Here is a 140,290-nt window from a genome sequence, read left to right on the forward strand (position 1 = left end):
TCTGCAACCGAGTTAGCCTTATCAGGGTAGTAGGCTATCTCCAAATCATAATCCGCAACAAGCTCCATCCACCGCCTCTGCCTCAAGTTTGCTCGGGCTGAGTGAATATATACTTTAGGCTCTTATGATCTGTAAACACCTGCACCTTTGCACCATAAAGATAAGATCTCCAAATCATGAGTAGGATAGTTGCCTTCATGCTTCCGCAACTGCCGCGAAGCGTAGGCCATCACCTTCCCATGCTGCATCAAAACACACCCCAAACCAACTCTAGATGTATTTGTGTAAACCACATAGGGTTCTCCCTGCTCAGGCAAAGCCAACACTGGCGCAGTAGTCAACATCTTCTTGAGGCTTGCAAAGCCCTCCTCACACTCCTGTGACCAAACAAAAGGAACATCCTTCCCTGTCAACTTAGTCATAGGACGTGCTATGCTCGCAAACCCCTGCACAAATCTCCTGTAGTAATCTGCCAATCCCAGAAAACTCCTTATCTTTGTGGCATTTTGCGGTCTAGGCCAATCTCTGATAGCCTGAATCTTCTCTGGATCTATAGAAAATCCATCTGCAAATACAATATGACCCAGAAAACCCATCTCACGCTGACAAAAACTGCATTTGCTCAACTTAGCAAACAACTTCTGCTCCCGTAGCTTCTCCAGAACTGCCCTCAAATGCACTACATGCTCCTCAGGACTCTTAGAATAAATCAGGATATCGTCGATGAAGATGATGACAGATACATCCAGAAACTCCTGAAACACAATGTTCATCAATCTCATAAACGCTGCTGGTGTGTTAGTCAACCCGAAAAGCATCACCACAAACTCATAATGCCCATACCTCGTCCTGAATGCAGTCTTCCTCACATCTGCCTCATCTATCAGTATCTGATGATAACCCGTCGCCAGATCTACCTTGGAGAACCAAGTAGCACCCCTCAACTGATCCAACAACTCATCGATCCTCGGATGAGGGTACTTGTTCTTCACAATGACCTGGTTCAAACCCTTGTAATCAATACACAACCGGAAACTCTCATCCTTCTCCTTGACAAACAACACTGGTGCTCCCCACGGTGATACACTATGACGGATGAATCCCTTACTCAACAAATCCTCTAGCTGCTTTTGAAGCTCTGCCATCTCTGCAGGAGCCATTCTGTAAGGAGCCTTGGATAACGGCATCGTCCCTGGTTCCAGTTCAATCGTAAAAGGATCAGACCGAGATGGTAGTAACCCCTGCAACGACTGGAACACACCCTCAAACTCCTCTACAACCGGAATACCGCTAACCATAGACTTCCCCACTGACTCTGGCATAGATATGGTAACCAAATAAGCCTCATGGCCCTTCTCGATCATCTTCCCAGCCTGAACGGCCGAGATCACGAGACTCCCCGAAGTCGGTCTAATACCCTTAAAAACCAACTTCCCTCCTGAACGCTCAAACTCCACTCTACCCCGATAGCAATCCAAATGCACCATATGCCAATGCAACCAATCCATCCCGAGAATAACATCATACAACTCCACTGGACTGATAAGCAAATCCGCTGGCCACGACTCCCCTGCGATCTGAACATCAATTCCTCTGGCTCGTCCAATAACCCTCAGGAACTTGCCTCCTGCAACTCTAACAACTCTTGTACGCTCCCCATGATCCCCTCTGATCTCCGCACTCTTTGCACACTCTGGAGTAATGAAGCTATGAGAAGCTCCAGAATCAAACATAACGTGGGACTTAAACCCACCCACCAACAAGGTTCCTACACAAACCTCATGTGTTGAGAACCTAACAGTTTATCACAAACAAACATAAAATCTGAACCTACTGATATTCACAAAGTTTAAGTACCAGAAATTATACATGTGATCGCCCCGGCACTGGTTCCACCAGTCTCTGCTGTCGTGTAAACCCGTGACGCCTGCTCAATCTGTGCCACCTGCTGCCATCCCGGCTGCACCTGCTGCAACGCTGCCACTGCCACCGGCTGCAACTTGGGACACAAGGGCCTGATGTGCCCTGGCTCCCTGCAATGATAGCATACACGAACCGCTGCCGTCAGAGCACTCCTCTTGGGAAAGCTAGCAATCATGTGATCCTTGCTCCCACAACCAAAGCAACTCGCACCACTCAGCCTCTGCATAGCCTCCCACCTCCTCTTGGTTCCTTGCGCAGGCTTGCCGCCCTTGCTAGAACCTCCATGATGATGAGATTTACTAGGCTGAACTGCTGGACTAACGGTCACTGACTGTGCCCGGATATCCTCCTCGATCTCTGCCGTAGTCTCAACCAGCCTTGCAAGCATAGCGTAACTCCGTCCTCTACAATGGACCCTCAAGTCATCACGAAGAGCCCTCATAAACCTCCTGATCTGGGCCTCCTCTGACTCCATAACCCGACCCCCATAACATAGAAGCCAACTAAACTCCGAATCCAGCTCTCGCACTGACCGCATCCCCTGAGATAACTAAAGGAACTACACCTCCACCCGATCCAATGCCTCCCTCGGGAAATACTTGAGGTTGAACTCCCCTACGAAGACAGTCCAAGTCATCTCCCGATGCACTCTCCTAGCAGCCACTGATCTCCACCACACCTGAGCATCACCAATCAAATGGTGGACCCCAATATCCACCCAAAACTCCTCAGGACATCTCAGAGTATGGAAGTTACGTTCCAAACTCTTCCTCCACGCATCTGCAGCAGTAGGGTCTGTACCACTCGAAAACTTCGCAGTCTTGATGCCCTTCATCTCCTTGAGCATGGACAAATAATGACCATGTGCTCCCACATATGCAGCCACTGGCTACCGCTACTCTGCCACCACTGGTGGCACTACCTGAGCCTGAGTCGGCACCACTACTGGCAACCGCTCCAAAACCTGTGCTAACAAGCCCGCAAGATCCACTCTAGGAACTCCACCCGCTGGGACTCCCACACCCGGGACCCTAACATCACCGGCCACTGGAGCATCAACACCGCCCCCTCCGGCCACACTCATGGAATCCCCCTGGACACCCTGCGACTCGCCAACACCCTCAGCTGTCACACTCTGGTCCGCAGTCTCACTACCTCTGGGACCCTGCCCCTACCACAACCACGTACGCGTCCATGACCACGACCACGACCAGCAACAGCACCCTCTCTAACCATCTTCACTACCATGAACAGAAGGCTAAGCACACAGTTAACATAACACAAAAACATAAACTCACCGTGGAATCACACTGTAGGCTCGAAGAGGATGTTCTAAGACTCCATGCCACACACAATTGACTAACTCACATAATAAATCAAGACATGCAATCCCAAATATCTACAACAGAAACCTAGTGAATCCAATCCTAGAACCGTAAGGGCTCTGATACCAAACTGAAACGACCCGACCAGTTTTTTTTTTTAATATATAAAATATAATAATAATAAATAACTACAACTAGTGGTATACCTACTAGCCACCTAACCACAACCACAACCAACAGCGGAAATAAACAATACCAATATCCAATAATAAAATAACCAATAACCAAATATAGCAACAATCCAATAACCAATCATCAGGAAACATGGAACCAGAAACCTAGCAATGTTTCTAATGACCCAACTCTAGCAACCTAGCAATGCCAGACAACATCCAATCGAGTCCCTAGAACATCCTCCTCTTCATTCCCTTGATTCCACGATCACACTTTTCCTTTACCTGCACCACAAACACATATTGCAATGTATGAGTATTTAATAAACACTCAGTAAGGCAATCCTCCCATCTACTGGGCTATACACACAAGCAATAGAGACATCTCTAACCATCAACCAACAATCATCAAACAACAAATAACAAACCAGGACTCTGCATCGACCGACACCAACATGCATCAACCGACACCACATAGGGATGCATCGACCGACACAAGGGATGCATCGACCGATGTAAGTTACACATGCATCGACCAACACTCGCACTGCATCGACCGACGCATGGTCGACATAACACAAAAACCCTAGGTTTTACGCGTCATCCTAGCACTTGCATCGACCGATGCAACATGCCGAGCATCGTGTTTCCCGAAGCTTCTCGCCGGATCTTTGTTCCTGCAACCACAAAATTCGATCCCAAGCCACAAGAAAGCTTCCTAACGTCCCAAATAACCATCTAACAAGCCTAACAACACATAAACAAGCAGATCAGAGAAATCTCTAGCTTAGATAAGCCATGGTCCTGCACTTACCTTTGCCAAGACGATTCTGAACCTTAAACAAACAAGAAAGCACTTCCAGGAAGCTCCTACAACGATCCCAACTACTGATCTCTACAGGAACATCTTCCAATCTCCCAAAATCCACAAGCACACTCAAGAACGCTTAGAAAAACTTTTGTCTCTTTTCTATCTCTCCAAAAACGGCTAAGCCACGACAAATGAGACAAAACTCGTGTTAAAGGTTTTCCCTAACCCAAAACGCAGCATTTAACTTAAGTCAAACCGCAGAAAACTGAACCTGCATCAACCGATGCACCTACTGCATCGACCGATGCAATCTCTAAACCGGGATTTCGTTTCGCGGGTGTTACAATAATAAACAAATAAAACTTTTAAATTTAGACGCCTGACAAATCAAGCTTCATGGTTTCCAGCCATCTTCTAAAATTTTCTAGCCGATGTGGATGTTAACATACAATATTTATAAGTACTAGATGAATACCTATGCGCGGGCTTATCGCTTACCGTTTTTCAAAACAGTTTTGCTAATAATTTTTTATGTACAGTTTATTTTAGCTTTTCTTTAATTGTAGAAAACTTGAAAATATAATTTGACAGTTCATTGTTTTAATACTTCACATATGTTTTTTCATTTTGTAATTGACTTATTGTATACATGCATAAATAATTTTGTTTTGAGAGATTTAAACATTCTACAATTCTTGTCTAAAATTTCAAAAGAAAATATAGCTTGATCTAAGGATGCATATTTGGTAACAAAGAGTTTTTTGGTTGAATAAATTTTACATTCATTAAAAAGAAAAGCTTATCTATTTAGATATATTTGGTTCTCAATTAAATACTATGAATCACTAACATTTTCTGTTATCAAGAATTGCAGCTTGGCAAACTCTTAATAGATATAATTAAAATAGAAATTTTCCTTTCATGTTAGTTCTTCAATTTTTGAATATAACTCTAATTTGGTTTTTAATAAGAATTTCATTCAGTTTTCTTTTTAACAACTTCTAAATATTATAATATGAAAACCAACAATCATGAATTTATTCAACTATCTTCCTCTTTGTCTCTTTATTTTTCTAAACCAACATTATACAGTTTTATTCAACATCTTCTATTTGACAGTGAACAGAACCCCAATCTTCTTTATATATAAAAATTTATTTCTTTAGGGACAAACTTATATGAATTTTTCTACAATATTAACCAATATATCTATCACTGCCGCAACTCTTCAAACTATTGACAAAATTGTAACACCTAAAGCATATGCCCATGCATTCATGGTTTACGCCAAGAGGAAGAAGTGGCGCTTTGATTCACTCCCAATGTACTTTTGACTTTTGGTGATGCATCTATTTTCTTGGGACATGCTCTAAGCTTCTCTAAATTACTTATGTAACTATTACACTGTTTGTGATATAAAAAAATAAAAAAATGAAAAATGTTTCATATTCCTTTAAGTTTATTTAGATCTGTTTGCTTTTATTGAGGATGGATAAACAGGTAGCACTCTCTCCACTGCTGATGTGTTACTCAAATGGAGAGAGTTGGCCATTTTCATAATATAGATTATAATATAAAATTTTTACATAATTTTAAAAATATTAAATATTGAGTGACTGATCCCGATTGGTCATTTAAAAAATTTTAATATAGGCAATTCTGAAAATTTTAAAAATATTAATCAGTGAGATATCGAATTCTTATTGGCTGTTCTAAATCCTATGTAGACAGCTTTACGAGCTTATAGTTTCTCTTTTTATTTAGTATAAATTTACGTATATTTTGTAAATTTTTTTTGTAAAATATTGTTAGAGAATAGAGGTACTCTATCAGATAATGGGGGTTGATCGGTAATTCTAACCAGTGGGAGAAATATATCCCATTTTAGTAATTTAAACAATACAAACCACACATCTGTCGGCGTCGGATCCCACATTTTATGATTCTAGTTGTAGAAAATTCATTGAATGCTTTTAAAAAGAAAGTGAACTAGACTTGCTTTTTAATATAAATTAATGTAGAAAATAAACAAGATTTTATTTTAGAAATAAGTGTTGTAGTAGGTAGGCCTGGGCAAATAAATCGAACCCGAAGAACCGACCCGAATCCAACCTGCAAAAACCCCAACCCGACCCGAACCGCTTCTGTATAAATAACTATTCGGTTTTCGTTTCCAAATACCTACAGGTATCGGGTATTACCCGAACCGAACCCGAGGAACCGACAATATCTGTTTGAACCCGAGGACAATTATACAGCATATACACCTTATCCCTTATGAATCGGCGATGATTTGATTTCATAAAACCGTTTGCCTTATCCTCCCTCTCCGAATCCTTGTGAATCTTCCTAAAAATCATAGCCATGGAACTTGCCTGATTTTGTCCGATTTCAAGAATCTTTTGGTTTTATAAACCAAAACCCATCCCCAAAACCTAAGTCCGCCGTTAGCTTCATCGTTGGGTACTTGGGTTCTCCGATCATAGGGAGCTAGAAATCGATCAGGCAAGCTTAATTGTAAGCTTCATTCTCTTCTTTTTCTTTAATTATTGATTTGTTTATGTCTGAAACTATGTTGATTACTTGATACTATTTCTGTACTTGGTCTTTTTTGGTCGAATTTTTATATGTTTGATTCACATTGAATTTGATTTTTTGGGTCGAATTCTCTTCTTTGTTTTGTTCATAGCTGTTAATTTAGAATTTTAGATACATAACTTAATTGTTTGCTTTTTCAAATGCTATGTAAATGAGTAGTATCGTGAGTAACAGAGAGATAAATCGAATCGTTCTAAATTTTAGATAAAGCTAGTACTCGATCAATTGTAAGCTTCCATCTCCTCTTTATTGATTCTAGTTTTATATTTCTTAGCTTTATTGTATAATTGTTTTGATTTTTACTTCTTTTAGATTTATATCTTTAAAGAGAAACAAATTTTTTGGTTTGTGAAATTTCTTAGCTAGAGACTTTTGTTGCTGCTGCTACTACTCTGATCTTGTGTGAATTTCAAGTGTGATTCTTATGCATTGTTCATTACATGAAACAGTTTGATTTGTTGGAAGTGTGATTCTTATGTAAATGAGATTTTTTTTGGTCGAATCTGAATGGGAATGCTTAGCTAGTGTTATAGTTCTTAGCTAATGTAATGTTGTTGCTGCTGCTACTACTCTGATCTTGTATGAATTTCAAGTGTGATTCTTATGCATTGTTGACTAGATGAAACAGTTTGATTTGTTGGCAGTGTGATTCTTATGTAAATGAGATTTTTTTTTTTTTTGGGTCGAATATGAATGGGAATGCTTAGCTAGTGTTATAGTTCTTAGCTAATGTAATGTTGTTGCTGCTACTTCTCTGAATGCTACTAATCGGATTATAGTTCTTAGCTAATTTAATGTAATGTTGGTCGAATCTGAATGGGAATGCTTAGCTAGTGTTATAGTTCTTAGCTAATGTAATGTTGTTGCTGCTACTACTCTGAATGCTACTAATCAGATTATAGTTCTTAGCTAATGTAATGTAATGTTTTAATCCGATTATCTTTCAAATGTAGTAGATGGATTCTTCGAACAACCACAACGCCAATGATGAGAACACACAAGGACAAGGAGATAGGTGTAAGATGCCTCCACCAAGTGATAAAAGTAAAGGGAAGAGGAAAGAAGCTCCACGAGGTGATGATGATGGTGGTAAACCTAAGAAGGTACCTGTTCAATGGTCTAAAGTCTGGAACCATTTCACAAGACAAGAGAAGAATCCGAATCTGGGTGATTGTCACTATTGCAAGAAGTCCCTTGTATGTCCAACTAAACAAGGGACTTCAAACTTGAAGAAGCATTTGGATACATGTAAACCGTACAAGGCATGGAAAGGGCGCCAGACACAAGTTGTTATTAGTAATGATGGAAAGCTGCAAGATGGAAGACTAACAGAGAGTGTCTTCCGAGAGGCTTCAAATGAAATGCTTGTTTTGACAAAATTGCCATTTGCGTTTATTGAGTGTCTGGCATGGAAACACTTCTGCAACAAGTGTAATTTATTCAAGCCTCATTCAAGAAGAACAGCTAGTAGAGATATAATTCAGATGTATCTGGCCAGGAAAGCATCTTTGAAGGCTTGGCTATCTTCTCAGCAGCATAGAGTGTCTCTTACTACTGACATATGGACTGCTAAAGTTACACGAGCTAGTTACATGGTGATTACTGTGCATTTTGTGGATGCAGAATGGCGCTTAAGGAAGTTGATTCTTGGATTTAAGTATATCACGGATCACAAGAGCAACACAATATCAAAGGTTTTACTTGAATGTCTTGCTGATTGGGGCATAGAGAAGTTATTCACCATCACAGTCGACAGTGCAACTGCCAACAGTAATGGATTGAAGAAGTTTGTTGAAGAGCTTAAGTTATTGAGGCATGATTCTTTAGTGTTAGATGGGATTTACTTGCACATGAGGTGTTGTGCTCATATCATCAACTTGATTGTTAGGGATGGTTTGTTTGAAGTGGGTGATAATGTGGCAGTTGTTCATAATGGAGTGCAGTATGTTCGGTCTTCAGGTCCAAGATGTGACTCATTTGAGCAAAAGGTTGTTTCAGGGAAGATGACTAGGGGGAGTTTGCCAATGGATATGAGGACAAGGTGGAATTCTACATACTTGATGTTGACAAGAGCCATGAATTTTAGGTTGGCTTTCCAGAAGATGGAGGATGAAGACAAGTTATATAATGACTACTTTATAGAACTTGACAATGGGGTGAAACGGAAAGGACCACCTTCTTACACGGATTGGAGGGCAATAGAGAGGTTAGTGAAGTTTCTTGGCTTATTCTACACTGCTACTTTGGTTGTCTCAGCTTCGACTAAGACTTGTTCATACAAGTGTTATGGTGAAATTGTCACTATAGAGAAGAATCTCTTGACTTTGAGCAATAGTTATGATAGTGAACTAAGCAAAATGGCGATTGAAATGAGAGAGAAGTTTACTAAATATTGGGAAGGGATCAAAAATATTAACAAGATGTTGATTGTTGCTAGTGTGTTCGACCCTAGACAGAAAATGCAGTTTGCTAAGATGTGCTTTGACAAACTCTATGGAAAAGATAGTCAAGAAGCTAAGGGTATGTGCACATCTGTTTATGATGTCATGAAGGATATGTTCAAGGAATATAGTGTCAACTACAAAGGATCAAGCACACAATCATCTCAATCGATTCCATCTTCTTCTGGTGCTACAAAAGATCGGTTTATATTTGAATCAGTCTCAAGTGATTTTGCAGAAGAAATCTCTGAGTTTGAAAGGATGGACAATGCTTACACTGAAATGGTTAAGGAAAATGGACTTGATGATGAAACAAAAGATGAGTTAGATATATATCTCAAGGATGCTATAGAGACTCCTAAAACCCTTCCTGGAATAGAATGGGATGTTTTTTCTTGGTGGAGACTCAATAGTCAGAAGTTCCCTGTTTTATCTGAAATTGCAAAGGATGTTTTAGCAATGCAAGTGTCCTCCGTTGCCTCTGAAAGTGCTTTCAGCACTAGTGGTCGAATCATTGAGCCTCATAGGAGCTGTTTAACTCATTACATGGTGGAGGTGTTGATGTGCACTGAGCAATGGATGAAACAAGATATGAAGATTACTGAAAAAGATTACTTGCAAACTCACAGATCCTTGTTGATATTGAACTATTTGATAGTCTTCAGAAAGGTAAGTTTTAAATTTATGTTTAACTTTTTACTTTTTTGTAACAGTTAAGTAACATTTGTTGTTGTTTGTTTTCAGAGTTTCGAAATGAAAACAACTAGGACTCAACCCGAAATAGGAAACATTATACTCGGCTATTAGGTAACTTCATTTCTTTCATATTTTTGTTCTTTCAAATGAGTTCTAGTTTTAAAAATGTTTGGTCTGATGTAACAGGTCATAATCTATGGATAATCTGTTAAAAGGCTGCTAATGCTGGAAATGATTCTTCTTTCTTTGTTTCTTTCACTCTATCAGTTTATCACTCTATCAGTTTCATTTGTTTAAGATTTTAAGTTATGCTTTTCTTTGTTGGGATGCTTATTTTGCTACTTTGGTTGGTGTTTGACTTGTTTTACATTAAAATGCTCAAAACATGGTTTAATTTGTGTTTTAGTTCATTGTTTCTTATTGAATTTGTTAGATTATACAACTGCTTTTACAGGTATATTTCAGGTTTTTTTCGGGTTTTGTGGGTACATTTCAGGTTTTTGTGGGTACTTTGGATATGTTCGAGTAGTTACTATCCATAACCGAATATATTTTGGATACATTACAGGTTTCCTAAAGTCAATACTCAAATAACCTGAACCCGATAGGAACCGAACCTGACCCCGACCCGAAATTATATGAACACCTGCTCGGATCCTATATTAGTAAACCCGAAAAACCCGAACCCGAATTATCCAAACCTGACCTCGAACCGAACACCCAAATGCCCAGGCCTAGTAGTAGGTATGATTTGCGATTCAAGCTCCTTTTCTTGGGACTATAGAGTTCTATATATTCTACAGACTCCTATATTCAACAATTCTTTCTGACTCTTATTGGGAGGTTGATGAATCCGGTTATGGGATGGATTCTTTAGTAGCTAATCTGCCTAAAATCAGGAAGATGGAGGATAAGGTGGTGGGAGCGGACCTCGGGTAGGGTACCTTTCAGTTTAACTTTGAAACAGAAGGGGATCTCCATTTTGTGTTATAAAATGGTTTGTACCATTTCGATGGTTGAATGGTTTCTTTGGTGAGGTGGGAGCTGATCATATCATCCTCATATCCTTCTGCTATCAACTTTTGGGCGAAGGTGGCTGGTATTCCTATGCACTTGTGGGAGGTGGCAACCTTAGAAGAAATTGGTAAGAAAATTGGTATAATCCAAGAGTTAGATGAGGAGTTTAGTAGTCTTTGTGTTACTGTTAATGGTTTTAATCCTCTTCTTTTCAAGTTGGTGGTGCCTTTTGATACAAGTGATGAAGTTGTTGTATCTCTTGATTATGAGAAATTGGTAGGTTTATGTGAGCATTGTTCTCGGCTGACTCATGAGACGAGAGTTTGTCAGGATTTGAAGAAGGTTTCTAGTGGTCATGTTTTTGAAGAACAAAATGATAAAAGGGGTGGTCAGAGGCAACCTTCTTTGGTTAAGCAAGAGTTGCATCATAATGTTGGAGTGTGGGATCAGAGAAGCCAAGAAAGTATGCTAAGAGAGTATTAGACTTTTAGAAGCTGGATTCTGGTGAGCATGGTCACTTTCCTCAGCAACGGTCTGGTGACATTGGTAGTTCTGGTTATTGTCAACAAGAAAGGAATCAAGTTCCGGCTTGGAGTCAAAAGAGGCTTGATGTTTAATTTGGTGAGGGTGGTGGAAGGAGAGGATCTCAGTTTGTTGGAGGGGATACTTTGAGTCAGGCTCCCACTTATCACCTCAATAGGAAGGTGGTTAGGCTGGTTTGGCCTAAACCATTGTACAAGGTTAAACAAAATTCCAATGAGAAGAGGTTACAGGTTGATGGTGGTAATGCTCCTTTGGGTTCAGTGAGTGGTGGCTCACAGGTGGATCTGGAAATGGTGGATTCTCCACTTACTGGAGTTGGTACGGTTTCTGCTGACTTGGATTTTGTGGAGAAAGCGATGACCTGCTTGAGAAATCGATGATATTCCCTCGGAGAATGTTGGTGCTGCGGATGTTCCCAATGATGCTTCCCTTACGAATTTGGGAACATGTCTTATAAGCGAGGAAGCTAGTCTCCAGAAAGGTAACCCTATTTCTTCAGCTTTGTTAGGAATGGATATAGGTGATTCTAAATAAGGCTATGCAGATTGTTAATTTAGGGAATCAGACTGGCAACAGAGTGAGGATTACGAGTCCCACTGCTAAAAAAGGTGTTAGTGGTATTAGGAAGCCTGTTATGTCCTTGGCTTCTCCTGGGAAATGTTTACTTGCTATGGCCTTGTCTAAACCTACAGGTGATGGTAACAAACAGAGGGTGATGGGGGAAACAGGTGCACAAAACAATGGATGGTACAAATATTGGTGGTGTTCGTCAAGTTAAGAGAGAAGCAATGGCGCTCCCAAAACCATCGGCTCAAACGTGAAGATCATGAGCTAGAACTATCAGGGAATAGGGGCAGACATGACAGAAGATTATTTGGGGGATTTGTGGAATAAGCATCGACCAAACATTTATATTTATCACAAACAAAGAAATTTTTTTCGTAGTTGGTAAAGTTTAAAAATAAGTTTGGTTTTAATAAGTTGTATATTGTTGAGCCTCGCAGGGCCAATGGAGGTTTAGCTTTGTTTCTTATGGATGAAATAAAACTATCTATTTTATATGATATTTATGTTCAAGCGTTTTTTGGTCAACAATTGGTGTATTTGTCCTCTATTAATGTTGACCCTGTTCCTCACCTGCAAGAATGGTATGGGATAAGTTAATTCAAATTGGTTCTTTTAGAATTGATCATTGGTTTATGATTGGAGATTTTAATGAACTTATTGGAAATCATGAAAAAGGGTGGTGTTTTGAGGCTGAGTTCTTCCTTTTTACCCTTTGTTTCTATGATCACTCACTTTGGTATGCTAGAATTTCCTTACAATGGTGAACAATTGTCTTGGCGGGATAATAGACGTAATAATCAGATTATTAGATGTTGTCTAGATCGCGCTCTAGGCATTGAAGATTGGCATTGTCTTTTTCCTCATTCGAAAGTCGATTATTTAGAGATGATTGGCTCCAATCATTGCCCAATTTTAACAACTTGTGTGAAATCAGTAGAGCGGCGCTGTAGGCGATTTCGATTTGATTAGTGTCAGTTCGAGAAAGATGGTCTTTCTGGGGCAATGGGGACAAGTTGGAATTACACGAAAATTTTGAACTCCTGTTTTTGTGGATAAACTTAAGAATTGTCGGAATTCAATTTCTTGGTGGAGAAAAAATTATTATTATTTTGGGCATTCTCATATTTCTGATCTAAATGCGGCTTTGCAAGAGGCGAAGATGGATGATTCGACTTCTCCGGAGGAAATCCGGAGTATAGAAAGGAATTTGAAAGAGGCATATCAGGATGAGGAAATGTATTGGCAACAAAAAAGTAGGAAGTTTTGGCTAAGGGTTGGCGATAAGAATACAAATTTTTTTCATGCTTCTACTAAACAGCGGCGGGTGAGAAACATGATTGTTGGTTTATATGGGCTAGACGATGTTTGGGATGAGTCAATCTACGAAATGGAGAGTATTGCATTGACTTAGTTTCCCGATCTTTTTAAGAAATCTAAGGTAAATGGTATTTCAGCGATGGTTCAAGAGGTTACTCCACTTATTATGGAGAGCATGAATAGGGACTTAACTAGAAAGATCTCCGAATCAGAAGTTCATAAGGCTTTGTCTGCGATGCATCCGGAGAAAACACCAGGTCCTGATGAGATGACAGTATTGTTTTTTAAAAGCTTTTGGTCCTCATTAAGGGAATTTGGTCGCCTTGGTTAAAGAATTTTTTCGTATTGGACGTTTTGACAATCGATTAAATGAGACAAACATTTTTCTTATTTTGAAAGTTGATAAACCTTAGCGTATGGCGGAATTTAGGCCTATTAGTTTTTGTAATTTTAGTTATAAGATTATTTCAAAGATCCTGTGTTTTAGGCTCAAAAGATTTTTGCCTTCTCTTATCTCAGAAACTCAATCAGCTTTCATTTTCGGTAAACTTATAACGGATAACATTTTGGTTGCTCAGGAGATGTTTCATGGGTTAAAAACAAATCGGCATTATAAATCGGAGTTTTAAGCTTTCAAAACGAATATGAGCGAAGCCTATGATTGGGTTGAATGGGATTTTTTGGGAGCGGTTTTGGCTAGGTTGGGCTTTGATAGCAAATGGATTTTTGAATTATGGGGTGTGTAACCTTGGTCTCCTACCATGTTCTTCTTAATGGTCAGCCACATGGTTCCATTATGCCATAGAGGGGTTTAAGACAAGGGGACTGTAACACCCCAACCCTAAAATTTCATACCAACATGTACTTGTCTGATGTTTAACTTAGGGTCTATTGATTTTTATTTCTTTCATTCAACAATATGCGCCAGCGGTTAAGTAGAAACGGGTCAAATTAAACGTAAAACATACATCCAAATTCCATATGAGGTTCTAGTACAACGAGAGTCATGCAAATAGACTATTACATTGTTTTAAAATACTAGACCAAACATAAAACTACCAAAGCCACCATCTTCTCCCTTCCTTGCCTTCGTCACACGAGCTGGTCTGTAATGACCCTCACTACAGGAAAAAATTATCCTAAGGAATTGATCCGGGAAGGGTTTAAAAAGAAAGAGAGACCGAAGTAAAGAAGAAGTGTCGAAGGATGTCCGAAGAAAGATTACTTGCTTGGTAGTCTGATCAGTTGGCTGAACAGACGGATGAGCGTACCAGACGTACGTGGGATGAACGATCGTACCGGACATACACGGGACGAACCAGTTCGCGAACCAATGTCCGTCAGGACGAGACCATAATCAGATTGTGTTGCGAGTGGTGGGAAGGATCCCACTAAGAAGAATATTTAAACCATAAAAATAGAGTTTGTAGGGGAAAACCCACTAAGTGATTAAATTAATTAAAAATTAAGCACTAAGTGGAAAAATATTCTACTAAGTGATTAATTAAATCACAAAATGAGAGAAAGTGAAGGGGAATATTTCCTTGGGCGCCACTTGTGACTTGGAGAAGAAGGAGGGCGACACCTCACCCCCAGAGGTGTCACCACAAAAATTAACAAGTGTTGAGTAGGAGAATGTCATCATGACACATCACCCCTTGGGTGTGGCTTAAGGAGCTCGCCCACACTCTCTTTAAACACCACTCTTCTTCTCATTTTTTTTAGAAGAGAAAGAGAGAATTTTCGCCTAAAGTCTGTTGGAAAGAATAGTGAGAAGTTGAGAGAAATCTGCTTAAGTGTGAGAAGTTTGGACCGATCGTTGATGCGTCTGCGAGAAGTGTCGAAGCCAGCAAGGTTGAATTGGAGAAGCTTGAGTTCTTCGAAAATCTATGAGTTCACGGAGCATTGATCTGATCTAGTTCGAAGTTGGGAGACTCTTTCTAGATTTGGTTTGCATATGTATTTAGCTTACATCTTCTTGATTTTCTTGAAGTTTTGCATCTGAATTTGTTTGGTGAAGTGTTGAGTTGAACTCCAAGGTAGATCATGTTCGTGATCCTTGATCCATTCGTGTGATCTATTGCATGTGAGGTTAAATATTGATACTTGTTGTTTATGTGTTCGTTAAGACCATAAACTTAAGTATCAATTAATTGTGAACTCCATGGTAGATCGTGTTTGTGATCCTTGATCCATCCATTTGATCTATTGCATGTGAGATTAAGAGATAATACCTTTTGTTTTTATGTGTTCTTTAAGCCCATAAACTTAAGTATCAATTGTGAACTCCATGGTAGATCTTGTTTGTGATACTTGATCCGTCCATCTGATCTATTGCATATGAGGTTAAGAGATAATACATGTTGTTTTTATGTGTTCTATAAGACCATAAACTTAAGTATCAATTGTTGGATGGTCTTAGTGCGTGGTGTTTGTGACGGGAGGTCCGACTAGCCATAAGTGCACTAAGAATGGAGATGTGACTGAACTTCCTTATGGAACCGTCTCAACATGCAGCCTTGACTTAGTTGTTGTGAATAGCTCGGTGGATTGGTTCGCTACCTTGGTCGAGGCTGTCTAAACGACGGTGTAGTTGGTGTTTTTGATATTTCTATATTTTGTCTCTCCCTAGCATATATTTATCATGCATTTAGCTAGGATAACTCATTGCTTTGCATCATTTTCTAGTCCTTTCTATACACTCTACATGTCTAGGTAGTTCTTGCATCATCCTTGCATACATTGTGCATTTCGGAGTATTTCAGGTATCTATGAGATGTCAGGAACACATCACTCGACCCATCTAATGCACAACACTCTCGGAACCGTCTCTCGAGCATCTCAGTACCCCGATCGAGCCCCTCTCTCGAGTCAGTCTCATCTGCTCGATCGAGCCACCCCGTTCGAGCCGTTACACTCGAGTGGGATATACCTTTCGACGTCTTCATCAAAGTTGTAGGGAATTGAGTCATCTTTCGAATGCCGTTTATTTCAAGCCAATCGTAGATGTTGTTCAATATTTATCATCGTTTTAGTGGATGCATATACACCCAGCTCGAGCCAAAACCACTCTGGATCGAGCCAACACCACCCCATTCGCGCCGTTCCACTACAGTGGGATTCAGCTTTCGACGTCTACATCAAAGTTGTAGGGAATTGAGTCCTCTTTCCAACACCGTTTATTTAAAGCCAATCGGAGGTGTGGTTCAAGAGTTATCATTGTTTTAGTGGATGCGTATACACCCAGCTCGAGCCAAAACCACTCTGGATCGAGCCAACACCACTCTTGTTCGAGCCAACACTTATTGAACCTGAGCAGAATGTTAAAAAGTAATGGCTAGAAAAGACATTCTAGAGGGGTCTAAAAAACCTCTCTATGACCCTCCCAAAGCATAAGGAGTATGCAAAGTCAAGCTAGGGATTTTAAACAAGCCCCCTTGGGAGGAAGTCCCAAAGGTATCATTGTAAATATTTTTTAGGTTCCTTGTATTTTTGATTTTTGTTTTTCGTTTTCTGGTGTTCAGGAATCTACAGAAGGGAGTATGAGCAATACAAAAGGAAAAGTGAAAGTAGCAGTCAAAAGACCCAGTTGACCAGGAAGCTCAACACCCGCGGAACTTGACTCGACCGGCACCAGCACATCACGCTCGCGACTCGACCTTCCCGTATCTCTCACTCAAGCCGCTGTTCTTGCCGTTCCGAACAGACGAATTGAGCCGATCTTCCCAGCTGCCTCACTCGAGCCGCCGTCTCCAATCTCGTTTCGACACCGCTCGACCGACATACATCTGTCTTCAATTCAACTACGTCGATCGAGCCAATCTCCGCCACCACTCTCGAATTGATCTCCCACTCGCTCAACGCCCATCAAGCCACATTTGTGCTTCTCAATCGAGCCACTCTCGTCGCTCCCGCCGAACTCACCCGCTCGAGGCGACCAGTCCGGAGATCAGTGTCTAACTCGAACCAACTTCTCAACCAACCAGCTGAGGTCACTCCTGCGGATCCAAAAAAAGGTGAAGGACAAAGTCAATATAACGCTCCTCCTTGGGCGAGCACCGACTCCCTCTTCTACTACTGAGGTACTCCTACCTTCCCTTGTATATACCATTTCATTCTTGCATTGTTTCTGTTGTGATTCTTAAAACCTCCTGCAAATTTTTCTTACATAGGAGACTGTGTAATTTAAGTTTGGAGAGGGTTTGAGATGATGTATCTGATGTTGTGTTTTGTGATTCTTATTTCAATTTTTGCATCATATCATGTTTGAGTTTGCATCCATCTATTTGCATAGAAAAACTCAAAAAAAAATTGAAAAAAAAAATCGAAAACTTTCACAAAAACAGAGTGTTCATGTAGTTTGCATTTGCATATTAGGATTGAGTCTAGTGTTATTCATATAGGGTTGTTGCATTTAGCATAGGGGTTGATGATGATTGTAACCTTGGTAGCATGCTGAATTCAATAGGATATGATCAAGGCCATTGTTATTAGTTCTTTGATGCTTGTTGATTGAACTGGAAATGTAAGACTGAACCAGGTTTTGAATTCTCAAAATTGCATTCTAGTCTTGATTGAGACATGATTTGAATTGACGTCATTCCCTATCTATATGAACCTACTCCTGACTTGCAATCATCTTGTTATGCATCGAAGTTGAACTCATGGATACCATATACATACTTGGATTGTCTTTCACATTTTTACCACCCTTGTCAATCCAAGTAGCTGATTCCCGTTTTTGGAACAATTCCATGCACCCTTAACCAACCGTTCTTTCAAGCCAATTGTATTCTTGAGTGTCAGGTATTTTCCGAGTTGAGCTTGTTAGAAAGTGTTAGGTTCTAACCGACAAGAGCAGGATCCTGTGTAGTTCTAGTTCGCGTTATCCGGACTAGTAGGACTAGGTGAGAACTCGATTTTGGGTATTGGGTATGGATTTATGCAGAAAAGTAAAGGGTAGAAAGTCTTAAGGAGGGGGAAGTGTTTTCAAAGTTTACAAGTCTAGTAAAGGATTTGGGTTGAGCAAATTAAAAAGAGTAATTGGTTCTGGGCATGAAATAAAAGATTAGGCAAAGAAAAGAAAGTAAAAATGCTTAAGATGTCTAGAGTCCTTAGAAGAAAAGAAAAGGAACCATAGTGATAATAAAGATTTTCCAATCCGCTAGAATGAAAAGAAATGAACTCCTCCTAAGACTAAGTGTAAAGAGTTTGAGATGATGTTGCTGACAAAGGGTAGAGATATGACCAACTTCTAGGTTAGAATGTTAGGGCTGAGTTTTCTTGTGGACCTTTGGGTAGACAGGGCACTGCTCTTGTATGTATCAGTTGGTTTCAACCTTTAGCCTTCTTTTTAGCTCAACTCCTTTTCGTGAGAGAACCTTATTCTGTATTGATAAAACCACTTTGTCCTTGACCTTTCACCCTAGCCAAAAGAGTTCGATGACATTGTTTAGCTTGATTCACGGTTCTCTGTTAATGAATGTTAAAGGAAATGATTGATAGGATTGCATGTGTAGATTAAATATCAGAATCGTTTCAACAAAGTTTTTAAATAAAGTCCCTTCACCATGCATCATAGAATTAAGAACAAGGGCCTTGATTTTAACTACTCTATTCAGCATGTTTTAGGTTCTGAGACCCCATCTTCACACCTCTCTTCCATACTTTGTTCTTGATCGTTTGCTTGAAGGCAAGCAAAGACTAAGTTTGGGGGAGTTGATATGTCTATATTTTTTCTCTCCCTAGCATATATTTATCATGCATTTAGCTAGGATAACTCATTGTTTTGCATCATTTTCTAGTCCTTTCTATACACTTTACATGTCTAGGTAGTTCTTGCATCATCCTTGCATACATTGTGCATTTAGGAGTATTTCAGGTATTTACGAGACGTCGGAAACGCATCACTCAACCATCCGCTGCACAACACTCCCAGAACCGTCTCTCGAAAATCTCACCACCCCGATCGAGCCCCTCTCTCGAGCCAGTCTCATCCGCTCGATCGAGCCACCCCGTTCGAGCTGTTCCACTTAAGTGGGATTTAGCTTTCGACATCTTCATCAAAGTTGTAGGGAATTGAGTCATCTTTCCAACGCCATTTATTTCAAGCCAATAGGAGGTGTGGTTCAAGAGTTATCATCGCTTTAGTGGATGCGTATACACCCAGCTCGAGCCAAAACCACTCTGGATCGAGCCAACACCACTCTAGATCGAGCCAACACCCCTCCACTCCACCCAGTCGACCTCGCTCGATCCAGCTTCACCATGCATCACTCGACCTCACTCGAGCCATCTGGGACGAGCCACTGGACGCACACCGACTCGTTCGCACATGTAAGGAAAACGTTCCGTCTTACACGCTTCAGGAGATTCCCAAACCGACTATTCACCTTGTCGTTTTAATTTTTAGGGATTTACATGTTTTTACTATAAATACATTTTGTTAAGTCTTGGCTGAAGACATCTTTTATCTTGTTTTTTTTTCTAAGGTTTACCTAGCCACCTAAAACGTTCTCTAATCTTGTAATCGAGATAGCTTTGATTTTATTGAGTTTTTGCATTTGATTTCTTCTACAAAGTTGTTCACCTCATTTTTATCTATCTCATGATGCTTGATTCAATCTTCTCCAAGTTTGTAACTTTGATGATGATTTTCAGATCTGAGTAGTGTTAGAGTTCTTGGGGATGGGATAGACTAGGTGTAGGATCTTAGGATGTACGGTGTTTAAGCTTTGATTTGTATGATTCCCTTCTGGACTAGAGTTAAAAATACTAGTTTCTATCTGATCAATTGGAACTAGGGCTTAGAGATTTCCACACCCAAAAGGTGTTCGATGAAATGTCTGACCAACTAGTGCCAGAGACTTACGTTCCTAGCCTAAGAGATGAGTTGTCTATGATGTTTGTTGACGTGAATGAATTGGTTCGTCATGCCTGCTTAACCATTTTCTTTAGCGAGAGCTAGGTTTGGAAGTGTTTGAGTATGAGTAGCTTCTGCCAAGAGATTGGATTAGCTAAGTCGTGATGTTCATTGTCTAGGAATAGTTTGCTTGTGGCATGTTAAACACTCTGTAGACTAAGATACTCCACCGACATCGATTACCTCATCCTTAGGACTTCTATCTTTCTGATTTTTATTACATTCCTGAGACTGTTTTGCTTCTTGATATTTAATTCTTGCTTAGACTCGTTTTCTATTTTCATTCATTTTCGGTTCTTGTCTTACATTCTCGTTTCTAGTCATGTAGCTCATTTTCGTTTTGCATTCTGATCATCCTAGGATTGTTAGATAAAAACACTCTCTTTGGATTGGCTTGACTTGTGATTTCTTGATTGCATCTCAATTGTTAGCAACATTCCAACTGGATTGACACCTTAAGTATTACAACTTCATAAGGTTAATTGAACCTGCTAGGATAGACACACAAAAATCTTAGTATCAGTTTTGTACCGGTTGCATGCCTTTGTGGTTGTAATGCGGGTATAAAAAGGAAGTGGGATGAAGGCAGCATATTTGGGCCCTAGTAAACTTGTTTAAAAAATTTTCCTTTGTTCAAGTTTGCGTGTTGCATTGATTGCTTGCTTTTGGTTTTACTTGGCTTATTACCTTCCGCATGCTTTCTCTGATGTCTAGTGTTGGTTGATTGATTCCTTTTGTTTTGGGGTTGGGATGGGAATCTAATTGATTCCTTGTGTTTTGGGGTTGGGATGAGAATCTAATCTTCTGCAGGGACATGTGAGAATCTAATTACTTATGATAGTATTTAGGCCTGGGCATTTTAACCGAATCCAAAACCCAAACCCGAATCCGACCCAAAATAGGCAGTTCGGTTCGGGTAGTATTAAATATCTGATCGGATTTAGTATCTTTGAAATTCGGATACCTGATACCCGAAGTATATCCGAATTAACCCGAAATAAATATAAAAATGCATCTAAGTGGGTTTGAACACAATACCTTAGGCATTTATTGGTACATCATAAACCATTTTGCCACCTTAGTTATTATATATATATATATATATATATATTCTAAAATTGACTTATTTTTTCCTTTATCAATCAAGAAAATCCATAAACATTTTAATTTTTTTCATTACCTAGATCAATTTAACTAAAAACATGACAAGCAAATCTACAAAAAAAAAAGTGATAGTTTGTGGGTTTGAGGAGTGAGTGAGGTTGGAAGATAAATATGAATCATATCATATAATTTGCTATAGATGTTAGATTTTGTAGAGAATTTGAAGGATTTGATTCTTAAAGTGGTGATCTTGGATGAACAAATCTAGGGTTTTTGGCTGAAGAAGAGAGATTAAGAAGAAGGAGATAAGAACAGGGAGGTAGAAAGTAATTTTTTTTTTATGAATTCGGGTTACCCAAAATTACCCGAACCCGAAGATACCCGATCTGAACCCGACTTGATATTATAAAATAACCGATGGGGTTTTATATCTCTACATCCAAAAATCCAAAAAACCGAACATCCGAACCCGAATCCGATCAGATACATGAATGCCCAGGGCTAATAGTATTTTGTCCTGCAAGTAACCAGTAGAGGAAAACTAGAGGGCGTGTTGGACGATAGGAGGCCGAAGTAGTTTTGTGCCTTTGTGTAAAGAAAAAGTATGTTTTATGTTTAGAAAACAAAATGTATAATCTTTTTAGCATTAGGCCTGGCCACAAACTTTACAAGTCTTTTTGTTAACTTTGTGAAATATTTAAATGTATAATCGGTTTTATATCTTGAATACGAGTAATGCCTGATATTGACTTAGTCCGGATCGGCTCAACTCTTGGGCATCATGATGGTTAGCAAGCCTAAGTGATGTCTAAAGTGGTGGAAATAGCACCGATGGACTGTCCAAGAGTATAAATGGGTTTTAGAACCTTGGCTGGATCATTGGTTACTATTTCCAAAGTAGCGTCCCAGGGCCGTTCTGGGCGGTTTCGGCCATCAGACGGTTCGGGGTGTTACATGGTCAACCATTTAAATCCATATCCTTGGACCTTTCTTATCTTGTCACCATAACGGAAGCGTAAGCAAAAAAGTTTGCTTAGTGGAGTGGTCATCCCGTCTCACTAGGCTCAGTTCAATAATCTCAATCCGACATAGGTTTAATTCAATAAAGTCATGCATGTCATATAACCCAACAGATAGTTTTCCAAATCGATTAGACCAACCATCTATTTCTTGCAATAAAAACATTAACCAAGACAAGCAAGCAATCAAGACTAAATAAACCATCGATCAAGAGATCAACCAAATAACTCGGCCACAGTCACGCACTCACCTTTGGTTTCGACAACCCAAGGTGTTAACTCTCGGTTTTCTCTTGTTCTATTCGCGAATATGATCTCCGCCTCTACACGGACAAATCAAACACCATTACTATCTGATGTTGAAATCGTAACTATCGATGCACTAGGTTGGAGGACCACTTACAGATATCTCCTTCGACTATGACTCTCGGATTCTCAACGGCTGTTAGGAAAACTCGGTCTATGATCGATGGATCTCTCACTCTATCTCTAGCGGCGGCTTAAGGGTTTCTATGCGGTGTTCTCTTGAGAGCTTAGGGTTATCAACCTATTTATAGAGTCGACTAAACTGCCTTGAGTTTTTCCAAAACGATAAGCCATATCGCACCCTAACTTCCCTTCTTTTTCGCATCTATCCTTATCCTACCCGAATTGCCTTTTCCGCGAATTTCCATTTCCCTCGAGTTTCCTTTTCCGTGAGTAGGCTTAAATCCTTCGCAAGGATCCCGAGTTCCCGGGCCATCCATCGGCCCATGGTCATGTTGGTCCACCTGTGTCGCATCGACCCGATCCATCGTTCACCGATGCGACCCGAAAGTTCCTACTTCACTGTCACTCGTACTGTCACTTACACTAGACACTCTACTATCCCGTTTTTCATCCAGAAACTTACATGTGTGCATCATCAATCAATGTAAACTTGGGATTCGTTTCTTCAATTCAAACATCTTTTCATTATTGTCACTTCAGTCGTTTAGAACTCTCCATTTTCATATTCGAACAATCCTGGTCCAACTAGACCGATGTTCACTATGAACGGTGCCATCGTCCGCCGTGAACGTTTGGCTCTCGGTCTTTGGCCAGTACCGCGCACGTACGGGTATCATACCTCGTACGTACCGCTACTCATACCGCGTACATACCGCTACTCGTACTGCATACGTACCACTATCATACCACGTACGTACCGCTAGGTTATCCAGAGCGGGTCGTTATAATTCTCCCTCATTTAGGATTGATTCGTCCTCGAATCTTTGTTCCCCTTCTGTGGAACTTCTCTGTTATCGAACCACTTCCTGAAGTTCACCTTCATGACCTCTTCCATTTCCCAGGTTGTTTCCCCTACTCCTTCACAATCCCACACAACCTGAATCAATCTAACCTTCTTCTTTTTTCTGCCCAGCCCTTAACTTAACACCAACTATTCAAACCGGTCGTCTGATGATAGCCATGTTCGCTTGTAAATCAGGTGGAGGTTCGGAGATTACATTCTCCCATCCCGTTATGCATTTCCTTAGCATAGAAACGTGAAATACTGGGTGGAAGGCTGCCATTATCGGCGGTAGTTCCAACGTATACGCCACTGTCCCCATCCTTTCTGGGATATGGTACGGTCCCATGTACCGTGGGGTTGACTTAGTGTTCAGCGACGCGCGGTCTCTACCCTTGTATGTTACAGTTTTAAGATAAACCATATCTCCAACCTGGACAACCGTATAAGATCCCCATCCTTCTCTTGTGCAATTTGCACCCTAGTCAATAAATCAACATGGTCTGCGGCTCGCAGGCCTAATGGTTCCAAGTGTTCGGTTACTGCACTCAACCGCAAGGTTTTAATAATTCCCACAAGGCACTCCATGTCCTTCTCAATAGTCATGGCCAACCTTTTCCGACTTAATTCATCCGCCACCAGGTTTGCCTTACCCGGGTGGTAGTTGATGCAATGCAAGGACGCGCGATTTGACCTAGGATCATTGGTCGATGCCATGTGGAGGTGTCGATCGATGCAATTAGGGATTTTTGTGAAATACCGAGCATCCATCGGTCGATGCAGTGTTGGTGTCGGTCGATGCAGATGAGTCTTGCATCAGTCGACGCTGGCTTGTGTGGGTCGATGCAACCCCACTTGGTGTCGGTCGATGCAGTGGTTGGTGTCGGTCGATGCAGTTGCTTGTGTGTATAACCCAATAGATGAGAGGGGTTGCCTCACTAAGTGTTTATAAAATACTCACGCACCTCATATGTATTGTGGTGCAGGTAAAGGCAAAGTGTGATCGTGGAATCCAGGCGATGAAGAGGAGGATGTTCTAGAGGCTCATTGTTGTGGTCTTGCTTCTGTTAGGTTGCTAGAGTTGAGTCATTAGAATGTTGTTTGGTTGCTGGTTATCTGATTTATGACTCTGTTGGATTGAATCATTGGTTATTATTTTATTAATTATTGGTTATTGGTTTAATGGTATTGTTTGGTTTTCTACTGTTTGTTTTGATTGTGGTTAGATGGTTAGTGAGTATGAAATCACTACTTTAATAATATATTTAAAAAAATGGGTCGGTCGTTTCAGTAACATAGAAAAAGAGGTTGAGTGGGGACCAAATTGTACATCCTTTAAGTGTACAAGCGTGAGAAGTTAAAGCCCCACCAAAAAATCAAGCTTTTTCTTTGGTAAATATCTTCGGTTACACTTCGAGTAGCTGCATGTTTAGCACATCAGGCGGGGGGAGGGGGGTCATTTTGCCACTTTGTGTAAGAGATGTGAGACTGCATAACAAATAACCAATCATTCACTCTTTGAGTGCCCACATTCTCGACGAATTTGGAACGTCTCTCCCTTTCCAACGCTCCCATGATGCTTCCCATCCACCTCGGTGTACTTGAATATGGGTTTCTTATTTTGGAGAGTATTACCTTACTTGGATGATCAAGCTAAACATCACTTGTTTCTCTTGGATTCTTTGGTTTTATAGAAAGGAATAAGAAGGTAATTACCTCTAGAGCATTTGATATTATAAATCAAGCTCTAAATGAACAGTCATTATGGTAAGAAGCTCATAACTTTACGGATGAGCTAAATGAATCGATGGAACCATTACCTAATCCTTCACATCTTAGATGTCGAATTGATGGTTCGTGGAAATCATCGGCTTTTAGTCCAGCTCTGAGATGGTGGTGCTTTCAAATCGGTGATCAGGAAATTTTTATTGTTAGCTAAAAGCAAGTGAAAACCTCATTCCCTCTACATTCAAAGTTAGAAGCTTTACTATGGGCTATGGAGAATACCCTTGTACTAAGCATTTTAGTCTAATTGTGCAGAGCTACTCGCAATGGTATAGTCTCAAAATGAGTTGTCACCTTTCTCCAACCTCCTAGTCCTAGATGTTTTTTGGGTGCTTCAAATTTCCCTTCCTCTGTTCTCTGTATCTAAGATTTCTCATTCTTGTAACACTTTTGTGAATGGTTTTGCGCGTTTTTACAGAGTACTTACTTCGAAAGTCTCTTTGTAAACTCTTATCCTCCTCTTTGGACCACCAATCAGGGAATATTATTTTTAATTTAATGTGCGGTTGACCCAAAACAAAAACATGTTCTTTAAGAAACAATACTCTCTAATTTTTTTCTACAAAATAAATTAGTTATATATAAAAATGAAAATAATTTAGAGGTAAATGCTCCACAAATGCTTTATGTGAATCATAGAAAAAGGGGGAATTTGCAAAAAAAATACTCTTTTTTCTATACCTTTTTGGAAAAATACCATCTTTTGTTGTCCAGTTTCAATATTACCCTTTTATATATACAAAATAATTAAATTCTAAACTCTAAACTCCAAAGACTAACCCTCAAAACTATATCCTAAATGTAAAATAGAGAATTCAAACCTATAAAAAAATCTAAATATTAATTAAACATATTATAAATGTGTAAAAAATGGAAAAATAAAAATGACAAAAAAATATATTTTTTAAATGAGTATTTACAAAAGGGTATTTCTAACAATCTATATTATTATTTTTGAAGTACATTTTGTGTTATGCCCTTGAATTTTTTGTTATTTAATTTATTTTATTTACAACATTAACCCCTAACTATTTTCCTAAAATAACAATTCCTGGACACTCATTTAATGGAACTATTTAAATCGACCTAATTTGATACGTTTATTGCCATAAATAGCTTGACAACATCTATACATTTCAATTTTTCCAAAAAAAACTCTACGCATTAAATTTTTAATCCTATAAAAATCTTCAAATTTGAGTAACAAATGATTACAATCGCAATAATTATTATAACGTTAATAAAGTTCATAAAAACGAGAACCCAACTTTAGAAACTCAATAATCGGGTATATTTAACTTTAGCATCAAGAAAAACATTTAATATAATATATCCGTGTTAAATTTTTAAAATTTTACATATTCGTAATATTTTAAATGTTATTAAGCTTATATATATTAATTATAATAATTAAATAAATGAGAATCAGAGTTCTTCTTATATTAAGAATCGAAGCCCGCAGGTTTTGGAAAACAAAATAGGAATCAAATTGTTGTTTTCTTTGTTTGCCAAGGATTCAGATAAAGAACATCTCAAAACACAACAAAATGTGTAATTAAATATATGAGAGTTTTTATTTTCATATTAATTGCTGTTATTTTTTAGTTGGAATGAAATGTAAACTATTTAGGAAACAAAATATGGAGTAATGTTAGTTTTGGAAATTTTTTAGGGGTTAATGTTGTAAATAAATTTTTAAATAAACAAAACTAAAAAGGCATAACACAAAATGTACTTTAAAAATGTTAATATAGATATATATATATATATAGTAATTGAAAAATTAAACAATAGTTTAAGATTAAAAATGCTAAATAACAGATATATATCCGGTACGCCCAAGATTTCCCTTAGTCTAACATCACATTATTGAAAAAACAACGCATTATTTAAACTTGTATTTAGAAATCAATGAATGAATAATTTGTATTTTCAACAAATAATTTAAACTCGATAAGTCAATTACACATTATTTTGGTTTGGATTTCTAAATCATTTAATACCCATTCAACAAATAAACCATTGCTTAACCTTTTTGATATGGTTTGGTTTCAGTTTCGAGATTAGTTGTAATATATAACTAAGATTTTTTTTTTTTAATCTCATTGGCCAACCATAAATTTCGAACCTAAAATATCGTTTGACCAAAGTTCTATTTTGGTCATGCATGGTTGCGTCTAAATTTAGTTAATACTATAAAAATAGCATTATTTACTAATTAAATAGAAAATGTATTCCACAATAAAAACTATAAATACTACAAGTGGATGCCCTTATTACTCCAACAATTATTTCGATCTGAAAAATGAATCATCTAATATTTTTCATGTTTGTTACTGTCATTTATTTTGGGGTAAATGAAGCTTGCAACTTAAATGAGATAGTATTTATAAACAAACTCGGACCCGGTAGAGTTCTCCAATATCAGTGCCGCTCGGGTGGCAACACAAATACAGGAGTTCAACACGTAAACAACGATGGTAAAAAAGTCTTTAAATTCAAGGATGAGGGACACATTAAATCACGTTGGAATTGTCGTATTGAGCACGGGCTTAAAAGTAGGGTTTATGTTGACACTGTACCATACCGTCGAGATAAAAATGTTCCTATATGTGGTCAACTACGTGAATATACTGCAAAACTAGATCAAATATATATCAGAACGGAAGGAATGAAATATCCAGTACCCCTGTACCGTTGGACAAAAGTATGAAATAATGTGCTTTATTTTGCCTAATACAATTTAATTTTTTGCAGCTTATGACCTAAACCATACTAAATCATTTATCAAATTGTTTGTTTTTTTCATAGAGAGATCATTTGACATCTTTATGTATTGTATCAATGTTTTAAATAATAACATTGATGCTTTTTGTTTTTCAGATGAATCTATATCTATTATTTGCTTCACTTGTAATATATATATATATATATATATATATATGAATTAGACACTATTGCAGCATTGGTCTTTTTAATATTTACACTGAAAACTAACATTGTTATTAGTATCATTATTCACATAGTAATCGAATGATAAAACTTATTGTTTGCCTAGTGTAATCGAATTGTAAAATATTATCTGTACTATTTCATATATTGTAACTATTTCAACTTTATGAAAAAATATATTATTAATATTTAAGGCTTACAAAAATTAAAATATTAATAATATATAAACTTTACAAAAATTTATAAATATAATTAATATTTAAGGATTATAATTTTTTTAAACACAATATAATATTTAAGATTTATTAATTTCAATATGATAATATTATTCTCTATAATTAATAATTTTAAATATTTTATGGTTTATTGGGTGTGTTGGATCTGTAACATAAAATCATATAGAATATTTCTTTCTTTTAATCAGAAAAAGAAAGTTAACCAAATTTCATCTAATCCGTAAATGTGATTTCGAGAACAAAAATATGCATTTATAATTACTTATTATCTATAGAATTTTTTTACTGAATTTATGATTCGTCTACTTTTTTGAGTTTGGTACATGTAACTTTATGTCATAAATTTGGCAGATAAATATAAATATATTTTCGTATGCAAATACCATTATGTTTCTAAATTTTACCTTTCTGTTTGAATTAATCTATATGTACATTTTGGAACTACATTTTGGTAATCATAGTGTATAAATGGTTTATTATGTATTTAGATCCCTTATTTTTTCTTATAAAAATTAAATATCAAAATAGAATCTCAAATACTAAACAAAACAAACTAAATATAACAAACAAATGGTCATGAATTATATTGCGGGTTGAAAATTTAATATAAACATTTAGCCGTACAAACTGTCAGAAAATTTAGTTATTTCTCTATTTACAAAACATCTAATATTTAATTAAAAAAATATAATATAAAATATAAATTATGATAAAAATTATATGTACACAGTAATTTTAGTAATTTTAGTAATTTTTTATACAAAGTATGAAATAATGTGCATTATTTGTAATTCTAGGTCATTTTAGTAATTTTTTAAAAGTTAAGAAGTCTATTATCAAACAACAGATTTTTCATTACATTAAAAAGTTTGTCGTAACCTGAAACAAATCTGTTAGAACTAGACGTCAAACTAGTAATTATTTTCCTGTTTAAAAATCTGTCGCTTTACGACAAACTTTTAACGAAAAAATAAATCTGTTGCAACTATGAAAAACAAATCTACCACACATTATAACAAATTTGTCTAATATTATGAAAGTCTGTCGTGATCAAAAATAAGTTTGTCATGAAAAATAAATCTGCTGTTAAAAATAAATCTGTCATAACACTCTTCAAATAAATCTGCCGGCCAAAATAAGTCTGTCAGAGAAAATCTGTCATGGATAAAAAATCTGTCGTTTACACACAAATCTATCACAACTAGTCTGACAGACTTTGTATAATTTTTTTTTTAAAATCCCTGGAAAATTTAATCAAGGGTAAAATTGACTTCTTCTTTTTTCCAACAAAGCAAGAAAGGGTATTTTAGGTATGAAAATAACCCAACTAACCTTCAAATTTTATGAGTTAGTTTAGCAATTAACTTCTTAATTTGGGTCAAGCTAGTTTTTTTCCCTTAAATTATATCTTAATCATTTAGAACAAAAAACATTGAGTGTGAGACAGGAATGAATACTATCGAAACACTTCCTGATAAAATATATACTCCCTCTCCATCACAATACATAGGTATATGATTTTTTGTATATTTTTATCAATTAATATTTGAAAATTACAAATTTCAAAAATCATTTATTGAGAATTTAAAACTTTGATGAATTACTATTGGTTAATAATTATGAAGATATGTTATTATGAATAATAATGCATTTACTACTAGACATTAAATATTTTTCTTAATTTATGTGAAAGTCATCAAAAAAATCATCTATTCTAATACAGATGGAGCAAAAAATAATTTTGGGTAAGAGCTAAACATATTTTTCTGTAGTTATTTAATTCTCAACTTTGGAACAGACAAATGTCTAGTTTGAGACACAAACGATTATTTCAAAAGTTTTGGGGAAATTTTTTTTATTAAGCCCTCGCTATTTTATATTTGAGCGTTTAATACCCGGTCATATATATAGATACAAGCAAAGAGAGATCAAAATGTATTATGTTGTCGAGGAAAAAGAAAAAAAGGAATTATGTTAGTCACTTATGTTTAGATCTGCTTAATGTCTCAAGAGAAATCGCCAGTCTTCATAGTTCAAACAAAGAATCCAACCATAGATCAGGTATCGAACTAAGCAAGACCAATCCGTTTATCAATTCCTTCAACAGAGTCTTAAAATTCTCCAGGAAGAAGAAGATAGTAAGCAGCAAGAACAAAGCAAACCAGAAAAGAAGAGAAGAGAAGGAAGAGATATAAGAGTCTGGATAACGAAGAATCATAATCAAGACTAGTGAAATTGTTCCACATCTCATTTCTCTGGTTTCCTACTTTGCTCTTCGTAAATATCATTTCCTTTATTGGACGAAAATGAAATGGTACAAATATTCATCAGCAATCACTTCTTGATTGAGCTTTACGAATATTTTTTAATCAAATCATTTACCAAATCAAACTAAGAAAGTTTTGTGAATTGATCAAAGCAAATTATAAGAAAGACAAAATCCTAATTAAAACTCTCTCTCTCTCTCTCTCTCTCTCTCTCTCTCTCTCTCTCTCTCTCTCTATATATATATATATATATCTCTGTTACACACCAAGACCATCAGTCTTTAACACTACTGAAGCAGGGTTTGATCTGAGATTTTCTCAGGCGGCTAAAGTTATCTTACACATAATGTACAGCGCAGAGTTTATGGAGGAAAGGGAGTGCTCAAGATTTTATGTAGAGCGTAATTTGTCTGCCACATAGAGCATATGACTGATGTTTGAAGGAGGATAGTTCTGAAGAAGTTTGAGGTTTGACGTAAAATCTCCAGCAAGCAAACGCCTTCGAACTAGAATCAACATTGCACAACATATCCGTAGCAGCGTCTCCTGCAATTAAATTCCAGATCACTTGTTAGCTTTTTATCTTACAAGACAACAGGATCCAATTAACTCAATTCTGCTATCGTAACTTCAACAAGCATATGTTTTAATGGCTAAAACTAAAACCATGCTGCTCAGACGTATTGAAACCTTAAATAACTCTCACAAGAATGCAACATTTAAATTATTGACCTCATTCACGACTTACAGAAGCTGAATAGTGAATAGTAATAAACTGAATACTACCTGGGGACCTTCGGGGTCGCTTAAGAGTGTGTCCCAGATGTGAAGGCTTTCCACGAAGTTGAACTCTTGAGTCAGTAGGAGTGTGATCCATCTGAACGCATAAAATTGCGGATTTATCTGAAAATTGACACATAAGTCTCAAATATCACAACGCTGAAACATTTAAACAGAATACAGAAGCTCACAAACTTTCAAGGTTCTGAAAAGTGGTACACACTCATTTTGATTGTTTTTAATCTAGTAATTAGGGTAGATAAAAACTTAGCTTCAGCACAACATTCATGCAGCACATTAACCAGCAGCATTACATACTAGCAATATCTTCTAATCAGAGACATAATTAATGAAAATAGCAAGACGTCTTATCAGCCAAAGTTGTTTGATATTACTTTAGTTGTGACTTCTAAATGACGCCAAAGTTCCTCATCATGATGCTTCAAGAGTAACGACAGCCTTGTTATAGTGTAGCGTATACCCACAACACTGTTATCGAGTTGTTGACAGAAATTATCTCGAAACCCACTCATCAATTCAACAAAACAGAAAAATGCATCTGATTCAGCAAACGCCTGCATAACTTAGAGTGCCAGTGTTAAGCAAATAAGATGAAAGAGTGGCGTGTTACCCAAACGAGCCAAAAAAGGTAGACAAATGTGAATACATATCAACTAAGAAAAATTAATAGTATATTATCATCGACAAGTACTTACTGCATATCCTTTATCTGGGTCGTTTTTAAAAATGTAGTAAATAGGTGCCAATATCTCATTCATCCCTTGTACATATCTGATGCCAGGATTCAACTTTGCAAAAATAGTCAATACGTTCTTCAATGCATCCTGGAGATGCAAGACATGTCAGCCAAAAAACTATCATTACCCATATGTTTTAATCATCCTAAACGCTGACGTCAAAAAAACAAAAAATACATATATATCATCCCAAACGCTTTAAATTATAGCGAAACCAAAACCCAACCTGATTAGCTTTTGCAACCGCTGAATCCCCAGAGAAAAAGTGCATGTCTGGATGAGTACGCATTACATCACGGTCAATTTGTTCCAAGACTTCTGTGTCCTGAATAGTATCAACTTGAAATTAGGAAGGTCATTTCAAGATCGGAATTACTATTTTAAGGCAGGAAGATAGAATATATTTTCATAGTGACACCATGTGCAGCATTATTAGTCATGCTTTTACAGCAGAGAGTAGTACAAAGTCCAAAAGCATGGAGCAGGGTACACAAAGCCTTGAGAGAACTAAAAGCTTCAGTCAGAACCCTGTCTTTTTGTATGCCTATGGAAATCCACACCATTGTGATAAAAGTCTGCCTATGCATTTTTTCTCAATGTGACAAGGCACCCTATACAAATATTTAACTGTTGCAAACCTAAACTATCCCAATACATAAAAACTGAAGTTACAGATATTCATAGGAAAGTTGGTTTTCAGGCTTTAAGTGAGAGGCTGTACTTCTCCAGTTCCTATACCTCTCCTAAATCTGCTTTTAAAGCAGACAGGAAAGTGTGGCAAAAGCATGATACGTGAAAATAAATCAAATTATTGGAATTGCATTAATCAACTATAACATCCCCATAACTGAAAGATCATAAAGTCAGCTATATCATCCATGATACTACATCTAAAACTTTCAGGCAAAATATATAATTCGATAATAAGTTAATAACCTCTAAGCCTGTTAGTTGTCTAACAAAAAAGATAATATTTTTCGATATCTAAAGCCGCAAAATCTGAATATACCTTGAAAAAATTATTCCATAAGCTTGTTGTTCCAAGACTTAAGGGATGATCCTCATGAGTTATCTCTGACCTTGAAAGGGCACCAGGGCTTTCGATTTTGGGGTCATTACTATCACCGCCCTTTGATTTATCCATTTTCCTTGTTACTTCTGACTAACTAGCCGCAAAAATATATAGAAACCAGGTTAATCCTAAACTGAAAACAATAACGAAACATGAAAAAGGAAGAAATGTCATCCACATAACATAAGCACTTCCTACAATGACCGACCTCTTTATCATTAACTACTATCTATACTATATCTTCTAATAGTACCTTTAGGAAGTATCACATGCCCAATGGCCTAGATCAATCTGCTTAGTCAAACGCATGACACCTATTTAGCTGGCATCATATTATATACATACAAGTTTCTGGATCGAAATAATAAAAACCATGCTTCCCCATTGAACATCACTAAATTTTACTTGGTCAACAGATCACCTACGTGACAGACAATAGCGTATAATAGCAGTGCAGTTTTTATCATCACACCCTTAGCTAGTGACAACAGATATGTCTACTTCATCGCTCGTTTCGCAATGGCAACTGTGTCTATATATTGTAAGAATGGCATCCACTCTAGTCACAACTTTGATGAACTATCTCCATGAGCAAAAGAGAACATAGATTAAGCCCATCATGTATCTCTTGAGAAACCAATCAATAAAGTGTCGGAGTATCAAATAACCAAAATGGACTTACAGGGTTCATCAAAAGCTCCTCTTTGAACTGCTTGTACTGCGACCTTTTCTTAGCTAACTCAGAAGACCACAGGGAGCGGTCCGGTGACAGATAACCCAGTAAAAGCTGTCACATGCAAGAGAACAGTATGAAGCGTAAACTGACAGAAGCGGACACCAGATCTTTATAAAATTCCATTCTCGAAAACAAGAAATGACAAAAAAAAAACATCTACCATAACAATAAAGATCCATACTTATGCCACCCGTACATACACATTCGTTTCATTTGCTAATAACCAAAATCATAAGCGAATGCATTACCTTCCAGACAAGGGAGCGAATTCCAGCATCATCAGGTAAACCTTGAGAAGCTATTTTCCTCAATTCCTTTAAGTCTATCACCTTCTTCGATAGCTGGTAAAAATATATATCCAATATTTAGACTTTAAGGTAGTACTAAATCACACAGAACAAAATGAATCAAATTCAAAAATGCACAGACTGAGCATATAAGGCACTACTAACCTCAGCCACGACTTGCGCTTTTCGAGAAACATCCTCAACCGAAGAAGCTGCTTGGGGAGTATCGATTCCAGCTCCACCATTACTGGTCCCATTCTGCAAATCGTTAATCTCAGATTTGGAAGGAGGACGAACCGGAAGAGGTGGAGCTGGTGCGGTGGAAATCGCGGATGGAGAGGGAGAGAGAGGCGGACGCTCGACGATCGGAGGGGTGACGGAAGTGGCGGGAGGATTTCGGAGGAGACGATCGTCGATGGGAGGAGGAGGAGGAGAGGAGGACCAGAGAGAACTGTTGAGCCACTCTGGGATACCTTTCTTGGCCATGGATTCGATTTTGGAAATGTTTTGAGTTCTCTCTCCGTCTGGCGTCTACTCTCGACGACGGAGAGGTTAAACCAAATAAATGTGCAATCTTGTCTCCGGTACAATTTACATACCGATGATTAGATTATTGGTCAATCGTAAATTTTAATGGGCCTAGATACGAGTGGACTTAAGCCCATTTGTTGGCAAAGAAGAAGGAGGACCTTTTTTGCTCTCGCTATCTGAGACTGAGACACAGAAAAATGGCGGCGGCGGCGGCGAAAGCAGCGGTGGTTTTGCCACGGCCGGTGACGTTTGTGACGGGAAACGCCAAGAAGCTCGAAGAGGTCAAAGCTATCATCGGAAATTCAATTCCTTTCAAATCTCTCAAACTCGACCGTGGGTACCCATTTCAATTTCTCTCTCGAGATTACTGTATTCCCTCTTTTTCTTGACTCTCATTGGTTTAGTTTTGTTTATGAGTTGCAGTGCCTGAGCTTCAAGGTGAGCCTGAGGATATCTCCAAAGAGAAGGCTCGTTTAGCTGCTCTTCAGGTGCACAAGCTTTTTACCCTTTTCTACTTGAACTGATTAAATAAATCAGCATACTTGTGTTTTATCTGTAAGCACTTGTTTGTGATCATAGCGTGGTCCGACTAGTAACAATAAGCTAATGATTAAGGATAGACAGTAAGAACTGATACAAAGTTTGTTTGATTTGTAAACGAGAAGGTGAATGGTCCAGTGCTAGTGGAGGATACATGTCTCTGTTTCAATTCCCTGAAGGGGCTTCCTGGTATGAGTTTCTTCAGATTCTTAAGTTTTTCTTCTTGTACTCTATGCACAGCAAATGTCACTATCTAAATTTTTATTGATTCTTTCTTTTTCTTTTTTTTTTGTTGGATTTTTCAGGGCCATACATGTAAGTATTGTTTCTTCATTCTTTTCTTGATGTTGTGCTTGTAAATCTTCATTTGAAAGATATAGATTCTCCAACTCCACTCTGTCATGATGAGGGTTAATGTAACCTATGAGTTCATAAACTCAGGGGATTACATGCATAGATATGTTACTATGATAATTCTTGAGTGGTACCTTTATATGGATGTCCTCGAAAATTGTCTGGTTGGGTTGGATCAAGTCTTGTTATTAGTTCTTCTTGGCAGCTCCTAACTGGTGTGAGTGAGTAGCCAAATGGAGTTGTTTTACTGAATCTTCTGATCCTAGTTGTCTTAATTCATTGCGGGCTGAGTTGTAAAAGAGACCTCTATGTTTGCTAGCATCTACTACTGGTCAATATTAGATTGAATTAGTGTGGGTCTAGCTGTATTGGAGCTATGTTGCTGTCTCTAGATGTCTTTGTTACTCTTTATGATCTTTCTTTCTGTTTTTGCAGCAAGTGGTTTCTTGAGAAGCTTGGACATGAAGGTTGTAATAGTCAATCGTATCTCTGACCTCTTCCTTTGTTTCATTTATCTCTTACACTAGTAACACCCAGCTTGGTCTGACTCTTGCCCAGGTCTGAACAACTTACTGATGGCCTATGAAGATAAAACAGCTTATGCATTGTGCGCATTCTCTTTCTCGCGTGGTCCAGGTGCTGAACCTCTTACATTTTTGGGGAAAACTCCGGTATGTTAGATATTGTCACCACTCTTTTATCAAACTCAATTGCTCCATCTGCTAGTCATTTTAATTTTTTCTGTCTCTGTTTGTATTTTCAAAGTTTGATTTGCGTCTTCCTTGTGATTGATGTGTTAGGGTAAGATAGTTCCAGCAAGAGGACCAACTGATTTCGGGTGGGATCCAGTGTTTCAACCTGATGGATATGACCAAACGTATGCCTCTGTTAACTAACTCCCAGTAAACATTGTATTGAACCTGCATTAATTGTATACTGGTAAAAGAAGAAACTAAGAGTGGTTGGTGGTATTCTCTATTTTGGTTGTAGTTATGCAGAAATGGCCAAGGAAGAAAAGAACATGATATCCCATAGGTACAAGTCATTAGCGTTGGTGAAATCTCACTTTAAGGAGGCAGGCTATGTGTTCGAGACAGATGAAGATACCATTTAGAGAGAACCCTATCATCAATGTATTCAGAGCACTGATCACTCACCAGATTCTTGGTCCTATTTTTAAGCTCCTTTGGGGATATTAATATTGTGTATCGTTTTTCTCTAAATTACAAGTAAAACCCATACATGGATTGACAGGCATCGTTTGGTAGTGTTCTTCTTGGTCTCTATTAAATACTCTGACGGTGAGACTTGGTACGAATCTGATAAACCCATCCAACCAAAAAGCTAAAATAAATGTTGGATGGCAAACAAAAAGGGAATGGGATGACATGATGTTTCACATGAATAGCCGCTTATGATCACACAATGTATTTATGAGAGAACAATCAGTGGGTAAAGCTCCTCGTATAATTTCTCCAATCACATGAGAAAGCTTATGAATCGAATCCAAAAAGAGTAAAGAAAATCCCAACACGTAACGTGCAGCGCAGGGAACAGAGCCACTAAAACCTTAACTCCAAAAGAAGAAATAAAGATCGCATCAATTATTTGTTGGTTTGAGATCACATTACATGTTAGTGCAACTCCTTTTCATTTACACACCTCTCTCGCCTCACAAGTGGTTTGCTTAGGTTGCATAAACAGATTTAAACAATTTGTTATCCACTGAAAAAAATGCCAACAACCAAACAAAACATAAAAGCCAATGGAAGTTGCAATCAAACCAAAAGCTTTTCAATCGTCTTGTAACAATTTTTGCAACTGCTGTCACTAACTTTAAAGGGAATTAGAACCAAAAAAAACACCCCAAAAGAGACTCTAGAACTCAGGGGAGATCCATTAAAACCAAAGGACCTTAACAACCCCAAAAACAAAAGCCAAACCTAAGACAATAAGAGATTTGTAAACTAGAAGGAGACTTTTTGAACAACGCTTCTGCGCTTGCTTCTCTCTGCATTCCCACCTTTTTTAAGAAGACGAAGAAGAAGCAAGCCGAGGTTGACCAATTCCTACCATCCGGAAGAAAACGGGAAATGACCGTCTTAAGAGGAAAACAGAATAGAGTAGTACTATATATGCACCTTCCAAAGATATGTGAAAGGGTTTGAGGTTAGTTGCTATGATGGTGGTATAGAGAGAGCGAGAGAGAAGTAGCAACTAGCAAGGTCTGCCCTTACGGCAACCTAGTGCTCCTGCAGTGGAGGTAATAGTGTCGACCATAGATGATGGTTTAGCTGCTAAGCTTGAGGCTCGTCCATAGCTAGCAGACGCTTCTTCTCCTGATGACCTGAAGTATGCTCCATTCAGTAGAAGGTCTCCTTCCGACCTCCAATTCCACTTCTTCCACTCACTTGCATCTGTCTCCACTCTTTTCGTCACCTGTGGATCCACAATTTAATTTTGCTTATAAATATAACAACCTCTGATTACTCTGTTTAAGCAGACATAAAGGTTTTTAAGATGTTGAACCTCCTTGGCGAAGCGGTCCATGGGAGCAGCATATCTGTTTCCTTGACTGTTGATGGTTGGTTCTGCACTCCCACCGATGGCGTACATCTCCCAGTGAGTGTAGTCGTTGTTAACCACATGGAAATACCCATGCCTGCACCTGCCATTACACAACCAATTTTCTACCGTCAGAACAAATGACAAATTAAATGGATTAACAAGATTTTCTACTGTCAGAATAAATGGCAACTTAATTGAATTAACAAAGTTGAAAACGAATAGTAACCTTGGCATTCTCTGAACCAGTCCTTCACCGAAATGGTTGTAAGCAATGGTCACTTGCATCAGCTTGTCTTTTGTGTACGAGTCACTGTGACCAAGCAACATCACCTGCACCCATACATCCATATAAGTGTCATGAAAACAGAACCAGCCTATAGATTTAGTGTTTTGAAGGAGGGCAGAGAACAAATGAGACCTCATTGTGGTGGGTAAAGTGGTTATTGGAAACAGTAATAGCAGTAGACCCCATGACAGCATCAACAAGGCCATCAGCACAGTGAGAGAGGGAGTTATGATCAATCCAGATGTGAGACGATCCGAAAATGGAGACTGCATCACCATCAGCCATCGTCCTCCAACCAAAGTGAGATGGGGAGCTTCTAACCATTGCATTTCCAGTAGGCTTGCAATCATGAATGTGAAGACCATGAATGATGACATTGGTGATAAACTGGATGGTGATGCAAGCACCGTTGGCTATATGCACGTTGGCGCCACGGCCATCAATGGTCTTGAAACTGTTCATGATCAGCTCCTGTTTTAGCTCTATAACCATATCCCTCTTGAACACAATCCAAAGAGGCTCCTCCTGGATGACAGCATGGCGTAGAGTCCCAGGTTTGGGATTAACAACGTCTTCATCAGTTGGATCAGTAACAACGTAGAAGCGTCCATCACGACCACCAATTGCGTTCCTTCCAAAACCGATCCCACAATCCGCGAGGCGTTTACGGTTCTTGTGCCAGTTAGGGTCACAACGCCAGCAGTCATCAATTGGATTACCAGTTCCACAGGAGAAGAATCCTAGCTTCCTCCTTGCTGTCCTGTTCTGTTCACTCCTGAAATTCAATACCCACGTGGTTAATTACATCTCATGCTTGATAGATCAAATCAATCACACACACAGACAAATCTGAGATAATTAATTCAATAGTGATTTGTTTCATTCGAATCTAAAGGCTGATTAAACATCTCAGCCGCCGTTTCTGTTTGTTCTTACCTAACGTAATAAGTAATAAACTAACTCATGGATAAAATTTTGTTGGTTTATGAGGTCAACAAAGTGGTTGTCAAATAAAATCCGGAAAAAAAAAAGGTCCATTAATGTTCAGCTGGTGAAAAAACCTAAAACAGACCAGACAATAATATCCAAATGAAAGAGACTTCAAAATTAATGCCACAAAAAGACGACAGGAGGAGTTACTGAACCAAACTCTTCGTGTAAAAACCCCCAAATTCAAGTCACAAGAGCACCAAAAAAAAAAAGGTGAAATCGAATTTAATGAGTGAAGGAAGGAAGAAAATGCCGTCTCTAAACCATAAAACAAACAAAACAATGTCCGTGCAAGCGAACGGACTCTGACAATCGCGAGCATGGTGAAACGACAATGTGTCAGTTTTATGCGCGAGAGAGACGGGTTTTGTCGTTTCACGACGAAATAAAAAAGAGAGAGTGAGAGAGGTGACAGAGACAACAATAAAAGCAAAAGTTTTTATCTTTCTTTACCCGTTAAAATTCAAATTAATAAAACAAATTCAAAAAAGTAAGTTTTTTTTTGTTCTACGCTTTTATAGTCCGTAATTTTTTCCCCTGTGTAATTCTCTAATTAAATTTTATTTGAAGGTTCACGTGTGTCTAAATGCTTATTTTCGCAGAGCAAATTTAAAATTAATGCATTCACACAATTAGAGAGAGAGAGAGAGAGAGGAACACACATCTGAACAAGCTTAGCGACTTCATCAGCAACCTTCTCTGGATCAGCAGCAACCGCGTGTTGTTGTTCTTCTTCACCTCCAAGCCTGTAACAAAATAAAATAAAACACAAATGACGCGACCAACCATAAACTCATAAATTATAAACCAACCAAAATAGTTTTTTAAAGCATAAATTCACAATTTCACATCGGTTTATAACACGTGTTCTCATCCCAAAGCAAGTAAAAAATCGATGTCTATACACGCGAGAGAGTATAACAGAAACAGAGAATTACATCAAATTGACTAATTAATCCTTTAACGAAATCGTACTACACTTATTTACTGACGTGGAATAAATAGAGTGAAGAGACGACAGACAGAGCATGTGTGAGCGGCGATGAATGAAACCTCTCTCTCTATATATAAACGCTACATTCGAGGAATCAAAAGACCAACAAAAAGGAAATGGTTTAACGGAAATGGATCCGGGAAGATCTTTAACATATCCAACGGCTAGGACCTCTACTTCATTTTCCAACTTTATTTTAGAAGTAAAATACTAAAATAAATAAATGAAGATAAAACCCTAGCGGCGGTTAAAAGCGCGTTTCATGTTTTGTGAGCGGCGGCAAAAAAGAAAAAAAAGAAACTTGAGTCTCTCTTACATTGTCGCCGCCATTGTTGAGCTGTTTGAGCTCTGAAACTCCTCTGTTTTCAGCTTCCTACCGAAATCAAAAAACCGAGAAAAACAGAGCATTATTACGAAAATCTAATCCAAAACTCTCGGCAAAAACAGTCGTACAGATCAACGGCTAGGATCATTAGTTATATTCCTACTTTTATTTCATAACAAAATTAAAATAAAAAGAGGTAACCCTAGCGGTTGAAAACGCGTGTTATGTTTGCATCTGTACGAAAGTTTTGTTCCTTTTTTTACCTTATCGCCGCCATTGTTGAGCTGCTGCTTAAGCTCTGTAACTCCTCTGTTTTCAGCTTCCTACAAAAAAAAATCAAAAACCGAGAAAAAGAGCATTATTACCAAATCTGGAGCTTGAAATTGAAATCTCTCACAAAAAAAAAAATCAAAATCCATAAACAGAACGCAAATCTATGGAAAAAAAAAATCGTTGAAGCGAGATTTAACAAACAGAGATGAAAAAAGCTCAAAATCCTTTACAGAAATTAACAATGTAGCTTAATAAACAGCGAAACAGAAGAAAAATAAACAGAGAGAGAGAAAAAAAAGATGAAAGATTTGAGAAGAGAGAAAGACCTAGAATCGTACCGGAGAATCGTCACCGTTAGAGCTAAGACGACGAACACGGCGAAGCAAACACTGATCACTTTCTGAGTAGACGACGCCATTGAAGCTTCTTCTTCTTCTTCTTCTTCTAGAATCTTACGAAATTTTCTCGCACTCTTTTTCTCGGAAAACAGAGAGGAGAGAGAAAGGTAAGAATGAAGAAGACGAAGAAGATTAGTGTGCACAAGCTCCAAGGAAACCGTCTTCGTTTATACACACAGCTATAAAGTAACGTTGACGTCGCCGTTAGTTAACACATACCGCTACTTAACGGATTGTGTTTGTTACTTTTCTCATCTTACGATCTTAGCCGTTGATGAATGATAGTGTGAGATCCTCGGATCCGTTCCGTTAACCGTTCATTACCCCCTAATTCTAACGCCGTAATTATGAGCCAAACCCCCTCATAACTGCCGTAACCGCCTCATGTCTCATATGTTTAATAAAGTCCTAATCCTCTCTTCATAAATCATTGTTATTAAATGTTACTAATTTACTAGTTTCACTAACTTCAATTGGGTTTCCCTAATCAAATGATTACAGTCCAAGAAGATAGCGTAAAGAAATTAATCTACAGTATAGCATTTTTATAAGAGCAAATTAAAAAAATATTTTTGGATAGATTGTGATTCATTTACTTTGTAAAGAGAAAATTAATGATGTTGGTGAGATAGCCAAAAGGTAAACAAATTTATTTGTATCCATCTAAGATTCCAAGGTGTCTTACATATGACAGATATAAGAAAAAAAATGTCTTGAGACAATTTTGTACTATTAAAGAAAACAGAAAAAGAAATGTTTTAGAACAAAATTTTTTTAAGAAAACATAAAAAAAAAAAAAAAAAAAAAAAAAAAAAAAAAAAATTAATGTGGAGAACCTGGAACTGGCGCCCCAGCTATGTCTTTAGAAAAATTAAAGTTGAAAATGTTTAAATATCTTTGTTCCACAACTCTTATAGTAACGATAAATTTACTTCTTACTATTTTTAGCTTACTTATTTTTCTAGTGAAGTAAAAGTTGCTTCTTGAAGACAAAATCTCCACTCAAAAGAACCAAAACAAAAAGCTTCCGAGAACTGTTGAGCACAACTGCTTGAAAATAAAATGTTAAAAAGTTGTATAAATTAAAATCGATCGTAAACGGCTAAACCAAATTAACCTACTAAAACTCAGTGTTTTTCTGGTTAAAGGTTTTGAAACTCAATATTTTATTGCTTAGGTTTGGTCTATATAGACTCTATACTAGTTGCTATATACACAAAAGTGTTGTTGGGTCCATTGGTGGATGTTCTGAAGTTTGTTAAAACAAAAGTCAAATACAATAATCTCACATATATTGTCACAACTCACAAGATTATATTAGTAACAAATACATACTAAAGTAAAGTAGGAGAAGCAGATGTGTTTATCGAAAAAAAAGGAAACGCAGATGTGTGATTGGTTGGTTAGTGGAGTGAATGAAAAAAAATAACTAACGAATCAACAAATCAGAGAGCTTGAAAATGTCATGTCATCAAAAGAGCGGTGTGTTCCGTACGGCAGCTAATGGTTCACCACCACTGGTTTATGCCGGATTTAATGGGGAAAACAAAATATTTTCTCAATTTCCAATATTTTTTTGTTTTGGTTTGGCCTGATGCACCAATTACGGTGGTTAGTTGACCGGCCACATCATGCTATATTGCATTGCATGGTATGTTTCTGCCAAATGTTAAATTACGTACGTTGTGGATTTATCATTTTGACACATGCATCAAACCTGAAGTCAAACCAAACATAGTAAAATAGTAATGAAGTATGAAGTATGAACTATAGATATTGGTTTTGAATATATGTAAACGGATTTATATCATTTTATTTTTAGAAGGGGCGATTTTTTAATGTAAAATGGATATAAATAATATGATAATTAAAAATATATAATTTATATATATATATATATATATATATATATAAATGTACGGTCCAATTTACTAATGGTTTTGTCCGTCTTATCTCCATTTGAACTCATTAAATATATGCTAATAAGTTAATATCTAAAATAATCAATATAAACACTGTTTAGACTTTAGACCTTCAAATCTATGGCTTTTGCATGTTATACTATAAACAAAATATAGTATAATAATTATGGATTTTTTTAAAAAGACATGCATTCAACTAGCTAGATCCAATTTTGTTTTTAAAATAGAGATTTTTTTTTGAAATTATATATATATATATGTGAAATTAGTTGTATAGTTGTGTCTCATATAATAGCAATAATGTCGTACTCATGATTTCGACCATATATAGGTTATACATTTTGCAAATATCATTATTAGACATTATACAATACTTAACTCAATCAATACACACTTTTTCGTTGAGTAAACATTAAGGATAAGACAAATGATTATATATTGTACATGCAGACTACATTTCTGATTTTTCCTCTTTCGTAATTCCTGGAGGAGTGTTAGTCAGTTTTGGCCTTTTTCCTTAATTATTGGGTGTAAAATAAGATTATAAGAATAAAAAGCTCACGATGCACAAAAAAAAAAAAAAAAAAAAAAACAATGTCTTCACGCTAATACACAACATTTTAGATTTGTGTGTAAAAAACAAATGATGCAGCACATCTAGTGATCATTCTGAGATAAAAAAAAATACACGAACATCATTGTTGCTCCCATAAATTTCATTTTTTTTACTTGATAAATCACTAATCTTGTAGGTACGAGCATTATCGCCCAGTCCTACCGAAAATTATACTTTAAGGGTTGTACAATATGATTTTGAAAATGTTAAACTGTTACACATGCAACTCTAATACCAAAATTAGTTTTATGTAAACCAAACATGCATTTATAATCAAGCTAAGCCACATAGAAGATCACCATGATCATAACTTTGGTAAATGATATTTCAGGTACGTCATTGTTCTTTGACAATGCTTGTGGTCTTTCTCTGCTTTGGTTAAGGACCCGGGCGCTAATATTTTAATTTACACGGTTCCTTCTATATACCATGACATGATAAAAAAATTACTTTTGATCTCGTCAAAAACTTATCATAGCTAGTACTAGCTATAAGCCTTTAACAAAATTAATGATAAAGCATTTATTTTTCACAATCATAGTATAGTTCTAAAACAAAGAAACAAGAACATCAAACATAACTAGAAAGAAAAAGAAAAAAAAATACAAACACTAAATAATATATTAAATTAATAGCAAAATAAGTAGCAAACCTAAACCTTTATATCTAGATACGACGGTTGGTGAAAAAAACGTTTGTATTACCTTTGCAGCAGCTATGCTCGAGAATAATAATTGAAGACTTTCCTATAATCCTATCACACGAAGACTTTAATTGAAACTAAAGACTAAAGACTAAAGAGAGAAAGAAATGGAAGACAAATGAATTAATAAGTTGATACACAAGCTCTTTATTCTATGCACGTAACAAGAATCGTTTTTGGATAAACAATATCTAAAATTGTAAGAGACAATATTTGGAAAACTTCTAAAAAAACCATAAACATGTTTTACAAAATACCAAAAAAGTTGATAAAAATCTATGAAATCCATGACAAAACTAAACAATATAAAGTATAGACAGTACAAATTAACCAATCAATACAATAACCCAACAGATGAAAAGATGTGGGGAAAGTGAAAACGTATGTAACAATCCTTTAGTTAAACCTTTAGGGGAGACACTTTTATGTTTCTTGTGCATCCTTTCTCCAACCCCACCGGAGCCAATCATGGAGTCTCCTCACGCTCCTTTTATCCTTCATTTTCGTGTATATTACTTCTTTGCTTGCAATACTTGTAACCCCCAAATCCTGTGTTTATTCATATCTATGAAACGTATTTAGGAATCGTAAGTATAATAACAAAAGAAGGAAAATGAAAAATTTCCAACCTTGCGCCATATAGAACATTACATACATGCTTGGAGAGTTAAACCGTTTTAATGCAGTTAATCCAAGGCTTTCCAACATTCTTAACGAAATTTATACATTCAAATCCAACAATCAAAGAAACAACAGTTTTATCACTAAAATAATTCCACTCTTCATATGTATGATAATTTTTATTTTGATATTATCTCTTTCACTCCTCCCCAATTCGATCTTCATCAATTTAGAAATTAAATAATTTCTGTGATTTATTTTGAATTTTGACAAAAGGTTATCTATTTTGGCTCTAAACAATTCAATTTTTTGATATTTGAAAGTCTAGTAAAGTAGTAAACAGAGCCCCAAATAAAATGGTGACACGTACCAATGTGGCATATTCTCAGTACAAAGCAAAAAGAGAAGCGTCAATGCTCGAGACCATCAAAACTCGTCACGCGTAGATGAAACAACCTCTGGACCATGACCATGAACATGCCTTTACTAATGATGATTGCCCTAATTACCTCAATGTCGTTGTTACTTGCCTCCGGCGAACCGATCGCAACAACTTTAGACGGCCCGTTCAAGCCATTGACCCGCCGGTTCGACCCGTCTCTACGGCGAGGCAGTGACGACTTGCCTATGGACCATCCGAGGCTGAGGAAGAGAAACGTCAGCTCCGATTTCCCAGAACAGATTGCTTTAGCTCTCTCTACTCCAACCTCCATGTGGGTCTCTTGGGTCACTGGTAAAGCCAAATTCTTGATTATATTTTTCTTGAATTTTCAATATCTGAAATCTCTAGGCTTTGAATTAGTCTAATTGAACTTGGATTTGTGAGATTTGTTCATATTCTTCTTCTTTTTCAGGTGATGCTGTAGTTGGAAAAGATGTGAAACCGCTTGATCCTAGCTCAGTTGCTAGTGAGGTTTGGTATGGGAAGGAGAAAGGGAAATATTTGCTGAAAAAGAAAGGGAATGCAACAGTATACAGTCAGTTGTATCCCTTTGATGGTCTCCTCAATTACACATCAGGCATCATACACCATGTTCTCATTGATGGTAATAATGATAAAGAGCAATTTCATTCATCTTTCTTGTGTAGAGTTCTAATGTGTATGAATGAATCTTTGCAACTTCGTTTTGTTACGAGCTGAGTATTACACTATTACCTTGCTTCTTAGTTCTATATATGCAGAGACAACTTGAAATGTTAAAAGCTAGGCACCTAATTGTGAAAGCACTCCCCATATATAACTTACATCTTATTGTGGACTTGTGTTGTGTGTATATTTTCCTTTGTAGAAACAAACATGATATCTTTTGAGACGCCTTTATTCTATATTTGCGTTGGCTTGCCACTGTCAAGTGTCAAGATTTTGTTTTTGCAGATATTGGTTGCAATGCCGATTGACTTGTAATATATTGTAGGTCTTGAACCAGAAACCAAGTACTATTACAAGTGCGGCGACAGCTCTGTTCCTGCAATGAGCCAGGAGCTCTCTTTTAAGACTTTGCCACTGCCAAGCAAAGAAGCATATCCGCATCGAATAGCCTTTGTTGGAGATTTGGGTCTTACCAGTAACACAACCACCACCATTGACCATTTGATGGAAAACGACCCTTCGATGGTTATAATTGTTGGGGACTTAACGTATGCAGACCAGTACCGTACAATTGGTGGCAAAGGAGTTTCATGCTTCTCATGTTCATTTCCCGATGCACCTATTAGGGAGACGTATCAACCTCGCTGGGATGCCAGGGGAAGGTAAACCTTACTATCTCTGGGTTAATAAGTTGGATTTGAAGAAATCTGTGTTGGTCCTGCTTAGCTTTTTGTCCAGTTGTTCCACAGTATATTAGAGTGAATAATACTGTGCATAGGAAAAAAGGTTATATACTTAGGAGGTTTTTGTGGCAAATCTTTGTTTTGTGTTCAGGTTCATGGAGCCACTTACCTCCAAAGTCCCGACGATGGTCATTGAAGGAAACCATGAGATTGAGCTTCAAGCTTCCGGAATCACCTTTAAGTCATATTCTGAAAGGTTTGCAGTTCCTTCAAGTGAGAGTGGCTCCAACACCAACTTCTACTATTCTTTTGATGCGGGAGGAGTGCATTTCGTTATGTTGGGTGCATATGTTGACTATAATCACACTGGTAAATCCATGGATACTTGCAGTCTCTTTTCTTTGGTTTCAGCAAAGCACTTGTATCTTTTGTTCCCTGATTAATGAGGAAAATTTCTGGTTCTCCTACTTCAATCACTCTCATTTTTATGAATAATTATGTGTTATTTTAGGAGCACAATATGCATGGCTAAAGGAAGACTTGTCTAAAGTTGATCGCGCAGTGTCACCTTGGCTGGTTGCAACAATGCATCCGCCTTGGTACAACAGCTACTCCTCGCACTACCAGGAGTTTGAATGCATGAGGCAGGAAATGGAAGAGCTTCTTTACCAACACCGTGTCGACATTGTGTTTGCAGGACATGTGAGCTCTCAATTTTTCTTGGTGAAACGGAGATTTAATATTCTTTGATTTCTTCTTCTTGTTGTTGAATATCTTGTCATTGTTCGTTTGAAACGACCATATTGCAGTAGTGAAGTCGAATTATAGTGATAGAGAAATGTTATACTGGTGTTCTTCTTCTATGGTATGATTAAAAATGGCGTTTATTGCTACTGAAGGTACATGCATACGAAAGAATGAACCGCATATACAACTACACACTAGACCCGTGTGGGCCAGTTTACATAACTATAGGAGATGGTGGTAACATTGAGAAAGTTGATGTGGACTTTGCGGACGACCCTGGGAAGTGTCCTTCTCCTGGAGACAACATCCCCGAGATAGGAGGATCATGCCCTTTAAATTTTACTTCTGGCTCTGCAAAAGGAAAGTTTTGCTGGGACAGACAACCTGATTGGAGTGCCTTCAGAGAGAGCAGCTTCGGCCATGGAATCCTTGAGGTATATCTTCATATGTATAATAAGAAAGAGTGATTCTCTTTTATGCGACAAGAGCTGAACATTAGAATGTGTTGTTCATACAGGTCATGAATTCAACGCACGCCCTATGGAGATGGCAAAGGAATCAAGATGTCTATAAGGACGACATCGCTGGTGACCAAATCTACATTGTCCGTCAACCAAATGTCTGCATTTCCCTGCAATTTCGAGGTACTAGAGCAATATATCTATACTACGTACCTGTGGTCTATATAGGTACAAGTTGTTCAATAAAGACTAATCCATATGACATTTTAACATGTTTGGCTTGCTGAAATGGGAAGCAGGCGAAGAAAGGGAGAAATCAGGCGGCAACAAGTCTAGGTTTTCCTCTCCCACATTACTAATGTTCATATGTATATTCTTCATGTTTTGTACTTCTAGGTCCATTGTTTTTGGACATGTTATATAATACGCGGGTCAACTATCATGGTTTACTTTGTGATTAATCTGAATTTGCTTCGAGTCTCTTTGCCTTTTTTGGTTATGAAATCTTCTCTAAAGTGGTTAATTATTGCTAAGAAATCAAGCCCAAACATTTCCGTGTTTTGGGTAGACTGTAGTGTTATGCCCATAAATTGGTATGCCTGGTGCTCTGAACGCTAGGAGAATTCCCCTTCATTTTTGTGTTTATGGCCTCTTCTTGGGTATTTAAATTCTTTGGTATGCAGATACTTGCATCCTGATTTAAAATCGAGATTTGCATTATCTACATATTCAAGCATAAAATAAAGACCACTACCTATAGCCTGGGTCTTGCCATGTGAGATTTAGAGTTTTTCAGGTAAGACTTGTTACATGAATCCCTCAATGAGTTTATGCTTCATTATCACATGAGTTGTTAAGTAATGCTCATTTGTCGTACGGTAGTACACTAGTACCTATTTTTTTTTGACACATCACGTCAGTGACTTTAGTCACTTGACTACATGTATCATTCTTATTATTATTTTTTTGAAAACTGGCATTTCCATTTCTCTTGTGTAGAATCTTCCTAACAAATCACGAGGAAGGTGCCTCTTGCTCAACATGCCATTGCATTTTCCAAAATATCCATTGAATCATAACCAATGCTCCAAAGAGCCTCAGGTTAGTGTCCCACGGAGTAGTGAAATGGTGATATCAATATATTTACATGCCATGAATTTCTTTAGTTTGTAAAGTAGTATGCATTTTCTGCATCCAAAACTGTCGAGATCCGACCAGCCTTGCTAATTAAATAGTTGATAGTTTTGTACTCAATAGCCAGGGATGAGGAAGATTCTGTTTGAATAATGGTGGCGCAGTTTTTAAACCCACACAAAAAATATTTCTCGGCATACCTATCCTATCCCGTTGTAGGCCAGCATAATTAGGTCACCACTGTTTGAACCTATCGCTTACTTGAATATTTTACAACAGTTGTCCTGTTCTATGAGTATTGGCTCCAATTGTTGAAAATCTCCCTGAAACATAGTGTTCAAATTCCATATCATTGAATCTGTTTTAAGCATTTTGTGTGGCTATGCTAGTGTAGAAAGAACTTGTGCTATATAAGTATTCTGATAATAAAAGAAATATTTATGTTGAAGATGCATTAGCTGTTGGTAATGTGAAGAAGTGTTAGATGACCATTTGATGTCACTACATTGGGAAAATGTATATAACTGAGAAGAATCTCGCCCTTTTCGTTGTGTAGTTTCCTGAGAAATATAGACGGTTGATGTGATCCCATTGCTGGAGTTTGGATGCAATCGAAAAGATTGACGCCAAGGTTCAGAGGATATGTGTGTAAGATAGTCAGACGTCAAATTGATCCCTCAACACATACAATTTGGTAGAGTATTCAAGGATAAATTATCCATTCCTGTAAAGCTGACCCTACAGTAAACAGGTGCAAGCTGATCTGATTAAAGAAGCAGTTCTGAGATATAGTTCCATTGCTTCGCTAGCCATAAAAAGCAAGCTGCCAACATGAGATAGACTGGTTTGATCAGATGTTACAGAGTTTTGAGACTTATTGCAAATGAGCCATTTTTTTTGCTCCAAGTCCCCGTTAGAGTTATTCCCGTATTTTCGAATGTTTGGTAGCTTTTGAAATGATCAAAATCTTTTGGTGTTTGGTTTGGTTAGTGAACGTTTCTAGCCAAATTTAATTTTCTTTATTGAGATAATGTTTGTACGGTGCTTAATTGGCTTGTTTTTGATATCATATACTTCGAAAAAGTTCCAAGTTTTCTGAAATCATGAAATTACAAATCTGGTAGGGACTGGCCAGCGATGCTTAGAACCATCCTTAGTCCCCCCAAAAAAAAAGAAAAAGATAAAAGATTAATATGGAAAAATGGGTCTAAATTTCGAAAACTCATGAAATTTTGGGATCTAATATATGGTGCTTATGCCTTGGATGGTCGGAACTGTTTGGATCCACCGGTTCTGCCTGTCTCACCAAGACTTGTCGTTGCTATTGCTTTGGTCCTTAAATTTTGCCTTCCCTTCTGCACTACTTCCTCCACCTCTGCTACTTTCTCCACGGCTGTAGTAGCTTCGTCCTTCTCCACCGCTGCTTCTGGTGCCATAATCATACTTCACGCGCTTCCCGGAAAGAGTACGGGATATGTTTGCTGCAACCTGTTGCTGTGTCGTCATCTCCAAGGAAGACTGACGAGTACGGGATACGTTCGCTGCTATCTGTTGTTGTTGTGGCGTCATCCCCAAGGAAGACTCCTCACGGATGCGGGATGGCTTTGCTGCTATCTGCTGTTGTGTCGTCATCTCCATGGAAGACTCACGCAAAGGTACGTTAAACCTCGAGGCGAAAGTTGATCTAGTTGGATCCGGTAGTATCCTACCAAGTTGCCGCCCATGAGTGGCTGAACTATCGGCATATTGAAACTTGGCCGAGTTGGAATGCTGCGTGCAAACAACCATTCACTTTGTTCCACTCGCTTACAAGTTGGACACTGCATCTTGTTCTTTACATTGAACGCAGAACCAATGCAATCTAATTGATGTCATAAGAAAAAAAAACAAAACAAAACTAATTAGCTTTTCGTTACCAACACACGCGAGTACATATGCATGATCTATGTTTAAAGAAACAACAAATCATCAGAAAGAAAAAAAATTCAGATTAATTTTTCTCAGCAAGATATTCAGCTAATAATAATTAGGACAATTTTGGTTAAATTAGATAATATATAGACGACCAATGATATGACTCATGTCTTATCTAAACAATATTATGTTTACGACCACAAAAAAAAAACAAAAAGGAAAACTTACGGAGATGATAGGGATGGCCACATCGAAGCATCACAGGGGTTCGATCATCATCAGCCAATGACTCGAAACAAATCCTACACTCATCGTCAACAAGTTTGACGTTGTTGTCGACAGCAACTTGTTTGCTTTCGTTAACGTTGGCCCCGTCACCCATATTCATGGAATAATCTTACTGAAACAAATCTTTAGCAACGACACTCATACCAAATCTACCCCCAAAGAAAGAAGAAGAAATTTTCTGTATTCTTTGAGAGAAGCAAATGAACAACTCTGTGAAAACTTCACAATGGAACTCAAGTTTAAATAGACCAATTTTGTTTAGTTATATCTAGATATTTACATAAATTAGCTAAATTATGTGACATTTTACACATATGAGGTTGATTAGTTGTTTATCTTAAATAACTAACAACCAATATATAACGGAAATTTAAAATATTTCGCCCCAATTGTCTTTGTATTTAATAGGCAACAGCTATTTAAAATATTTCGCTTTAATTATATCTAGCGACTATTGTATGTTAATCAAATCTAAGAGATTTTAACCAATATATATCTAAGAGACATGTAACATTGTTTTTGGTCAATTTTGGTTTGGGTCTTTTTGAAATTGGGGACATTTCAAAAATTAATATTTTTAAGTCTAAAATATGTAATTTATTTATAATGAAAGGGTTATTATACTAAATTTTTCTTTTACAGCTGTCAAATTAAAAATTATTTATTAGGAAAGAAAAACTGTATAAAATATCTTTCTTTGAAGATGAATTACTTGAAAAGTAAAAAATACATTAGAAATAAATTTGTCCTTAGTGGGAGTGAAGATTAATTATATTTTTTTCTTAAAAATGTTATTTTCTTTTATTTTATTGAAAAATTTCTCAATATGCCTTACTATATTATAAATACATTAAAATGTTGGTATGTTAATTATGTTCTACAGATGTCAATCAAATTCATTAATATTTTTTTTTTAAAGGGAAGCAATTGTAAATATCCATATTCAAAGATGAACTACATGAAAAAGTGAAATATATGTTTCCTTAGTAAAGATAATTATTTCTTTAAATGTATTATTTATATAAGAAAAATATTTACAAGTATATATGGAAAACAAAGAAGTTAAGCAATAAAAAAATCTATCCAAGGCAAAAGATTTCCAATAGGCAATAGCTAAACAATTTTGCTATACAGTCAGGTTACAACTTTTACAACTTACAACTTACAACTATGCATTAAAAAAAAATCTTTTAGTTGTTATTAGAGTAATTATAATGATGTAATATAACAACACAAAAGAAAATTAAAAGTTCAAGTACATGAAACAAAAAAGCCCAAATACATTACTAGGAGGTTATATTTGTCATAGAATGTTAAATCCAAGTTTACATGAATAATCCAAGTTTAGGTATTCGACTTGACATTTTAGGTGATTTGCACGATAGTACAATGATACCATCTTTGATACAAACTTTTTCAGTTTTTATTTCCTTCTTTGAATCTTGAGTATAATGAAAAAGTGAAATGATTAAAGTTGAATTTTAAGGTTGTGATGGATTTCTTAAAAAAAAAAAAAAATCTATTGATATGTTTAAATTTTGGACTAAATTTTACATTATTCTGCCACAATTGTTTTTTGCAATTGGCGGGAAAATTTTTGAGACACTAAAAAAAAAAAGAATAATCCAAAAAATGAAAGCCTCGAGAGTCGAGAGTCGAGAGTCTGAGTGAGAGAAGGAGAAGAAGAAGATGAAGAAGCCAATTCCAAAAATTAGGGTTTTTGGTCAGCGATCGATTGCTTCTTCCTTTCTGAATCCCAGTTCGATTCCGTAAGCCTTCAATCCCCTTTCGATTTCTAAATTCCCTAATCACTCCCCCAAGGTTTTAGATTTTGAGTAATTGATTCCGTAAGTGTGGTTTGTGTGTTTTATAGTGTCGAAGCCTCTTCGAGTAATCAATCGAACAAATCAGTGCTGCTTAAGCCCAGCAACATTGAGGTAATCAACAATGATGCTCTCTCTCTCTCTCTCTAGATTGCTTTGGAATTTGAGTTGGGATTTGTTGGAAACTGAGCCAAAAGCTGAAACCTTTTGAATTGATTTTGGTAAAGAGATTTTAGATTTGATGCATAAAGATTTGGTCTTTGTTTGGTTCTTGAACAGGAGGGGATAAGAAGTCCATTCACCTCTTTTGATTGCTCTAAAGATCTGACTAAACTCTCTCATGGGTTTGGGATGGAGAGAAGAGGGAGGGAAGAGAAGAAAAAAGATGATGGTGGTCTTGAGAAGATGATGCTTCAGCAGTTTAAGCCAAGAGAGGTTCAGATAAGTGAAGAAGTGAGTAGGGAGATAACTGCTGAGGCGAGTCTTGAGCCGGTGGATCAAATCGCTGCTGAAGAAACAGATAATCTGGCTTCGTACTCCGATGAAACCAATGAAGATATCATTATTGTGAAGGATGATAAAACATCAAAGAAAAGAAAAGATCCTTTTGAAGGTATGTCACTTTACTGTTGTCACTCGTTTCATTGGTCCAGTTGGCTGTGGCATAGTTATGAAAAGAAAACGAATTATGTAGTTTCAGATCCATCCAACAGTAGCTTTACAAGCACCCAAGCAAAAGAATTACTCTAACAACACTTGGGTAGAAAAAAATGGCTCAAGCAAGTTCCTTAGACAATGTTTTGTAAGAAGTGTGTGAATTGAGAACTTTACTTGATGTTTTTGTTCCTCAGGTCGCTTGCATCTTCTCTTTCTTGTTGGCTTTAGACCTAAGATCTTAGTCTTAAATTCGAATACTCTAATAATGACCTTTGAGATCTCATTAGTTGATAAGAGTATATGTTGAATCACTAGGTATAGAGAGCACGAGTAGAACAGGAAAGTCTGTTATAGTCTTTGGAGACAACTCAAAAGTATCTAAGCCAATGCAAAGGGAAAGAGAAAGAGGAAGCAACAATAATAGTAAAAAGCGGAGATCAACATACAACCATTGTGAGTGACGACAACAAGTTCCAGTCACTTTTTTATACTTGGAAATAAATCTAACTATATGTAGTTGATACAGCTGGATTCTTATATGAACTTTTTCCCAACAGATGCAAATGGTTCAGGATGGTGGGACTGTGACATGGAAGGTGTTGATTCGGAAGAAGTGGGACACAGTGAAGTGTGGGAAGGAGTTGGCTCAACTACATTCGGAGATATAGTTGATTGGCACTAACGAGTAACAACAGTCAACAGGGTCGGTCCATGTCTTTTTTATATCACACCTTTACTAATTACTATGGTTTGTCTGAGAAATTGATTCGTTTTGGCTTGCTTATGGTAAAAACGTTAATTAAAAGACTTTATATAATGTTTCTTAATTGGAGAGCTTAACTCTTTATGCTCTAGGACATTTCCAAGATGTTTGGAAACTCAATGAGAATTTTTGGTATGGGGGAAGAACCCACTCCAGAAAAGGACTTGTGTAGTAAATGTAAATAATTCACAACGACCGTAATTAATATATTGGCGATGGGAAACTTGGTGAGCAAGTTATGAATGGTGTTTTAGGTTGAGAAGATCACCAATTCTTCAATTAGGTTTTTTTTTTTTTCTCTTTTATCTTGCTCCCGTTAAGAAGAAGACATTATTCATGTCTTTGCTTCTCAATCAGCCCTCGAAGCTCTGCTTTCGGAAACCTTTGTTGGTGAGATCCTCTCCTCATCTTTCTGATGGCATCTCATCTTTGTCGTTGCCAATTCATTCTCATTCTTGTGTCTTGATCTGCGCTGATCCATGCGGAGGTAATCGCGGAATTTCCACGACCATGAGGACTGGTGGTTTCCTTCGAACCATTTCTTCTTTGAAAGAGAGCGAAGAGGTAAGTGAGAACGATAGAAAGGTGATGGAAGAGCTGCTTAAGGAAATGGGAACGATAGGATCATCCTGTGGATGGCTACCTACTTTGAAGGACGGCGTGTTGCGTCTCCGAGAAATGAATATAAACAGTGACACAGATCCGAAACGCATTGTGCTGCCTCCTCTTGTAACTCTGACTCATTGCCAAACCCAATATGTCACCAACGTGGCCATGTCTTCTTATTCTCCTCAAGAAGAGGACTGTGTTCTGGCTGTCAAGTTCTTGGGTCCTCAGCTCAGCTTCTGCAGACCGGCTCGAAGCAACTCCGAGTGGGTCAACATCAGAATGACAGACCCATGCTTCTTCTCCTCCCCTGTCATGTATTCCAAGAAGGATGACATGTTTCGCATAGCCGGCTCTGGAGGCCACCTCGTCGGATCATGGGATCTCCACAACCCTAGCAACAACCCCAAGTTGCAGAGCTTGCGGTTTCAAAACCTTCCCAAGCTGTCCGAGACAAAACGAGACCTTTTGGATTCGTGCTACACAACCGAACACCTGGTGGAGTCAGTAACCACCAGTGAAACTTTCATGGTTAGGTCGTACAAGAAGACCGCAGAGATCATCAAAGGTGTCCCGAGGAAGAAAACAGAAGCAATAATGGTGTTCAAGCTAGACGAACAAGGAAACGCTGTTTACACTCCAAGCCTCGTAGATCAAAGCATTTACCTCACCAACTCTGAAGCTTTCTGTGTCCCTTTGAGCTCCCCTCTCTGCTTTGGTCGACCTAACTTCGTCAAAATCTTTGATGTCGACGAACGAAGAATTTTCAAGCTGGCTAAACAAAATTGGGATTGTTAGAGAGATCAGTCTGGTATTGGGTCTGAGTCTAGAGGCATTTGGTTCAAAAGGTGTTCTTTGTGTTGTTCCTTTAGAATGTACTCTTTCTACGAAGGATCATAAGGCCTTGGAATATCGTTTACAATATGTCCCTAGGTTCTCCTAGCTAAAGGACACATAGTGCCGGACTAAATTTAATCAGTATCAAAGTATTAACCATTCAGAACTGGATTCATCAAAATAATGCTACATATGAGTCTTTTGAATAATAACCAAACGAAAGAGATTATGGAGGGTGGAATGGTATTGGTAGCCATATCAAATTAGTAAGTAAAATGAAATCAGACTGCTACCTTCGAGTTAATAATGAGATATCATATCAGTTTTGAGATGAAAATACTAAATCTAGCTGATCAAAACTGGGAATTGATCTTTTATGATTGATTGCTTCCCTGGAGTAAATTGAACGAAAGGGTCAGTAGAAAGAATAAGGTATTCGCAGGTTTGTTCAGCAAATCAAGAGATATTTCAGAATATTCATGTTCCCTAAAATCTCAAACATACCCCATATACCAATTTTCTTACAGACTCATATTAAACACTTCAGATTCCGAACAAAAAAAAGCTCACTAGCAACAGAAACATCATCTTAGCTATAATTGCAGAGCTTGCGGTTTCAAAACCTTCCCAAGCTGTCCGAGACCAAAAGGAGACCTTTTAATTTCGTGCTACACAAGCGAACACTTGGTTGAGACAATAACCATCGGTGAAACTTTCATGGTTAAGTTGTACAGGAAGACCGCAGAGATCATCAAAGGTACTCCGAGAAAGAAAACAGAAGCAATAATGGTGTTCATGTGCTAGACGAAGAAGGAAACGCATTTTCCTCACAAATTCTGAAGCTTTCTGTGTCCCTTTGAGCTCCACTTTCTTGATGCGAGAACCTAACGAGGTCGTACTCTTCGATGTCAACTATACAAAAGAGGGATTGTTAGAGTCACTATTCCATCTCAAAAAGTAGTTTGAAATTGAGTTAGTCTAGAGTCTAGAGTCTGTCTTCTCTTTTAAACCTTTGAAACCATCTAATCTGTTTTTATATAATCTCTACGAGACTCATATATATAATCTTGCATAAACTTATATCAAACCTCTCTTCTTTGAAAGTAATGCAAATATCATACTTATGATATACAGAAGAAGTTGTACATTCGTATTCATAAACATACATATGATTCTATCATTTAAATAAATGTGTCTGTGTATTAAAACATGAACCTTGATTATACGTTTTTATTGCCGTTACAGACATCACAAATTGTATAGCCAAGACCTTCACAATACGGACACTTCGTATCTTCACCAACCCACTCCATAAACTACAACATTGAAGAAGAGGTTCTCTGCTTTAGGCTACTTGATATTATACACATACACATAATCAAAGCAGGTTGTTTTGATTTACTCACCTGCGGCTCAATGTTTGGTTCACCAGTTCCATCGCACTCTACACAACAACCAAAATCCACATCAAGTTTTTATTTCGTATAATCAAACACTGTACTAGACAACTCTGCGCGTGAAGTGTTACTAAGAATATCGATTATGTTAAACCGAGATGCCACATTGGATGAAAGATTCCAACATTTGCCATAAGGTTGGTTTCTATTAGCAGTCTTAGTTGGCTAAATAAAAACCCTACCCTTCTTTCTTAACTGTCAAAGAACCGATGATTTTCACTTAACCAGGGTCGAGAAGGGATTCACCTAGACACATCAATCGACCCTCCCCTCGACAAGTGATGCACCTCGTTTTGGTGTTTGTAGATTTACTTTTGTCTACCGGTTTGTTCCTGCCAATGAGCCTGGAGGGATCTTCCCATCTGTTTTCTCCAAGAAGAAAAACCCGATTTTTAGTAACGTCAAACTCTCTGTCACTTTGGTCTTTTATGATTGATTGCTTCTTCTCAGGGACTTGTGTCACTGACGTAAATACTGCTCCGTTACCAGCTTCCTTGATCAAGGGAGATGAGAGAAAGGTTCAGTATAAAGAATAGACCTTAACAGGTTTAAGTAATTTAACAGTTAAATTCAGAATATTCATGTTCCCTAAAAATCTCAAACAAGATAATGTAGTATTTTCCCCTTTGCTTAATTGTTTATAAGACTTATAGTAGATAATTCAGATTTGGAACAAATCTCACTAGCAACAAATACATCATTTTAAGGACAGAGCTAACCTAAGAAGGTAAAACAAAACTGTCAGTTAACAAGCTTGTGAGGCCAAAGCATACAATAAGAGTCCATATTCGGTTAGAAGAATAGACCGCATAACTACTGTGAATGCTTGCTACAGAGCTATAAGTAATTGGGACAGTTTTGACAGGTATATACTCGGGATACCTTAGATAAGTGTGGTAGAAACGAGCCATGATCTAGAACAAGTAAGAAGACAAGTTCTTCAGTTTTTTTACCTCTTTCTTAATTGTATTTGCTTCATCCTTATCTGTCTCTGTGTCCTCATCCATGAACAACCTTTGAAGGAGCTCTGTTGTCATTACCCCATCCTCACGAAAGCCAAGCGATGCCTTTTGAAGCAAAGCATGCACCGTGTCAAAAATCAAAACCGCATTCAGAACAGGATAAAATCAACCTGAGCTAAATGCAAAAGAAAAAAACATACTTGCCAAGTTTTAACAGCACTTGCAGTCCCACTTGAAAAGCTGGAAAACTCCATATCCTCTTCACCCGAATAGAATCCTAATTTTAACAGAGCTTCCTATATCACACGGAGCAAAACAAAATCCACATAAAGAAACCATCAAAAGGGAACAATCTCCACACAGCTGCAACTATATACAATCTCAATCGTATGCTTAATGACAAAACTATCAATTCAAATCATCGCTATACTAATTCAAACCATCAGCCTAATCTCTCAATCTAGGCTAATTCCAGTGATGATAGAACCAGATTTACTCGCCTTTGTTCTAAAACTGAGACAACAATTTTTGTGTGTGCAAGCAGACCTGCAAAGCTTGAACATCGTCGCCTTCGCTTCCAACCTTCAACGTCCTCCTCTTCTTCTTATTCATCTTCACCGGCTCCGGAACCCTAACTTTCTCCTCGGAAATAATCACTCGCTTCTCTTCTTCTTCTTCCACTTCCACTTCTTCTTCCTCAACCACAAGTTCTCTCGTATTCTCCAACACCATCGGCGTAGCGCTTAATCCAATCTCCGAGATCCGATTCTTCTCCTTCAAAACCTGAAGCAAAGCGGCGATACTCGAAACCGTGTCCGGAACAGAACTCCCCAATTGCGAATTTCGTGACTCTAGGGATTGGATTTTGAGCTGGAGATCCGAAATCTCTCGTAGAAGAGATTCACGCTCGCGTATCCATCTCTGTTCCTCTCGAATCCAACGTTGCTCCTCGCGAATCCATCTCTGCTCTTCCCGGAGCCACCGGACCTCTTCGCGGTCGTGGCCGGAGGGGTTTTGAGTGGAGAAGCAAATTAGTGAAGAAGGAAGAGAGAGAAAGAGAGGGGAGCATCGAAAAGGTAGAGAACGAGTGGTGCTACTACGAGATCGTAGTGGAATCGGGAGAGAGAGAGGTAGAGACGAAGAAGCCATTAGAGAGTGTGTGAGAGAGAACAGAGAGGATAGAGTAATCCAGGTGGCGGGCGGGAAGATAATTTCCGTTTTTTTTTTTTTTTTTTTGAGTACAAGATCAGTTCAAACGAGCCAATTGTTAGGAAAAACGTTTACATAGGTAACTAGATGTGACTCTATTCTAGCATGTCGTGCTAGCTTGTCAGCATTACCATTCTGTGTTCTGGAGACGTGAACTAGCGCAAAAGATAAGAACTCTTCCTTGTCCGCCACGATCTCATCCAAATACGTTTTGAAGGCAGGCCACTCGGACGGCGAAGACACCATCTTCACCAGATCAGAACAGTCTGTATGGAAAACCACATTCTCAATATCCGCACCAATCATACAACGCATTGCCCAGATTAGAGCTTCCACTTCTGCATGGAGAGGTGACAAGCTGCGACGAAGGTTGGACGCACCCATAATGGGGAAGTCCCCCTCAGGGGAAGTGCAGTACCATCCTCGGCATGTATATTGGTCAGTTATCTTCCAAGATCCATCCACAAAGCATCGGTAACTGGTTCTATATATGTTGGCCGTAGCCTTTACCACAGGCACATGACCGATAGTGGAATGAGGCCCTACCGTGGACGGGATCCCTACTGTGTCTGCTTGTGCCGAAATCCAAAGTTTAGCTTCCTCCTCCGCCATCTGTAAAATTGCTAACGGATTGGAGTCCAAATTGCTAAAATTTTTGTCATTTCTAGCCTTCCAAATGTACCATAGAATCCAGGGATAATAATCCGCTGAAGGATTCTGCTGAAATCTCCAGAATAAGTAATCCATGTTTGCATAGACAGATTCTGAAGGGAAACAGCCCGGTGATGTCGGGAAGGAGGATAGAGCCCAAACCTGCCTGGCCGGAGGGCATAAAAATAAAGCATGATTGATTGTCTCCTCAGAACCACCACAACAACCGCATTCAGAATCACATGACATACCACGTCGCTGCAAATTAGATGTTGTCGCCATACAACCCGTGATCGCTTGCCATAGAAAATGTCTGAGTTTTGGTAGACACCGAATCTGCCAGACAAAAGCCTGTAGAGGAATAATGCTAGGGCCAAAAGCAGGCGTCGAGGCCGCCTGATTTTGACGCAAAACTTTATACCCAGATTTAACGGTGTACAGACCAGTTTTTGTCAAATGCCAACCCAATATATCCGGTGAATCTGGTTTACCAACAGGTAAAGCAGAAATAATGGCAACATCCTCCGGCTCAAAAGAGGCCGAGAGTAAGGCCAAATCCCAGGATTGTGAACTCCTGTCAATAAAAGTTTCAACTCTAAGCTTGGGATCAATTGGCGATCCCGAACGCAATGCTGGTCTCGGGGATTGAGCAGGGATCCAGGGATCATACCATACTAGAATGGAATTACCGGATCCTACCCGTTTAATGAGTCCTTTGTTTACCAGAGAGCGAGCAGATACCAAACTCCGCCATCCATAAGACCGCGAGTAAGATTTGATAGGGTCCAAAGGGTTGGAATGCCTGTAGTACCGTCCTTTAAAAACCTTTGAAAATAAAGAGTCTGGAGCTGTAATCAAACGCCAAAGTTGTTTAGCCAACAAGGCGGTGTTGAAGTCATCCAACACCGGAAACCCAGACCACCATCAACCTTATCAACACATAACTTATCCCAGGCTATCCAATGTAGTCCTCGTGTATCCCCAGAAGCACTCCACCAAAAATTTGAGACCGCACTTGTGAGTTTTCGTGTGACTGTTTTCGGAAGGCGGAAACAGGACATGAAAAAGGTAGGAACAGCAGTTGCTACTGATTTGATCATAACCTCTTTCCCACGCCTGGACAGTAGCCGGGCAGGCCATCCACCTGTCCGTTTCTGCAATCGATCCTGAACAAAGGAGAAAACCTTTGTTTTTGAGCCTCCCAGGCTCTCAGGAATACCCAAATAAGTATTCATTCCACCTAGGTTGGTGATCCCCAATACTCCTTTTAGTTCATCCCGTAATTCTACAGCAACTTTGTGTCCAAATTGAACCGAAGATTTCTGGAAGTTTATTTGCTGTCCAGAAACCCGTTCATACTGGCGAAGGATCTCTAAGACAGCCTCACACTGTTCTTTCATAGCACGACAAAAGAAAAGACTATCGTCTGCGAATAGTAAGTGAGAGACCGCGGGACGAGCAGTCGACACCTTGATTCCCGTGATGAGTTTTAACCGCTCTGCCTTGCGGAGATTTGCGATGAGAACCTCAGTACAAAGAATAAAAAGATAGGGTGACAAGGGATCTCCCTGTCGAAGCCCTCTAGAGGGGAGTATAAACCCATGTGGTTGACCGTTTATTAATACTTTATATCGGACAGATGTCACACACCGCATAACCCAAGAAATCCATTTGTCACAAAAACCGAATTTCCGCAATAAATGTTCAATAAAGGATCATTCTACCCGGTCATAGGTCTTGCTCATATCTGTTTCCGGCGATAATTTCCGTCTTTTAGTTTTTATTTTATTTATTTTTTCAATCTTCATCCCTATTCTCATGTGTTTACTACGCGACCAAACAGTTTTTTATTAAATAATTTTGCTTTATTATAAATATGATTAAACTAAATTTAAAATATGATTAAACTACATTTATTTTAGTTTATAATATTAAACTAAATTTTATGTTAAATTTTATTATAAATATGATTAAACTAAATTTTAGTTTATAATATTATCTATGGTTGTATATATCAATAAATTTAACATATGTTATAAAATACTTTTAGGAAATAAATGTACCATTTAGTAAACACATGTTATATATTAATTTTATAAATTAAATTGTTGATATATACTTATACAGAATATTTTTATTTGCTGACTTAAACTCACATAATAGTTCGAATTTATATTATTTTGTAACTAAATTCTTTTACTTATAAAACCTATGAACTTCAATCTAAAAATCTCTTTAAAAAATGGGACATTCTCAAAAATGCCCCTTTTTAAAAATACCTTTTCATTTTGACCATTTTTAAAACTACCCTTTTTATGTATAAAATGACTAAATTACTCTTTTTTGAGTGACATCAAGAATGTATAGTCATCAAAATCAAAATTATTTTCCCGCCAAAAATAAAACAAATTTTTCGCCAAAAATAAAAAAATTTCCCGCCAAAAATTATTTTATTTCTAGCCAAAATCAAAAATTTTAACCGTAAAAAATTATTTTTTTTTCCACCAAATTTTTTTTTCCTGCCTAATTTTTTGAAATTTATACCTTATAAAAACATTGTAAACGCTTTTAAAAGGTTTTTAAAAGCGTTTACAAGGTGTTTAAAAATCGCGTTTACAAGGTTTTTTAAAAAAATTTAAACACCTTGTAAACGTTTTTAAAAACCTTGTAAATGCTTTTAAAAAGCTTTTAAAAGCATTTACAATGTGTTTAAAAACCTTTTAAAACCCTTATAAAAACCTTGTAAAAACGTTTATAAGGTGTTTAAAAACATTGTAAAAGCGTTTACAAGGTGTTTAAAAACCTTTTAAAAACCTTTTTAAAAACCATTTGAAAACCTTTTAAAAACCTTATAAAAACGTTTACAAGGTGTCTAAAAAACCTTTTAAAACTCTTTAAAAAATCTTGTAAAAGCCTTTACAAAGTGTTTATATGGCTTTTATAAGGTTTCTACCTTATAAAACCTTTTAAAAACCTTGTAATTTTTTCTTGGCGGGAAAATATGTCAGAAATTTTTTTGGGGGGAAAATTTTGTTTTTCTTTTTATTGATTAAAATATTTTTCATCTAAGGGTAAAATGATCTTTAAAAATTAAATGAGGCAAAAATAAAGATGGCAAAAAAGGGATATTTTTGAAAAGGGGTATATCAAAAAAGGTATTTTTAACAAATTCTCTTAAAAAATTCCCAAAGATAATTTCCGTCTTTTTTATTAAAAAAATTCACTCATCAATTTCAAAATAATGATTTCATCTTTATATGACTTAACAAAACAATTTTTTAGTTATATTTTTTTCTTGATTTCACTCCATTTAAGTATGAGTGCTAGGTTTCATTCTAATTATTTAATTCTAATTTACTATTCTAACTATTTATTTTTAATAAAACATATGATTTTATTTTATTTTATTTTAATCTTAATGTATATTTTTTTTTAACGAAGTTCTTTTTGTTTTTGCAAAAAAAATTTAAATTTTAAATTTTAATAAGTAAACAATATAACGATCTTGTAATTATATATTGGATCACAAAAAAAAAAAATCAAAATAGATTGATACATATATTTGAATTGAATTACAAAAATTTATCTTAGACAAGAAGAGGTAAGAAACATTTCTTTGATAAATGTATTACAAGAAATTATTTCATTAAATAATTTATATTGTGCATGTTGGTGCACCGCAAGATAAATGTGTTAATTTATATTGATATAGTAAGATGATTTGTAGGTGTAGTAGTTTACATCAAATATTGGTTATTCATATTTGATCTGTTTCAAAAATAAGGGTAACAATGACTTTAAAGTTGGGTACATTAACGAGTATTGATTTTCTTATTATCGGTTATGTTACTTGACCCGTTACCGCCGAATTATTATCCGACCCAACATATCTGCTTTATTAATATAATAGAATAGATAAGTATCTTATTTAGTTTATTCAATTTATAATTATTTAAAAAATTGTATTTATTATAAATTCTGTAAGTTTTGATAATTATCTTTTATATTATTAACATTTTTTAAAACAAAATATTTTATTTTTGTTGTAATCAAATTTCTTTTATTAAATATTAATTTTTACACATGTCAAAATCTGAGATTGATAACTTGACACATGTCAAAATTTTGTTAATGACTAATTTTCAAAACCCAACTTTATATAATAATATATATATTTATCTATCTAATTTTTTATTTATTTATATGAATATTCTGACATTATTTGCGTTCATTTTTGGTATGATTTTATATTTCATATATATTACATGTTATATAATTTTATTTTCTATTTTTTTGTGAATTTTTGTGTATTAAATATTTATTACTCATATATGGAAAATGTGATTAGAATACAACAATATGAGAAAGGGTTTCAGAGATATATAAACTTATGATTTTGTAAATTAAGATTACACTTAGTATATATATTTTGATACAACTAACAACTAATAAATGTAGCTAAAAACTTTGAAAATGAAGATGGATATTTCCAACTTCATCTTTTTGTTTTGCGATTTGAAATTGATATTTTTAATATCCATCACCAATTAAAATAAATTTTTGTTATAGCCATCAAAACTTTATTTTACAAATGTGAGTTCATATTAATTCCTTTTAGTGTTCATATTAATTCCTTTTAGTGCTAGTTTTTGACTTTGGTGAGTTTTTGGTGCATGAAAAACTCTTGTAATAAAAAACAAATTACAATTAAAATCAAAAGCTTCTTCTAGGTTCAAGTCTTTTTAATTCTTCTTTTCAACATATTCATTGTTTTCTTCAGCTTCTGATTATTCTCCCTTCAGCTGTCCCTCCTTCCTTAGCTGAATTAAAATTTATTAATCAAAATTCTAATTAAAATTTTAATTTGCAAATCTTTCTAAAAAATAAATTCTTTTGGCCAAACATAAACTTCTTGAGTACTATTACATATATTTCTAATATTCCTGTGTGTTGTAATGCAGATCCAATCATAATTTTTTTTAATGATTTTCTTCTATTAATTTAGTTCGTTTATCTTTATTATTATATATATATATATATATATATATTCATATCATTTATCATATCTGAAAAAATCATTTATTTTAAAATATCATGATTTTTTTTTTAAGAAAATTGCGGATTGGTTTATGAGACTCACAATCATATGATAGACTGAATTAAGATTAATATTTTTACGAGTTGCTCTGTCAAAAATATGTTATATAAATATGTACAATATTATTTAAAACATAATTATTTACAATATTTACCGCATATTCCTACTTTTATTACAATTTATATTAATTTCTCTTCCCTAGATTGCGAATCCGATCCTAGTAAACTTATATAACACAACCACTTTTTGACGATGCCACCATTATTTATAATATTAAAATGTGCAAATAAAACATTTATGTTAATCTATTTTTTTCTTCAACAACATTCAATACCAATAAGTGAATTCGGGCGATGACACAACAACGATACAAACAAAAACCCCTAAACTACAAATCTTGACAGAACATTTGGATTAATTAATCATAAGTTAGTATAAGATACATTAGTTAACGAGTATTTTTTGGAGATCATATGTGGAGTGAATAATAATCTTTTCAATGATAGAGTAGGTCGAGTTTTGTTTGCTTCTAATTATTTAACACCAAGAGGTCTTTAGAGAGTGGCCTAACAAGAAAAACAACTTTTCAGTAATGCTGCACAAGTCTCCAAGATACCGAGTGAATTTAGTGTTGTTTATATTTGTTTCGGGTAATCAGAATTTTGAAGCAAAATTTTATACATATCTTTCACGTATAGCTATAAAGAACCACACAAATATTCCGAGATTGGTTTGCGTCAAAGAAGTTTATTAAATTACCAATTTGGAAAACGTTATGATCAAATCATACAACAAAAGACCGTAACAATGAAATTTTGTATTATTAGGATACGTACATATGAAAGAAAGAAAGCAAGCACACTCAACATAAAAATAACTCAGATTTTCAAACCCGAACCTTGAAATTTCTCGTGGATGACCATGTCGATTTTGTTGGCCATTTCAATACTGAGATGATTCTTCCAATCATCAACTTCTCCTTTTCGGAAGAAGATACTGTGATCCAAGTTGTTCCACGATATTCCGGTCTTGTTGATGTCCAAATTGCTCAGATTACTTAGAGAGCACAAGCCCAAGATCTTCTCAACAGATCCGCTATGTATTTCTTCTTGAGTAAAAGGACAATCCAAGAAGTCGGCAAGTCTCATGACCTGGGCATAAGGCTCTTCTTTGAGATCCTCGTACCTCATAAAAAGAACATGCTTTGGGTCTTCCAAACTTCCTTTCCAATAGCTCAAAACATTGTCCCATAAAGGTCCACAAGCGTGAACTCCTTTGCAGAACGACTCAACGACAGACTCCAGCGTGCTTCTTTCAGCTTCTTTGTTCTCCATTCTTGACCTAAACTGCCATTCCGACACTAGTACATCCTTAACGTTCCTGCATATGTATACGGTCTTACAAGGAGAGTCCTTGAGCGGCTCTCGCAGAGTATGCAACGGCATGTGGGTCGAGAACAACCTCGGTGATGATGAGAGCTTGGTCAGGTCCGGTGTGGAGCTTCTGGCATACAACTTAAACTCAAGAAAGGGTACAAGACCGTAAGGGCTATCAGAGGTAAGTGGATGGCTCTGAATACCATCCTTTGGCCTATGAAGTAAAGCGACTGTGAGGGCCTTGAGCCAAGTCGTTCCAGACTTGGGGTATGAACTGACTATTATGTCGGTGTCAAGCGGCTCAAAGTGTTTCTGGTAATCGAGGACTGCTTGGAGATTCTTGTAGTAATACCAACATCCTTGGTAGTTGCAAAGCTTCTTCCCTTGGATGTTTATGTCCGAAGGAAGCGAAGCTATCAAACTTCTGAATTCTGTTCTTATGCCGTCATCGTTTCCAAAGTTTCTTAGAGGCTCCGTCTGATTCATTTTTTTTGTTTATCTTCTCATTTTAGCTTATGAGTTTTTGACACTATATAGCACAATCGCAGCACATCACTATTTACACGTATTGTTATTGACCAAATGAATTATTAACGTGGTGGTTAAGAAGCAATTCAGTATAGTTTAAAGTTCTGTTGAAAATAATATGATTATCCTTATGATTCCCTACGATATATTTGACCAAATGAATTATTAACTAAATATGATTATACGGAAAGATTTGTTATAAGAATAAAACACATTTAGTTTTTCTAAATAAATATACTTGTGGTTAGTAACAATAAGAAAATAAAATTGAGAATAGTTGACGAAAACTATTCGACAATATTTTGATTTTCTATGCTGATAATGTAAATCCGTCTAAGTGGCTAGAGCAACAGATATGTAAATTATTTTGACAAAAGAAAGTTTGATATGTTCGATTCGATATATATCAGTTTCTTAAATGAAATGTTTTCAATAATTTTGTTGTAGCCAATTTTGGATATCATTTCTTGTTTTTTTTTTTGGGGTCAATTCTGATCTACAGTATTTTTGTTAAATATAACCATTGAAAATTTCAAATAAACACAGAATAACATCTTTATTCTTTAACGAAACAACAACACTGAAAAAAAGGAATGAAAACTTAGCAAATGGCGGATATGTTTTCCATATATGTATGTATTTTGGTTCAACCAAAAATCATACGAAAATTTTCAAATATTCATCCATGCGTGTGTACTTCACTTCTGGATAGAGTTTAGAAGCTTCTTCGTCGTCTCCGACTTCATGATCTGTGAGACAACCTTCGTAGTATATGTGATAGAAATGTCCTAATCCCGCTTGGTGCGCTATTTCCTTATCTGCATATACATAACTAACATTGTCACAATTGTTTAATAGAAAATAAATACTTAATCAGCCCATATTCAGCTCATTTCTCATAATGTAATGTAATCTCTAATCCACAATTTTTGTTTGGTTAGTACGATGATCGGACTTAATTAATTACCTTCAATGTCAGCAAGAAAGTCGTGTGCTGAAACATATGTCTTCTCCAATACTTTTCCGGTTAGTTTCTCCCATATTTGAACGAGTTCCAAATGTGTGAGAATGTTGTCGGCAGGTCTAACGTACACAGTTTTATTCATCGTTCGGGGATCATTAAGCGTCTTTGCGGTATATTTTGCCATATCATCTTCATCCACGAATATCACTAATAAAATGAATGGGAACACAAATGGTGAAAATAGATATTTTTGGTAACTATGAAATGGAAGCGATCCAAGTGATGAAATAAAATGAAATGAGTTTCGCATAAGATTTTATTCTTTTTACCTTTAACATTTCCATCTCCATAGATATCAACTCTTTTTTTGGGAGGCACCAAAGTTCCCATTTGAGATAAGTTCCCACCGAAGTATGCGGCAAAACAAGCGCCGACGAGGTATGTGTGGGGGATCCCCGCGGCTTCGATTGCATTTCGTACTTCCATTTTTTGTTCAAATGTTTCACTTCCTGGTGGCATTGCATGTCCCATACGCGAAGGATCCATTCCGAATTCTGATGGTAAAAAGCGCTGAAATGTTTCAACTTGTTAATATAGTTTATAAGTGTGAACAAAAAAAGAGTTAATAATCTACAAGTAGTTCATTAAACATATTCTAAACTTTTGTTTAAGCACAACGGACAAAAGCTAAGACCATCAACACTTTTATTTAAATACATGCGTCCGGATCAATAATTTAGTTAGTTGTTTGAATTGTTTTTAATTTAGTTTTTTAAAAACTGATTTTTTATTACTTAGAAAAGTTTTTGCATATCTTTTTGATCAATAATGTATTCAAACTTACTAAAACTTTCGTATCAGGAAGCCAAAAAGTGCGACTTTGTGATACACAATTATCTTGTAAATCTTTGAACGGATCTTACCTTTTCTAAGAAAATTATTTAAATTTCAATGAGTGTAGCCGAACTATGCCATTTTCAAAGATGCGTATGTCATGCAGACAGATGCATTGGACTTGTACACATAATAGTATTAATTTATATTGTTATATAGCTAGGTACCTAGCTATAATATCCGGTATTATAAATTACTTTGAACTTTGATGTAAAAGGGTGATAACTACATGCATGATGTATAACGGATATATGATTCAAACTCTACTATCAACTGAAATTTCACTGATAAGATTTATAATTTCATGAAACTGATATAGCTAGTGATGTATCAACATATATAAATACACATGTGGTTTTTTACTTCTTTACCTTGACGTTACCGGCCTCTTTGATGGCTTCGATCAGTTTGAGTTGAACGGGGATGTTGTGGGTGCGGAAATGGACGCCGGACATGGCGGAGACAACCACGTCGACTTGCTTTACGGCGGAGACAAGGCTCTGGTGATCGGAGAATGAGCCTTCCACGAGATGTGCGCCAAGTCTTTTGAAAGAGAGGAGGAGCTGCACCTTCTCAAGGTCCACTCCGATCTCCGGCCGCTGCAGAACGTAAGTCTCGTGTCCCTCAGCCAAACATGCACTTACAATCCTCCTCCCCAAGGATCCCGTCCCTCCAACCACTAGAACACGCGTTTTCTCGCCAAAATTAGTCTCTGTCATCTCTCTAAGATATGTGCTTTTTGTTGGGGGTGGTGAAAACTTGAGATATAGTGTTGTCACTTATCAATCTCTCTAATTAATATTCTTCAAGTTAGGTCGAATATTTTATTCACTCACGGATATACGTATAGGGGCGGGAGCGAAGACAATAGTACACTCAGGTCTCTCATTTAACACGCCCTTACAATCCTCGTCAGCGACGACCCGTTCTTTCCGCCAACCACCACAAAGTTACAAAAAAACATTTGGACTCATTATGCTGATCGATGACTTAAGTATTCGACTGATGCATGTGATGGACACTTTAACTAATAGGAGTCCGTCGACGTGGCAAGTCGAAAGAGATACGTAATAATAATTTACGTATGAAACTAGTAGGTTTTTGATATACAAATATCTCAAGGTTAAGTCAATCGAAGCGGAAATTTGATTGTATTTGTGCATCTTATGTACCCTTTCTTTCTACTACTTGACTATGTTTGTAATCTGTACTGTGTGACCTGAGGTCATGGCTTTTGCTAATAAATGAGGTTTTCAAATATCATCAACTATTACAAGACGCACACAACGAGTCCATGTTTAGTTCACGAAAAGAAGAACCAAAATTGATACTAAACGTACGTAGTAGCCATTTTTATATGTCTAACCAAATTTTTTGTAGTTAGACATGTTATATTAGTTTCATTTCTCTGGCCAAGATTTGAATTCGTAAATTTATATAAAAATATGGACTTTTCTTTAGTATTCTTAGTGATATTATTCGTCTTTTCATATGTCAACATAGTTTTTAGTTCGTATCAGGATATCTAAAAACTCAATGTCCGTTAAAACTTGGATATTCTATGCATATAAATAATTATGATTGATGGTTGTACCTTCTACTGACAAATTATGTGATGATTGGGTTGTTGACAAATTTCGTGGTTTTAAGTTGTCAAAAAACGATATGTTTGCTGTAGCAGACGAGTTGCTCATTATATATTATTTTAATATAATATGTTTATTTATTTAAAAATTAAATCAGGGAAAAAAATCAACTACTAATCATGTGTCTGAAAAACTGTGCTATAGTTGCTTCCTCAATAATCGTTTCTCTTCTCTCTCCTTTGTTTTCTCACATTTTCTCCTTTTTTATTATTATTTATTTATTTTTAATAACTGAGCAATTGTAGATTTTATTATTATTTATTTATTTCTCTTCTCTCAAGTATTGACCACTGTAGATGGTCTTAATGTTTGTTTAAAAAAATTGTAAATTTCTATTTAAAAGATAAAAAAATGTTATTGTAGAATTCATTTATATCTTATTTTTGTTAAAAATTATATTAGTTAGATTCTAAATTTTTTTTGTTATTTAGTACTCGAACTTATTAATCTTTAACAATATAATACCGGATAATTTTGCATTTTTTTAAGTTTGGTTAAATTTTATTTAAAAAATATTTATAACTATGTGTGTGAAATTATTATTATTAAAAATAATTATAGTTTTAGTTATGTAATATCTTTTAAATATCATAATATTTTATATTAGATTTTTTTGTACATGAAATTAAAAATATGTTGATCAAGTTGATTATACAATTGTAAATAATGGCTACAATTAATTTTATGTCGTAATGTAATTGCAAATATGTGGGAAACTAATAAAGTTTTGTAACTGAATTTGCAAAAATTTAAAAGTGTCATTTATCTTTTAATCTGATAAATATTTATCATAATTTTTAAAAATATCAAGTAAAATTATTTTCTAATTTTCAACTTGAAAATCTAAATATTCATCATATGCTACATATTTTTTTTTTAATATAATATAAAATTTATTTGAAAAATACGTTTTTTACATCAAATGCAGCATATTTTTAAAAGAGCTTAATGTTTAAAGACTGTATAAACTTCTAAACTATCTTGATGCAAGCCATGCTATCATGCAGTCGGCCTATCTTGTATCGCCTTGTTCGCGAATAAAGGGTAAGCAGTTGCGTACCATCTCATCCAGCTCTCGAACCACTTATGTTACATAATTATGCATTTTAGCTTAAAAAATGGATGAAACCTAGTATAAACATTGAAATTTTAACGCATATCATGTACTTATTCATACTGCGTATATTTTTTATCTTGTTGATTTGTTTAATTTTATAAGATATACAGTATTTGGGTTACAACTGATTTCTATATTTGATGTCAAACTAGCTATTTTTCATATAGATGTAAAAATCGGACCAAGTTAACCTGAATCATTTCACACTACGATCTTATTTACTGGCTGGAAAAATATTTCATTTATATCACAAGCAGTTGTTACTTGTCATAGGCAATTAAAATTTGAGTTTTTTGTTTTTTTTTCTTCATATAGAGTCGTTTAACAGCCGTATAGACAAGTCAAACCTGCTAATCTTCTCGAGATTCTTCTGTAAAGTGTAATCCTAATATGTCAAATGCTATGACTTCTCGAACTTATGATATAAACTTTAGGAATGCAGTGCTATAATTTTATAGTGTTATTTAGGCCGTTAGGAATATTATAATTTTACACGAAGTATGTAGTTGGACGTTTCACCTTTGACCTTAATTACTTCAATTCTTAGACATTTATTAACTCTTCATCTATACTTAAATTGCCGAACTAAATAATAATACACCAATGTTAAAAATCAAGCAAAAAGCTAATTAGCTATAAAATAAGTAATATGTTTCAATGAATAAACTAAACTTTTGATCTGTAGTTTATGTCATCAAGAAGGAAAAAACACATGAAATGTACATAGGTATATAAAAAATCGAACACAAGGCATGATGAGTCTGTTGAGGACGATAAATAAGACAAATGCGATTTTATAAAGAGTATTCCAAAACTAAAAGTTACTGAAAACACTAATAGTTTTTTACGTGTGGCTAAATTGGCCACAATTAAACAATATCCTTGATTTGGCAGCAACAAAGATTGCTTTGCAAATCGAACTAATGCCTTCTTTCATACACGATTAGAAGTATATATGAGCTTACCGTAGAGGTAAACTTTTTGTACGAGAGACTCCATCTACGAAAATATCTGCGAAAAAGAATATGGTGCATTAATACTAATAGCATTAATTAGAAGATAGCGATGAACACTAATAGCAAGAATATGGTGCATTAATACTAATAGCATTTTCTAGTTGACTTAAGTCTGCATATGTTATACATATAGCATTTGTTTAAAGTCAAACATAGGTCAAGGGTTAGAAAAAAAATTACGTGTCAATTTTTTTGGCTTAAAAAATTTATAGGATATCTTCTTATAATTAAAAGAGAAATACATTTTAAAAAATGTCTGCAATCGTTCATGTATTTACAGTAATTGTCACTGAATACATTTAAAAGGAGGAGGATTCGATAAATTGAACATAGCAAATGTGTCCGAAATCCTTAAAGAAAAATTACCCGACCCAAACAGCTAAAATCCGCGTGTTTTAAAAAAAAAATCCAGTTTCATCCTTTGTTTGGGTAAGTTTAATACATTTTCGGCCATATTACCATGACACAGTTTTTTAAATTGTCTATAAGTCCAATATTGTCAAGCTCGACAATCAAACTGAAGAATATTCCTTCAGAATTTTTGACAACTATTCACACAATATCTTCTCAATCAATCTTGCCCTTAAATTCTATTCACACAATATCTTCTCAATTTTGAAAATTCTATCAAATTCAAAATTTAATCCTAATCATAACCAAAAATCTCGCAATCATCAACGACTCTATCAAAACTAATCCTATACGATACCCTAAACTACTAGACCACTATAAATAATCCAACATCAAACACATTCATATCATCAAGCAAATATCATCAAGCAAAAAACAATGTGTAACACCCGCGAACCGAAATCCCGGTTTAGGGATTGCATCGGTCGATGCAAGGTCGTTTTTCTGCGGTTTGACTTAAGTTAAATGCCGCGTTTTGGGTTAGGAAAACCCTTAACTCGAGTTTTTTCTCATTAGTCGTGTTTAGCCGCTTTTGAGACAAAAGAAAAGAGAGAAAACGTTCCTTGTGTTCTTGAGTGTTCTTGGTATTTTCTGGAGATTTGAGGCTGTTCCTGTAGAGATCTGTAGCTGGGATCGTTGTAGGAGCTTCCTAGAAGTGTTTTCTTGTTGGTTTAAGGTTCAGATTCGTCTTGGCAAAGGTAAGTGCAGGACCATGGCTTATCTAAGCTAGAGATTTATCTGATTTGCTTGTTATGTGTTGTTAGACTTGTTAGATTGTTATTTGGGATGTTGGGAAGCTTTCTTGTGGCTTAGGATCGAGTTTTGTGGTTGTCGGAACGAAGATCAGGCGAGAAGCTTCGGGAGAAAACGATGCTCGGTATTGCATCGGTCGATGCAGATCTTGCGTCGGTCGATGCAACCTCCAACTGGTGTCGGTCGATGCATGTTGGTGTCGGTCGATGCTGAGTCCTAGTTTGTTATTGTTTATTGTTGATTGTTTATTGATGGTTAGAGATGTCTCTATTGCTTGTGTGTATAGCCCAGTAGATGAGAGGATTGCCTTACTGAGTGTTTATAAATTACTCATGCATTGCAATATGTGTTTGTGGTGCAGGTAAAGGCAAAGTGTGATCGTGGAATCAAGGCAATGAAGAGGAGGATGTTCTAGGGACTCGATTGGATGTTGACTGGCATTGCTAGGTTGCTAGAGTTGGGTCATTAGAACATTGATAGGTTGCTGGTTCTATGATTGTTGTTGTTTGGTTATTTGATATGGTTTATGTTATGATATTGGTTATTATTGAATATTGTTTGTGATATTGGTATTTGTCTTTCCGCTAATTGGTTGTGATTGTGGTTAGGTGACTAGTGGATATGGGACCACTAGTTATAGTTTATTTATTATTATTATTATTATTATTATTATTATTATTATTATTATTATTATTATTATTTATATTTATTATTTATTTTAAAAAAAAAAACGGGTTGGGTTGTTTCACAATGGCTGCATCTTACGCTTATCTTCGAGATGTTAAGCCTTACAAGACTTCGTGGAAGGTGCAAGTGAGGGTTCTTCATTCATGGAAGACCTACTCAGCAAGGTTTGATGTTAATGATGATTCAAAAGTATCAATGTTCGATCCTCTACAATAACTTATTACTAACTTTTACAAATGCTGAAGGATACATGGAATGTAACCTGCACATATTCACAGTTTTTAGCCAGAAAGCACCAAGCTGTTGCGTCTCCTTTTCATCTTTCTACTACGACATCATAACTGCTTGCTCATCTGGTGCCTGTTTTTGCGGAAACAAGAAGAATTATGTCATGTAAGTCAAATTCAAAACTCTTTCTTATATCTCCTAAACTGAAAAGGCATTACCAATATTTTCTTGTAGGTCTAATTCAAAGATTCTAACCATGAAAGGTCTCAACACAAAACGACGACGTTTAAAAGACTAATCAAATGCTTAAATCTTTTTTTTTTCCTATGCAGATGATATTGTAATGTTCTGTGGAACCAAGTTTTAGAATGAACTATTAATAGAATCTGGGCGTTCAGGGAATGTTCAATATGAGATTTTTTTTTTAAACGATCAAAAGACATTCACTTTCAAGCAAGGTTGGGCCTTCCCGAGAAAAGTTTACATTAATGGTGATGAATGTATTTATGTTACCTCCACCAGATTCATACCCTTTTCTACCAATCTCTGCACATGGAAGCTTTGCTTCTCTCTCACTAACCATTCTTCTTCTTCTTCTTCTTCTATTCATCACAGTCTGGTAATTTTGAACCAGAACTCTGTTTTTTTTAACACAGACTGTTAATTCAACTTCCAAATAAAGATCCTCAAAAAATTTGTTACAGAATATGATAACGGATGTGCAAGTTTTTTTTTTTTTTTTACCTTCTTATAATCGGCACCATTGATTTGATTTTTTTGTACTTCTTGACCACTCACTCATGTGAAACTGTGAAAGTGAAGCATTGATTTGAGAAATTGGCAAATCAACCAAAATCTACAGAGTGATAGTAGGTTAATTGGGCTAGAATAACTTACTACTTATTAATTAAAACAAATAAACGGGGGTAAAGCTAAAATCGAAAAGATTAAAGTACCATGTATATCAGAGATGTCACGTATATACCAAGAGGTATAGTTTTTAATTCATTGAGATACTTTACCTAGAGCCGGACCAATGAAATCGGGGGCCCTATACAAATTAAGAAAAAGTTGCACTTTTTTTGGTAAAATGACAAGTTTTCTAGGTAAAATGACATTATACTTTCATAATATCAAAACCTACAAAGTAAAAATATATCATTTAATATTAAAAACATATTACTATAAAATCTTTTAAAAAAAACTAACAAAAACTTCAATTTTTTACAAAGATAACCATTTTTTACATTTTCTATTAAAGATTTTCATCAAATTTCATATTTATCATTCATATATAACACACATAACAAAAAATAAGTGAGGCCCTTTCAAAGTGGGGGCTCTATTGAAATGTTTCAAAAACATGTGCTCAAGTCCAGCTCTGTACTTACCTGCTATTGCATGGTATCATGAACGATGATGACTACGGAGGCTGGAGAATCCGGTACACCTTGATTGATGGAGACGTTTGTGTTTTTCATCTGTCTCACTTTGAAAAAATTGCAGAAGTTTTTCAATGTCGAGAGATTTGACCGAGATCAGTGAAGAAAATTATGAGTTTTTTTTTTTCAGATATGCATACGCTACGACACGAGAATTTCTAATTATAAGCTTAGCGTAGATGGAATGAGAAAGAACATCAAAATTCATACTGTTAGATCTGAATCGGTTTTTTGTTTGCTTTAAAATTGGTCGTTTTTTTCCTTTGTTAAAGTATTTGTGTCTTAAGGGAAACTTTTTTTTTTTTTTATGTTTCTAAATTCTAAATTCTAATAGCCAAATATTACAGCACAAGAAACCCAAATTAGTCAAAGCCCAAAAAGAAGATACAACATCACGACCTGTCATCAATTATCAGTATTTCGACCAAATTTCTTATTTTTAAACATTTCTTTTAAAACTTATTTGAATAGTAATTTAAGTTATAAATTACTGAAAGTATTGTGATTACCATAATTAAAAGTTTATGATTACGTTGACCACCAAAAAAAAAAATTTAGACTTTTTTGTGAGACATGTATTTTAAATACTAACTTAAGGTTCTTTTGGTATTTTTTATTTGGTATTTTTTGATATAAATTATAGTTAAAATATAACTAATATTTTGAATATTTAATTTTATTTTGAGTATCATGTTCGGTTTTTGGTTTAATTTGGATAAAATTTTCTAGAATTCGTTTCGTTTTATGGTTATTCGGATCGGTTTTGTAACCGGATTTTTAATTTGTTCGGAATCGTATATTTATCATCTCCACAGTTTACAACCGGATTTGTATAATTTTTTAAAAAATATTCTTCAAATTATACTAATTTTTTTGTATAGAAAAAAACAATTTTAATTTCAAAACAATGCAATGGAAATATAAATTTAGAATCATAAGTTCATTACTATTCCAAATATCACCAAATCACTCCTACACCAACAAATCATTCTAAATACAACACACTTACTTTGTAAATAAAACTACATATCAATTTAAATAGTATTGTATATTTGATTATCATATGAAAATCATAAACTGTAACCCACAAATAAAAATAATTTACAATTTACAATTTTATCAAATAAAAACTATACTAATAGAACATAAATATTTTTCTAAAAAAAATAAAAAACATAAAATTGGAATATTCGTCCCGCGGACTGACTAGCGCAAAAAGAAATTAAAGGTAAAGCATGCAAAAAGCCTAAAGCAACACGTATCCTAACTAGAAAATGATCGCCTTCTAGAAAATGATATAATTTCTTTACCATAATAGAGAATGGCTTCTAATACTGATCCTAAACAAGCCAATGTGTTAAATCTTTCTTTAAGAAATATGATTTTGGACAATTAAAGTTTTTCTTGGGTTAGATTTTTTTTTTTAATATATGTATCTGATCTGAAAATTTATTACCTTATAGTTTCTCATCGTTAATATTATAACCGTTGAAACCCATTCACCAAATTTTCAAATGTGTATAAATGTGTGACACCATCATATCATCGACTAACCAAACCACAGTGAAAGAGTTCTCGAGAGAATCGAGCTCAGGGAGAGAGCAAGTTTTCGTCAGGTTCTTGAGCCTTGGATTAGAGAGGTTGGGTTGTACACTTGGCATAACTCATGTGGATTTGATTGTTAAAGGTTGCTAACAGAACTCAATCAAGATTCCGGTTCACTTTTTATTTGGATTATTTTATCGTTTTTATAATTTTTGTTTATGAATATATTATTCAAAGGAAAAAAAAAATATATATATATATATATTATGTACATGGAACAGTTCTGCTTTCAGTTCAGATTAATTTGCTTTCATTTCAGAACAATTTTGATTTTAATTAATCATATTTTTCTAAACTGAATTACACATATTATCCTTTTCATTTTGTTTTTGTTAAATGGTATATTCAGATCGCAATGGTTGTGATCCAGATGGTTCGTATACAAATTCAGCCGAAAAGATTGTAAATTTCAACTAGATATAAGGTATACTTCTCTTTCAAATCCTTTAATTAGTCCATGAAAATTGATATTATTTTTATTTATTCGCATGAATGTCAAATTTTGTTCATCAGAAAAAGGTACAGTAAATGCGTCTATAATTTTACAATCTTATAGCCTGAAAAGCTGAAACTGAAAATACTGAAGTTGAGGCAAAGATGAAAGAGCTTATGAGTAGCTTAATTTCGAAAAAATCATAGAAATCCGTTACAGCATACCATTCCCGCAAGTGTCCTTCTAGACTTTCGTTACTACGGTTGAGACTATGGACAACTGATTACGACCCATGTCAATTAAGTAGATTTGCTAAAGATGTTGGTTGCTCCCCATGTCGTCTTCGGTTCCTTTCTCTCCATATCAATAGATAGTGGTCTGGAATATATATCGTAGCATCTATGATACCATATTGATATAGTCGGCCGAATCCTGAACCCGAGAGTACACTGAGGGCATCATTTAATCCATAAATAAAATCACCATGAAACTCGATCAGCCCTTCTTCTTCAGCCAGTGTATGCATGAGTTGTAGTTTGTCAATATTCTAGTAAGTGTTCTGTGTTTACGTTACCTACTCGAATATAGGAATAGGAAATGCAACTTCCTCTCACTCTTTGTTACTGCAAAGGAAAAAAAGAGATTTTAATATATTGCGAAAATATGCGTCAGTAATAAACGAGACGATATGAACAGTAAAAAAAGAAAGTAATCACTATAATCAGTGAGATTAAATAAACAGAAGGCCTGGCCGATGGTCAAGCTAGTTTTGTTATTTTGGAAACTTTACATGCAAAAAGGTTCATAGTTTTAAAAAATATCACTAATCTGCGTATACCTCAAAAGTTCCAAAATATTTTAAAAATAAAAAATAGGGGAAGGTCTAAATCTTTTTAATAAAAACCTACAAAGTTTCAATAATACAATATTTTTAATAATAATAGTACAAGATAATAATTTTTGCCTAAAACTCTTATTTTCTTTGGGTCGTCGGGCTGATAGACAAGTCTGATTTATAAACTGTACATTTAAACTTCATCAATAGTGTCTTCTTTATGTATGGTGTTTTGTTATGATTTAGTGACCTTTTTATAATTTAAGCAACGGTGTGATCATTTCCAAATATTTTCATATCAACTAGGTGTTCAACAACCACGTTTTGATTGTATTTTAGTCAATACAAAAAAAGATTTATGGCCAAATACTCAAATGCAACAAAACATCAAAAAATGATATTAATCTTCAAACATCAAATATTTATTAGTTGAGAACTGAGATAAAAAGTACAAATCAGTCCGTCCGTACAGCTGGAACCAATTTGTCCTTCCTAGTATTCCAATGAACATAGACTAAAGAGCCAAGAAAAACGTTTTATATTCAGAACCTTTTACAGTACTTAGTTTCTCGTGAAACTTCATTTCTCCTTCACAAATCCATGGAAACACTACCATAACATAGTCGTTTAGAACCCTTATGTCGTCTGGCAGATTCGGCTTAACTTCACTCATTTGAAAGGGTGGAATATTCTGAGAGTCTCACTCCAAACTCTATGATCTGCCACACTTGCAAAGGAGAGATTTCGCAAAAGGTTGACTACTACTAGTGTTATTATTGTTGAATTTGCGATCTGAAATTTCATTTTGGTTGTGAGTTGTTGTTACCGGAGATTAGCCACCCTTTTCATCCCTCTCACCCTCCTACCCTTATCTCACTAGATCTTGAAGTTCATAGTTCTAAGTTACCTCATTCACCGGGGACCGACGGATCCTCCGACTCAAGTATATTCGATGATGACGGTGACAATGATGAGAAGCATGAAAATGCAAATGTTGTCGAAAACATCTTGAAAATATATACTATCATTGTTCTGTTTGCAAATTCACCTTCAATGCTTCCTGTACAACATACCAACTGCCTCTCACTATCACACCACCAAAGAGCCATGAGCATACCCTCACCCTCACCCTTTTCTCTAAAACGCTCCCTCTGCGCTGTGATGCTTGTGGTTTGTCTTTGGAAGATCACACCGATCAAGTTTTTACATGTCATCCATGTAACTACATGGATCATGGAACATCTATCTACTTACCTCGTATCATTGGGATCACCCGTCACCCTCACCGCCTCTCTTTCACTCCCTCTCTTTTTCCTGGTGATTATCCTTGTGGGGGTTTGTCGCAAAACTGTAGACATCATTTACGGGCAGTATTCTTGCACTAAAGGATGCCACTACGCTATCCATTCAAAATATGCAACGAGGGAAGGTGTACGGGATGGGAAAGATCTTGATGGAGTTCCCGAAGAAACTATTGAAGATGGAGATATTGAGCCATTCGTGAAGATTGATGAGAACACAATACAACATTTCAGCCATGACCATTATATGAGGTTCCACAAGAACAGAAGTCTTGGAGATCAAGAAAGCAAGTTTTGTGATGCTTGCATTCTTCCAGTACTACCTTCAGATTGTTTATATAGTTGTATGCAATGCAAATTTGTTCTCCATGAAACATGTGCATACCTTCCTCGTAAGAAAAGCCATTCGCTACACAAACACCCGCTTATCCTCCTCCCAACCCCTACTGAATTCTACTTATTCTTTCCTGATTTTTTTGTTTACGACATGTTCATATGCAAAGGGTGATAGCAATTAGGATGTGGTTTCGTGTATGAATGCACTAAAAGTGATTGTGCATTTGTACTTAATGTAAGATACGCTTCCCTTCCAGATCCTTTAATCCATGAATGCCATCCTCATCCCGTCTTCATGAACTTGACTAGAGGTGAATGTATGAGGTGTAAGTCAATCTCGAATTCCTCATTTTTCCTAGAATGTGTTAAATCCAATTCATTCTTGTGTCTCATGTGTGCTAATGTGCCTTCTGTGGCACATTACAAGTATGATAGCCGTCCACTCACGCTTTGCTACGAAGAAGAAGATAAAACAGATCTCAAATATCGGTGTGAGATATGTGAATCCAAATTGGATTCAAGGATATGGTTTTATACATGCGACTATTGTAGGGTTACTCTCCATGTTACATGTTTATTGGGGTTAAACATGTACTTGAAGCCCCTAGTGACCATTAAAAATTACAATGATATTGACGAAGAGATGGAGATTGCTCGCAACCGTGGTAGCTCTCGACCAGTTTGTGGTCACTGTTCTTCTTGATGCCTAGATTCATTGGTATTTAAGTGCTCAAACTTAAATTTTTGTACTTTAGATTGTTTGCATGCTTCAAGGATTGACGAGGCAGATGATTGATATGGAGATAAAATGAAAAGGCAGGAGAAGAGTAGATCATGATCTTGGTTTTTTATTTTGATGTGTTTTTACTTTCCGACTTCTTGTTATGTTATGTATACACGTTATACCAAAAATGTGCTTTTCTCTCCAAGATATGTACGCAATATTATTATGTGTGCCTTTGATCGGAAATTTGTGTTTAATTTTAATAATATGTTTGTTGGCTTGTTGCGTTTAATGCGATTAACATTGAAGTGTTAATTGTATGTCAGCCTATCCATAAATGATCGAACAAAGCCTTCTCATGAATGTTCATATAGGTCACATAATGTAATGATAGTTCCAATGGCATCAACATAGTCTCCAGCTCAAATGGTACGAAAATTACCAATTGACCATGTCGATTAAATATGCACGTAAAGTAAACATTAATATTGGTTGTGTAAAAAAAACATTAATTAAAAAAAAAAGACAGGTTGCCATGTGATCATCAGTCCTCTTGACAATGTGAGAAGGATCAGAGGACCACTCTGACCAAAGGGCATTTTTATTAAGCATATGCGAAATCACATTAGTAATTCTATTATATTCACTCTGGGACAGCTAGTTTCGTTCTTCGGCTTATCTTCCAAGCAACTATCCACACTGTTTAGCTGGAGCGGAATCGGCGTCGCCATGGGGACGCTCCGACCTCTTGATCGTATGGTTCAGTTCCTCGACCGGCTTATTCGTAACAAACTACTGTCTTTTCACCGGGATTCTCCTACCAAATATGCGAATGTTCTGCAAGTTTGGCTGGCTACCAGAACCTAACCTCTAGTTTTTCATTTATGGTTTTAACTTAATCAAACTTTTTGCACAAGGATGCATATATTGTACCAAGGACTATTTTTTTGGTTGAATATAATTTAACATTCATTCCAAAAAAAAAAATTCTATTTATTATTATGTTGTGTAAAAAAAAACATTAATTAATAAAAAAAAAACAGATTACCATGTGATCATCAGTCCTCTTGACAATGTTAGAAGGATCAGAGGACCACTATGAACAAAGGGCATTTTTATTAAGCATATGCGAAATCACATTAGTAATTCTATTTATTTAAAATAATCGGTGTTAAAATATACTTCATCACAGATAAGAAAAAGAAAAAAAATCATATATATTCCTATGCCTTATATGATTCCTATTCAATACAATAAAAGAAAAATGTGTTATTTTCCTTGTGTGACACATCAGCGTTAACATTGAAGCTGGTGTTTAAGCCCTAATGGAAGGACAGCAAATTCACGCTCAGGCTTGTGTATATGGTTTCTCATATGACCTGCCATCCCAAAATGCACTGGTTACACTTTATTCTAGATGCGGAAAAATAGAGGAAGCATATTTAGCATTTAAACAAACTGAAGCTGGAGACAATATAGCATGGAATGCCTTGGTATCGAGATTTCAGTAGAGCGGAAACAATGAATAAGCACTTTGTGTCTTTGCTCGAATGAATAGAGAAGAAATTGACAATATCAATTTCACGTTTGGGTATGCTGTAAAAGCTGCTTCTGAGACAGTAAGCATGAAACAAGGGAAGCAGGTTCATGCTGTTATCACTAAAACCGGATATGATTCAGAAACAGAAGTTTGCAATGCTTTAATCTCTATGTATGCTAAATGTGGGAGCATTTCTGATGCAAAGAAGCAGTTCCTTGAAGTCTCCACAAAAAATGAAGTTTCTTGGAATGCGATAATTAATGCTTACTCGAAACATGGATTTTGTACTGAAGCGCTAGATTCTTTTGACTAGACGATACAATCTAATATAAGGCCTAATCATGTGACGTTTGTGGAGTTCTATCAGCATGTATCCACATAGGACTAGTGGGCAAGGGAGTTGAATACTTTGAATCCATGAACACAAAATATGGTTTATCTCCTAAGCGGAAGACTATGTGTGTGTAGTGGATATGCTAACCCGAGCTGATCTTTTGAGCCGGGTGAAAGATTTTATCCTGGAGATGCCTATAGAGCCAGATGCATTGGTCAGGAGAACACTTTTGAGTGCTTGTGTGGCGCACAAGAACATAGAAATATGAGAGTTTTATGCAAGTGATCTCCTAGAGTTAGAACCTGAAGACTAAGCAACATATGTACTTCTGTCAAATCTGTATGCGGTGTGCAAGAAATGGGATTCTAGGGATCTTACAAGAAAAAGGATGAAAGAGAAGGGTGTGAAGAAAGAACCGGGACAGAGTTGGATTGAAGTTAAAAACTCAATTCACTCTTTCTATGTCGGTGACCAGAATCACCCGTTGGCAGATGAAATACATGAATATTTCCAAGATCTTACCAAACTAGCATCTGAGATCGGGTATGTGCAAGAATGTTCAGCCTATTAGTGAACTGCAGCAAGAGCAAAAAGATCCTATGATTTTCATTCACAGCGAGAAACTAGCAATTTCATTTGGACTCCTTAGCTTACCTACAACGATGCCTATAAATGTAATGAAGAACTTACGCGTTTGTAACGGTTGCCATGCTTGGATAAATTTTGTATCCAAGGTATCAAATCGAATAATCATATTAAGGGATGCGTATAGGTTTCATCATTTTGAAGGAGGTGCTTGTTCATGTAAAGATTACTAGTAAGAAGACCTAGAGCCTGGCAGCTCACTCGCCTCTTTTGGGAAGGTCAAGTCCCTGTTCCAAATTTTGAGCTGCAAAGTTATTCACATGCTCTGGTGTTCGCCCGAACAAGTAGGTCATGGACCAAAGCTTACGGGTAAGCTGAGTCCATAATGATGATGCAATACATACTTGAGCAATGTTCTCTTACTAAAACTTGCTTATTCAGTACTGATGTTCTTTTTCTGTGTATTATACATGAATCAATCTTAAGCAATGGAAACCCTAGATAACTGGAGAAGACGAATAACTCCTTTCTTTTTGGTAAAGTAATTCTCACTATTCTTCAAAGCCTATCTCTTATTTTTTTGGCTTATATAAATGTCTAGATATGTGCATCTACGGCTATAGATTGATGAATTGTAGATTGAGCGAAAGTGTTTGAAATGATTGTAAAGCTCCTATGTTATCAAGAAACAGAGGCTCTTAATTCAGATGATTGAATGATGTGCTTCTGAAATGAGTTCTGATATTTGGTAATTCCAGGGGTTTTAAGCTGCTATTAATTACACCAACAACTGGCTTATAAAAACAATTTTATGTTATGTGAAATGATATTATGAATTATGATCATCTAAGCAACATAGAGCTTTGAGCTAAATTATTTGACGAACGAATTTGCTTTTTGGTTCAGTTTTTATTAACATGACCAGCCGATCATGTGTTCTTCTTTGTAAGATGATTGTGTTCTCTATTAAGCCTGATCAGTTCCATAGAAGTTTTCGTTATTTTTATTTGCAATCAAATATGATCGTTGGTTGCAAACTTAGATACACTAGACAAAAATGAACATGGAAGAATTTTATAATTTAAACATGAACGTGTCAAATATTGGCTTGACTGGTACGAAAGGAACAATATAAAATTATAAATGGGGAACAAGTGAATGAATTGAATTAAAAAGACGAATTGAAAATGAATATGGAGGAACTCAATGAACAATTAAGAAGACAATAATGCATAGAAAGGATATAATGAATCTGTGTTGTATGGAGACTAAAACGGATATGTGAAAGCGAAAACGTTTGGAGAATGCGAAACGAATATTTTGGAAACGTATATACTTAACATAAAAACCACTTTTGATATTTTAACTAAAAGATAAAGATTTTTATTTTATACAGTTGTTGTATTCAATTAATATTTTCATAAAACTGTAAACTAGTTTTACTACACTTTTGAAAAGATCATTTAACAATCAACCTGTGTGATATATATATATATATATATATATATATATATATATATATAATTGGTTAAACTAGCAAAAAACATCTAACAAATCTTAATTTTCCTCAAAGCTCAAAAGTAAAATGAGTTAATCAGACAAAAATAAAATAAAAAGAAAGCTACATTTGAGAACTATTGAAATATGAAAAAGCTTGAGAAGTTCAAATACAAACCAAAGCTAAGAAACATGATTGAAAAACAAAGAAAACACACACATTCTGACTCTAAAAGAACCACAATGACAATTAAAAAAAACCAAAGAAAAAGAGAAAAGATTTCCTCAATTAAAAGTATATATCTTTATTTAAAATTAATGTTATTTTACTCTGGATAAGAAAACAAATTTCATTACATAATACTAATATAACATTTGATAAGAAAACATCTTAAAAAAAAATAAACAAAAAATAATTTAAGAGTTAAAATGTTTGTAAAAATATGGTAAAATATTTAATTTGATTAAAAATTATTATTAAAATGTTATAATGATGCTTATATAGAAGAAAATCTGTAGAAAATTTGTAGTCAACATTTAGTGTTTAGGATAATTTTCAAACACCACTAATTAATATGATGCACAATACTGGAAATAATGTGGTCAATAAAATTATTAGTATTAAATAATAGTTAAATCATTGACCAAAAAACCCAGATTTCGAAAGAAATATATTTTTTTTTATTTGCATATAGTTCAATTCCATGTAATAACAGAACCACATAGAGATTTTCACGTTGGTGGTTTAATCTGGGTTTTAGTTTTGCTTTACTAATTTGGTTTTAAAAGAATAATCATTGTAAACCAAAACCAAATCTAGTATAGTTTGGTAGAAATTTAATTTTAGCTTTGAATTATTTCTTTTCTTAACAATTTATATTTACTCTATAGACTTTTTTTTCATATTCATTCAAAATCAGTTATGGTTTTTATTATATTTGAAAAGTAACTATTTATCCAAATCAAAGGAACATTTCAACTTTTGGGTTGATATGTTCAATTTAGTTTAGGTTGAAAAGATTGGTTTATCTTAGTCAATCTAAGAAATATTCAACATTTTTTTTTAGTAAATAGTAATTAATTTTACATCTTACTAAGAATTTTATCATCCACCTTTGACTAGTATCAATTTCTAAAATCTTATCTCTTTCATTTCAAATCTATTTAAATCAATCGGTGCGTTTTTCTTCACATATCAAATAACAATTATACTTTAAAAAGAGAGAGCTTAAAATCAAGTAGTGACCATGGCAAAGCTAAAACTTGCATGGGTAGAGAATGACAAAGCAAGAGCAATAATTTTAAAGAGAAGGAAAGAAGGATTACTAAAAAAGGTGAAAGAGCTATCCATATTGTGTGATATATGGGTTTGTCTAATCATTTTTTGCCCTAATGAAGCCGAGCCAGTGGTGTGGCCATCTGCTGAGAGGGCTCGTGGCCTCGTAAACGATTTTTTTGCCTTGCCAAAGTTCGTGCAGAAGAAGAAAGAGACGGATGTCGAATCATTTCTGAAGGAGAAGACAAATGCCGTTCGTAAACAATTGATGAAGAGTAGTAAAAAAACTAAGGAGTATGTCACTGATGAGTTAATGTTACGTTTACAACACGGCCGTGGAATTGAAGATCTTAACTTGAGTGAGATCTATGCATTACTATCTTACTCAAAAGAGAAAATCATACTTTGTAGGAAGAACTCAGATTTCATGCAGTTTTCTCCTCTTCGCGATCCACCGGTGCTTCCATTTGAGGTGCAAGCCAAGCAGTTGACGATCACCACAAATGACTTTTTTGTAGGAGGCGGTCAAGACGATGATAAAGCTGAGTTCGATCCACAACCACTTGAACATGTAAGTTATTGTCCGTACCAAGGAAGTAGCAGCAATGGAAACGCTAGTTTGGAGATGGAGCCCATTTATCCCTCTGTGATGCGTTTTCATGGTTTGGTTGGGTCTGCCTCTCAACAATTACAACATCTTAACATAAACAATAATCCAATAATGGCTATGAATCAACCAAAACAATACCTTTTTGATTTCATGAGTCACAAGCAGGAAATAGAAGAGGGAAAAAACAACATCAACACACATATTTACAGGGCCAACAACACTAAAACGACCAAGAATGATGTTCGCCAAGAGCCACCTCCAAGTGAAACAACCGGTAGAGAAGATAATGTTAATATGATGTCGCTCGATATCGATAGGGATTGGTTGAGTTTATAATTATCATTTCTAGACTCATAGTCGATATTATGTTCGGTATCGGTGCCAAAAAAAAAAAAGGAAAAACAAGTTGGTATTTGGTTTTAAGTTTGGTATGAATTTATTTTTAAAATGTTTAGTTTTCTCCATATAATTTTAGCAATTATAAACTTTTATGATCTTTTTTTCTTTGTTATTTTGAAATTGTGTTGAGAAAAAAACCAAAATTAAGTTGTTTGACTAGGATTGATCACTATATAATCATTCACTAAGATATTTTTCATTATAAAATTTATCACCATCATTGAATGATACTAGTTTAACGAGATTTAATTTTTCTTGTCACAAACGTGTAATAATTTAATAATATTTTTTAAATAGTTTTTTTTATAACAATGTAATAACTTAATATTATTTTTAAACTGTTTTTTGAATCTGAAAAAAAACTTTAATTAATATGAAAATAGTTTTATCCGTCATAGTACTAGTAGTTTTATTTAATTATGCAGAAAAAATACGCAAAATAGTAAAAATAATGTTAATAATGCACAAAAGAAAAGTAAGAAAAAAAAAAAAAAGCACACAAAATAAAATAGTATCGAATGAGTGTTGTCCCAATCAACTCGTCTTCTTCGCTGTCTTTGGATATCCAAAAATCTGCATATTCCTCTCTGTGTCCCCTACCCTAACATTTCTCCTTCACTTTCCCGGGAAAACAGCCGAGAAAAAATTTAGTGGTAAAAGAGAATGTACTCGGCGATTCATTCTTCGCTTCCTCTAGATGGCAGCATGGGAGACTACTCTGACGGAACTAGTCTCCCCATCGACGCTTGTTTGGTCCTCACCACTGACCCCAAGCCCCGCCTTCGTTGGACCTCTGAGCTCCATGAAAGATTCGTTGACGCCGTCACTCAGCTCGGCGGACCCGACAGTAAGTGTCTCTTGTTTGAAATTTTATGGATCTTGGAAATTAAAATGTGGGTATAGGTTTGTATTGACAAAGAGTCTTGGTCGGTTTAGGTTTTGTTCCTCCATACAGATTTGGAAAATATTGAATCCCGAAATAGAAAGGTTTCTTGGGTTGATGTCACTCTGAAACAATTAGGAATTTACTTGAGTTATTGTGTGCTGCATAAGGCCTCGTTATACCTTTTGATGTTACTGTTGCCTTGTTTAGTTTTGAAAATTGTTAGTTTCTCTGTGTGTTTTTGATTGACAGAAGCAACGCCCAAAACTATAATGAGAACAATGGGTGTGAAGGGTCTCACTCTCTACCACCTCAAATCTCATCTTCAGGTCTGATGATGATACTACCAACAGCAGTATCAGTTATGATGCTTCATTGCCTACTTTATCTTTGTTTACCTGATTACTTAATAATGATCAGTGCTTGCTTTTGACTGTGTTGTTTGGTATCCATGTTTTGCTGTAGAAATTTCGTCTTGGGAGGCAATCCTGCAAAGAATCAATTGACAACTCCAAAGATGGTATTTTCATCGAATCCACCATTGCTTTTTATGTCCATTTTCGGTCTGTCCAGCGTTTCTTCTGTCACATACCCGATTGGGCGTTGCATTTTGTTCTTTACTCTATTCCTGTTGGCTATTTGGATCCTAGTTTGTAATATTACTATATGTTGTTTGCATCATTGCTGATTGGTAGTTAGATAACAAGATTGTTTCCTCAAACAAATGACATCATCGGTGTTGTCTGAATCTTGTTTTCATGGATTCTGTAGTGTACTGATATCTCTATGAACTTATATCTCTGCAGTTTCTTGTGTTGGGGAGAGTCAGGACACAGGTTCATCGTCAACATCGTCGTTAAGAATGGCTGCGCAGGAACAAAACGAGTACGGTTTACAAGTGGTCTCTTTGTCACAAATTTTGACTAGCGGTTGTGAATGTTTGCTGTATGAACAGTCATTATTTTTTTGGTTTTGTGTGAGCCAGGAGTTACCAGGTCACTGAAGCTTTGCGTGCCCAGATGGAAGTCCAAAGAAGACTACACGAGCAATTAGAGGTTTGTTTTCTTATTCGAATCTACCAAAAACCAGAGAGATTTTGAATAATGAGAGACTCTCTACTCTACCAAATGTCCAACCAAACTAACGAGACATCCTTGTCCCTCACTAACTGCTCTTTAACACAACTCACAACAGATCTTATATGTGACATTCAGTTCTAAGCTAGATACAGTAGACCTATACCTAAGAGTTGTGCCTTTGAACATACTTTTTCAAAGCTTATCAGAACAATACTACTTAGGACATCTGTTAATGAAACATTGAACCATATACAGATACTGTCCATTTTAACGTGAGATTGATATACAATTCAACAACATTGCGCCATGGTTCCACATTTTAACGAGGTCTATCAGTATGCGCAGGTGCAAAGGCGACTCCAGCAAAGGATCGAGACGCAAGGAAAGTACTTGCAATCAATTCTAGAAAAAGCATGCAAGGCTATACAGGAGCAAGCTGTTGCGTTTGCTGGGCTAGAGGCGGCAAGAGAAGAGCTGTCAGAGCTAGCCATAAAGGTCTCCATCTCCAATAATGGGTGCCAAGGTACAACAACAACAAGCACCTTCGAGACAACCAAAATAACAATCCCATCCTTATCCGAGCTTGCAGTAGCAATAGAGAACAAGAACAACTGTTCAGCAGAGAGCTCTCTGACTTCCAGCACTGTAGGAAGTCCAGTTTCAGCTGCGTTGATGAAGAAAAGACAACGAGGAGTGTTTGGAAACGGGGACAGTGTAGGTGTGGGTCATGAAGCTGGATGGGTTATACCTAGAAGTAGCATTGGATAGAGAGAGAGAGCGAGGAAAAATTTTAGCTTCATTATTTGCTTTCTTGTTGTATTTAACTTTAAAACTTCGTAATCAAACCTCTCTGTCTCAGCCTCTTATGTATATAATACCTTGTCCTAAAAATTCTTGCCTAGCTTCGATCACTCTCTCACTAATCAGTCACTATATGTCCATTCTTGCCTCCATTAACGATTTTTTTCTTTTTGTTTTTTTTTTGTAAAATTCAGTCATTTATTTTCCACCTAATCCGATTCCGTCTAATCTTGCCCGATTTTTTTAAGATTGTAAGTAAAAAACAACTTTTATTTATTTATTTAGATTGAGTAAGGGATGTTTTACGATAACTTATATTCAAAATTAACTTATATTCAAAATTTTAGTCAAACTCATAAAATTTTATTTTAAAAATACGTTTTTCATGAGTTCACAACAATTATAAAAACACCAATACTGTAATTTTATATTTTATTTGGTACCCTTTTATTAACAGAAATAAAATTATGTATTAAATATCATATATTGTTATTTAAATATTTTTACTAAATATTAATACTATAATTTTATAATTTAAATCTAAAAATCATATATCAGAAATTAATCCAAATTATACATTTTACATAAAAACACCAATACTGTAATTTAATATATTAACTCTAAATATCATATATAAGAGACTAATCTACATTATACTTTTTTACTATAAATTAATCAGATATTTTTATTAATAAAACAACTTTAATACTAATTTGATTTAGTGATTTGTGAAAAATCTACAAACCATATCTTATTCAATTATGTATTTTAAAAACTCTAATGAAATCCAATGTTATTGAAGTAATGATTTTAACAATATACCTTAAAATCCATTATTATTTAAAACAGATTATGGATATAATTTTTAATGATTTTGAAGGATTTAAGAAAATTTGAAAGAATTTCTTAGTTAAACATAAAATCTAAATCTTATAGATTTAGCTGATTTAAAAAGATTTTACAATAAATCATATTAACTTCTCTAAAATCATCAATAATCATATGAAACTACTTAAAAACTACTATTGCTTTCATATTTAACACATAAATCTATCAATAATCAATTTACAAATACTACGTGTACAAAATAAAAAATATATTAAAAGGAAAAAAAAAAAAACAAAACACAAATCTCGAGATCTCGAGAGAGAGAGGATGGGGTCGGTGAGGAAACGGCGGCGTATCGATTCACTCGTTCCTGTGATTTGCAAATGAAGTTTTAAAAAAAAAATTAGAAAGGTTTTGATTTTTGAACCAAAGAAAGAAAAATAAAACGGCAGAGGCAGAGCCGTTTACGGATTTCTCAACTTCTTCTTCTTCTTCTTTGTGTCATTGTGTGAGTTATTATTATTAATATTAATTCTCTCTGATTAACGGAATTTAATCCAAATCGCAAGCAGTTTCTCCGGGCTCACGATTGATTCCTTGGTCAGTTACACTCTCCCCCAATTTTTTGCTTTTGTTAATTGATTTGAAATTGACGAACCAAATTCATCAACTTGTTTGAATTTGCTTTTGAATAAATTTTGTAGAGTTTGTCTCAAAAATGCGTTGCCGAGAGGTAAGATCATGGACATTTAAGGGTTTAGTGGCTGCGTTTGTTGATCTCTCTGTAGCCTTCTCTTTGCTTTGCGCTTCCACTCTCGTTTATATATCCTCCAACTTCCTCGGTTTGTTCGGTTTAGAACTCCCATGTCCTTGTGATGGCTTATTCAGTAACCCAAACAAGAACAAGTGTTTTCAAGAGAGTTTAGTGAACTTTCCTGTGAAAAAGATCTCTTCTGTTCAGAGATCTGTTAGAAATAGAACACCTTTTGATTCAGTTCTGTGTAAAGAAGCTTATAGTAATGGTGGTGGTGGTGTGTTTGTTGGTAAGAAGAGAAAAGGGGAGAGGAGACGCGTTGAGTTGGAAGAAGAGGTCTCTAGTACTCCTTCTGTGAAAAGGGTTGGTTCTTGGGTTGAGAATAATGCTTCAGGGTTGGATCTTTTAACCGCGCAGAGTTTGAAAAAGGGAAGTTTTAGAGTTAAGAGTAAGCGTCTTAGCTTTCATAGGTCGCCTTATGGTGTCAAGAACCATTTTCAAGGTAACTTTGGGTATAAGAACTTTCAGCAATCTCCTTCGAGCGTCGATGTTGACGAAAACGATCCTCTTCTTCTCAACTCCCAAGGTCAGTAGCTTATTATGGCTGAGTGTTTCTTGTTTTGCCTTTGTGTAAAATTATTACTTTTGATAGTAAAATTTGATTATGACTATGTAGATAGTGGAAAATGTTTGGAGGATGTGTCCTTGAGGAAAAGTGTTTCACTAAGTTCAGTCGGGTGTGAAGCTGATGCTCATAACAAACAACCGGAAAGGACATTTTCATGGGCGGGTGAAGGTACATGCAGTTCCCCTGTGGATCTAACTTATAGTGGTATGACACAAAAGACTATTGAGATTTTAGAGCGAGTGGTTGCTGAAGAACGAGCTGCACGTGCTGCGTTAGCTCTTGAACTAGAGAAAGAGAGAAATGCTGCTGCATCTGCTGCGGATGAGGCTTTGAGTATGATATTGCGGTTACAAGAGGAGAAAGCGTCGATAGAGATGGAAGCTAGGCAGTATCAGAGGATGATAGAGGAAAAGTCTGTTTTTGATGCGGAAGAGATGAGCATTCTTAAAGAAATATTGCTGAGGAGGGAGAGGGAAAAACATTTCTTGGAGAAGGAGGTTGACACTTACAGGCAAATGTTTCTTGAGACTGAGCAACCTCTGCCTAACGCGCCAGATTCGAAACCAGCTCAAATCAGAAGGTTGCAAACGCCACAACAGATTACTGAACCATGGGAGGATGATATGGAGACTGCTGATGTCTCTTCTGGATTTGAGATCTTCACTAGTCAGATGGACAGTCGTTTACTTGCTTTTGGAAACAAATCAGTGCTTACTGGAGATTATGATAATGCTGATTCTCTAAAGCCAGGGGAGGTTGACAATGATAACGAAGTCAAGGTGAATGGAGTTGACCAAAATCCTGAGTGTGATCAGTCAAGAAGTGAGACATTTGATGTAGAACTGAAAGAAAGAGAAGATGGTTGCACTTCATTTCCAGAACTAGTAACAAGAACTAGCGACATCGCTGATACTAAGATGCTTGGTGAGGATTCCCATGACATTGATTGCCACGTACATGATATCCATGTAGTGACTGATGAAGATAATAAAGTGCAACTGAATGTTCCTTCTGACCATGCCATTGGAGATGTCAAACTGGACAGATCGCAAAGTGTTTCAGATTCAAGTTATGGACTTCCCCCGGCATTTCCACCAGGGAAAAGGAACAGGTCTCCAAACATGCGCAGAAATTCAATGTCGGCTGTTGACTATGAAAGACTGAAAATAGAGAGTGAAGTTGGTGTGCTGAGAGGAAGGCTGAGAGCTGTACAAAAGGGAAGAGAGAAGATTAGTTTCTCTACCAAAGAACAGAGCAAATCTCAGGTGCAGCGTGGTGGAGATAAAACAAGCCGGTTTTGGGAGGCGAGAAGATCTGGACCTCTCGACTCCTCTTCTAGCCCTTCATCCACAATGGTGAGTTTCATCGTTGTTTGATTTGATTCCTGGGGAAAACATTGCAAATAGTACCCTCTTAGTAATGTGTATACACAGTTCTTGCTACTTAAAATCTTTTTTTTTGATTAGCAAGTGGCTGAATCTATTGCGGTTTCAAATGTTTTGCAGGTAAAGGCGAAGTCTATGAAGCTGGACCTTCATAGTGCTTGAACTGCAAGGTATGTACTTATTCGAATAAACCACGACACAAATATATATCTAGTGAATTATGAATACGTGAGCAACTGTAGTTTGTACGATCTCTGCCAAAACTCTTAACGTTGAGGGTTTGAGATTTCTTTTCTTGTACCGGTCACAAACATTGTACTCTTTTCGAAATAAAAGTGACGCTTAATTATACAATGGTCGGATGAAAAAGTTATTTTTTCTCTTTTCTATTTCTCTGCTACATACAATTTTTTTCCTTTTGTAAAACTCATATTGTGTAGTTGTTATTATTGTTAACAAAAAACAAACAGAACTCCGAACTCATATCTTCCCTTTAACTCTTCTCTGCCCTACTACTATTCACAATCTCTATTGACCTTTGAGCTTAAGTCATTTTATATAGAATGTAGGAAATTTTCTAACATATTGGACTTTTGAAGTTGGAGTTGGTGCAACCGAATTATAATATTTTCTCAATTAAAAAACAAACACTTTTTCTATTTTATGGTTACTAGTAACCGCAAAGAAAAAAACAATTAATTAGCAGACAAAAAAGAGAGAACCACTTGATTATGTGGTTGTAAAAAAGGAATACAATGTGTTCAACTCCAAATGTGAATCAAAATATGAATTTCTTTCTTTTTATGGAAAATTAAAAATGACAAGAAGTAATAATTAAGCTTGTGACATTAACTTTGAAGTTAAGAAGAATGAGGAAGGGAGAGAGCATCCCAAATGAGATCCATATCCAAAGAAGGCATCCTACTCAATTGTACACCATCTCCTTCCATCACTTCCTTATGACTTTTTTGTTTCTTCATCATCACTACTTCTCCTGATGGCTCCATCTTCATGTGATTCTTTGGCTCCAATGATTCCACTTTTGTTGGAGGAGGAGGAGGAGAGTTACTTACTTGGGCGGCCGAAATCTGTTGAATCTTGGACTCCAAAAGCGAGGCGATCATGCATCGCAAGGAACCGGACTTGAGCTGGTGTTTAAGGTCAGGAAAGTTGAGGTGTGCGAATTCGCCTCGCAGGATATAAGCTGCTGTGTCGTAAGCCATCGCGGCTTGCTCAGCGGTTTCAAAAGTGCCTAACCAAACACGGGTTCTGTTCCGTGGTAGCCTAATCTCTGCGACCCATTTGCCCCAGTGTCTTTGTCTCACTCCTCTATACAGCTTTGTTGGTGTCGTCGTCTGAACAACCTTTCTTGTTTTTGACTTCATGGGCTGAGTCTTGGTGGTACTTAACCAATAGTTTCCAAACCCTTTTGAGGGATAGTTGGTTAGGGTTTTATTGATCTCTACCCACTCGTTTCTGGTTTGATCTGATTGATAAAGAGAGTTTGGGATGTATTTATGGTAAGGGATCATGTTGCTATCGGACTGAGAAAGTTCTAGAAGCTTTGGTTCTTTGAGGAACAAGGTAAGGTTTGGGGGTTTAGAAGGATGATCAGGACGTTGATCAAACTGAGGAAAAGATTCTAGAAAGTTCCAAGGAACAGAAGCTACCGGAGATTGATGACTAGAAGAAGTGAGCTCATGATGAGGCGATACAAAGTAACTCTGAGTCGAAGGAGGAGGAAGAAGAGGAGATTCCATACCTTCCAAGAATATTGGAACACCGAGAAGTTGCGGTGGCGTCGAAGAACTCAAGATCCCGTAGATTCCAGAGGACAAGAGCTTGTCGTGCATGAAGCTAGTTTCTATTTTGGGAAACTGATCTTCCATGTTCATTTTCGTTTTTATTTGTTTGTTTGTATGTTTTTTTTTTTTTTTTGAGGTTTTGCACAGAGAACGAAGGTAGTTCTCTTAATTTTGAAGAAATGGGTGGAGAATAAATGTTTATATATATATGATAATTAAGGAGTGTTGTGTGTGTGTGTATTGGTGTGATGATCATGTGGAGATAATATTAGAAAATTTAGGGAACCTAACTTTATTGTCCGGAAAAAAACATTATCGTCTGACTCAGATCTACGCTCTGCCAAGCTTAATTTGTTCATATGTAACAGAGTCTCACAAACACTTTTAATTAAACAATTATTATGTTAGTATTTTTTTGGTTACAAAATTAATTAATTGACCCTTTAATTTTTCTTATCTTGCGACTTGTTCGTGTCTCCCATTCTACGTTCGCTTTTTATTATCACTTATCAATATAAACGTGACAACTCAGCCCTAACTCATTTAGGTGTCTTATAGCCATATATTGTTTTTTTGGTAAAGGGTTCATAATTAAATTATACGAATGATGATGTTGTTGTTGTTGGATACCAACGTTGTTTTCCTTTGGTTATAACTTATAACTTATACATATTATTATTTTTTCTTTTCCACATCACTTCAAATATATTCACATATATATACATAATTAAGAATTAAATGATCGGTGCTAGTTTAACTATATAATATGTGCAAATATTTTAACTTATACATATATTGTTATGTATATACACAGTATATATAGAGGGGTATGTATTTACCATTTAACGTCTTGTTATAAAATCTGTGGTTTATTCAATATGATACCAAAACAATGTATTCAAAATATATACTTTTAATTTAGTTGTCTCGCTAAGATATATATAGTTCATGTAAGAACCTTTTTCTTCAAGCATCCCTTAGTTGAGTCTCTTTACAATAAACAAATACTTCCCACTGTGTTTAATTTATTATCCTCGTCTATTTAGTTGTCCTTGGTGCTCTAAGGCGAAACCTAGGAATAAGACTTTGGACCACAACTACAAGGTATATATAAATGTGACTTTTCTTTTGCTAGGTTTCATCCTAATCTATAAAAAATACAGATGACACTTTCAGTTTATATACAAATGTGTTTATTTAGTTGTGAATGCTAATCTTTCATATCCGATGTGTGATCTAACTTCCGGTATATGAATGCTATTGACGTGGTTGGAAGGGATGTTAAATCCTCTCCTTCCCCTTATAGATTTATAGGCAATTTCAGAAAATCTTTTAATTGAAAAGCTTATAAGTTATAACTTAAGCATACATTTGTTTGTTTTAGAGACTGTATATCTATTTCTTGCTTTAATTAAAATCATTTTATGAGGGTCATAGTTGAAATCCAAATTACTACATATCGAGTTCTCGACAAATGTTGTATTATAGTTATTAAACTTCTTAATTAGAGTTTTACAGTTGTATGGATCTAATAATTGGAACGATGTGATAACAAGAAAACATTATTGAAACGATATTGATGATAACATATATATAATTGGAGAATAAAATTATAATTTAGTAACCACGTATAGTATAGAGCAGATAATCACCACAAATGCTTATAATTAGTGAACCCATAATTATTAATATTATCATCAAAATACAATGATTAGCTTCAAGTTTTGGCCTCTAATTAAATCTTTAATTGAATCCAACTAATGCGGAAGTCATGGGTTGTCTTCTTTTCCTCTCTAAGAACATCAATTTATGTCGTCTGCCTCTTAATTAGACAATATTATATTATAATGATGATTTCACCCTCTTAACTTTGTACATCAAATTATCCTCGTGCATGTATAACATTAGTGACTAATACAATTGCTTGAAAGAACACTTTTTTTTTAATACCGTCAATATATGTTTTGACTAAATTTAATACTGTTCAAGATATAAGTTTCTAATTAGTAATAAGATTTAATGACAGGAGTTCATTATGTTTAAAACATAGGGTTGTGTTTTGAAACAAACATGTGAGATATACTATAAGGGTCGATTCGGAAGTTTTGTTATTCTAATTTGAGATGATACGCATTTTGCCCTTTGAGATGACTATTGGGACGTTTATGAACAAAAATATTATTTTGATTTATGGAAACGAAATGTTTAAGACAATATAATATAAAATCGAAGAGGTAAGGCTTAATTAAGAAGGAAAAAGTAGTTGACCAAAAATACGAGACAAAAAGAGTATCTTAAAAATTCAAAATAAAATATTAAAATTTTAAAAAGGAGAAATAATTACAATTTTTTTTTACCTATTTGGTTTCATCTAAGTTTATTTGATTTTACTTGATATTTGAACTCTAACATATTTTTACAATGCAAATAAACTAGACGTTACGTGTTAACTTTCAGACAAAAATATGATTATAAATTTTCAATATTTAATTTTATAAAACACTAAAAATTGTTCTGACAAAATAAAACAATAAACGTTATTTCTAAATTTCGATTTGATAGAACTTTTTTTTTTCAGAAATATGGTAGCATCTACTTTTTTTCTTAAATCGCTACACCCAAACGAGACATAACGATTTATAGATAACATGTAACTCTAAAAGTATTTTTGCGTATGTATCTATATATACATTTTTTGAGACATTTATGAAATAAATCTTGATGTTCAAATCTATTTACAAGTATGTCATTGACATTAATTATTAATTTAATAAATAAATTAACTCTATCTATTTTCGATTTTTTTATAGAATTAAGTGTTTTAAAAGGTAACAAACATAATTGCAAATGATACATATTTTATTTCTTTATTTTATAAGGAGGTGAATGAAGAGGTTCACCCCTAAGGGTAAATCCAAGTATTGTTGTTTACTTAATAAAAAATTGAAAAATTGATTAGATAAAAAGTGATTTTTAGCCTCACATACTATATTTTACTTTTACGGGTTTCGTATGATGAATTTTTGCGGATTAAAAATCTTTGAACATGTTTCGTGATCCGCCTGGCATGGCGGGTTTGGACTATAGAACCAACACTAGAACTAATCGTTTATTTCATATACTATAGATTTGTAGTCATAGTTTGGAAAATTAACTTATAAATTATTTAATATATGAACTACAAAATATTACACATACTACAACACAATCTTAATATTCCAAAAAAAAAATTGTATACAAATAAAAATATACACTAACATACCATATAATCATATACCTCTGTTTAATACTAAAATACAAAACTAAGTGTTTTAAAATTTCATATTCTATATAATAACAAATTTAATGTAATTAGGTTCTAAACTATATAAAACGTAAAAAGAAAAAAAAAAATACTAATCAAAATTAGAAATTAATTAGATAAAAGTTAATTAATTGAAAATTTTAAAACTAAATAAATTAAAAATTATTATTTAAAATATAATAATTTATAATTTAATCCAACTGTGTATCGCGGGTGAAAATCTAGTGTCAAAGTGTAGGACCATCGGTAATTGGTTTCGCCAACTAACAAAACATTGAATTACAACTTTGTAAAATAATAAAAGCGTTATATGTCAATAGTATCGACTTTAGCAAGTAAAGGTTACCGAGAAGAATTTGTTTAACCAAGTATAACTAAATTTGTTTTTAATAAAAAAGTCTACCTATTATATTAGAATTTTCCGAAAATAAAAACATTATTTGTCATTGTCTCATCATTTAAAAATTAATTGTCGATATCAAATTGCAAGTTGGCGCTAGCATACGCCATTCCTATACATCATGTCAAAAAATCATAATTTAAGAAGGGTTTAATCATCAATTAATATATCTATTATCTATCATTTGTATATGGATATAAAAAGATCAAAAACATAATATAAGATGACGAGAACATATACATTAACTTAACCTTCATATGACCTTATCTAGTTATAATTAACTAATTCATTTTGCTATTTTTCATTATTCTTTTTGAAACATTCTCGATCTTAAAACATTTTGTTTACAAAAAATCACTTTATATTTTAGTTCCGTTAATAAAAATAAATAAACATGATGAATAAATAGAAAATCTTTGCAATTTTCAATGAATTTGCTTTTTAATAAAGAAATTACACGTTTTATTTTTTATAGTGTTGTTATATTCCAATAGTTATATATATATATATATATATATTTAACTCATAAATAAATTAATATATTTACTGCTACATGTTCTATTAGTTTTCATGATTTCTTCAGTTGTTTAAGCTTAGAACAGAAAATCAACTGATAGAGGAATTCACCTCCAAAAAATCCTTCGATAGTATTAATGAAATTAAATTCATATTTATACAAAATGTGCTTGTTTAAAAAAATTATATTAGATGCTGTCAAAAAAAAAATTATATTAGATTTATACTAAGTTTAAAAGCGTTGAAAATAAAAATAATTTGTTGATGGAAGAGGCATATCCCTTTGAGCTCTATTTCAATTGCTGTTTGTGTCTTTTTTTTTCTTTTCTCATCAGTAGGTCATTATCGATCGTAACTAATGCATTTTCTCAGTAGGTTATTTACGCAAATTTGAAATATCTTTTTTTATAGGAATCTTGTAAGAAGAATTTTCGTATATAGTCAGGATTTATCCCGTGGTACACAACAATACATTTCTTTTATTTTTTTGTTTGTTTTATAAATCAACAACTCTGTGAAATCTGAAGAAATTAATTCGAATATGTCATTATAATTTCGAATCAATAAATTAGTTCCTTTATTTTTAACTATAATAAATATAAAAAAATCTGTACTTGATACTAAGAAATAGATTTCATTAAAAGCGAATATTTGTTATCGAATAATATGAAAGTTTTCATGTAACACGAAATTAATGATAACTAAATTTATATTCAAAATTATCCAAATCCTTCGCACATGTGACATTTTAACTTTTAAGTGTAAATATTTATTATATATTAAAATAACTCAAATATAAAATAATCTATATCTGAATATACTTGTTTGGTTACAAAAATCCTAAAATAATTTTTTAAATATGTATCCGTTTATAAAAATTTAATTCACATCATACATTGAAACAAAATCTAAATTTTTCTTAACTTTATGTATTAAATAATAATTCAAATAATTAAATATAATATTAAATAAAAGTGAAAAGAGAATTGTATTTTAATCTAACATATTGCTGTAAATTAGGTAGATAGATTTTAGGGAATCTGAAATTTATATTATAAATAAGGAAATGATTGTGTTTGGTTGTAAGGATTGTGGAGAATTTGGTTAGGACTTGTTTGGATACAAAGAAAAGAAAAAAAATGACACAAAAATGTACTTAAAAAATGTAAAGATTGTTCTAATGGTTTTAAATCTAGCTAGCTAGCTTAACAAAGACTTTAAGGCAAGTTGATTCACTAAAGATATATAATCTCTTTTTTACCTTAATTAGAATCTCTTTACAAACATATCATGTGCCTTTCTATTTTTGAAAACGTTGATCGATTCCAATCATTTTACTATCTTAAAGTTGATAGCATATCAAAAATCTTAAGATTTTTAATGTTGCAAGTAAGTACTGAGTAAATAATTGCTTCTTACCAAATGAATTATCCCAAGATAGTCATCTCAAAAATCTTAGATTTCTATTGAATGTTTTATTTTGCAAGAAGAATGTTTGAATCTTAGGCATCGTCCGTTTATCGAAGAATTATGATCATTAGTAAAGTTGATTTATTGAGATTACATACTTTTTTTTTCCCAAATTACATACTTTTTTAATTTATGAAAATAACGTGTTTCACTATGTTTTTCATATTCAAATAGTTCAAGTGCCTCAATTAGCCATAAAAAAAAAACATAAAAACAAAAAACAAAATTCATTTGTCGAAAAAAAAAGATTATCATGTATACTAAGACTCTTATAGAATCTCGGCAAGCTTCGACACTACTCATGACTAAATGCATCTTTGTTATATTTTTAAATGATTTAGAAGAAATTAATTGATTATTAATTTTATTTTTTGATAATAAATTGACTTATTATTCATAAGAGAATTAGTGTAAACGATTATTGTTTTCGTTTAAGTAAACTTATCTGAGGTTGCCATGTGAGTAAATGGATACTCTGAAATCTAATTTGGGATACGAATATGAACTTTCTTGAACTCGTTAAATTAGGTGAACTATGCTCGATCGTAAGATTCTTCTCTATTAGTTTATTTAAATCTCCAAATATTCTTTTACCATTGCTTAAGACAATTACAGAACAAAACTTAAAATGCTTTTATTAGCTTTGTGAAATGACAAACACGTCATATTAGTATTACCTATATAGGGAATCATTCGTATTAGTTTGTTTTAGGATAAGCATAAAGTTAAAAAAAAAGAAGTTGAATTAATAAGCAAAGGCAACTAAGTAACATGTGAGGCTGACTTCGAAAAGCAGTGCGAGTAGAGGAGAGCCAGAAGGCAAGTGTATTGTGGAATATCTCATCATGCACTGATGCACATGAGAATGAGCTAATTCATTATTTATTACTTTTGTTGACAATTAAATATAACCATGTTTGTAAAGTTACATCTATACATGTTGTCTTACTCCTTGTCTAGATACAACGTATTTTGATTAATAATGTAAAAAAAACATCTTAATTATGTCTATATATCCTCATAATTGTGTGCTACAATTTTATGGTGAATGAATATATTGAAATTTTAAGAGTCAGGTATTGTATTATTCCGTAAATTTGTACGTATGTATTTATATGTTTTTGTTGTTATATATATGTCTCTATACGTTTTTGTCACTATTAGAAGAACCGTATCGCATTTCTTCCGCAATTGTTTCATATGTTTCGTTACTATTGTATCTCTAAAATTTATGGTGAAAACATGACATCTAGAGAAAGGTTCAAAACGAATATAGTATTGAATTTTATGATGCATAAACATTGCTTGTGAGCCCTTAGATTGTGTTCTTCCTGTTTAAGTAAAATGCCTAGATTTGAGACAACATTTCTGTAAAAGCAATTAGCTGAAACAAAGCACAAAGACGAAAGAGAATAAAACTATATCATGTGCGCAATGCATCATGAACATCTGATTTTTATATGTAAATATTTATTTTTCCCCATAGAATAAAGAGTTTTCTTTTATTTAATTTCTGTGGCAGATAGAGAAGATGAGAGGAGGTATAAGCCAAAATAACCAAAAAGCAAATTATTTTGGGAACAAAAAAGAAGACACACGTGTCTTTTGTCTTATGACCAACTTAATATTCTGGGGTTTTTTTTTTCTGCAATCATTTTAATTAAACATAAAACTTGCACTATATATATAATATTCGTAATTGTATTTGATTTAGTGCTGTATAGTTCAGTTGGTTTATTTTCTATTCTGTAAATGGAGTTCGTAATACGGTATTTTGTAATCATACTAAGTAGATAGCCAAATTGTGAGAGTTAATTAGCTGAATAACTATTTTCTTTGGTTTAATCTCAAGAAAATTAAAATATGAACAATCAAAAGTTCTAGATTTGCAGTGTTAGCACCTGAATGTTGTAATGTTTATTGACGAATGAATTTTAACAAAAAGAATAAGAAATTATTAGAATTCAGAATACAATCAATGCACTTTCCAAATTCGTTTTAGAATAATTTCGATAGATAAAAACAAAATATTCTAAAGAAAAAAATGTTAATAAAAAAATTTTAAATAGAGTGGGACAGCATACATTTGTCAGACAGGAATCTAAAGACAACCAATAACGTAAACTGAAAGTGACACGTCTCTCCAGCAACACGGTACCACGTGTCATTCATTTGTGGTTACTTCCTGTGTTATTTGATGGTACCTCCTCTCTCCCATTCATTCATTCTAACATTTTCTTAAATATTAATGGAGAAGTGATTTATAAATTCATATAAAATTATAAATTATAAAAATCAAAATACATAGATTTTGAAATAACATGTTGATACCTTCTATTTATACTTTCAAATCCATTTAAAATATAATGTAAATTTTAAAATAAAAAAAAATTATTAAATAAATAACATGAGATTTTAACAAATATTTGTAGATCATATAACCAATAACACATAATTTTGATAAGTAATTTAAAATCAATGATTAAATAACATATGATTTTTTTTTTATTTCTAATTCTATTAAAATCATAGAACCAATAACCTCCTCTTAATTTGCATATGATACAAGAAAAATTTAATAATAATTATTAAACAATAATTAATTTTTGAAACAATATGAGTGTTCTTAATTGTGATTAGATAGTACTAAATTTTTTTAAGTAAGTATATTGGTTCTGATTGATAACACTACATAACTGCTTAATGACATAAGTTGCAAAATGAAAACTTGTGGAATAAAAACTTACATAATGAAAAACTTGCAGAATGAAAAGTCACATAATGAAAAATCTGTTGATTGGATACATTTTAGGAGATAACAAAATATAGTATTATGTGACCAATATATACTTAATATAAATAAACAAAATAATGTTTTAAGTAATTTTCGTATATACTTTAAGTAATATTTGATAATGAAATATAGAATTATTAAAAATATACTAAAATTCTTAAAAAGTCGTGAAAGCTTTAAATATTATTCAAAAAAATGGTACAACTTTTTTTAAAACAATGATTTTATTACTTTGACAATTTCTAATATTTTGTATGAGTAAAATTATAAATTCATTATCTCATTAACATCGCAAATTATGTGTTATTAATATAGAATTGTTAAAAATATACTAAAATTGTGAAAAAGTTGTGAAAGTTTTAAATATTATTCAAAAAATGTACAACTTTTTTTTTAAACAATGATTTTCTTACTTTTACAATTGCTAATATTTTGTATGAGTAAAATTATAAATTCATTATCTCATTAACATCACAAATTATGTGTTATTATAGTGTTGATTGTTTAATATTTATATATACTAGATAAGGGCCCGCACGATGTGTGGGTTTAAAAATTGTTGAAAAAATAAATCCTAAACCTTAAACAATTTTTTGAAAATATATAAAGAAAATTTATTTCCTAAAGTAAATATATAAATAATTTAAGTTAGAGAATATTTGTATTTACCTTCATACATTTATTTATATTTATATATTTTTAATATATTATAACAATTATTACAATACTCTAAAGCTAAATTATATCCACCTAAAACTTTTGCCAAATACTTATCATTACAAATATTATTATTGTTAATTTTCAAAAACATTTCACAACTTATTCACAAAATATTTTACATGCAACAAATTTATCAAAGCAACATCTAATAAGTAACCACGTATAATTTTACTCTATGTCTTACCATTAAAAATATGTTCTTACACCCAAAATTATTTTATTGTTAAATTATGCTCTTTATCACCACCTATAAAATGTCTTCTAAACAAATTAAACAAATTTTTATGTTGCTAGACTTTTATTTTGGCATAATTATAGATCTTATAATTACTAAAATTGTTTTGTGACATAATTTCTTTAACCATGAAGTTTTTTTTACTCCAAAGATATTTTGGATGAATAACTGGTGAAAATTATCTACTCGGTTACAATGATTTTATGACTAACCCAATAAAAGTTGAAAAATTGAAAGAAAGTTAATATAATATAATAAAAATAAAAATTTGAAAATTATAATCAGGATGGTATATACAAGTCTTAGATAGTTCATATATACAAAATAGAAACTTTATATACAATCCAAAACATGACATATATTATAATCACGTTAAGGATCAACGACCTATTTACTCTTCAGAAGTATACAATTGTACCAAAACAACTTAAAGCTATGACCTCGTCTCAAATATTTTCGAATTATAAATTCTCAACTTATTTTTACCCGAATCAAAAGTTATTATATATTTCTCCATATACCTGGTTTAAACGGTTTACGAACCTAATCTGATAGAAAACCACATAAATCTGGTTTGAAACCAATTTTAAAATAGTATACCGTTCCAACTTCCCAAATTTGAAACCGCTTCTCAATTACTCGATCAAGCAGCTATTGTTTCATTACCGGAATCATCAATATTATTCAGAAAAGACAACTCTAAATTTTGACCAAAAACATCAACTACCGACTTATCTTCCAAACTTATAATGCTACAAACTGTAGAATCACTTTTGGAACCCCCATCAGTGTCTCCATCCTCGATTAAATTAGCGGGCATTATATACTTCGATTTCATTTCATTGCATCTTATAGCTTCCATTGAAAACCCCGCACGAATCAAAGACCCACACAATAGAATGACAAAATTATATCAGAAAAAATCAAAGATCAAAGCTTTCGATATAAACATGCAATGTTATGTAGATATAATGTTATTTTCTTAATTAGCTGTCCTATTATGTTTCAAGAAAAAAAGAATTCTTTTGACATAACTTATGTTATTCTTTTTATATTTATTATTCACTCTTTATTTATTAATAATAATATACATGCTTAGTGAATTACTTTTTTGTTTATACATGTCAAAATCTTATTGAGAAAACACGTATAATATAAGTAACGTACAATGGAAAATAGATTAGTTTTGCTAATTTTCCTTTTTGATTTATAATTTTTTTTAGATATATATATATATATATATATATGTAAATTTTATTTAGATTTAATGTTATTTTTTTAATTAGCTGTTTTGAAAAATAATAATTTTTTAACACGTGTCAACATCTCATTAGTGTACTTGACACGTGTCAAAATCTTGTTAATGGCTAATCTGAAAACCCAACTTTATATAATAAAATTTTTAATTTAATAAAAATATTAGTTCAGACTTCAATTCAAGCTTTTTTCCTAACTGCCAATCAGAGTTCTTCATAATCTTCGTTTTCTTCGCATGTGCCTTCACAAATCTTGTTGCAATACTCAGTGTCTGAAATTGGCTAACCATAGAGACATAAAATTTATTACGCCATTATGGACTACTAAATAATAAGATTTCAGGTAGACCTAGCCGCTTCTCTCCCTAACACAACTCCCGATGATCCTCTCTCCAGCGGCGTCGGTTCCGATCGGCGCCGCTGGGAAGCTGTTACTTCTCTTTTGTCCTTTTTCTCTGCTTCTTAAGTCTAGATTTTGTCTGTTTCAACGGTGAGCGTATCGGAAGTTCACCGCGACTTCTCTCAATAATTCGGGCCATGCTTCAGCTTCACCGCATTCCCCTCCCTCCGTCTCTACTAGTGGTTTCTCTCAGTGAGGTGATTCTCATGAGTCTCCAGCCCTCAACGCCAAATCCGAGACCCCAGACCGCCCTTGTAGTCTTGTTCATCGTCTTTGTCACATCTTCCCCTCGAAGTCAACCTTGTCATCACTCTGTTCCTCGGATCCAGATCCACTCACCAAGTGTTTTGCTTGGTTGCAGTTGGACAGGAGCTCTGTGTTGATGCTGGATTTGTGTAAGATTTTGATAAGAGCCCGAGACCTAATTTCTGTTCTTCATCGATTCAGGTTTGTTCCAAAGCTTCTCTCGTCTTCCCGTAGCATATCATTGTGTCGATTCATAGACTCAACTGTCCGAAGATTGCAGTTGAAATATAATCAATCATTGATGCTCTGTTGTTGCGAAGTTGCATTGAGAACCCTGCCTTTAGAATTGTTTAAGGTCTTCACCTTTTATTGCCAAAGATTGATGAGGACCAGCATTATGACCCCGCCTCTACTGAGTTGCGGTGGTTACCGGTTCCTCTTGGATCTAACCTCTCTGTTTCAGCTGCCCCCGAAAATATCTCAAGTGTACCTCTGCATTAGCTGTGCTGAAACTGGAAGTTCTAGGAAGATCGACATTATGATCTTCTCTTCAAGAAGAGAAGGTTACCGACACCTTCCCACTCTTCTTCCCACACCTTCCCTACGCTCCAAACCTTGTCAAGATCATATCAACAAAGTCAGGAAGTGTCCTTCCCCTTATCAAAGCTTGAAGAGTCTCGGCATTATGACCTTAGCTCCATGGAGTGTGGTTACCGAAACCTTCTCAAACAAACCATGCCCGACCTTAACCCCACATCCACCATGTCCCTTGCCACTGAGCAGATTAAACCCTCTTGTCTCTCGGCTACGTAAGTCCTCCCAACGTCCCAATTTCTTAATGATAAGGACCATCTACCACACTCCCACTGTTTCAGCGAATGTGGCGTTGACTCACCTAGAGTTAGATTGTGGTTTGTTGCTCCTCTGCTCAAATCTCCAATACCTCTTGGATATGATTGTCGACTTCTTTACCTTTATCTCTGTTGCTTATGTTTCTTTATCAAGCTCTGCTTTGAACTCTTTCACCCTTTGTAATGCTATCTTGCTAATTTGAATGAAAGTAAGATCTTGTTTGTCAAAAAAAAAGAAAAAATAAAGACATAAAATTTATTATTATTATTTTTTTTGTGCATACAAAGACATAAAATTTAATGTGTTAGGTTATATAGTATAATTATACGAACAAATATGGATGGCACATAGTATATTTATTTTACCATGTAGTGGTTGAGAATCTTTGTAACAGTGAAACTTTGATATGGATGACACCTAGTATATTTATCTTACTTGTTTTTTAAAAATATAATAAGATTACAATGATCTTATGTTTTGTTTTACGAAGCTTGAAAACTGTGACTTATGATCGTTAAAATTGACATGTGTCACGATCTGATGAGTTACTAACTTTGATATTTAATCGTTAAAATTGACACATGTCACGATTTGGTGAGTTTTTAACTTTGATCTCTCATCGTTAAAACTAACACGTGTCACGATCTGATGAGTTACTAACTTTGCTATTTAATCGTTAAAATTGACACGTGTCACGATCTGGTGAATTTTTAACTTTGATCTCCAATCGTTAAAACTACTATGTGTAACGATCTGGTGAGTTACTAACTTTGAAAACCAAAGTTTATATAATAAGGTATATATATATATATATATATATAAATAAAAAGCTTAAATCTTCCTAAGTGTTCATTATATTTTTTAGCTATTACATCAACTAGTTTTGGTATTTTGATTTCAGAATGCACCAAAAATCATGAAAAGCTCTAGAGATGATACTTCTTTCATATGTGTGACTAAAAGTATCGTAGAATCAGTTCACATTTCTTCATCACCATTCAAAATAATACTCACAATTTCTTATAAAGTTCAAAGTTATCAATATATGCATCAGCTTCTTTTCTACAAATTATTAAACTATGAGCATTTGTATTACATGAGATCACTAATCATAACACCAAGTTCATTACTAACGCTTTCACATGAATTTATCTAAATTTATTATCTTGCATTTATTCAATGAGTTTTGCACCATTAGGACTCTAGATTGATCATATCCTCTGAACTGATTTCACCTAAATCAGTTTGTTCTCACTCATATTATTCAAATAACGTTAAGAAAGTGTTATCTTACTTCGTGGTAACTTGCTCTCTGGTGTTTGATGGTTTCATGGTACATTCTTCCCCAAAATTCTTAGGTACTTACAGAAAGAGTTGCATATAATACTCAATAACTTGGCAAATATTCAAACCTAGCTTTTTTTTGGGGTTCGATATGGACCAATGTGAATTTTCAAGATTTGATTAAGATAGTACTAGAATACAACTGAGCATGTGGTATAGCTGGAATTTCAGAATGATAGATCGGTCTATATATAAGCATTGGAAGTTGATGGTAAATTACGTGTTTATCGTGGTGTGATTGTAATTGCTTGGATGTTCTTTTAAACAATTTCAGAAACGACTCTGTATGAAGCAACGGTGTTTTAACACTTTATTGTTGAAAGCTTTAAAAACCAGTACCAAAATTGAAGTATGATCCAAAGGTCAAGTAACAGCAAACTCCTTAGAACCATCAAAGAGATCTGATTCATTGAGAAAAACATGCATCAATCTTCGTCACTCAGACAACAGTTACCGGTAAACAATACAGAGTTTAGCCGAAAAGGCTTCCTAGAACAGAATCTTGAATTTCGAGTTTTCTTGAGTAAAGTTTCCCTAAAACAATTCAGCGACCTACACTACTTAGCTAAGCACACTCCCACAATTGTTATCAAGATCAAAGACCACATAAGTACCACAAGCATCAAATTGCATTTTTATATCAGAGACAGCATCACATCATTCAGACAGTCTAACTAAACGTCCGCGGAGTTAAACGTCAAGTCAGAGTAACAAGAACTATAGTGTCCCCAAAAGATACCGTATAACTGTTAACAGATCAAAGACCAATTACGAGTAACACAAGAACTACAATATCTTCAAACGAGCAAAGACCGTATACTTCATCCTAACATATCAAATTGCAATTTCAACATAGAAACAAGCATAACGTGATTCAGACACGAGTAAAGCTCAGTCTCCAACTAAATAGCCCGATTTCAAATATTCTAAGACAAAGAGACGGTATAGTTAGTTGCAAGTATACTTCATAATACCAGATCAAATAAAGATCAAATAAGATTTCACCATAAGCATCAACTTGCAATTTCAACACAGAGAGACAGCATAAATGGGAATTCAGACAAGAGTCAAAGCTCAGATCTAAATGACCCAAATTTCAAAACATAAAAAAGTCTACAATATGGCTCAATAGACAAACCAAAGGATTATAATCACTTCTTAGCAGCTGCTTTGCCTCCAGCTCCACCACCAGAACTCGCACCTGCAGCTTGAGCAGCTTTCTTAGCCGCCTTCTCTTGCAATGCTTTCCCATCTCTGAATTCATTTTCATTACACAACAAACCACCACACAGATCAGAGCAATTCAACTACAAAAAAAAACCCCTTTCCTCAGAGATTCATTATTATTACCTTTCACGACGTTGCTCAGGGGTCAGACCATCGTCAGCGTTCTTACCCTTACCACCAGCACGAGCCGCGGCTCTTTCACGGTCACGCTCTCTCTGACTTCCACGTGGCGATTCCGCATCAGAAGCTTGAATTAAAGAAAACAACAAAACTTTGCTCTAATCAAATTCAGAATCATAAGCAAGATTCGAGGAAAGAGTCAACAAGATCTAGTCTTTATATAAAAGAATAGAGAATCAAAAGGGGGCAATCTAGAAACCCTAAAATTGAGAACTTTTTTCAACCCCTACAAAAAGATTCGTAGATCGGAGCGAGAAACTAAAAACAGATTGAGGAATCGAAAGGATATGAGTCATGGTTGAAACGGTGGCGATCCGGAGAGACTTGTAAATGTAAAGTCAACAATGCCCGAAGAAACGCAATGCAGAGGATTTGAGAAAAAACATTGGATTCTCTTTTATATATTTGCGCGGATTTGTGTTAAAGTCAGACTTTGTCGTGCGCCTCTCCTTTAACATATTCTCTAATTTCTCGATTATATAAATTCCTTTTTATATATATATATATATATATATATATTCTTCTCAAGTTATTTAATAAGTATAATACTTTTTTTTTTACTAACTTGAGATTTCTAATGATAAAATTTTTAATACAAATTTCTAATTTCTTTTTAGGTTTTTCTTTTAAATATAATATCAAATCACATTTCAAAGAAAAAAAATTATATTACCAGATTTTTAGATTTAAGATGAAAGTAAAGTAAAAAGGCAATAGCACTAATTGAAGTTTTCTTCTAAAACTAGCACATACTCTCGAAATTTCCCAAAACAAGCATTTACTAATTAATTGACATAATTTCTCTGTTTCATGTCGTCTCTTTTATCTAACCTTTCACTTGAAAGATCTAAAATGGAGACAGCCCCAATTCTTGTGTTCTCACTGGAGATTACTCAATTCTCTCATTGCTGCTTCTCACAAGCTCCTCCTTTGCCCCCTTGTCCCCTTGCAGGGGATTGTGTTCTTCTCCCCTGCAATTTTGTCATTTTGGTTAAATCTACTATTTAACAATGTGGATTTGATAAAATCTCTTGAAATTGTGCTTCAAGGTCGAATTAAAGAGAGGCTAACAGTGTTGAACCATTGGTGGCAGCGCTGTTGGGTACAAAACCGTGATGCGTCGAAGGTCATAGTGGTTTGCCGGCACCGGCGCTGGTCATGACGACATTAAAAGAGCTGTAGAGAGATAAGAAGAAGGTGAAGAACATTAAGCATAATGTTTGATGATGTGATTGAGATTGCTAGGATCATGAGGCCTAGATCTAATGCTAAGGAACTGAGTGTTTTTTAGTGAGAGAGATCTTGGGGACTTGTGTTTCTGTTGGGTGTACTATGAATGGTAAAGATCCAAAGGATATTCAACAAGAGATTCAAGATGGTGAAGTTGAAGTTCCTGAGAATTGAGATGAGGTTTGCTTGTTTTTACTTCTTCTATTTGAGGTTTTAGTTTCTTCTTCTCCTTTCTATGTTTTATATTTTAGAGAACAACAACGAGTTAACTCAATCTTGGATAGTTATTGCAACTTTTTTATTTATTTATCCACTCCCATGTTTATGCTAATTTTGATTCTTATACAATATGATTAAACTTGTCATAGAATCTGAATATGTGTTCTCATATGTTTGTCTGTTTAGTTGAGAGTTTGTGTTGAGAATTAGAGAGAGGCTTTATATATTATCGATATTGTTTAGGAGATTAAAGAATGGATGGTTTTGTTGATACATTATCGAAACGTCATCATTTTTTGATGATTGTCATACGCTTTTAGCAGAAGGTCCTTCACTGGTCTTATAGGTACGTCACTTAAGCTTTTATGTTGTTACATGAATGCTCAGAGTCTACTGGTCTGATTGTTTCTTGAAGAAGCTTCAATCTTAGAGCTGTCCCATCCATTTAAGCTAGACAGATTTGGAATGGTTCTATGAGAATGGTAACTGCTAGTGTTACTATTAGAGGTCTAAACCCATATTACTTTGGAATTTTATTCATATGTTAATATCATAGTTTCTCACAAAAATATTGATTGAATTAAGCCTTGTCTAAAATTCAGGAAGCATTGTTGAAAATTTAGGAAGTGATCCGTAAATATTAGGAAGACCTTCCTAAACGACTTTTTTTAACAGATTCTACCGAGGTGACTATTCCTCTTAGAACCATTCCTAAACGTAAAAAAAAAGGAGAGACTTTTTTAACAGATTCTCTTGGAGCCATGGATGTGCCTAGCTCTTGGGATGCTTTATGGAAACAGGTTCATTAATCTTTCAATTTAAATAACACGTTTATGAAACTGGTAGCGTCTGAAATCTTTCTTAAAACTTGGGTTTTCAGGTTTTGCCTTTTGGATTTGATTCAAATTAGGGAATTTATCTTTTATATTGGATATAATTGAGATGTGATCGCCTTCTTATACTTTAAACGAATCTGTCTTTGTGTAGTTTTCATGTGAATCCCACATGATAAAAAGATTGAAGTTCAGCTCGATGAGCAAATGCATTCTTATCATAGACTTGTTTCCACAAAAGCTTTAAGAAAGTTAGATGGTACAGAGAGTGATCTTGAAGCTGGGATTAACTTACTTCTTAGGCAACTAAAACAAGTGAACGCCCAGATGCAAGCATGGGTGTCTTCAGCTAGATCAGAAATGGTCTCACATACTTTAACTTGACATCAAGAGCTCATTCATGATTTGACACAAGTACATCCTCCGTCATTGCATTTTAATACACAGGTACCGTGAAGGAGGATATTCTGGTTCTCATCATCACCATTTTTGAGATTTCTGAATTTTTAGTAAAACCTTCCTAAATTTCAAGGATGCTTTCCTAAATGTTATGAATTTTTGAGAAATGAATTTTTGGATTTTTTTTTTGTCTTAATATATCACAGATTACTCCATTTATTGAGTAAATATTTGATTTTATTTTTGTGAACATGCTGAATAAGAGTAATATATATATATATATATATATATAAGAGTAATAAGTTTGTGTCTTCTAAATATTTTATGAAGGTCATCCTGAGATTTAAGGTGTCATTCCTAAATATTATCAAATCTTTCCTAAATTTATATGAATCTGTTTCTAAAACTCTTTTTGGTGGTTTGGTTCAATATGTGAAAGATTACTCTATTAGTGAGGGGTAATAAGTTCATTTTTGTGCATATCTAGGTGTTTACCAATAGCAGGCTTTTTATGAAGGTGGAATTTAAGAAATATTTCCTAAATTTCATAGAATCATTCCTGAAATTTCAATGAATGATTGATGTTGGATGATGATTTTTAAAGTTACAAGAACACGAGAAGAGATTATGCGAGCTATCAACAAAACTTTGAATTGAGCAAGAGATCATCTATGAATAATGATTTTATTATAAAAAAAAATCATAAAACAAGAAAACGTTCAACATAAAAACTCAGCATTACTACAAAAAAATTGAAAAACATAAAGGAGAAATATACATACACTTGCTTTAATACTACTAAGGGTTATGATTTATCAAAACTATTTTTATAAAATCTTTTAATGAAAAGTTTGCCTTACTAGTACAATACTCAAAGTCTTGGTTTCAAATCTTTGTGGGGGCGTGGATGGTATGTTTTCTTTGTTTTTTTTCCCTTTCTCATGAAAGCCTTCCTGAAATTCGAGACATCCTTCCTGAATGTTTGAGTGTTGTTGCAACTCCAGTTTTTTCTGACCAAATCCGCATCTCTACAAAGTTACCACCTGAATTACCAATGTTACCACAATAATAAGAGCCAAAAACATAATGTTTGCATTAGATGCATTGATCTTGAGCACAATAAAGTTGTAATCCACAACTAGTGCAATACTACTACTAGTCTACCTTGTAATCAGAAGCTAACTTATACAAAATCAGAATTTCAAACTAGATCCAAATCAATTTGAGTTATTCCTACCAGTTAAGCCAATAAGAATGACAAAACCTTTCATCTCAAGTTTCTCTAAATTATCATGGAATGAACATAAAAACAGCTTCAATTATGACTATAGAAAAACAAAAGTAGAGACACATAAAAAGGTAATATGCAAAAGGTGCTAAAATGGAGACATACGACACAACAAACAAACTCAAAGCACCGATTCTTACCAATTGGAATCTTGTTTCAATCTTTCTAAAATATTCATGAAATGAGTAATAAAAATGTACAATAAACAATTAAAACCTTATTCCCAACATATTCAAAGCGTCGATTCTTACCAACACTCAATTTTGGAGAGATTAATGTATCCCCAATTTTACAAAGGACACACAACGAGAAGTTTTCACAAATTAATCACACCCTTCAATCACAAAAAGCAAAATCCCCAACAACCACAATCGTGAGCATCAAAGACTAGCTTACCTTCATCTAGCTTTCAAATCTCTCTTTCTTCTTTGTCTTTTTTTTTTCTTCTTTATTTTTAATTGAATCTTACAAATCTCTATTTTCTCCGGCGAAACAATGATATACCAGTGACGAGACAGCAATTACATGAATCCGATGAGGCGATGAGAGAAACGACGAGGCGACGAAAGTTCCTCGAGAACGAGATCGATTTTTGTTTTGAGAAAGGATGAAGAAGAAGTGCCAAACGGTTGTGTTTTGAGGAAGGAAGAATTATTTCTCTATTTTACTTAATTTAGATTTATATATAAACGTGCTATTAGTGGAACTTTAGAAATGTGATGCTAGATTTGGAAGAAAAACATATTTTAGTGTTATTTTTGTTAATTGTCCAAAAGGCAAAGCATACAGATTTAAAATAGATTTTAACTTTTAGATTTAATCGGAAATTTTATTAAAATATTTTTTCAAATATCACTTTTGAAAAAAACAATTCTAAAACTTTATTAATAATATCACTAAAAATATGATATTTACCCAATTATGTAAATAAAATTATTTTTCTGGAGTATTTTAATGTTTTGTTTAACAAAAAAACTAGATTATGATCCGTGCTAGAGCACGAATTGAAATTTCTTTCATTTATATTATAATTTTAGAATAAAATATAATTTATATGATTGTTTTTAAAATTTTTTTTGGATAAAACATTATGCAATAAAATCATATGCTAAATATGATAGTCATATTTTTCTCTGGTTTGATGCGATTTAGTTAATGAAAACCTAGGACTCGAGTATATAAAGGGAGAAATCGACGCCGCTTATTATTTTAGCCACTTTTATTATCTTTTCTAAAAGAAGAAAAAGAGGAAAAAATATTCAAAAAGCTCTTAAGAGGTTTCTGTGAGTTTCAAAGAAGTCAGTTTTTGGTGTTCTTGGAGCATGGAGAAGGAGATTTGAGCGTGGGTGTTGAGTAGGGATAGTGGGAAATCTTGATTCTCGCTGTTCTTCATTAGATCTGCTTGTTTTAGAGATGAGTGCGGGACCATGACTTATCTAAGCGATTAGATGTGTGTTTTTGGGTGTTGATTGCTTATGTGGTTGTTTGTGAGTGTTCGCCTTGAGTTTGGTGGTCTTTGGATGATGTATTCGGCATCACAAAGCCAAGAGAAGTCGGTGGAAATCGTGTTCGGCGATGCTTCACGCAACTGCATCGATCGATACAAGGTGTGCGTCGGTCGATGCAATTAGGAATTTTGGAGAAGATGTGTGGTTGCGTCGATCAATGCAAGGAGTGTATCAGTTGATGCAGCTAGGGTCATAATCTAGTTTTTGTCAATTGCCCAAAAGGCAAAACATACAGATTTAAAATAGAATTTAACTTTTAGATTTAATCGGAAATTTTCTTAAAATGTTTTTTCAAATATCACTTTTGAAAAAAACAATTCTAAAATTTTATTAATAATATCACTAAAAATATGATATTTACCCAATTATGTAAATAAAATTATTTTTCTGGAGTATTTTAATTTTTTGTTTAACAAAAAAACTAGATTATGATCCGTGCTAGAGCACAAGTTGAAATTTCTTTTATTTATATTATAATTTTAGAATAAAAAATAATTTATATGATTGTTTTTAAAAGTTTTTTTGGATAAAACATTATGCAATAAAATCATATGCTAAATATGATAGTCATATTTTTCTCTGGTTTGATGCGATTTAGTTAATAAAAACCTAGGACTCGAGTATATAAAGGGAGAAATCGACGCCGCTTATTCTTTTAGCCACTTTTATTATCTTTTCTAAAAGAAGAAAAAGAAGAAAAAGAAGAAAAAGAAGAAAAAGAAGAAAAAGAAGAAAAAGAAGAAAAATATTCAAAAAGCTCTTAAGAGGTTTCTGTGAGTTTCAAAGGCTTTATAAGTCAGTTTTTGGTGTTCTTGGAGCATGGAGAAGGAGATTTGAGCGTGGGTGTTGAGTAGGGATAGTGGGAAATCTTGATTCTCGCTGTTCTTCATTAGATCTGCTTGTTTTAGAGATGAGTGCGGGACCATGACTTATCTAAGCGATTAGATGTGTGTTTTTGGGTGTTGATTGCTTATGTGGTTGTTTGTGAGTGTTTGCCTTGAGTTTGGTGGTCTTTGGAGGATGTATTCGGCATCACAAAGCCAAGAGAAGTCGGTGGAAATCATGTTCGGCGATGCTTCACGCAACTGCATCGATCGATACAAGGTGTGCGTCGGTCGATGCAATTAGGAATTTTGGAGAAGATGTGTGGTTGCGTCGATCAATGCAAGGAGTGTATCAGTTGATGCAGCTAGGGTCATAATCTAGTTTTTGTCAATTGCCCCAAAGGCAAAGCATACAGATTTAAAATAGAATTTAACTTTTAGATTTAATCGGAAATTTTCTTAAAATGTTTTTTCAAATATCACTTTTGAAAAAAACAATTCTAAATTTTTATTAATAATATCACTAAAAATATGATATTTACCCAATTATGTAAATAAAATTATTTTTCTGGAGTATTTTAATGTTTTGTTTAACAAAAAAACTAGATTATGACCCGTGCTAGAGCACAAGTTGAAATTTCTTTTATTTATATTATAATTTCAGAATAAAAAATAATTTATATGATTGTTTTTAAAAGTTTTTTTGGATAAAACATTATGCAATAAAATCATATGCTAAATATGATAGTCATATTTTTCTCTGGTTTGATGCGATTTAGTTAATGAAAACCTAGGACTCGAGTATATAAAGGGAGAAATCGACGCCGCTTATTCTTTTAGCCACTTTTATTATCTTTTCTAAAAGAAGAAAAAGAAGAAAAAGAAGAAAAATATTCAAAAAGCTCTTAAGAGGTTTCTGTGAGTTTCAATGGCTTTATAAATCAGTTTTTGGTGTTCTTGGAGCATGGAGAAGGAGATTTGAGCGTGGGTGTTGAGTAGGGATAGTGGGAAATCTTGATTCTCGCTGTTCTTCATTAGATCTGCTTGTTTTAGAGGTGAGTGCAGGACCATGACTTATCTAAGCGATTAGATGTGTGTTTTTGGGTGTTGATTGCTTATGTGGTTGTTTGTGAGTGTTTGCCTTGAGTTTGGTGGTCTTTGGAGGATGTATTCGGCATCAGAAAGCCAAGAGAAGTCGGTGGAAATCATGTTCGGCGATGCTTCACGCAACTGCATCGATCGATACAAGGTGTGCGTCGGTCGATGCAATTAGGAATTTTGGAGAAGATGTGTGGTTGCGTCGATCAATGCAAGGAGTGTATCAGTTGATGCAGCTAGGGTCATAATCTAGTTTTTGTCAATTGCCCAAAAGGCAAAGCATACAGATTTAAAATAGAATTTAACTTTGAGATTTAATCGGAAATTTTCTTAAAATGTTTTTTCAAATATCACTTTTGAAAAAAACAATTCTAATATTTTATTAATAATATCACTAAAAATATGATATTTACCCAATTATGTAAATAAAATTATTTTTCTGGAGTATTTTAATGTTTTGTTTAACAAAAAAACTAGATTATGACCCGTGCTAGAGCACAAGTTGAAATTTCTTTTATTTATATTATAATTTTAGAATAAAATATAATTTATATGATTGTTTTTAAAAGTTTTTTTGGATAAAACATTATGCAATAAAATCATATGCTAAATATGATAGTCATATTTTTCTCTGGTTTGATGCGATTTAGTTAATGAAAACCTAGGACACAGAGTATATAAAGGGAGAAATCGACGCCGCTTATTATTTTAGCCACTTTTATTATCTTTTCTAAAAGAAGAAAAAGAGGAAAAAATATTCAAAAAGCTCTTAAGAGGTTTCTGTGAGTTTCAAAGAAGTCAGTTTTTGGTGTTCTTGGAGCATGGAGAAGGAGATTTGAGCGTGGGTGTTGAGTAGGGATAGTGGGAAATCTTGATTCTCGCTGTTCTTCATTAGATCTGCTTGTTTTAGAGATGAGTGCGGGACCATGACTTATCTAAGCGATTAGATGTGTGTTTTTGGGTGTTGATTGCTTATGTGGTTGTTTGTGAGTGTTTGCCTTGAGTTTGGTGGTCTTTGGATGATGTATTCGGCATCACAAAGCCAAGAGAAGTCGGTGGAAATCGTGTTCGGCGATGCTTCACGCAACTGCATCGATCGATACAAGGTGTGCGTCGGTCGATGCAATTAGGAATTTTGGAGAAGATGTGTGGTTGCGTCGATCAATGCAAGGAGTGTATCAGTTGATGCAGCTAGGGTCATAATCTAGTTTTTGTCAATTGCCCAAAAGGCAAAGCATAAAGATTTAAAATAGAATTTAACTTTTAGATTTAATTGGAAATTTTCTTAAAATGTTTTTTCAAATATCACTTTTGAAAAAAACAATTCTAAAATTTTATTAATAATATCACTAAAAATATGATATTTACCCAATTATGTAAATAAAATTATTTTTCTGGAGTATTTTAATGTTTTGTTTAACAAAAAAACTAGATTATGACCCGTGCTAGAGCACGAGTTGAAATTTCTTTTATTTATATTATAATTTTAGAATAAAATATAATTTATATGATTGTTTTTAAAAGTTTTTTTGGATAAAACATTATGCAATAAAATCATATGCTAAATATGATAGTCATATTTTTCTCTGGTTTGATGCGATTTAGTTAATGAAAACCTAGGACTCGAGTATATAAAGGGAGAACTCGACGCCGCTTATTCTTTTAGCCACTTTTATTATCTTTTCTAAAAGAAGAAAAAGAGGAAAAAATATTCAAAAAGCTCTTAAGAGGTTTCTGTGAGTTTCGAAGGCTTTATAAATCAGTTTTTGGTGTTCTTGGAGCATGGAGAAGGAGATTTGAGCGTGGGTGTTGAGTAGGGATAGTGGGAAATCTTGGTTCTCGCTGTTCTTCATTAGATCTGTTTGTTTTAGAGGTGAGTGCAGGACCATGACTTATCTAAGCGATTAGATGTGTGTTTTTGGGTGTTGATTGCTTATGTGGTTGTTTGTGAGTGTTTGCCTTGAGTTTGGTGGTCTTTGGAGGATGTATTCGGCATCAGAAAGCCAAGAGAAGTCGGTGGAAATCATGTTCGGCGATGCTTCACGCAACTGCATCGATCGATACAAGGTGTGCGTCGGTCGATGCAATTAGGAATTTTGGAGAAGATGTGTGGTTGCGTCGATCAATGCAAGGAGTGTATCAGTTGATGCAGCTAGGGTCATAATCTAGTTTTTGTCAATTGCCCAAAAGGCAAAGCATACAGATTTAAAATAGAATTTAACTTTTAGATTTAATCGGAAATTTTCTTAAAACGTTTTTTCAAATATCACTTTTGAAAAAAACAATTCTAAAATTTTATTAATAATATCACTAAAAATATGATATTTACCCAATTATGTAAATAAAATTATTTTTCTGGAGTATTTTAATGTTTTGTTTAACAAAAAAACTAGATTATGACCCGTGCTAGAGCACAAGTTGAAATTTCTTTTATTTATATTATAATTTTAGAATAAAAAATAATTTATATGATTGTTTTTAAAAGTTTTTTTGGATAAAACATTATGCAATAAAATCATATACTAAATATGATATTCATATTTTTCTCTGGTTTGATGCGATTTAGTTAATGAAAACCTAGGACTCGAGTATATAAAGGGAGAAATCGACGCTGCTTATTCTTTTAGCCACTTTTATTATCTTTTCTAAAAGAAGAAAAAGAGGAAAAAATATTCAAAAAGCTCTTAAGAGGTTTCAGTGAGTTTCAAAGGCTTTATAAGTCAGTTTTTGGTGTTCTTGGAGCATGGAGAAGGAGATTTGAGCGTGGGTGTTGAGTAGGGATAGTGGGAAATCTTGATTCTCGCTGTTCTTCATTAGATCTGCTTGTTTTAGAGGTGAGTGCGGGACCATGACTTATCTAAGCGATTAGATGTGTGTTTTTGGGTGTTGATTGCTTATGTGGTTGTTTGTGAGTGTTTGCCTTGAGTTTGGTGGTCTTTGGAGGATGTATTCGGCATCAGAAAGCCAAGAGAAGTCGGTGGAAATCGTGTTCGGCGATGCTTCACGCAACTGCATCGATCGATACAAGGTGTGCGCCGGTCGATGCAATTAGGAATTTTGGAGAAGATGTGTGGTTGTGTCGATCAATGCAAGGAGTGTATCAGTTGATGCAGCTAGGTTTTTAGAGGTTGCATTGGTCGATGAAAGTGTTACATCGGTCGATGCAAAGTCACGGAGTAACGCATGTGTTCTGAATTGCCTGGTTCGCTTGTTCAGTTTATTAATCACTGAGTATTTGTGATACTCACGCATCTCAATTGTTGTTTGTGGTTTGCAAGTATGTGACGTGGAATCATAGCGATGAGGAGGAGGATGATCTAGGGTCTCGTTTATTGTGTTGTGGTTGTGTTTATATGTTGTTGGAACCTTAAATAGAAATATGCTAGGTTGTTGGATAGAATGGTTAGGAAGGATATCATATTGGTGTTTCATCAGAGTTGGTTATGAATTATGTTTCCGTTGTGCATGTTGTTGGATATTGGTTTATTATTGGTATTATGGTTGGTTAGTAATGTTTATGTGGTTGTTTTATTAAGTAGTATGAGATGCTTGATTAATAATAATAAAAATGGGTCGGATTGTTTCATTTTTTTGCGTCCATCAAATGAAACAAGTGTTTATTTATGGAATATAAAAAATGATGAATTTTGGTATAAAAATAAATTTTAGTAAATAAATATAATATAAGATATATTATATTTAATAATTCAGACTAAAAAAACAACAGAAGTCTCGTTGGCCAATAAAAAAATCACATCTCTATCCATATTTAATTATATCCATAATTTTTGTCTCTAATAATCTAATGACAAGTGGAAGTGAGGCAAACCGGCATAGAAATGTTTTCTTATAAATACACCAAACCCCAAATCATCTAGTTACTGAGTCGCACAACCAACCATCCCTAGCGACCGAGTAATAAAAGAGGTGGGCTGAAATATTTGATTCTGTCCAGCCACGGACAAAACTTCCCCACGAATACTTTGATTAACTATCAACTCCTCCATTGTTGATTGGCACCTCCACCTGGTGTCGATCGTCACCCATTGCATACACTTGTGAACCAACACGCGTGGTGTCACACTCCACTAGTGTCGGTCAACACTGACACCCACGACATCCCTTCTGTCGATTTCTCCTCATCCAAACCTAACTCCAGCCGTTCTCCTATGACCCAAACACACAACAGTGCCATAACACCTCCATGTTAACCTTCGGATAATTCATAAACTAACCTTCGGATAATCCATATTAACCATCCCAATCCTCTAGATGGGAACCTTAACATCTACTTACCTTGGATTAGGGATGAATCTGGGCAAGGAACAACACTACACAACCAATGGTGCTTCCCTTCCCTCCTCCACGTCTCAACAACACATCTCAGCCTCTTTCCTTCTCCTGTCCAACCCAAACCATCTCCTTTGTCCCTCCTTCCAAGAGAGATAACCATAACTCTCTCTTCTCCTTCGAGGGTAGGAAACGACAGGAAACCCCACAATTCAAAGTGGGTGTTCTCCTTTTTATAGGAAACTTTAGAGTTTCTCCAAAACCACTAAACCACACAAAACTGGAGAACTAACCAAACCGACAACCTTAAAACAATATGGGGTCGAGCGACACCTCCTTGGTGTCGGTCGACACCAACCTCCGAAACCGGAACTCGATTCACGGGTGTTACAGTTGGGCTCCTTTTCTTTGGTGCAGATTAAGGGAACTCTCCGACGGTATTACCGGCGAACTCTCCGACATCTTACCAGTGAAATCTCCAGCGTCGTCTTCACGTTGTTCAATCTATCCTGACAATTCTGTGGCCATGTAATATTTTCAAAGGCCTACTCTCATGACTCTAATCTCCAGCTTGCGTAAGTCTAACCTAATATTTTGGTTTTGTAATTGAAATTAGGATATGGTAATGAATTTAAATTTTTACTCAATGGATGGATGAGATTAAGCAAAAGTTTAATGGATGAAAGATTAATGTAGAGATTATAGTCGCTCCTTAATATTGGATTGAATTCAACCATTAGGTTCTCGAGCCGTTAGATGCTTAATTGATCGCTGTACAACTTTTGGGGCCATCAGATACCAAATGGTGATATTCTAAGTTATTGAGTCTTGAGGAGTCCTTTTGTTTTTTTTTTCTGGCTAAAGTATACACAGAACTATGCATGTTCAAAAGGGTATATCCAAGTTTTTTTTTTTTTTTTTTTTTTTTGTTAGAGACGCTTGGTTTTGGCTGAGCAAATGGGTGTTACTTAATTAATAAGTACTGCACAAGATTTTTCTGCTGCAAATGAATTCAAATTTTCAACAATGTTCTTGACTGAAGATTACTTGTTGTTTTAATTAGCAATACTCGAATTTCCATAACTATTTCTTCTTGGAGTCTATTTAGGCGAAAACACAATCATGATTCCACGTGTGTAATTACAATCATGCTTAGGAACCCTAATTTTTGAATATCAAAGAACCGTAATTTGCGAAAACAAAAGAATCCTAATTTCTAAACCCTAAGAATTCATACAAAAAGAAAGAGAAACAGACCATAAGAAAGAGATTGGTGAATGAAAATCTTGATCTGGTGAAGGAAACGCTCTGATATGGTGGATGAGACTCTCCAATTTCAAAGGACAACCTCGCCGGTTAACAGACCAGTTGCCGTTGAGCTCCGCCATCGATGGAGAGGATGAATTGACGGGAACGAACAGTAGGAGGCCACCAAAAATTGAATCATTCTCCTCCGTTTGCAACAGATTTTTTAGAGAAATCTCTAACGATTTCGCAACCTCTTAGTTGCGTGAGACTATTCATCGCGAGAGAAAGAAGGAAGAGAGAAAAAAAATAACAACACTTTTTTCTTTTTATATTAAACAATTCACCCAACCAATATTGACCATGTGATGCCTCTTACGTACTCTAAAACCTCTTAAATAAGAGGTACTTCTTAGCAATATTCACCAACTCTGATTGAATTTTAATAAGATTATAGCTAAGAACTCACGCTAATAAGAGGTTCGTATGGAAATGGTCTAAGGCTAGGTTTGTTTATTCCATTTCGTATATAAAGTAATCAATATAACTGTTTTCTATAATAGTTTTTGATGAAAGTTATGCTATAAAATAATATATATAAAATTTTGGTAGGTAATTTTTTACCTTATTATCTATTTAAAAAAACTTGAAGATAATGTGTCCATTAATTATTATCACCAGATCTAATATTTTCTGGTTATGTTGATTGTCGAACAATTTAGAGTAATAGAAAATCAACAAAAAAATCTGAAAAAATACTTTAAATTATATATTTAAAAAAACCTGAAAAAAATATTTACACAGAGCTCAAAACTGGATTTTTTAGGTATTTAATTTGCTTTTGCTTAAATTTTAGCATTTTTATATTTAATATAAATTTTAGCATTTTTTCATCAGATTTTTCAGGTGTTTAATTTGCTTAAACTGCCTTCGTAGATGTAAGGATGATCTCAAATGCTTTCAACGCATCACAGCTCACACTGAATCCAGAGTATGGACAGATTGTCGAGTTCAAGAATAAGTAAGTATTAGTTATTATGTTTTTTATTCATATAGTACTTATACAGTTTTAAGAAATTAAAAACTTGACCCATTTGTCTGTCTAGGTTGCCAAATGATGGTCTTGCTCTCACTTTACTTGAGAGCAAACCAAAACGTGAGCTACAGTTAGCCAATAATGGAGAATTCTACCATCAATATGCGAATGGGACCATTCAAGATATCTTGAACTCGATTGAGGTATCACTATGAACATTGTGTACTAAATTAATCTAATAGATTTCTATGTCATGTGTGAAGTATACAAGTTAAGTTATTTGACAATGTTTGCAGGTTGGTAAGGTTAAGCTGATATGTACTATTTACGCTATAGACTGTGACTGGACGTGGTACTACATTGTATGTAAAAAATGTAATAAGAAGGTTTCCAATGTGAAGTATACTACTAATGGAAATGCATCTGTTACTAAGAAACCAAAGTGGCATTGTGAGACTTGCCATGGACAAGTGACTAATGTGTTATCAAGGTAATAAACCAAACTCCTCATATCCCTAATATGAAATCGATTATCACTCTAATACATAAATCGATTAGGTTCAAAACACATGTCAAGGTGATGGATCAAACAGGAAAGATGAAACTAATGCTTTTCGATAGCCTAGCTGCTGAGATTGTTGGTTGTACCACTAACAGCCTAATTGAAGGACCTTTTGATGAGGTAATATGTCTTTAGTTAAACAATTGTCTCTTTAGCTGTGTAAAATGTGATACATATATCGAAAACCTACCAAGAATTTGGTTGGGAAAACTTACCAATTTCTTGTAAGCATTGAAAACGACAACTTATATATGAAATGAGTTGGATACCTACAACTTTTCAAAATTACTTTCCAAGGATGGTACTAGCGATGAAGATGTGACTGACCTGTCTCATGGTGGAGATAATCCAACTGATGATAGCACCGGTGACCAGGTATCTCCAATGTAACATGATCTTATAATATGAATTTGTAAATTTTATTTGATTGAATCTCTGCTTTGTTGTTACGTAACCCTACTACTTACAAGTAGTGAAGACGCCTCTGAGTCTACCACTCCTTCTTCCAAGCGATCAACCGGTGATTCAGAGGTTCCTCTAGATAATGCTTATCCTACAAAGAAACTTTTTCTGGATCACATCAATGTTGTTAACATAAAACAGGAGAAGCTCATAAAGGCTGATATTATGGCACAAGCAAAGACGGCTACTGCAGGGAGGGTAGATGGAGGCAATGGGACTACTTACAAGAAGAAGTGAGAGAATGAATCGGTCATTGGGTCGTTGGAATTTTAAGTTTTTATTTTCTTTCAAGCACTAAATAAGAGATCATATTGTTTGGAATCCATCGAGAATAATAATTGCTTATTGATTTTCCTTTGTTGTTGTTGGCCTTACAACTTAATAAAATTATTACAAGGCATATTTGGTTTATTTATTTTTTTTGAGTCACACTATTTTCGAAGTTTTCTGATTGAACTCGACAAAAAACTATTATAAAGGTGAATGTTATACACCGTTGGACAATTGTTATATCTCTATATAGGTAGAACATAAATTAAAAACAGTTATAACTTATATATACAATTAAGTCTTTTAAAAACGTTTTCTAGCAGAAAATTTATAGTTTGATTATTATAAACAAATTTTTTAATATTACTAATATTATTACTGTAAAATGGTTACTAATATAATAATAATAATAATAGTTATTTGCATAATTTCCTAGGTTTATGTGATAATAAAAATATTAGGCTTACGTTAATATGAGATTCATGCACCTTAAAAATGTCTATAAAAATTTTGTGAGCTTTCTCAAATAAAAACTATACCATATTGGTATCAATATGATCTAAAGAGAAAATGGAATACTCTTAAATATATGATAGCAAACCCGACTTAAATGAAAATATTATTACCATTTTAGAAACGAGAAAATCACTAACAAGACAGCAAAAATCTTTCCATACTTTGATTTTATTAATGTCTACATCGACAAATTAATCAATTGCAGAAACTGATTCCCTCAATTACGGTCATGCTATATCAATGTTTTTAAAATGGGTTCATAATGAATATAGGATTTTTTAGTTATTCCTTTAACTATTTTTTAATGAGATAGATAGAAAGAAAAAAGAAAGTGAAGCATGAGGAACAAGAGAAATTTGTCAGGAAATGGATTTGATTGTGTAAATCGTCAGAGTAAGAGGAAGTGTCCTACTGATCCTACTACCAGTGATAACGTGTTCGTGAATGAGAATTCTCATACTACTAAAGCAAATCAATGTGAAAGAGATTTTTGGAAGGCTTTTTACAGACTTAACTAATTTATCTCATGTTCTTCTACAAGAATAAATCTATCGAACAGAAAACAGGGGTACTCCAAAAAATATATGTAAATATTTAATTAGTGTTTACCTCATATCTTTTAGTCTGTATGAGAATTGTGTATCATCAAGGTTGTCACTCTTTTGGCAGTACAATTTTATCCTGCAGGCAAAGAGAATCTTGATGATCAAAACAACAATTTCTCACCAGTTACAATCTGACAAAGTTTTGGTTCAGTCAATAACAACTGAGCGAAGTTGTCAACCTTTCCCTATTTGGATGGATCCTATTTGTAAAACAGCAGTAGTATAACCCCATCTTCAACGTGTATGTTTTCTACTGTATCTGATACAAAACATGTTATTGTCTTTGAATCTTAATTTAGCAATATAATCGTCATTTACATGTGATAGGTGAATGAGTGGCAGTAAACTGTGTTGAGAACTACACATCTGTCAAGATAAACCAATCATATGCAGATCCTGGTGATGTAGATTTCTTATCCTCCATTCGTAGCAGCTCTAAAAAATGTAAAAGTCAGTCATTATTGGATTAAATTTCTAACGTATATGCTCATTACACTAACCTCATTTTTAATAATAATCTTGTTTGATTCACCAAACAGTAACCAGATTCGTAGCAGAAGCATCTAATCTCTCTCTAGTGAATATACGACAATCCTATTGTCCACTAGGACAACCCATCTTATTGAAGATCTAAGAAATGAAGCTATCAAGTGTAAGTAAAGAATACCATGTTTATTAAGATTGCCACGTACCCAAACTTAGTTGCCTAAACTTTTTCGTACACTACCAACAACTTTTGAAGAGAAAACACAAACGACCCCTGTTACATTGACCAGAGAAAAGTCATCATTAATTATGAATCTATTTGAGACTTCTGAAAGTAGTATTGTTGAAGGTAAGTTTAATACCATTCATTACTCAAATTTCTATAATTTTAGTAAATGGAAAACTGATTATAATTTTTGTTCACCAGATGTTATATCAACAAGTAAAGCGAGAAGATCAAGTTGTCAAAGCCAAAACAAATGTACTTCAAAACTGGTTTTAGAAGACATTACAAACCAACCTGTTAGAATTAGAAGACATAAGCCAAGCTGGCCAACACCAAGTAAGAGTACAAAACCTGCAAAATATTTAAATAGTTAAGAGTTAGTATTAATAATTATTATTTAAGAGAATACATACTAATGATGCAAAACTTTGAAACTTTCAGATGTACCAGTAGGAAATGTAGTTAAGCAACCACTCAAAAAACAAAAAAAAAATATATTCCACATTTGGAGGATTATATGGAAAATACCAATTATGCTTCTTCAACTATAGGTAACTTAATATAGCTGTCTGAGATTGTTTAATAATTAATTATGCGACCTCATCTATTTCATCAAAACTAATTTACGATAATAGGTGAGGATCATTCAGATAAAGAACATGATTTCGATGTTAGTAGTCAAGAAGACAATGATTCAGACACTTCACTGTCCAGCAGTGAGATCACAATAGAAACAGATGTTGCATTTACGGTAAAAAAGAAACGGCATAAAAGTTTCAGTGTAAAATCATTGTCTTTTGGTGGCACGTCAACATCTAATTCAAAGGGTAAATCTTCGGCTCAAAAAAGACACAAAGGTATTATTCGCAAAAGTTGCTATCTGATTTTATTTAACTTAGTGGTTTATATTAAATTATATTTCAAATTGACTTTTGTAGGGAATGAAAGTGAATATTCAAATCTCGATGATCCAACATACAAGTGTTGTTACTGTGAAGCTATGATGTGGTATGATGAACTACTAAACAAACGAAGAAGAACAAAAAAAAACAAAATTCTCCTTTTGTTGTTTACAAGGAACTGTAAAAATACCCTTCCTAAAAGAAGCACCAGAGCTAATTAGGGAATTGCTTAGTAAGGATGATGCACTAAGTAGGCATTTTAGAGAAAATATCCGAGCATACAATATGCTTTTTGCATTTACTTCTCTTGGTGGTCAAGTCGATCGATCCATTGAGAAGGGAAAAGGTCCTAAGCAATTCTAGCTACATGGCCAAATTTTTCACAAAATTGGAAGTATGAAGCGAGAAAATGGAGATTATGCCAAGGTTTCACAGCTATATGTAGTAGATACTGAGAATGAGATTGAAAACAGATCAACTATAATGAGGTATGAAACGATCAACATTCAAATTTGATTTTTTTCTACAAACTTATCCTTCACACAATAGGTACTACTGTTTTTTAACAGCCTTCTCCTGATAAACGGTTTTTTTTATTTATGAAATTTATGAACAATAAGGGAAAAAAAATCTGTGAGTGTCAAAGAGAGAAATAGTATAAGAAAGGAGCTCATCGCTAAACTTATTAAGATGCTGGATGAAGTAAATCCTTATGTTGATGGATTTAGACAAGCGAAAGATATGTTTGCTGCTAATGAAGAAGATAAATTCCATATGCGCATCATTAGTGATCATGTAGGTAAGGATGAGAGAACATATTATATGCCAACAGCAGCAGAAGTTGCTGCATTGATTCCTGATGACTTTCGTCCTGAGATGCCTGTACGTGATATAGTTGTACAAGAAAAGAATTCTGGAAAGCTACAAAGAATAAGTGAAGTGCATGTTTCTTACTTGGCACTACAATACCCTCTTATTTTTCCCTATGGTGAAGATGGTTTCAGAATTGGAATAGAGAAAGGGTTTAGAGGTGACAACCCAGATACAAAAATAAGTTTATTAGTATGAGACAGTGGTTTGCTTTCAGAATCCAGGACAAAGAGAATGAAGCTCAAACTCTCCTAAGGTCTAAGCGTATATTCCAACAATTCTTAGTAGATGCATACACGATTCTGGAATCAAGCAGGTTGAAATATATTAAATTTAACAAGTCTAATCTAAGATGTGATAGTTATGCATCTTTGGAAGTTGCGGCCGAAAGTGGAAACTGTAACATGGAGGAGCAAGGAAAGCAAGTTCGAATACCAGCTTCTTTCAGCGGTGGACCTCGCTATATGTTGCAGGGTTCTTATGATGCCATGACTACATGTAAACAGTATGGTTTTCCCGACTTATTCATTACATTTACATGTAATCCCAAGTGGCCAGAAATTACAAGGTACTTGAAAAAGAGGAAACTGAGTTCAGATAAAAAAAATAGACATTATGTGTAGGATATTCAAGATAAAACTTGATTCTCTTATCAAAGACTTAACAGGAACACATCTTTTAGGGAAGTCTACAGCTGGTGAATTTTTTTTATGCTTTATTTTGATACTATCTGTATTTAATTTACTAACATGATGTTTGCTATTAATGTAGCAATGTACACTGTTGAATTCCAGAAAAGAGATTTCCCTCATGCTCATATTCTTCTATTCATGGATCAAAGTTGTAAATTGCCAACAAGCGATGACATTAACAAGATATTCTCTGCTGAGATTCCAGATAAAGATGAAGATCCAGAACTATACGAAGTTGTAAAGGATTACATGATCCACCGACCGTGTGGTGCGGCGAATCCAAACTCATCATGTATGGTTGATGGAAAGTGCTCAAAGTTTTTTCCTAAGAAGTATGTTGAAGATACTACTATTGACAAAGATGTATATCCAGTATATAGAAAGAGAGCTTCTACGGTTTTTGTAGAGAAGAATGGAATAAAGTGTGATAACAGATATGTTGTCCCTTACAATCGTATCCTATCATTGCGCTATCGGGCTCACATCAATGTTGAGTGGTGGAACCAATCAGGTTCTATCAAATACTTATTTAAGTATATTAACAAGGGACAAGATCATGTAGCTTTTGTGATATAACCTACAAAGAAAACTACTTCAGATGATAATGGTGTCACCAATATTAGTAACAACTCAAAGGACGCAGGATGTGGTGATGCTTCTTCCTTTATAAATCCCGAAGAAAAGAAAAAAGATGAAGTAAAAAATTGGTTTGATTGCAGGTGGTTTTAAAATCTTTCACTATTCAATCCGAAGAATATACACTATTTAGATATTGCGTTGTACAATACTGATATTTGATTTCATTTTCTGTAGATATGTTTAAGCTTCTGAAGCAGCTTGGAGGCTTTCTAAATTTCCAATACAGTATAGAAATATACCAGTAATGAAACTTCCATTCCATCAACTAGGAAAGCAACCAGTTTTTTACAAAAGCAAAGATAATCTTGAAGATGTTTTGGAAAGAAGAGCTAATGTAGATTCTATGTTCATGGCCTACCTCAAATTGAATCATGTTTGTGAATTTGCTAGACAGTTCACTTATGCTGAAATTCCTAAATATTTCACTTGGGATGGAAAAAAAAAACTATGGAAGCTTAGGGAGAATATTACATGAGAAGCCTTCTTGGTATAGTCACTGGTCCTAAAAGTGATGAAGATATTAGAACTTATAGAGGTGTTGTGTATGACACATACAAAAAAGCATGATGGGCGCGTGGTATTTTGGAAGATGATCAGGCCTATATAGATAGTATTATTGAAGCAAGTCAATGGTTTTTTGGACCTCAATTGTGCAATTTATTCACTATGATGCTGTTAGATGGTTGTTTATCAAGACCATAACATGTGTGGGATAAAACTTGGGAAGTATTATCAGACGACATTGAGTACAAGAAAAGAGAACAATACAATAATAATCCAGGTTTGGTTTCATTAAACATCTTACAGTTTTTAATTTAAAAAAAAAAGACAGTTACGAACTTTTTTATTTTTGTAAAACAGTTATGTGACTGATATCTAATTATTATGTGCATAATTGAATTTTACAGATGATGTGAAGAAAAAATATACTCTCCATGAGATTGAAAAACTAATGTTAAGCAATGGTGGAACTCTAAAAGCATTCGACGAGATGCCAAAGCCAACTGACATAGATGTTGATCATTCCAACCGTCTCATTACAGAAGAGAAGAACTACAATCGTGATTATTTGAAAGAGAAACATGATGAGTGGATAAATAAGATGACATCAAAACAAAGAGCAATATATGATGAGATCATGGGGGCTATTCTGAAAGACAATGGAGGAGTGTTTTTTGTATACGGCTTTGGAGGAACAGGAAAAACTTTTATGTAGAAAACTCTGTCTGTTGCTGTTAGATATAGGGGATTGATAGCAGTTAATGTTGCATCAAGCGGTATTGCGTCTTTGTTGTTGGAGGGTGGGAGGACTTCACATTCAAGGTTTTGTATCCCTATTAACCCTGATGATTTTACAAAGTGTAATATCAATCCTAATTCAGATCTTGCTAACATGTTGAAAGAAACTTATCTTATCATATGGGATGAAGCACCGATGATGAGCAAATATTGTTTTGAGAATTTGGATAAAAGTTTGTCAGATATTATGAGAAACAATGATAATAAGCCGTTTGGTGGAAAAGTTGTTGTCTTTGGAGGTGATTTCAGACAAGTTTTCCCTGTTATCAACGGTGCTGGTAGGGCTCAGATTGTTCTAGCATCTTTAAATTCATCATATCTCTGGGAACATTGTAAGGTTCTAAATTTGACAAAGAACATGCGTCTTATGTCAAATGGAGTGTTGGAGAGCGAAGCAGAAAGTATCAAGGAGTTTTCTGATTGGATATTAGTTGTTGGTGATGGGAAAATTGCTGAGCCAAATGATGGGGAAGCTCTAATTGATATTCCAGATGAATTTCTAATCAAAAAATATTGATGATCCTATCAATTCTATAAGCAGAGCCGTGTATGGAAATTTGGAAAAATTGCAGGAGGAAAAAGATCCTAAATTTTTTCAAAGCAGATCTATCTTATGTCCAACAAATAGCGATGTTCACAATATAAATGAAAGATTGCTTGAAAAGCTCGAAGGTTAGTATATATTAAACACTTCATTATTTTACTTTGTTTGACATATCTTACATATTGAATATGTATTATATCTATGTCTATACAGGAGAAGAAATGGTCTACTTAAGTGCTGATAGTATTGACCCTCAGGATATTGAATTTTTAAACAACCCAGTCTTCAGTTCTGATTTTTTGAATAGCATCAGACTATCTGGATTGCCAAACCATAGGCTATGGCTTAAGATAGGTGCTCATGTTATGTTATTGAGGAATATTGATCCTAAAGGTGGTTTATGCAATGGTAATAGATTGCAGATTACTTAGATGAGAAATAATGTTCTAGAAACTTGCGTTATTACAGGGGATAGAGTTGGAGACAAAGTTTTGATTCCAAAGTTCATAATAAAACCATCAGACACTAAGTTGCCTTTCAAGATGAGGAGAAGGCATTTCCCATTGGCTGTGGCTTTTGCAATGACTATAAACAAGAGTCAAGGACAATCACTAGAAGAAGTTGGATTGTTTCTTCCTCAACCTGTGTTTTCTCATGGACAGCTATATGTAGCGTTGCCAAGGGACACATCTAAAAGGGTTTAAGAGTTCTTATAGTGGATAAAGAAGGGGAGCCCAAAACGCAAACAATGATTGTTGTCTTCAAGAAAAAATTTCAGAATCTTTGGAAATAATGATGGATGGTGAGTTCCCAACTTGTCTGTAGGAAGGTTGTTAAAGAGTGAGGGACCAGGGTTCGAGGAACGCCTGATGCACCAATAACCTACTGGTGGATTTGGATATCCACAATGATGAGTTAGGATCGATGCCCTGCAGGGCCAGCCTATGGGGGCAACTAGCAGTGAGGCTAGTGGGGTCTACGGACGGGTTGTCACATAAAAATCAATTTTTATGTAACAACCCGCCCCGCGGACCCCACTTGCCCACCGCTAGCTGCCCCAACGGACCGTCCGTAGACCCCACTAGCCCACTGCTAGCCGCCCAAACGACTCCAAACTGGCCCTGCAGGGCATCGATCCTAACCCATCATTGTGGATATCCAAATCCACCAGTAGGTTATTTTTGGATATCCACAGTGATGGGTTATGATCGATGCCCTACAGGGCCAGCTTGGAGTCCGTTTGGGCGGCTAGCAGTGGGCTAGTGGGGTCCACGGATGGTCCGTTGGGACAGCTAGCGGTGGACTAGTGGGATCCGCGGGACGGGTTGTCACATATATATTTGGAAATATCTCTATATAATCTCTATATATTATGTAAAATTGTTTTTTAGGTTTTTGAAGGGACCAACAAAGTGATAAAGATTTTAGGAGTTACAATAGCATGCTCTACGACTCATACAAGGAACCATGTTTGGCTACAGATTTACCGGAAGATTGACATTATGAAACTACTTAAAAACGTTTCCAGTTTTTTATTATTTCTGTTGGATTTACATTCTTGAATCAAATCTTATCATAATAAAGTTTTCATAGTTTTATTCATGATAAATAAATTCATGTATATTATAATGCAGAAGTTAGTGTTCTAGAAAACTAACCTTTCAAAACTAAGGTCGAAACGAATTTTGTCAATCATGATGAATCTTCCCAGAATTTGGCTCAGCAAAATTACGTGATGTCAAACAAGTCACCTACAAAGAATATAGCAGGCAGTTAGTATTTCAATAGACAAAATCAATTACATTCGGGGGGGGGGGGGGGAGGGAGAAATTAGCAATGTACAAAGTACTTATCTGATTGTAATTTATCTCTGTAACAATCAATGATTCCCTTGAATTAGAAACACAACAAAAAGTCAGTACTACCACAGATTACTTATTTGAATCTTGAAGTGCTAATTACATAATGAAAGCTATATCCATGATATGATTGGTATATACTACGAGTATTTGGCATATGTTGTCTCCGCTAAATGAAAAAATCAACACAATTTCAGATTGACTCAGGCACTTAGATTGGTCATAAACAATATAAATGATTTTCTGTATTATACATCCTACTATTAATCGGGATTAAACAAAATTCTATAACATCATCAAGTAAAAAAGCCAGAGGATTAGATCTTCACACCCAGAGATAGTAGAATTCATACAAGTACAAATGATACATAAAGATTTAGAAGCATCTTCCCCATATGATCGATTGCTTGAAGGAGATAACCCATTTAAAGAAAAAGCAATACTTGACTTGATTAATTGATGATAGATAGCCGATGAAAACAAAATAGAAAAGCACCACTTTTTAACGTCAACTGTTATCTGAACCTTGAATAGCTCTCCAAAAACAGATATATGGAAAGATTAAAAGGATACAGATTGAAATAGAGAACTAATTTTCTGGAATCAACATGAAAAATTTGACGAAGTTGATTGATCATAGATGAAATTTAGCTTTAAGAAAATTATAATAAAAAAAAAAAAGTGTCATTTCCTATCTAGATTCCAGCCAAAAATTGTCAGTTTACATTTGGAAAAAAAGAAAACCAAAAACAGGCCCTTCAAACTCTTCATATAAACATGCCTAATCTGGCCCAATATGAAATAAAATTTAAACGTAACCCAATAGATATGCATGTTAATACTTTCTCATAAATGTAAATATATGATCACTAATATTTCGAAATCAAGATATTAATAGCAATTACAGTTTTTAAAAAATATAGAGATTATTAGTTAATAAAATTATAACAAAATAATATTTAAATTGTTGACTACAATAATGTGTTACATAATTTAAACATATCACTTAAAAAACGAATAATATATATATATCTAAAACACTATACACTTTAAATTAGTCTGATGAAAAATATACTATTAAGCCATTTTAAATCCTTAGTAAAACTAAATATATAAAAATGTTAGAACTTCCTTTAAAATATATATATATATATATATATATATATATATCAATTTGACTTAATTAGTATTCAAAATTTTAAAAATAGTAACAAATCGTCCTGCGGTGTACCGCAGCTTCAAACCTAGTAATATTATATAATATAATATTATATAATATAAAGACAAATTGAAAATTTGTAAAAAGCTATACTTACCTTTTTTATAAAAAAATGAATATAACGATATTGACTATATGATACATTTATTTGGAAAGTAATATATAACATGTATTTATTAATGTATACATATATATATATATATATATATATATACATATAAAATATAAAACTGCTAAAATTTAAGCAAAGCAGATTAAATATGTGAAACTCCAGTTTTGAGTTCTGTGTAAATTGTTTTCAGGTTTTTTAATATATAGTTTAAAGTTATTTTTTCAAGTTTTTTTGTTAAATTTCCAGTAATCTAAATTGTTCGACCGTCAACATAACCAGAAATATTAGACCTTGAGGTCATAATTTTCTTAACGTGTTTTAAATAGATAATAAGGTAAAAATCATCCACCAAAGTTTTATATGTATTATTTTTTGTATTATTTTATAGCAAAAGTTTGTCGAAAAATATTAAAGAAAATAGTTTATTGATTATAGTACTCCTTCCATTTCAAAATATAAGATGTTTTAGAGAAGTTTTTTGTTTCATAATATAAGATATTTTCAATTTTCTATGCAACTTTTAGATTAGTTTAGTATTTTATATTATGCAGTATTGTTTCTGATTGGTTGAACTCTTTAAAAGTAAAGACTTCTTAATCTGCATGCTTTAGTTAAAACATCATATATTTTGAAACGGAGGGAGTATGATTTTACATACAAAATGGAATAAACAAACCTACCCTTAGTATTATTATCAACGACTATCATCGTAATTAAACCAATGACTTTGTGTTTCAAGAAAGGACTATACTGAAAAGAGAAATGAATTAATTACAAATCTATCTCTTATTCTTCTGACATATTGTGCAAATTTGGCTGAATTTTAGGATTCGTGTTGACGAGAGGACTTGAGGTGTAGGGCTTCTTTAAGCTTTCGACCGAGAGCATATGCCAATGGTGGAGGAACTGCATTCCCAATCTGCCTATGTTTGTCTTTTATCCTCCCTGAAAATGTAAAGCTATCCGGAAACCCCTGCAATTTTTTATAAAACCACACATTCGCTTAAAAGAGTTATATCCATACACTAAAATTACTTAGTTCCCATGACCAAAAATATCTACATTTTTATTAATGCTAGAAGACAAAGTAGAAGGAATATAAGAGTTTTTATTACTTGAGATCGAGCGCATTCACGGACAGTGATGATTCTGTCCAGGTCAGGATGAAAGCACATTCCCACAAAACACATGGGCAAAGGATTGGTGATGGAAGTGGGTAAGTTGCCTTCCCAGGTCAATCTACCATAGAGTCCCTTAAAACCGTTGTGTTCATCAGCTTTGTTTGATATACCATAAGGAATCAATTTTTTCACGACCCTATTTGATAACCTCACCTGTAATATTATATAAAAAATGCATTTATAGTGATGTGTAGATTTAATAAGAATTCGTGTAGCCGGATGTATATGAGTACGACTTACGTATTCGTCGGGCAGGTCACGCCAATCAGCACCTGGCCTCTTCGGGATTTTCTTACATCGAATGAGGTTTAGTTCGTTCATCCCTTTACATATATGATCAGTAAGATCAACCATGTTTCCTCTCATCTTCTTTTGGAACCATGAGACTGAATCAGCACCATTATACTACAAGGCACAAAAACCATAACTTCATGTTATTGTATTAAAGGTGATTGTATTTAAGATACTTTCTTGTGGCGTGGTGATATTAAATCATACCTTTCTAGATATCTCGGATTCTCCGTTTTCTACTTTGGGAAGATCTCCAATCGCGTCCCTCACCGTGATTGAGCGGAAAGGTGCACCAAATCTTGTAGTCTCCGTAGCAGCATAATATAAACCTCGAGACAATGGGATCTTAAAACCGGGATTATTAAAGACATGCATTGGCTCAGGCCATTCTGGAAGAACTTCGTTAGGTGCAGCTGCCCAAATGAAGGCTCTTTTACGAGGTTGGGATATTCCATATGCACCAGCCTCCAAGATCCCAAATCTTACCTACATGTTTCAACGGACTTGTAATATTAAAACCTAAACAGAAATCACGTACTTGTGGAACACAAAGACCAAGACACATAAATAATTGCACTAGGAGATAAATATTAATTACCTGGTAACCCATCTCAAGAAGAGAAGCCAAGGTAAGCTTAAATGTAGTTCCTTTGTTGAATGTCACAAAGGTCTTCACATTTTCTAGAAGAAAATACTTTGGCCGGAAATAATCAACGTATGACAAGAATGCTAAGATCATTTCACGCTGGACTTTACTCCATGTGCTGCCGCTGAACCTGTTCATACGAGAAAATCCCTGCCAAATTTTCCAGATTAAGAAGCTTTTCACTTATTATTATCAGAAAAAAATTATATTGAAATGCTACACCAACAGTTTAAAAGATATACTTGGCATGGAGGGCCTCCATTGATGAAATCAACTTGACCAGGAACTGGAAGAGTACTCTTCTGGTTTTCATCAAGTTTAATCTCCATTCCCTCCTCAGAGATGCAATCATCTAGATCTCCACATTTCTCCATTATAGCCCTGTAATTAATAATCTCAAACGACTGATCCTCTCAACACAAGAAAAACCCTATATGGAAGTGTATATAAAGTGTATTTTCTTTTTAGTTCGCTACTATATACCTAAGTATGACATTGCAGTTTTCAACAAAAACCGTTGCTTTGGGATGATTTTGTCTAAAAGCTTCCCCAGCTGGCTCTTCATACTCGATCGCCCACTTTGTCTCAGATACACCTTGTGTACATAAACCATGCATATAAATATACAAGTTGAGTTGTTCAAGCATTTTGAATGAAAAAATGTATGTAAGGAGAATATAAATTACATACCAGCCTTTTCTAGTCCATGAGACATGCCACCACATCCTGCAAAAATATCTAGTGTAGCTAGACGCATATCTTTAGGTACCTTATTAGGCTTCACAAACATCTCAGAGTCAGTTTCACTCTCCACTCCCTTTTGTTTCTTTTCTCGTAGGAGATTTTTGTCTTTAATAGTAGAGAAAGCCAGCTTCATATTGGAAGGCAACTATTACATGACGACGATTAAAAGAAACAACACTTCAGCTTTATTGTCGGAACCAACAATAATCATGATCTTTAAAAACTATGTATAGAATTAATTTAAATATTTACCTGCTTGAGACTACCATTAGAGGAGTCATAGAAAAGTTCACAGAAGAAAATATGGTCTGATATATACAGTTCATTGCATAGGGGCATATCATATTTCTTCCTTAATTCACATTTTCCATTTATAGCCTCTCGGGGGAGAACATATGCGTCTTGGCTATAATAAAGCTAAAAAATTGCCAAAAAATATATATATTATAAG

General features: G+C 34.7%; 13 protein-coding genes, 5 long non-coding RNA genes and 5 pseudogenes across 35 annotated transcripts in view; 12 read left to right on the top strand and 11 right to left on the bottom strand.

The window, feature by feature from the left end:
- Nucleotides 1-31,246: 31,246 nt before the first annotated feature.
- Nucleotides 31,247-35,126, bottom strand: LOC104723819 (uncharacterized). Of its 3 annotated transcripts, none has more exons than XR_015572344.1 (9): nt 34,765-35,085; nt 34,561-34,653; nt 34,259-34,363; nt 33,514-33,666; nt 32,731-32,829; nt 32,463-32,591; nt 32,142-32,329; nt 31,753-31,869; nt 31,247-31,512 (listed from the first exon to the last, which is right to left on the bottom strand). XR_015572344.1 is itself a non-coding variant. In XM_010442230.3 (9 exons), exons 1-9 carry the CDS (start codon nt 35,083-35,085, stop codon nt 31,357-31,359), a joined length of 1,353 nt encoding a protein of 450 aa, XP_010440532.1. In that variant the 5' UTR covers nt 35,086-35,126; the 3' UTR covers nt 31,247-31,356. The 3 variants fall into 3 exon arrangements, 2 of the variants coding, with proteins under 2 accessions (XP_010440532.1, XP_087331131.1); XM_010442230.3 differs by having other exon boundaries at nt 32,142-32,321; nt 34,765-35,126; XM_087475005.1 differs by having other exon boundaries at nt 32,142-32,321; nt 33,514-33,670; nt 34,765-35,016.
- A 200-nt stretch (nt 35,127-35,326) lies between these two features.
- Nucleotides 35,327-37,281, top strand: LOC104723817 (inosine triphosphate pyrophosphatase). Its single transcript, XM_087475006.1, has 8 exons — nt 35,327-35,463; nt 35,554-35,618; nt 35,796-35,859; nt 35,976-35,985; nt 36,460-36,491; nt 36,583-36,695; nt 36,825-36,901; nt 37,015-37,281. The coding sequence occupies exons 1-8, from the start codon at nt 35,328-35,330 to the stop codon at nt 37,136-37,138; spliced, it is 621 nt and encodes a 206-aa protein (XP_087331132.1). The 5' UTR covers nt 35,327; the 3' UTR covers nt 37,139-37,281.
- Nucleotides 37,282-37,729: 448 nt separating this feature from the next.
- LOC104723820 (putative pectate lyase 15) lies at nt 37,730-42,055 on the bottom strand. 2 transcript variants are annotated; one of them, XM_010442234.3, is made up of 8 exons: nt 41,799-42,055; nt 41,451-41,510; nt 41,179-41,235; nt 40,531-40,614; nt 39,011-39,653; nt 38,819-38,922; nt 38,554-38,692; nt 37,730-38,463 (listed from the first exon to the last, which is right to left on the bottom strand). In XM_010442234.3, exons 1-8 carry the CDS (start codon nt 41,876-41,878, stop codon nt 38,242-38,244), a joined length of 1,389 nt encoding a protein of 462 aa, XP_010440536.1. In that variant the 5' UTR covers nt 41,879-42,055; the 3' UTR covers nt 37,730-38,241. The 2 variants fall into 2 exon arrangements, with proteins under 2 accessions (XP_010440536.1, XP_010440534.1); XM_010442232.3 differs by having other exon boundaries at nt 41,787-42,003.
- Nucleotides 42,056-46,038: 3,983 nt separating this feature from the next.
- On the top strand, nt 46,039-50,918 carry LOC104723822 (purple acid phosphatase 23). 4 transcript variants are annotated; one of them, XM_019232163.2, is made up of 11 exons: nt 46,070-46,453; nt 46,575-46,766; nt 47,136-47,472; nt 47,645-47,862; nt 48,005-48,195; nt 48,393-48,674; nt 48,758-48,884; nt 49,001-49,037; nt 49,385-49,497; nt 49,701-49,802; nt 50,392-50,918. In XM_019232163.2, the coding sequence occupies exons 1-9, from the start codon at nt 46,186-46,188 to the stop codon at nt 49,443-49,445; spliced, it is 1,713 nt and encodes a 570-aa protein (XP_019087708.1). In that variant the 5' UTR covers nt 46,070-46,185; the 3' UTR covers nt 49,446-49,497; nt 49,701-49,802; nt 50,392-50,918. The 4 variants fall into 4 exon arrangements, with proteins under 4 accessions (XP_010440539.1, XP_019087708.1, XP_087331726.1 ...); XM_087475600.1 differs by lacking the exon at nt 49,385-49,497; XM_010442237.3 differs by lacking the exons at nt 49,385-49,497; nt 49,701-49,802; nt 50,392-50,918 and having other exon boundaries at nt 46,039-46,453; nt 49,001-49,183.
- Nucleotides 50,919-53,599: 2,681 nt separating this feature from the next.
- On the top strand, nt 53,600-55,351 carry LOC104723823 (uncharacterized). The gene is made up of 5 exons (XM_010442242.3): nt 53,600-53,806; nt 53,911-53,974; nt 54,140-54,473; nt 54,833-54,970; nt 55,075-55,351. Exons 1-5 carry the CDS (start codon nt 53,727-53,729, stop codon nt 55,197-55,199), a joined length of 741 nt encoding a protein of 246 aa, XP_010440544.2. The 5' UTR covers nt 53,600-53,726; the 3' UTR covers nt 55,200-55,351.
- Nucleotides 55,352-55,578: 227 nt separating this feature from the next.
- LOC109127457 (uncharacterized) lies at nt 55,579-56,790 on the top strand. Its single transcript, XM_087470868.1, has one exon. The coding sequence runs from the start codon at nt 55,617-55,619 to the stop codon at nt 56,682-56,684; it is 1,068 nt and encodes a 355-aa protein (XP_087326994.1). The 5' UTR covers nt 55,579-55,616; the 3' UTR covers nt 56,685-56,790.
- Nucleotides 56,791-57,166: 376 nt separating this feature from the next.
- LOC104723825 (protein disulfide isomerase pTAC5, chloroplastic) lies at nt 57,167-60,392 on the bottom strand. Of its 7 annotated transcripts, none has more exons than XR_015572301.1 (7): nt 59,689-60,326; nt 59,343-59,438; nt 59,134-59,247; nt 58,427-58,669; nt 58,130-58,167; nt 57,939-58,039; nt 57,167-57,635 (listed from the first exon to the last, which is right to left on the bottom strand). XR_015572301.1 is itself a non-coding variant. In XM_087474974.1 (7 exons), exons 1-6 carry the CDS (start codon nt 59,703-59,705, stop codon nt 57,944-57,946), a joined length of 654 nt encoding a protein of 217 aa, XP_087331100.1. In that variant the 5' UTR covers nt 59,706-60,347; the 3' UTR covers nt 57,167-57,635; nt 57,939-57,943. The 7 variants fall into 7 exon arrangements, 4 of the variants coding, with proteins under 4 accessions (XP_087331100.1, XP_010440546.1, XP_010440545.1 ...); XM_087474974.1 differs by having other exon boundaries at nt 58,427-58,673; nt 59,643-60,347; XM_010442244.3 differs by having other exon boundaries at nt 58,427-58,673; nt 59,689-60,346.
- A 1-nt stretch (nt 60,393) lies between these two features.
- LOC104728130 (uncharacterized) lies at nt 60,394-62,657 on the bottom strand. Its single transcript, XM_087472540.1, has 2 exons — nt 61,916-62,657; nt 60,394-61,817 (listed from the first exon to the last, which is right to left on the bottom strand). The coding sequence occupies exons 1-2, from the start codon at nt 62,655-62,657 to the stop codon at nt 60,394-60,396; spliced, it is 2,166 nt and encodes a 721-aa protein (XP_087328666.1).
- Nucleotides 62,658-66,831: 4,174 nt separating this feature from the next.
- LOC104723826 (cytosolic sulfotransferase 1 pseudogene) lies at nt 66,832-68,046 on the bottom strand (annotated as a pseudogene). The gene has a single exon (XR_015570951.1). The product of XR_015570951.1 is annotated as a cytosolic sulfotransferase 1 pseudogene (transcript).
- A 462-nt stretch (nt 68,047-68,508) lies between these two features.
- LOC104723827 (pinoresinol reductase 2-like) lies at nt 68,509-70,722 on the bottom strand. Its single transcript, XM_087476318.1, has 4 exons — nt 70,234-70,722; nt 69,298-69,538; nt 68,972-69,175; nt 68,509-68,822 (listed from the first exon to the last, which is right to left on the bottom strand). The coding sequence occupies exons 1-4, from the start codon at nt 70,579-70,581 to the stop codon at nt 68,662-68,664; spliced, it is 954 nt and encodes a 317-aa protein (XP_087332444.1). The 5' UTR covers nt 70,582-70,722; the 3' UTR covers nt 68,509-68,661.
- A 4,812-nt stretch (nt 70,723-75,534) lies between these two features.
- On the top strand, nt 75,535-76,423 carry LOC147934202 (uncharacterized). Its single transcript, XR_015573071.1, has 3 exons — nt 75,535-75,656; nt 75,738-75,885; nt 76,053-76,423. It is a non-coding gene; the product is annotated as an uncharacterized LOC147934202 (long non-coding RNA).
- LOC104723829 (uncharacterized) lies at nt 75,658-77,410 on the bottom strand. The gene is made up of 4 exons (XR_757422.3): nt 77,112-77,410; nt 76,465-76,528; nt 76,234-76,358; nt 75,658-75,852 (listed from the first exon to the last, which is right to left on the bottom strand). It is a non-coding gene; the product is annotated as an uncharacterized LOC104723829 (long non-coding RNA).
- A 3,614-nt stretch (nt 77,411-81,024) lies between these two features.
- LOC104728131 (uncharacterized) lies at nt 81,025-82,375 on the top strand (annotated as a pseudogene).
- Nucleotides 82,376-83,125: 750 nt separating this feature from the next.
- LOC147934203 (pentatricopeptide repeat-containing protein At4g13650 pseudogene) lies at nt 83,126-85,088 on the top strand (annotated as a pseudogene).
- A 2,486-nt stretch (nt 85,089-87,574) lies between these two features.
- On the top strand, nt 87,575-88,734 carry LOC104728132 (agamous-like MADS-box protein AGL92). The gene has a single exon (XM_010447160.2). It carries the CDS (start codon nt 87,600-87,602, stop codon nt 88,572-88,574), a length of 975 nt encoding a protein of 324 aa, XP_010445462.1. The 5' UTR covers nt 87,575-87,599; the 3' UTR covers nt 88,575-88,734.
- Nucleotides 88,735-89,114: 380 nt separating this feature from the next.
- Nucleotides 89,115-91,490, top strand: LOC104723830 (protein PHR1-LIKE 3). 3 transcript variants are annotated; one of them, XM_010442254.3, is made up of 6 exons: nt 89,115-89,484; nt 89,773-89,849; nt 89,986-90,040; nt 90,327-90,405; nt 90,506-90,575; nt 90,945-91,490. In XM_010442254.3, exons 1-6 carry the CDS (start codon nt 89,301-89,303, stop codon nt 91,365-91,367), a joined length of 888 nt encoding a protein of 295 aa, XP_010440556.1. In that variant the 5' UTR covers nt 89,115-89,300; the 3' UTR covers nt 91,368-91,490. The 3 variants fall into 3 exon arrangements, with proteins under 3 accessions (XP_010440556.1, XP_010440555.1, XP_087332217.1); XM_010442253.3 differs by having other exon boundaries at nt 89,159-89,484; nt 90,936-91,490; XM_087476091.1 differs by lacking the exons at nt 89,115-89,484; nt 89,773-89,849 and having other exon boundaries at nt 89,902-90,040; nt 90,936-91,490.
- Nucleotides 91,491-92,393: 903 nt separating this feature from the next.
- On the top strand, nt 92,394-95,349 carry LOC104723832 (uncharacterized). Its single transcript, XM_010442255.3, has 4 exons — nt 92,394-92,828; nt 92,933-93,568; nt 93,659-94,965; nt 95,116-95,349. Exons 2-4 carry the CDS (start codon nt 92,947-92,949, stop codon nt 95,155-95,157), a joined length of 1,971 nt encoding a protein of 656 aa, XP_010440557.1. The 5' UTR covers nt 92,394-92,828; nt 92,933-92,946; the 3' UTR covers nt 95,158-95,349.
- Nucleotides 95,350-95,694: 345 nt separating this feature from the next.
- Nucleotides 95,695-97,017, bottom strand: LOC104723833 (ethylene-responsive transcription factor ERF062). Its single transcript, XM_010442256.3, has one exon. The coding sequence runs from the start codon at nt 96,888-96,890 to the stop codon at nt 95,856-95,858; it is 1,035 nt and encodes a 344-aa protein (XP_010440558.1). The 5' UTR covers nt 96,891-97,017; the 3' UTR covers nt 95,695-95,855.
- A 14,268-nt stretch (nt 97,018-111,285) lies between these two features.
- On the bottom strand, nt 111,286-112,225 carry LOC104723834 (uncharacterized). Of its 2 annotated transcripts, none has more exons than XR_757424.3 (3): nt 112,034-112,225; nt 111,688-111,790; nt 111,286-111,591 (listed from the first exon to the last, which is right to left on the bottom strand). It is a non-coding gene; the product is annotated as an uncharacterized LOC104723834 (long non-coding RNA). The 2 variants fall into 2 exon arrangements; XR_015571693.1 differs by lacking the exon at nt 112,034-112,225 and adding an exon at nt 111,975-111,993 and having other exon boundaries at nt 111,450-111,591; nt 111,688-111,811.
- A 2,870-nt stretch (nt 112,226-115,095) lies between these two features.
- On the bottom strand, nt 115,096-116,374 carry LOC147934204 (uncharacterized). Its single transcript, XR_015571046.1, has 2 exons — nt 116,110-116,374; nt 115,096-115,468 (listed from the first exon to the last, which is right to left on the bottom strand). It is a non-coding gene; the product is annotated as an uncharacterized LOC147934204 (long non-coding RNA).
- Nucleotides 116,375-129,841: 13,467 nt separating this feature from the next.
- Nucleotides 129,842-134,580, top strand: LOC147934205 (uncharacterized; annotated as a pseudogene).
- A 3,003-nt stretch (nt 134,581-137,583) lies between these two features.
- Nucleotides 137,584-140,290, bottom strand: part of LOC104723835 (DNA (cytosine-5)-methyltransferase 4-like) — a 5,667-nt pseudogene continuing 2,960 nt past the window's right edge. The window contains exons 3-11 of the transcript XR_015572646.1: nt 140,092-140,256; nt 139,786-139,984; nt 139,579-139,690; nt 139,338-139,476; nt 139,048-139,245; nt 138,657-138,935; nt 138,399-138,563; nt 138,093-138,311; nt 137,584-137,950 (exon numbers count right to left, since the gene is read on the bottom strand). The product of XR_015572646.1 is annotated as a DNA (cytosine-5)-methyltransferase 4-like (transcript). The remainder of the gene's footprint in view (nt 137,951-138,092; nt 138,312-138,398; nt 138,564-138,656; nt 138,936-139,047; nt 139,246-139,337; nt 139,477-139,578; nt 139,691-139,785; nt 139,985-140,091; nt 140,257-140,290) is intronic.
- On the top strand, nt 138,062-138,667 carry LOC147934206 (uncharacterized). Its single transcript, XR_015571141.1, has 2 exons — nt 138,062-138,193; nt 138,414-138,667. It is a non-coding gene; the product is annotated as an uncharacterized LOC147934206 (long non-coding RNA).

The sequence above is a fragment of the Camelina sativa genome, chromosome 11 (genome assembly GCF_030686135.1).
Source record: "Camelina sativa cultivar CO46 ecotype springtype chromosome 11, ASM3068613v1".
Lineage (NCBI taxonomy): Eukaryota > Viridiplantae > Streptophyta > Magnoliopsida > Brassicales > Brassicaceae > Camelina > Camelina sativa.

What these genes read in the sequence shown, in the direction of transcription:
- LOC104723820 (XM_010442232.3), bottom strand. Translation starts at nt 41,878, where the DNA reads ATGGCGTCGTCTACTCAGAAAGTGATCAGTGTTTGCTTCGCCGTGTTC. An exon ending in CTGGTTCAGAGAATGCCAAG is followed by an intron (nt 38,693 to 38,818) that starts GTTACTATTCGT and finishes GTGTAATGGCAG; the next exon opens with GTGCAGGCATGGGTATTTCC. An exon ending in TGGACCGCTTCGCCAAGGAG is followed by an intron (nt 38,464 to 38,553) that starts GTTCAACATCTT and finishes GTGGATCCACAG; the next exon opens with GTGACGAAAAGAGTGGAGAC.
- LOC109127457 (XM_087470868.1), top strand. Translation starts at nt 55,617, where the DNA reads ATGTCTTTGCTTCTCAATCAGCCCTCGAAGCTCTGCTTTCGGAAACCT.
- LOC104723832 (XM_010442255.3), top strand. Translation starts at nt 92,947, where the DNA reads ATGCGTTGCCGAGAGGTAAGATCATGGACATTTAAGGGTTTAGTGGCT. An exon ending in TCTTCTTCTCAACTCCCAAG is followed by an intron (nt 93,569 to 93,658) that starts GTCAGTAGCTTA and finishes ATGACTATGTAG; the next exon opens with ATAGTGGAAAATGTTTGGAG. An exon ending in CTAGCCCTTCATCCACAATG is followed by an intron (nt 94,966 to 95,115) that starts GTGAGTTTCATC and finishes AATGTTTTGCAG; the next exon opens with GTAAAGGCGAAGTCTATGAA.
- LOC104728132 (XM_010447160.2), top strand. Translation starts at nt 87,600, where the DNA reads ATGGCAAAGCTAAAACTTGCATGGGTAGAGAATGACAAAGCAAGAGCA.
- LOC104723822 (XM_010442237.3), top strand. Translation starts at nt 46,186, where the DNA reads ATGACCATGAACATGCCTTTACTAATGATGATTGCCCTAATTACCTCA. An exon ending in GTGGGTCTCTTGGGTCACTG is followed by an intron (nt 46,454 to 46,574) that starts GTAAAGCCAAAT and finishes CTTCTTTTTCAG; the next exon opens with GTGATGCTGTAGTTGGAAAA. An exon ending in CATTTCCCTGCAATTTCGAG is followed by an intron (nt 48,885 to 49,000) that starts GTACTAGAGCAA and finishes AATGGGAAGCAG; the next exon opens with GCGAAGAAAGGGAGAAATCA.
- LOC104723817 (XM_087475006.1), top strand. Translation starts at nt 35,328, where the DNA reads ATGGCGGCGGCGGCGGCGAAAGCAGCGGTGGTTTTGCCACGGCCGGTG. An exon ending in TGAGAAGCTTGGACATGAAG is followed by an intron (nt 36,492 to 36,582) that starts GTTGTAATAGTC and finishes ACTCTTGCCCAG; the next exon opens with GTCTGAACAACTTACTGATG. An exon ending in CCTGATGGATATGACCAAAC is followed by an intron (nt 36,902 to 37,014) that starts GTATGCCTCTGT and finishes TTTTGGTTGTAG; the next exon opens with TTATGCAGAAATGGCCAAGG.
- LOC104723823 (XM_010442242.3), top strand. Translation starts at nt 53,727, where the DNA reads ATGAAGAAGCCAATTCCAAAAATTAGGGTTTTTGGTCAGCGATCGATT. An exon ending in CTGAATCCCAGTTCGATTCC is followed by an intron (nt 53,807 to 53,910) that starts GTAAGCCTTCAA and finishes TGTGTTTTATAG; the next exon opens with TGTCGAAGCCTCTTCGAGTA. An exon ending in TTAAGCCCAGCAACATTGAG is followed by an intron (nt 53,975 to 54,139) that starts GTAATCAACAAT and finishes GTTCTTGAACAG; the next exon opens with GAGGGGATAAGAAGTCCATT.
- LOC104723827 (XM_087476318.1), bottom strand. Translation starts at nt 70,581, where the DNA reads ATGACAGAGACTAATTTTGGCGAGAAAACGCGTGTTCTAGTGGTTGGA. An exon ending in AAGAGGCCGGTAACGTCAAG is followed by an intron (nt 69,539 to 70,233) that starts GTAAAGAAGTAA and finishes GAAACATTTCAG; the next exon opens with CGCTTTTTACCATCAGAATT. An exon ending in CTTTCTTGCTGACATTGAAG is followed by an intron (nt 68,823 to 68,971) that starts GTAATTAATTAA and finishes ATGTATATGCAG; the next exon opens with ATAAGGAAATAGCGCACCAA.
- LOC104723830 (XM_010442253.3), top strand. Translation starts at nt 89,301, where the DNA reads ATGTACTCGGCGATTCATTCTTCGCTTCCTCTAGATGGCAGCATGGGA. An exon ending in TCAGCTCGGCGGACCCGACA is followed by an intron (nt 89,485 to 89,772) that starts GTAAGTGTCTCT and finishes TTTGATTGACAG; the next exon opens with AAGCAACGCCCAAAACTATA. An exon ending in GCTGCGCAGGAACAAAACGA is followed by an intron (nt 90,406 to 90,505) that starts GTACGGTTTACA and finishes TGTGTGAGCCAG; the next exon opens with GAGTTACCAGGTCACTGAAG.
- LOC104723833 (XM_010442256.3), bottom strand. Translation starts at nt 96,890, where the DNA reads ATGAACATGGAAGATCAGTTTCCCAAAATAGAAACTAGCTTCATGCAC.
- LOC104723819 (XM_010442230.3), bottom strand. Translation starts at nt 35,085, where the DNA reads ATGGCCAAGAAAGGTATCCCAGAGTGGCTCAACAGTTCTCTCTGGTCC. An exon ending in TATGGAATAATTTTTTCAAG is followed by an intron (nt 32,830 to 33,513) that starts GTATATTCAGAT and finishes GATACTATTCAG; the next exon opens with GACACAGAAGTCTTGGAACA. An exon ending in ATTTAGAAGTCACAACTAAA is followed by an intron (nt 31,870 to 32,141) that starts GTAATATCAAAC and finishes GTCAATTTTCAG; the next exon opens with ATAAATCCGCAATTTTATGC.
- LOC104723825 (XM_010442244.3), bottom strand. Translation starts at nt 60,291, where the DNA reads ATGGCTTCTTCGTCTCTACCTCTCTCTCTCCCGATTCCACTACGATCT. An exon ending in GTGCTGTTAAAACTTGGCAA is followed by an intron (nt 59,248 to 59,342) that starts GTATGTTTTTTT and finishes TTGCTTCAAAAG; the next exon opens with GCATCGCTTGGCTTTCGTGA. An exon ending in CAAATACAATTAAGAAAGAG is followed by an intron (nt 58,674 to 59,133) that starts GTAAAAAAACTG and finishes CCCTTGATCAAG; the next exon opens with GAAGCTGGTAACGGAGCAGT.
- LOC104728130 (XM_087472540.1), bottom strand. Translation starts at nt 62,657, where the DNA reads ATGCGGTGTGTGACATCTGTCCGATATAAAGTATTAATAAACGGTCAA. An exon ending in TAAGGTTGATGGTGGTCTGG is followed by an intron (nt 61,818 to 61,915) that starts GTTTCCGGTGTT and finishes AGGTTTTTAAAG; the next exon opens with GACGGTACTACAGGCATTCC.